The sequence below is a fragment of the Cervus canadensis genome, chromosome 24, assembly GCF_019320065.1.
Source record: "Cervus canadensis isolate Bull #8, Minnesota chromosome 24, ASM1932006v1, whole genome shotgun sequence".
Taxonomy (NCBI): domain Eukaryota; kingdom Metazoa; phylum Chordata; class Mammalia; order Artiodactyla; family Cervidae; genus Cervus; species Cervus canadensis.
In genome coordinates this window covers 46,810,695-46,954,873 of record NC_057409.1, presented here as the reverse complement: position 1 = coordinate 46,954,873, position 144,179 = coordinate 46,810,695, and positions in this window count along the sequence as shown.

Here is a 144,179-nt window from a genome sequence, read left to right as displayed (position 1 = left end):
ACCGGCTTCCCCCACCAGAACACAGAGCACTGGGGCGTCCTGGTGATGGAGCCTCCAGGCTAGAGAGCAGAGAGAAGTGAGCAGAGGGAATCTGGAGAGGCCCGGCCAAGGTCACAGGCACAGGTCGCATCAGGGGGACAGTGCAGACCCCCATCTGCCACTTCAACCACAGGAGATAATTTGTCAATACTAGATGAGAAGAAGGTGGTAATGCCCATGGAAGGACTAGCCTGGGCCTCCGAGAGTCCACAGGGGCGCCTGGGCTCTGTGGATCTGACCTTGACCTTCATGTTTTTAAGAGCTGAGATGGGAGAGAGGCACCCAGGGTGTCAGCAACAGTATTCATGGGTGTGGTCATTTGGTGAAGCCCTTGGAACAATCCTTCACAGGCTACTGTTGAAAATTATTTCATTTTATGACTTTTTGTCTGTAAGAACACCATGCTGATTAACACGCATAGTCACGCACACAAACCGATGTTTATGGTGTTTTGCGCAAGGCACGGTGCCAAGTTCAGGCAGAAGCTGTGCCCCAAGGAGCCTGTAGTCTGAGAGGAGAGACCTGGACTCTGCTCTGAGCTTTCCATTCTCAGCATTTCTCCCCTTTCTCCCCTCCCTTCACCCCGTCTTCTTGAGGCCTCTGGGCTCTAAGTAAGACAGAGTCAGAGAGGACTTCGGGCCACTTCTGTGTGTGAGAGAAGGCAACAGAGACAGAATAGATGGAGAATTTTATTTTTTAAGGGGGTGAGGGTGCTCTGAACGCAGTACCAGGGAAGCAGATGGAGTTCCAGGAGGAGGCGGTGAGGGAGCAGGGGGAGAGGCAGGGGAAGAAGGAGCAGGGAGAAGGGGAAGAGAAAAAAGAAGGGGAGGAAGGAGAGGAGGACCGGTAATGAAAAGACCTTGAAGGAGTGAAGATAAAACGGTGGAGGGGTAAACAAAGGACCGTGGTCTCAGCTTTCATGCATGAGTCCGTGTTGAGTATCACTTCCTGTTCACGCAGAAACCACGTGCATGAGTGATCTGCTGCCTCTGTGTCTTTGGTCTCCGATGTGCACTCATGTTTTCAATATCTCCCATGTTGCTTATGCCTGATGCCTTTGTACCGTTATTTTGTACAATTTTGTATTGTTTTGTATTTTGTATTGTTTCTAGGCTGCTAGAAGCAATCATATTTTTCAGGACTAAGGCCCTAAGGCACATTTTGAGGCACTCACCTGTGGTGCCAAAAACCTCAGGAACCAAGACAAATAATATTTTAATGTAGTAGTTTAAAAAATCAAAATCAATGAGAAAAGTTCAGATGAACAAAATCTCAAAAATATAAATAAAATCAGGATCAGCATCCGAAGGCTGAAACAGCAGAACAGTTTTGGTCCCATCAGTAGCGGCTACTGGTTCCTTATAATCAAGGCCAAAGGAAGGGGTGCCTTATAATCAAGGCCAAAGGGAGGGGTGCCTTATAATCAAGGCCAAAGGGAGGGGTGCAGGGGCAGGCAGCAGTCAGGGCAGCCGTCACTGTCAGTAGTGAGTTGGTGGTGCTCTGCGGGAGAAGCTCCAGTGGTCTGAGCGCGCCTGCTGCGTTGGGGATGATTCTGCGGTAGGTTCCTGCTTCCATCTAGTGGTCCTACATGATATACGCCAGCCTCTCTTCTGGAGTCTCTTTTGGCGAAGGCGCCGTTAAACCTGAAAAGATAGAAAGCAAAGAGATAAACAAATATCAGGAAGTCTCCGGATCAACAGGCTTTTGAAGTTGTGTTCAAGTTCAATCCATTGTTTGGTATCTGTTTTTCTTTCCTTTTATTAAATACAAATTGAATTCCTTCTATGTTAACGAGAGGGCTGGACACTGGATATGGAATGGCAGACTATTGTACATGGACAGCTCTTTCAGGAAGTCTGAGGAGGAAGAGATTGTACAAGTCATCTACTAGTCCATTTTATTAAACACAAGAAACTAAAAAGAAGCCTGGCGAAAGCTGTAGAGAGAGGGTGCTTTGTCTAAAGTAACATAGCTGGTTAGCAGAGGCAGATTTCTAGTTCAGTCAGGTGCGCTTTCCAAGGCATGCTGTTCCTTACGTCAGGATGCTGAAACAAGCCTTTTAAAGCTCCGCTTATCTTCTTTGTGGGATGAGTAATTAGAGTATAATTTAGAAATGGATTAGAGAAGGAAGTCAGTCAGTCTGTTCTGCTTAGAAACAGACTCTGCCAGTTCCCCAAAGTCAAGACAATCTAAAATGTGTGACTCATGTTTGAAATGTATTTAATTCACACTAGAGAAGGAGAAGCAGTAACTTACATCTCGCCCGTGTGCCAACAGCTCCCTCATTCTCTCCTTTTGTCACTGAGCTACTCCCACCTCAAGTCTCAAAAGCACCCTGGTTTCAGGGACTCACCACTAACCCATCCTTCATTTCTCTATTATAGATACAGAGTATTAAGTGTTCACTAACAATGCATTATAGTGCTGCTTCGTGTTCAGGATAAAATAAATAGCTCTGATAAAGCAAAAAAAAGAAAAAAGGCTGAGAGCTAATTTGCAAGCATATTTAATATATCATGTATTTAGTTTTTTATCATGAAAAATTTCAAACATGCACAAATTCAGTTTGCAGTGAACTCCAACACATACATATCACCCAATTTACCAACACAAGCAGCATTACATATTTAGCAAGATTATGCCCTATTTAATTCATCTTCCATCCTTTCTTTTTTTCTTCCCGAAGAGCTTAAACACATTTCAGACACTTCACTCTTAATACATTATTAGGAATTTCTTAATAATATGGACTTTTCCTTACTACAGTGAAATTATTATAGTCATAAAATAAACAATAATTCCTGGATATCATCCAAGGTTCAGTGCATCATCACATTTCCTTAGTTCAATTTGTGTCATGTTTGACTCTTTGCAGCCCCATGGACTGTAGCACACCAGCTTCCCTGTCCATCTGCTACTCCTGAAGCTTCCTCAAACTCACATCCGTAGAGTTGGTCATGCCATCCAACCATCTCATCCTCTGTCGTCCCCTTCTCCTGCCTTCAATTTTTCCCAGCATCAGGGTCTTTTCCAATGAGTCAGTTCTTTGCATCAGGTGGCCACAGTATTGGAGCTTCAGCTTCAGCATCAGTCCTTCCAATGAATACTCAGGACTGATTTCCTTTAGGATTGACTGGTTTGATCTCCAAAACCATCTCTTCTACTGTTGGTTTATTCAACTCTTGATTCAAACAAATTCGAAGCATGACATTTGATTATTGTCTCTTAAGTCTCTTTCAGTCTAGATAATCCTCTCTCTCTCTCTTCCTGGACAGCCCCCACATCCGCCAATGACTTTTTGTAAAAAAGCAGGTCAGGCATCCTGAAGAACGAATGTCCCCATCCTAGATTTGTGTGCTTCCTTCCTTGTGGTGTCATGCAGTCCATCCGCTGTGATTACAGTGAAGGGATGTGAGTACTAGAGGCTTTGTTACACTCAGGTTCTTTTTTCCCCCTTTCCCTCCCTTTTCTGCAAGAATCCGTCATAGGTTGTTTGTGTATATCACAGCAGCACATCAGGAAGTTCACCATGTCAGGGTATTTCAGTTCTGGTGTGCAGATGTATGTAATCAGAATTATATTTTAAAAATGATTTCTAACAAATTTTGAAAGAACAGCAGAACATAAACATTCTTCATCTAGTTTCAGGCAGGGAGGCATCAACTGCTAGATTTTTGCCTTGTCTGTTCTCTCTCTTCTCTCTTATCTTCGCTGTGAGTGCATGTTCAGTCGTGTCCAACTCATTGTGATCCCATGAACTACCAGGCTCCTCTGTCCGTGGAATTTTCCAGGAAAGAATACGGGAGTGGGTTGCCATTTCCTTTGCCAGGGGATCTTCCTCACCCAGGGACTGAACCCGTGATCTCTTGTGTTTCCTGCATTGGCAAGCTGGTTCTCTACCAGCTAAGCCACCAGGGAAGCCCATTTTATCCCTAAGTAACTGAATTATCATCACTATTTCCAATAAATTTAAGTGATACAATAATATTGTCCTATATACAGTCCAATTTGAAATTTTTCTAATTGTCCCCAAAATGTTTTCTGTATTCTTTTTTTTTGGTTTTGATTCTGTATCGAGTCATGTTTGCATTTGGTTCTCTTGTCTCCTAGGGTTTGTCATCTTTTCCCTTGCCTCTTTTTGTCTTCCTGGCATTGCCATTTTTGAAGTTCCCAGGCCAATTATCTTAAAGAATCCCTTTTGGTTTAGATTCATGTCAAGCATTTTTGACAAAAATAATTATGTGGGTGGTATTGTATCTTCCCATTGCCTCAGATCGGAAGCCCACAGTGCCAGTTTGTGTTGTGACTGATGGTTCAGTTCAGTTCAATCGCTCAGTTGTGTCTGACTCTTTGTGACCCCATGCACCACAACGTGCCAGGCCTCCCTGTCTATCACCAACTCCCGGAGTCCACCCAAGTCCATGTCCATTGAGTCGGTGATGCCATCCAACCATCTCATCCTCTGTCGTCTTCTTCTCCTCCTGCCCCCAATCCCTCCCAGGATCAGGGTCTTTTCCAAGGAGTCAGCTCTTCACATCAGGTGGCCAAAGTATTGGAGTTTCAGCTTCAGCATCAGTCCTTCCAATGAACACCCAGGACTGATCTCCTTTAGGATGGACTGGTTGGATCTCCTTGCAGTCAAGGGACTCTCAAGAGTCTTCTCCAACACCACAGTTCAAAGCATCAATCCTTTGGCATTCACTTCTTATAGTCCAACTCTCACATCCATACATGACCACTGGAAAAACCATAGCCTTGACTAGACAGACCTTTGTTGGCAAAGTAATGTCTCTGCTTTTTAATATGCTGTCTAGGTTGGTCATAACTTTCCTTCCAAGGAGTAAGTGTCTTTTAATTTCATGGCTGCAGTCACCATCTGCAGTGATTTTGGAGCCCCCGAAAATAAAGTCAGCCACTGTTTCCCATCTATTTGCCATGAAGTGACGGGACAGATGCCATGATCTTAGTTTTCTGAATGTTGAGCTTTAAGCCAACTTTTTCACTCTCCTCTTTCACTTTCATCAAGAGGCTTTTTAGTTCCTCTTCACTCTCTGCCATAAGGGTGGTGTCGTCTGCATATCTGAGGTTATTGATATTTCTCCCGGCAATCTTGATTCCAGCTTGTGCTTCATCCAGCCCAGCGTTTCTCATGATGTACTCTGCATATAAGTTGGATTAGGTTGTTGTATCCAGTTGAGGTTCTCCAGAGAAACAGAACCAATAGGAGATATGTATAGATACAAATACAGATATAGAGACCTATGTCTGTCTGTCTGTCCATCTGAAAGTGTGTAAAGCACTTATAGAGGCTGAAAGATCCCAAGACATGCAACCAGTGAGATGAGACCCAGGACAGCCAGAGGTGTTGTTCCAATCTGAGTCTGAAAGCCTGAGAACCAGGAAAGCCAGTGACATAAGTTTCAGTTTGGAGGTGAACGGGCTTGAGGTCCAAGATGAACCGATTTTCTAAATCAAGTACCAAGGCTAGAAAAGACTAATGTACCAGCTTAGCAGTTGGGCAGATGGAGTTGCTGCTACTTAGGGAGGGTCAGCCTTTTTGTTCCAGTCAGGCCTTCATTGGATGAGGGCCATCCACACTGGGGAGAGCAATCTGCTTTAGTCAGCCTACCAATGCAGAGATTCACTCACCCTCAAACACCCTAACAGACACACCCAGAATAAGGTTTGACTAAATATTTGTGCATCCCAAAGCCCAGTCAAGTTGGCACAGAGGATCTGCCATCATACCAGTGTCCCCCAGACTCTCCATGGATAGTTCTTCCCCAGTGGGGATGAATGAACCCTCCCTGTGGTCACAGACTGTGCCTGTGAATACCCTGCTCCCAATGTTTTACCCAGCTGAGTTCTAGATTTTTAAACTGCAGGAAGGTCCTGCAAAGTGCTGGAGTTAATTGAAAAGATGGCGAGAACCTCCTTCAATGTCAAAAACTTCCTACAGAGTTCAGGTTCAAGGTGAAGGGCCAGACTAGAGAACTAAGGTCCAGATCAGAGAAGTGCATGGATCTGATAGGGAGTGATTTTCTAGGGCCAGGCAGGGGCAGGTGAGGGGCTGGCTTGACTGACAGCAGGTACTTATGCAAAGTCAAGAGTCAGCTAAACACTGGGGGAACTCCCAGTGTTCATTCACCCACTTTATTATCATTTTAAGCCACTATGCAGGATTGCATATGTCATCTATACATTGTTTACTGGCCTTCCAAATGCTTACATCAACTTAGGAGTTTTATTTATCTCTTTCCCAGCTCATTACCTCACCTCCACCATTACGGCTTCTAACCACCTTATGTTTTATAGCATTTTATTTTAAAAGGGGAATTTCACACTTTATTTTATTCTCATAATAATAAGGAGGGTCTTCCCTGGTGGCTCAGACGGTAAAGAATGCTTGCAATTCAGGGGACCCGGGTTCTATCCTTGGGTTTTAAAGATCAGCTGGAGAAGGGCATGGAACCCACTCCAGTATTCTTGCCTGGAGAATTCCATGGACAGAGGAGCCTGGTGGGCTACTACAGTCCATGGCATCACGAAGAATCAGACACGACTTAGTAACTAAACTATCACCAAGTAAATGTTGCAATTCTACGTTAGTTTTAGAGTGAACCAAGAATGGATAAATTTTTATACTTCAAAAGTCTCTTTGAATGTGGAAAGGTAAACAAAATCTCTTTGTGTAGTACTTTACTTACTGATTTTAACTATCCAGATAACAAGCTATTAGCATTTTAAAAAGTCAACAGTTGTATTAGATATTCATATACTACTTACAAATTTCTTTTTAAAAATAAATTTCCCCCAAGATTTGAATAATGCACATGTAATCAAATGGGCTTCCCTGGTGGCTTAGATGGTAAAGAATCTGCCTGCAATACAGACCTGGGTTCGATCCCTGGGTTGGGAAAATCCCCTAGAGAAGGGAATGGCAACCCACTCCAGTGTTCTTGCCTGGAGATTTCCATGGATAGAGGAGCCTGGAAGGCTACAGTCCATGAGGTCGCAAAGAGTTGGACATGACTGAGCAACTAAATACACGCACACCCACACATGCACGCGTGCACGCCGCGTGGGCGCGTGTATTCAAATACTCTAAACAATCAGATTAGTTAAACAGATCAGATTCTTATTAGAAGATCAAAAACCATTAAAATCAGACCAAACACAAATAAGGTTGAGTACTAACCGTTCACATGGTTGAGTGCTAACCATTTTTCTGCCCTTATGACTAGTCTCTTAGCATCACTAAAAACATGTGCTCCTTATCATAATTTTATAATTATGTGTAGGTTATCTAACAGTGTTAGCTCCTCAGAAATGAGGAAGTCATTCTGCTCTGTGAGCCCTTTTCTTTGGACCATCTTTCTGCTGTATTAGTTTGTAGGATGCTATTGAAACTTCCTTCTGTTTGGTTATTTTGTGTGACCTTCCGGTGGAAAACAGTGAATCCCCAGGAGGCTGATCAGCCCTTCCTGTTCTGCATAGGGTTCCTTCTATTTCTGTGTTAGTTCACTTTCAACTATTTTTTCCTCTCTTCTTTCCTATTTATTCAGATATACACATATGCACGCGCGCACACACACACACACACACTGCTGCTGCTAAGTCACTTCAGTCGTGTCTGACTCTGTGCGACCCCATAGACGGCAGCCTATCAGGCTCCCCCGTCCCTGGGATTCTCCAGGCAAGAACACTGGAGTGGGTTGCCATTCCCTTCTCCAATGCATGAAAGTGAAAAGTGAAAGTGAAGTCGGTCAGTCGTGTCCGACTCTTAGCGACCCCATGGACCGCAGCCCACCAGGCTCCTCCATCCATGGGATTTTCCAGACAAGAGTACTGGAGTGGGGTGCCATTGCCTTCTCCGCACACACACACACTAGTATATTTATAAACTAAAGTAGGAACAAAATACGTGTATGCGTATATATACACATACGTACACTGATTATTCATGTACATCCCTTAATGAAATAATGACAAACATAAGTCTTCTTTCATCTGTCTGTTGTATCACAACTTCCTTTTTGTACATTTTAACCAGATCTTCTGACTCTGATTTTGATCATGAAATTTTATAGATCAAATCATTACAATTAACCATAATACCAAAAGCAATTTTATTATCTAATTATAATTTAATAGCTAAGAATTACTACCATTATTTAAGACTTGAAGTATTATAATTTTTCGACAGGAACCTCTTATGTGGGATCCTTGGATTACATGTCACTATTCCCACTATTCCTGGCATGCCCCTGGTTTTCTGATACTCCCAGGATGATCCTGACCCATCCTGAGTGTTTTCCCTTAGCCCATCACCTCTAACTTCTCCCTCCTCCCTCCATCTCTCTCAGCCACAGTCGCCTACCATGCCAGCTGCTTGGTTACCCCATGGCCACAGGCAGTCCCACTCTGCTGGCTGCCTGTCCAGCCACCTTCTGAGGCACAGTGGGAAGTAGCTTTGCCTGCAGTTTTTGCTGATCTCCACAGTAACACTTACCGAATCCATGAAAATATGCATTTTTTTTTGGCAAGACTTGTGTTTCCTTTTACAACCAATTTACAGTATTTTAGCACTGTATTGTTCACCATTTACAACATCATAGTGCCTGGGGAAAATTTATGAACACAGACTTGACTTTATGTGTTGGATAGAGGAGGGCTGTTGCAGTGGGGACTCAGCTTTAAGAGTGGTCAGATTATTCAGTTCAGTTCAGTGGCTCAGTCGTGTCCGACTCTTTGCGACCCCATGAACCGCGGCATGCCAGGCCTCCCTCTCCATCACCAACTCCCAGAGTCCACCCAAACCCACATCCATTGAGTCGATGATGCCATCTAGTCATCTCATCCTCTGTCGTCCCCTTCTCCTCCTGCCCCTAATCCCTCCCAGCATCAGGGTCTTTTCCAATGAGTCAACTCTTCACATCAGGTGGCCAAAGTACTGGAGTTTCAGCTTCAACATCAGTCCTTCCAATGAACACTCAGGACTGATTTCCTTTAGGATGGACTGGTTGGATCTCCTTGCAGTCCAAGGGACTCTCAAGAGTCTTCTCCAACACCACACTTCAAAAGCATCAATTCTTCAGTGTTCAGCCTTCTTTATAGTCCAACTCTCACATCCATACATGACCACTGGAAAAACCATAGCCCTGACTAGACAGACCTTTGTTGGCAAAGTAATGTCTCTGCTTTTTAATATGCTGTTTAGGCTGGTCATAACTTTTCTTCCAAGGAGTAAGTGTCTTTTAATTTCATGGCTGCAATCACCATCTGCAGTGATTTTGGAGCCCCGAAAAATAAAGTCTGACACTGTTTTCACTGTTTCCCCATCTATCTGCCATGAAGTGATGGGACTGGATGCCATGATCTTAGTTTTCTGAATATTGAGCTTTAAGCCAACTTTTTCACTCTCCTCTTTCACTTTCATCAAGAGGCTCTTTAGTTCCTCTTCACTTTCTGCCGTAAGGGTGGTGTCATCTGCATATCTGAGGTTATTGATGTTTCTCCCGGAAACCTTGATTCCAGCTTGTGCTTCTTCTAGCCTAGCGTTTCTCATGATGTACTCTGCATATAAGTTAATTAAGCAGGGTGACAATATACAGCCTTGATGTACTCCTTTCCCTATTTGGAACCAGTCTGTTCTATGTCCAGTTCTAACTGTTGCTTCCTGACCTGCATACAGGTTTCTGAAGAGGCAGGTCAGGTGGCCTGGTGTGCCCATCTCTTTCAGAATTTTCCACAGTTTACTGTGATCCACACAGTCAAAGGCTTTGGCATAGTCAATAAAGCAGAAATAGCTGTTTTTCTGGAACTCTCTTGCTTTTTTGATGATCTGTTGGGATGACTTTTGCTCTCCTAAGTAATATGGCAACTACAAAAATTTTATAATAAATTCTTAGATAACAAAGGTGTGTTAAGTAAACCTGGTGGACTAAATTCTAAGACTTCCAACTTAACCCACTACTCAAAATATAAATGACTAATCAGTCTGATTGTCTATCTGGAAAGGTTGAGATACATTCTTTGTCTTTTCTCTGAGACTGGAGATCACCCAGGATGTGATCTTGAAAATGCTTACAACATTCTCAGGCTTCCTTGTCTGCACCTGGGCTCCTCCGCTGGTGCTTACCTTTTACTAGTGAAGATTACTCTGCACCTCTCCATCTCTTGAAGATGTGACCTGCTAAGTAAGAAGAAAGCAATGGTGGCTATCGAGTCCCTTTAGCCTCCTGGTATTGTAACAGGCTTGATAGGAGTTTGGTGCTGTCTAGAGTCCCTGCTGGCTCAGATGGTAAGGAATCTGCCTGCAGTGCAGGAGACCTGGGTTCGATCCCTGGGTCAGAAAAATCCCATGGAGGAGGAAATGGCAACCCACTCCAGTATTCTTGCCTGGAGAATTCCATGGACAGAGGAACCTGATGTGCTACAGTTCATGGGGTTGCGAAGAGTTGGACACAACTGAGCAACTAACTCTTTCACCTTCACTGATGAGAGTCATGACACAAAGCATCTTACATTTTTGCCTCGTAAAAGGGGGATTGGGTTCCTCTGAGAAGAGATAGTGGAAATGGGCCATCTTAATTAACAAAAGGACTGATGAACAGGCATGCTTGCTATCACCTTGGAAAGTCCTGGTGGCCTGCAGTATAAGGATTCATCCCTTGGTAAGAAGCTTTAGGCTTGGATACTCTGAAGGAAAATGGAGCTGCACCCCAGATCCAGAGTTCCTAGAGACAGAACATCTTCCCTCCTTGGAGAGATGTGTTTTCCTGTAGCTTATGGTAAAGTGGTTCTCTGAGGATGTCTTCTTTGCCAAATATCTCCAAACTCATTATCTCATCGGTTTCACCCTAATTATAACTTACTTAAGATATAAGAAAATGCAATCCTTACATACCATATTCTATAAATTTAACTAATAAAAATGTTTTTGGAAGAGACTTTTGAAGTCCAAGAGAAAGTTGGAATAATTTTTATGAGATTAAAAAAAAAAAATTTCTTCTTACAGACAGCAAAGTCCATTTTGCCAAGAATAAATGAATTCAACCAGCCAAGGGATTGGGCTTGACTTGAGATGCCAAACCCACTGTGTTTCACTGGCCTCCTCCCTGGGCCAAGCATGTTTTCTAGGGCTGAGAGTCAGTGCTAGTATCTAATGTTTCAGACAAACATGTTAGTACTTATAATTATTTTAGTGTGCCAGTTGCTCTTAATATAAAAAGTTTGGCTTCTTTTTTGAACCAGTTTGATTCTACAGGCAAGAAAGAGAGAGATTATTGATGTTACAAGTCATCCTTTTAATAGGGTTTGTTAAAGTTATGTGGAAAAATTTGAATTTCCTCTTTGGTGTTTCCTTAAATATTCATACTTTCTTCCTTCATATGAATTTAAGATAATTTAAATGTTTTTTTTCATGACTAGGTTCAGAAACATTTTCTAGGAATATTTCCTAAAAAGAAAATTATGGTAAACAACATAATCAATGTTGACAGCCTTAAAAAATTTATGGAAACTTCAAAGAAAGCATCATACTATACTATATCAGGGCTCAACATTTCCAAATAAATTTTTCTAAAAGATGACTATAAAGTAAAAACAATAGCGAATTCCTCTACCATGTTAAGATAAACTGATTTCACAAACAAAAGCATTTCACCAGTCCCTTCTTTTCTTGGCTTGTTGGCACTTCAATCCCTATCAGTACAAGCTTCTCCAGTTTTCTCTGCTTTGTCCCTGTCTGACCCTGCTCTCTCTGGACTGGACATTCTTTCTATTTCAGTATTGCTTATTATTGCTGCCATCATTTTTGTCACCATCATCGTCACCATCATTTTGTTTTTACCACCTCCCAGGCTCTACATCAGCGGTCCCCAACATTTTTGGCAACAGGGAGCAGTGTTATGGAAGAGAATTTTTCCAGGGGGTGGTTTCAGGATGATTCATTTATTAGTCTACTGCTGATGTGACGAGAGACAGCGCTCAGGCAGTAACGTGAGCAGTGGAGGGCAGCTGTAGTTACCGCTGAAGCTTCACTCCCTTGCCCGCCACTCGCCTCCTGCTCTGTGGCCCGGTTCCTAACAGGCCATGGATGGGTACCAGTCTGTGGGTCTGGGAATTGGAGGCCCCTGCACTATACCATTCTGGACCTTCATTTTAAAAGTTCAGGCCCATGGCTCTGTTGTTCTTCCACCCACCCCCTCCATCAGTCCACATCATCCTGCCCTCTTTCACATCCCCTCATTCCTCATCTCCTTCTAGCCTACATACTTCTCAGAGCCCAGTCTTAGCCAGACCATCACCAAATAACTAGTTGCAGGCTTCCTGACCACTCCTCAAAGAGAGATGTGACATTCTGTCTTTGACTCCAGACAAGGCTCCGTACAGGCCCCTTCCCACACCCCACACCCTCCCTCCCCAGGAGTAGGCAGGATGCAGCTTGCACTTGGAATCCCGTGCATTAAACCCACTTCTATCTTGTAATCACTCAGGGAGGACCAACTGTGTGCAGGGCAAGAGGAGGAGTAGGTGCCTTATAGGCAAAGCTGAGTGAAAAGGGACTGGTCTTTGTAATACGGTACCATGGAGGCAATCCCCCAGAAGAAGCAGTGATGAATGCTGCTCCAAGAGACTGGCAGGAACAGGAAGTGATATCTGTGGCGGGTTCACCCTGGATAGACAAGCAATGCTGCGCAGACAAGGGGAGAAGATCATTCCAAGAAGGAGTAGCCATTTATGCAAAGGTATGGAATGGTCAACAGTAAGATATATATGTATGTAACACATATGCATGCATATATATGTGTGTGTTTTGCATATCAATGTATGCATTATATTTATTATATATGCATTGTATATAACACACACATACATATGCATGCATATGTGTAAAATGCATATATATACATGTGAGTATGTGTGTGTTTATGTGTATTAGCTGGGGTTCTTCAAAGAAACAAAACCAATAGGCTGAGTATATATAAAAAGAGAGATTTGTTTTAAGGAATTGGGATGAGTTATATCTGTTTGGCTCCCTTGAATGCCTTGTCTGACGCAAGCTCTAGCACGTAGGAGGTGACGGTCACACAGTATGGTGGCTTTAGAGTCAAGTGCTTGGTCATATCTCCTTCTTTCACCTCATTTTTGTGTGGCCTTGAGTAATTGTTTAAGCTGTTTGTGATTTAGTTTCCTTTTGCTTAAAATAGGAATCATAATAGTACTTATCTTTTTGAGACACCCATGAAAACGAGGCTTGGAAAGCCTCTGGAAGAGTGCTTGGGACATAGGAAGTGTTCAGTAAATTTTAGCTCATTATTTGGTACTCAAAAATACTCATTGAATTAATGAATGGATGCTAAGCCCAAATTTGTCTCCCACTATCTTTACCTATAACCATTCAAAATCAACCTATAAGCTAAACTCTCCCAACTTTGCTCTGACTCATAAAAATCTGTATATGTATAAAATATACACACATATATATATAAAATTTGTATATTATGTATTACTCATATATATATAGACATATGCATTAGTGTATTAGTCAGGGGTATATATATATGTATATACAACATATATGAGATATATATATATATATAGAAGGTATATATTTGTATATATTTTTTATACAAATGTATATGTAAAAGAGAATGATTTAAGGAATTGGCTCATGGGATTATGGGGGTGGCAAATTTGAAATCTACAGGGCAGGCTGGCAGTCTGGAAAATCAGGCAAGTGTTGCTGGTGCAGTCTTCAGTCTGAATTCTGCATTGCAATAAGCAAGGTTTTATGTTGTAGTGTTAAGGAGAATTGTTTCTCCCTAGGGTAGCAGCTTCAGGGAAACCTTAGTCTTTGCTTTCAAGACCTTCGACTGATTGGCCAAGGCCCACCTACATTATGGAGGCACTCTGCATTACTCAAAGTTTACTAATTTAAATGTAAATCACATCAAAAAAATACCTCCACAGTAACATCTAGGCTGGTGTTTGACCAAATAGCTGAGCACCATAGCCTAGGCAAGCTGACACATAAAATTTACCATCACAGACTGCTTGCTTTACTTTCTGTGCTCCCCTGTAAAAGGAGGAGTTCTGATAGGTCACAAAATTGAATGAGTCTACATATTTGTGTTTGGCTTTAATTACATACTTGGCCAAACTAAGATTTTTATGTATTTGTTTTTTAGTTCTATATAGCTTAAAATGTACTTTAATGCCCATTATCTTATTTGATCTTCTCAACCATCTTGAGAGATATGGATACTCTGTTAACCCACTTTACAAGGGAGGAAGTCCAAGCTCAGAGCAGTGTCTCCACTTGCCAGCAGGGTAACGGACACTTGGCATCCTTAACCCAGGCCTTCCCCGCACACCTTGCGGGCTTTCTAAGGCATTAGAAAATTACTCTAGATACTTGGAAATAAAAATAAGATGAATCAGACATGGTTCCTTCCTCAAGGAGCTTATAGTCATACCCAGCTAGCGAAAAACAATCTGACTTCAGTTTTCATAACGACGAGAACAGAGTTTTCTAAGCTCTGAGGATGAAGGAACACACGTTAGCTGGGGATGGGGAAGGTTTTAGAGTGCCGACACAGATGTGGAAGATCCAACGACTCTCTTATTTGCAGGCACATCTGGATGCCTTCAGAGTCTCTGCACCACTTATTTGCATTATTATTTGTTTATCCAGATGGTGAAAAATATAATGATTAAAATACTTGGCCAAAACGCCTACCTGGGGGGAAAGCCAGGAAAGAAAAACGAGAGAATCAGTTATTAAATGAAATCCTTAAATGTTCTTTTTGTTTTAATCATGGAAACGGCAATTTTATAAAATGATGAGAGTGGCATCCTCTGAAGATAATATTTATTTCACAGGGTTTGACTTACAATGAGTAGGAAGTTGTGTGTATGTATGCATGTGTGTGTGTGTATGTGTATGTTTCACAGGGGCTGGAGGTGAAGCTAAGACCTTAGTGAATCGTCCTTAGTGAATCGCCTTAGTGAATTGTCCTCCAAACTCCAGAACTTCCTAGCTTTGTTTTGGTTATTTTGCACTAACCTCTATTTTCAGACTAATTCCAAGGGTCTGAAAAAATTAAAACTGATTCCCGAGAATGAGGAAATCATTAGTATAATTGCTTTTAGGCCTATATTAAATTTCTAAATTGCATTGATTAATCAGCTGCATCTTATTACTTATACCCTTTTCCTTAAGTATTTATTATATGCTATCTTATTAATGGGGGCTTCCCTGGTGGCTCAGTGGTAATGTGCCTGCCAATGCAGGTGATGTGGGTTCGATCCCTGGGTCAGGAAGATCCCCTGGAGAAGGAAATTGCAATCCACTCCAGTATTCTTGTCTGGGAAATTCCCATGGGCAGAGGAGCCTGGCAGGCTACATTCCAGGGGTCACACAGGGATTGGACAAGACTTAGTGACTAAACAGCAACATCTCATTAATGATCAGTAAAGGAAGAATTATTCCCATTTTAATGGTGATGATACTGAGGTTCAGAGAAACAAGTAGATTTGACCCATTCCTCTTCCTAGAATGTGGAGAGTTATGATGACTCTGCTTTTATGTTAAATGTTCTTATCCAGTCTCATAGCTGCATCTAGTGAAGTCAGCTTCAAACTGTCTTTGTTCTCGATGATTGTCAATCTCTCATGATTTAGAAGGTATTTATTTTGCCTTCTCATCTTCTGAAAGCTCCTGGAATAGCCCTTGTCAGTTTTCCAACCCCCTTGCCTTTGGAGTTAAGTTCAGTGAATTCACTTGGGGAGTTTAATGATTCCTGTAGGAGAAATAAAGTCCATGCCCCAGATGAGCATGGTTATAGATCTGAGTATAATGTAAATATAAATAGATTTTGATGTGTGTGTGATTTGAACTAAATTATAGTAATGAGAAATAGGGATAGATTCAGATGGTTTGTAATATAGATGCCAATACACATTTTACGATATGTACACCAACTAAGGAAATAACCTAGGTGGATGGCTTATTAGATCTGAATTGGGGAAATTCACTTTAACTTGCACTGTGATCACCAACACACTGAACAAGTCTGCATGATGCTGTGTTTCGGCAGTTTTCTTACGTTCATCCATCTTTTTGATAAGAATAGCAATGGTGGCATTGACAGCTGGTATCTTGAACAAAACTATATAGTGCAGACAACATAAGTTATGGTTTCACTTGTAAAAATACTTTGCATAATATTTTCCCATGGAAATCCGAGAAAAAAATTTTTAAAGCCTACTTAGATGAGAAGTAATTTAGGACTAGAAATATGAAGGATTAATAAACCAGTATGAATGCCCATTAATTATAAAAGCAAATGAAAAAGCTTTAGTCTATACTACTAAAGCTCAATACTCAGGGACACACATCATACAGAAATGTTTATTTGGAATTTTATAGAATATATTTTAACTGAGTAGTATTTTGATAACTTGTGTAGTTCATGTAAGAAGGGAATTTTATTTCTATTGAGGGTTCTCTGACAATTTTTAGGGACTGCGTAAGAGACACAATGGAATCGATTGCTCAAAAATTCCATGAACAAACATGTCCCAAATGGACACAAGAGGGCGCCAAGCCTCTATGCCAAACATGCAGAAGCTGCTGGAGATTTAATGGACGAAATAAACTCTGGCACTTAAAAACGAAGCCATGTTTATTTTATTCTGGGTAATATATTATGCACCTGCTTGTTTTATTTTTTTAGACTGATTTGTGTCAAATGACTTTCCAGAAATATGACACATATACTGGATCCAGGCAGAATTAATCTTTCAACAAGCAAGCAGTAGTATTATTTTGTACAAATTTTATTCCATGATATAATGAAGTTTTACTTTATTATACTCACTGTAAAGGGAATTAAGAGAATGTAACAAGTTGTCATATACTTTTTCAAGTTTTTTTTTCTCTGTAGCTCACTAAGACACAGTTTGGCCATCGGCTATCACACACACACACACACACACACACATATTAAAACTTCTTTGTTGGAAGCAAAGAATAGGAAAACTTTGTCCAGAAGGTTCAGGGGAAGTTTTAAGGCTGAAACTTCTGGAAAGAAAGAGAGCACAAAAGAGTACTTGAAAGAACTGGAGTTTGCTATAGATGGCGAAGACAACTAAGGCATTTTTGCTGGTAAATATTTGGTTTATGTATAAGTTTGCTAGGGCTGTCAGACCAAAACACCACAGACTTAGCTGCTTAAGCAACGGAAATTTATTTTATCACAGCTCTGGAGGCTGGCTGTCCAAGAAGAAGGTGTTGGCAGGGTGGGTTTCTCCCGAGCCCGTCTCCTTGGCCGGCAGGCTGCCATCTCCTCCGGCCACCTGCCTTTCCTGTGTGCACACAGCCCTGCACTTCTTTGTGTCCACACCTCTTCTTACAAGGCATCTGTCCGACTGGATCAGGGCACACCTGAACGGCCTTATTAGTTGCCTCTTTAAGCATCCCGTCTCCATATTCTGAGGTGTTGGGAGTTATGGGCTTCACCATATGAATTTTGGAGGACACAATTCAGTACTTGCTGCCTTTTTTGTGTAAGTTTAACATGGAGGTGAGTAGTGGACTCTCTTCTGTCTGAGTGCCTTTCTACTGAAACTACCGCTGAGCCATAGGCACATCAGATGTTGAACACGCATTTGTTGAATGAATGAATTTCTGCTTTGAAAGGCTACCCACTTTACTCTGCTCAGGCTTGCCTGAAATCTTCAACCGCCTGACAGGTAGTAATTAACTGCTGAAAGAAAGGCATAAATACTTCCTTTTAAACACTGACATTATGTCCATTTGGTGAAAGAAAAGGATCGAGGCAAATAAAGGGAGTTCAGGAAATGCTAAAATTTCTTTGAAATAATTTCATTGAAAATTAACAAGTTGATTATTGTGAAAACAGATTCCAATTTACACATAATGGCCAATCATCTAGCTTTCCTGGCCTTTGATGAAACCCTTCCTACTCAGAGTGATTTGCTTTTTACCCCGCTGGAGTGGTTATCCAGGGCTTCTTAGGTTAATTTGCCTTTCAGACTTCAACCGCTTAAAGATGATACGTTTAACTCAATTATAAGCCTCGTCTTATGCACAGGCTGGTTTCTTTGCCCCGGCAGCCCTGCCTGGGACTTCTCTGCGGTGCCCACCTCTTGTCAGGTGCGATAACTGAGTTTTTTGCAATTGGATAACCTGTGTAGGATCTCCAAAACTCAAAACTGGACCACAGGGGCCAGCTGGGGTAGGCTTTGGGGACTCCTGTTTCCAAGAGCGGTTTGCTGTTTCAGGAAGAATTTCTGGCCACATAGACAGAATGATGTCTCCTTGGTGGATCAACTTCAAGTGAGTCAGAAGGCTGGCATCACGGGGCAGTTTCTGTCTACACTGCTTTGCAGGAGCCATTCCTTTGGGGCTTGGACAGTAGGCATACCGCTCAACTCTAAGGGCCTGTTTGGGGCACAGCATGGAGGGAGACCTTCAACTTGGTTAGGACAAAATAACATTCCCTCCCATGAAGCCTGTTTCTGCAAACAGTTGATGACTGATCTGTTGATTTTCTAATTTCTAACTTTCTTTAATTAGAGGGGTGTCGACTAAAAGATAAGGCATGTAGTTGCTTTTGTATTTAAAACAAACTCCTTATCCTTTAAGCCTTCTCTTTAACCTTGTAGCCTTTCAAAAAAGACTGCATCTTCCTCTTGTCTCTTGAACTTCCCCTTTTCAGGCTACTGTGTGATTAAAGTTCTCTGTACTTTCTTTCACAAAAGACTTTTAAAAAAATCCTTTATGCTGGCAGGGAATTAACTCATGAATAAATGGATAATAATGACGGCTGACATTTTTGGAGCGCTGACTACTTGGCAGGCACTGAGCTGAGGGATTTGCTTGCATTATCTCACTTGATCCTCTCAACAGCTTTATGACAAAGCCCACTTCACCAACGAGGAAACTAAAGCTGAGAGGTTTGAGGCGCTCATCTGAGGTCATAGGATCAGGAAGCGGAAATATTGGACTCTCGAGGGTAGAGGAAGGGAAATGGTTCTGGAAATGCAAACTCTTTACTGAAACACACACAAGGTAGATGGTCAAAGTCTAAGGTTTGTTATTTTCACTTAACAAAGGTGTGTTACTGTAGGTAACAAAAGGGACTCAATCTGCCGTTTGAGATTTTTAATCTAGTTCAATGGTTCCCATATTCTGGAAAGATCTAGGGGGTCTGGAACATATGCTAATGCCTGCCAGACCCCCAGGGAGTCATTTTAAGTGGTGAGGATGGGGGTGTAACCTGAGCATCAGGAAGTTTAAAAGCTCCCCAAGTGATCCCAAGGTGCAGTCAAAGACTGAGAACCATTGGTCTAGTTGAGGAGAGACCCTATAACCCACTGATGGTGAGGCAGGGGATAATATGTGCCATGGCCTGGCTGAATTATAGTTTCCACAGGAATTTTCATAATTCCTTTGCCAGTGAAGTCAGGTTAGCAGACCCTCACATCTGCTTTTTTTCTGAGGTCTCTCACTCTGGTCTGGAGAGCACATTTCCTTGATTCACAAAGCCTCAGGAACAAAGGTGTGTGGGTTCCTTTCTCTCCAGCCCAGGGTTACATAGCATCTCAGTCCGGCTTTCTGAGGCCCCACGTCTGCTGCTGCTTCTCACTTGCAATACATTTCACTGTCCTGTGTAGGCTTTTGTTCATTTTCATGTGTTTCTTTTGGCCCACTTAAATTTTTCTCTTCATTTACTACTCATCTGTCACTCATCTCTCTCTCCGATTAAAATGTGACAAGCTCAGTCCTTAAAAAAAAAAATTTTTTTTTTTTTTTTTAAAGAAGAACAAAGGCTCAAGTGTTTGGTGCCCTTATTTGGTTAGAAAATTTACACACACTCTGCCCTTCTTTCTATAAAACTGTATTCCATCCATTTGTGCCATTTCCTGTGGCCCCGTAGGGACGTGCTCACCTCATCATTTTTCAACTAATATCTGTTGACCACCCTCTCTGAAGTATTGCCATTCCTCTCTCTGGGATGGTTTTCAAATTATTACGAAGATACAGAATTTTTTTGCGTTTTACCATTACTCCATTTGGTGTTTAACTCTACTGAACATATTGAAAGGTTGAAAGAGACATTACTATTTTGGTTATTTATCTGTTGCTGAATGTACATGAAAAGATGTAGCTCTTTCTTCCAACGTTCACCAACATTAGCTAGCATTTTATGGCTTTAGAGATTTTCAAAGCAATTATAGTTAATCATTACTGACTGTAAAATTTTACTAATTTGGATGACATTAGAAAAATAAAATGATGGTTTAAATTAGGACTCATAAAAAGATAGTTTGGAAAAACCAGAAAAGGAGAAATTAAAGAAATTAAAATCAAAATTAAAGTATGAAGTGAATTCCAAATGTCACTATAGACCTGGAAAGATTAGGTACAAGATAAGCAGCAGAGACACATACATAGAAATGCTTATAGAGAAACAATTTCTAAGATAAAATGAATTGATAAGTTTGATCTAAGTTTATGGTAAAGTGCCAGAAATTAAAGATGAGAATGGGAGAGTGGGAAAGAGAAATCAAAAAATAATTTTGCAACTAGAGACAAAATCAAAGAATTTTCAATTTACAAAGGTGTACATATCAAAGGAAAATAAACAGGGAATTAAGGTGTCCCATTTCTATTACAAAGGCACAATATCACACTTGTCAATAAAAATGCCACAGTTGAAAACCTGGCCGAAGATTATTCATTATCCAGATGAGAACTTGAAGTGGTTGAATCGCTTTATCTGTCGAGCCAGGAGATGGCGCTGTTGTCAACGTTTGCAGGGAAAATACCCTCCAGGTCTGGAGAGCTCCTGAACAAAATGCGTCAAGCTGGTTTCTGCATGGTTCAGAGCAACAGAATGTACTTAGAGGAGGATTCCGTATAGGTTTCTTTTTATCTGGGTTATGTGTAAAGTACAACAAAATATTCCAAAGCGAGCTGAAATACAAAGAAAAGTAATACAGGATAGATGTTTTAGATCCATATGTTACTTATCTTATGACTGTGTAGTTACATCTTTATATTGACATTCTATTTTGGCTAGGTTTTTAGCTCATTTTCCCCATAAAGGAAAAACCTATATCTAGCTGATTAAGGGTAAGCGATGGACTCACTGTATTACATTTCTAATTTAGCCTTATTGAAAATCTATAGAAATACTCGTTACTCTTATTTCAGAGGATGTTAAAAACCTCTCGTTGGAGATCACCTTGTCTTCCAGCTGTGGCTCCTTACTGTGGGAGGAGATATTCTCATCAGGCTTGGGACAAAAAATGGTACACGGAAAAGCATTTTGATTTCACTTAGAGTAAACCTGAAACAAAGCTTCTTCACTGTGGAAATTCCTTTTCATTAATATATTTTTTGGTTTGTTCTTTCCAAAATTTAAAAAAAATTAAAATGTGTCAAGCAAGTTAGGTTTGAAGGGTAATTCCTGGATCTCAAAAGGGCAACAGGAGTGAAACACTCACACTAAATTTTTCCTTTTATTTAACTGTGTGTATACGTGGCTTGAGAGCGCGGTAAGAAGGGAAATGAGGGGTGATGTTAAGGTCAGGAGACAGGAGAGTGGAAGACATTCTAGCGTGGGCTATTTTAATTTTAAACACAAAATTTAATCACATTCTTTGAGTAAATGGGACTCTAAAGCTATATTCTTAAAAATCACAGAATGCTTTAAAAGAACGTATTTGAAAAGGACTTTAAAAATTAATCAATAGTGAAAGAATAAGGATATATTCTGCCACAGAATACCTTTTTAAAAACTGCACTTGGTATCCTATTAAATAAGGAATCTAGGTAAGCTTCTTGCATTTATTCACACAGGTGGGTACATTTCATCACCACCCATATGACTCAGACTTCTAAAAAGTAAAACATGACATTTTTGGTTAATAATAATTTCAGCAACATTTCCCAAGCATCTTTTATATCATAAACAATGCGGATCCTGATTCAGCTCTTCTGGATTCCATAATAACAGATGGATTTCGAGACTGTTTACTGCTGCTTCCCACAAACTTCCTCTTTGTAAACTACTATATTATTTATGAATCAGAAAAGTTTCAAAGGAGCCTCCTATCTGATTACTGCTTACTGATGAACTTGCATCAGAGAAACTTTTAGTCCAATTATACCCGTTTGTTATAAAGAGCTGTTATTATTCCAAAGTCTGAATTTGTTAACTGGTTACTCTGCCTGCTTCTCTGTGCCATTTATTCACGAAGACCTTGTCCAACAGATTGCAGTAACTCAATCCACAGGAAACAATGGATAGTGAGGGTATCGGCACAGCAAAATCAAGGTAGACTAATAATAAAAAGTGTTTGTAAGCAGTATGACTACACCAGACACTGAGATATATTTAAAATATGCTTAAGAAAATATTGCAAGTAATTTTGTTTTTGAACTGGTTTTTATTCATCCTTGGGGAAAACTGTATCTAGTTTTCTGTATTAACCTAGTAACAGATGTTTATACAGTTTATAGACATTTGTAGTTACTGACCTTGATACTTTAAATGTTGGCTTGAGTGTCATGCAGGAGTAAGTGTGAAAAAGAATGATACTGAAATGTATCTCTTTAAAGTTTATTTGATCCATCCTGATTTTACAATTTACTTTAGCAATAGAAGCAATTTCCTTTTCTCTGTGTGTGTGTCAAGTGGGCACAAAGATATTCACACTCATGGGATTTTAATTAGAAGCGAGTGAAGACAAGATACAACAAAACCAAACAAAGCAAAAATCTCCACTAAAATAAAACCCTGCAAAGAATTATAACCTTGCCTTAAAATTTTCACCCTCTGTGCTTCTTAACGATAGGCAACATGATTATGATGAATTCATTATGACTTTGATAAGAAACATATTTGTGGGGAAGTGTCATCAATTACAGTGGTTCTTCGGCTGACCCTGACCGTGTGTGTGTGTGCGTGTGTATGACAAGGCCGGTTATGTCATCATCATCTCAAAAACATAATTGTCAATATTCTGCTGGTGACCTGAGTTTTCACCCTGCGCCTAGATGCAGTCCTCACTGCGGACCCTTTGCATTCCTGGGAGCCCAGCGCTGAGGCAGACCAGCTGAGTGATCCCTGGATGCCAGACTCAACCAGAAAGGAGTCTATGACAGATGCTTCTGTGTTTTATGCAAATAGCAACTTCATGGATCAGTTTTCCTTCCCTCTGCGGAATATAAGCATCTGGAAAATAGAATTCCAAGAGCCTTAGCACATTAACAAATGAACAGAAATGACCAAACAAAACAGTGGCGACAGGACTGACCAGGAATGTCAAAGAGGAATATGTTTATTAGAGCCCTAGTTTTATTGTAAATTTCCACTCCGCCTCAAACCATGGACTTTTATCACTTCCTAGTACTTTTCTTTTCATAAATGTGTGATAACTGAGAAGTATGTATTTTTTGTATATATGTCTCCTGGTCACTGGACTGTAGTTTTTGTGCATCACAGGTCTGGAATCATAGTGAAGAAATCCACACATTGGCTGAAGACGTGTTTAAAATGATTCTAAACAAAAGCAAAACCAGAACATTCTTTCCCAGAAAAAAAGAGTTGTTTTTTTTTTTCAAAGTAGAAATAAGTTTCAAAGTTTATGGTTTTAGATCTAGCTGCAGTTAAATAATTGCTATTTTTTTAATATTACTGTGCCTTTTAAAATATACTTATGAAAAAACATAAGCTTTACGATTTAAGGATGTAGCAAACATTTATGTATATTCTGGCATTCAACTTCAGCTTTTCAATGGAGAGTACTTGTATTTCAATGCATAAATAATTTTATAGAACTCATAGATTTGCTTCAATAAGGCTTTCACATTAGATCTAATTTTATGTAAATTTTATTCAGATTTCAATCCAAGAGTTTTGTAGGGGAGGTTAAAGGGTGTTTATCTTGATTTGTTAAAAACACACCATTAAAATTAGGCAGTGACAAATATTATGACTTTTTAAATTGTTCTAAATGGTTGCATTTGTTTATTAGACTTGTGTTTATACAAAATATTTTAACTCTTAAAATGTACCCTAATTTGATGAATTGTTCATACAGGAGCCATAGTCAGGAAAGAGATCTGGTAATCTCATAAATTCAACAGTCGGCTTGTATTCTTAGTAAAACCCCTCTTTAAGAGTATTGTTTAGTGAAATAAAATAGTATATATCACATTTAGAGAAATTAATGAAAAGAAAGCTTAGATTATTTTATTTTTAAAAATACTAGCCTTTCTGTAGCTAATCTTTATGATTAGTACTAAAAATGTATTTCTTGCACATACATTTTTAACATTTGAGAGAACATATATTTACTCAGAATAACCATAATAAAAAATAAATGCAAATTGACAAAAAACATTTCATTTTTTCATTTAAAAATACTTCAGAAAGTAATAGTTTAAGGAGGGAAGGAAAGTAATTAGAACCATTCCTCCATAAATATATGACTAGTATATTCCTACATGTTAGTTATTAAAAGTAATCAGTGAAGATGGAGTATAGATAAGACATGGCTCTAAATTAAACCTTAACCAAAAATTCAAATAGCATTTCAGCATCACGTATTAATAGAATAAACTTAATTTTAGTTTCTCATAAGTGCAGCTGCATTTTCTATTTAATTACGGGTTTTCAACAGTAGTAATTTTTCCTTGACCTACTCAATCTCCCAAGTCAGAAAATTGCTTCTTTTTAAAAACTGACAATGGCACGGTATGTTTCCAAAGAAAAAAGACAAATTACAGAAAACCATTAGTTTAAACAGATTTAAATAGCCTGAAGAAGTTCTAATAGAAACTTGGCTGAATAAGAGGAAAAGTTAGAAGTTACTTTTATTGCATGGCATAATGTGAATGTTAAGATATTATTTTTTTTCTAAAAGTAAAAAAAAAAAGATATGTTGTATAATTACAAAAAGCCCGACACATTAAAGATGACTTGTTTCTTGCTCTTTGGTAAAGGGAATTCTTTACAATTGCAAATTCATGGAGATTTTGCCTACAGCCTGGGTAGTAAGGTGAACAGAAAAAGATGTTTTAAAAGAGAAAAGTTCAGCTTAATAAGCATTGTGAAATAGGATAGCAAGAAAAATAAAAACAGAGCATTAGTCTTTGAAAAGATAATAAGATCGAAGCTCAGAATTTACAGACAAATACAGAAGCAAAACATGTTTTTTGACCTAAATTGTTAAATCGTAGTGCAGAGTGTAAACATTCAGGTTTTGTTCTGAATGAGAAACTAAATAATCTTACTGATTTAATAAAGCAGACATCTTAACCACAGAGACGAGAAGATGGGAATTTTTGTTTATTTGAATCAGAGATTTTTATAGTGTATGTTTTAATCACACATTGAGACTCCTTTTGTGGCCAGTGAATAATTCATGGGCTAAGACTCCAGGTCGATGACTGATTACAGAAAGAAAACAATTTAATAGTCAATGGATAATTCTTCACTGTTTAGTTTCCTTACTTTTGTCATGCTCATAACCTTTCTCAATTGTATGTGTGCATTGAGATTTTCTCTGACTCTTTAAATGGCATTAAGAGCAAATTGCTTACCAATGAATTAAATCTGATAAAAGAATATTTCTTCTAAAGCTTAGTTATTAATACTTTCCATTACTGGTGGTGCCAACATAAATGATGTCTGTCTTCAGAGCCAAAACATGGTCTCAATATCAGGTTAACTGAGAGGTCTGGGCTGTAGACTCTGAACCATCGGTATCATGAAGATCCATTGAGAGCAATACCTCCAGCCAGGGAGTCAGGGCAGGTTTTAATAAAAACCAGGGGTGTCAAGACATTCAGTGGTTTTATCTCTGCTCATTTTGATAGAGTTGATACCAACAAAAGACCCAGGACCTCCTTCCAAGTGCATATCTGCCAAAAACCCAGGTTGCCCGGGGAAGGGAAGCCAGAGGCTCATATTACTATAAACTTTATGTGGCCACAATACTGATGTTTAGCTTAATTTTTTCTACTAGAGTTTCAGGCGGATGTGCTATATTTTAAATTTCACTTAGTAAAATATTCCTTTTACAATCTACTGTTGCTTGTGAAGAAGGTCCAAATAAAAGTGGCCCTCAAATCTCATCAGCTTCCTCAGAAGCTATGAACTAAAAATGAAACCCATGCAGCCAAAGAGGCTGCTTCACAGTAGGGAGGAACTGAGATGTGGTCAGATGGGTTAGGAGAGAATCTGCCTTTGAAAGGTAATTACAGCATTCATTTGTGGGATAAAAACTCATGAAAAAAGAATTCTTTGGAGTAGAAGGGACCATGAAAATCTAAATAGCAAAATAAACACACATTTACACCCAAATTCTTGTAAATTATCAACCCATAAGTGGCTGATCTCTGGGTCATAGGTAGTGACCATAAATATTGTCACCAGCAGATGACAATATATTGTATTGTCTTCGTGAACAGTTGGGCCATAAAACAAATGCATAATAATTTTGGACCCTTTTTTATGGTGTCAGGAATTTCATAAGGAAGTCTTTATAAAGCTAAGGAAGTGCCACGTTTACTCCTTAATTTGCTGAGATACTGTAAAATGAAAGTTATAGGTAAAAGTAAGTCGCAGGTCAACTAGACGGAGTATTAGGACATATATTTGGAGCCCCAGGACCTAGTTCTTGGTCTGTTTGAGCTCTCTCTTAGTTTCCTCCTGTGTGAAATGAGGATTTAAGGCTAGATGATCTCTTGGGTCCTGGCAAGTTCTAAAATTCTATGGCTTTAAAAATTATAAATAATATGCCATTTGATATTTCTTTCTATTTAAAAAGTGTTACTTATATTTTTCAGTGTATTGATACTATATTAATTTACTGTGTTAGGTGCCCAGCTTTGTAAAAGGAATTAAAAAATGCATTTTGGCATGCACAAAGGAATCGATTAAAGATCACATAGAAAATGAAAAGTAAAAGGACTGTTGAGAGCAATGAAATTTCTGGAAAGAAATTTTTAGGTATCACCACAAAAACAGAGAAATGCTGAGAAGCCATCTCTCACTGAACAACAGATGATTTCAAAGTCAGTAAAACATTTTTCTTCTCTCCACTACCAAAAATAAATAAATAAATAAAAGCCAGAGAGATAAGAAGAGAAAGGAGAGAGAAGAGAGAGAGAAAGTGAGAGAAAGAAAAGTGGGTTCTCTGTCTTTACATGGGAGAGTTACTATAGGTGTCCCGTTTACAATCAAAGAGGTTTTCATCTCGAGTGCTATATTTTTGTATTCACTAAAAATATGTATGCACATTAAAAAAATCGCAAGGCAATGAGTTTGAAACATTTTTTAATTACAAAAATTAAAATGACTCACAATGAGTTTGAGCAGGTGTGTACAGGTCACAGGTCAGTAGGTCAGGGAAACGTCAGAGAGACTGAGTGGCTAAGTTAGAATGTGGGGGTAGGTCTTCCCTGGTGGTCCTGTGGGTAAGACTCCCTGCTCCCAATGCAGGGGGCTGGAGTTCTATCCCGGGTTGGGGAACTAAGATCCCATGAGCCTAAAAACAAACAAAACAAAACAGAACAACAAAAGAATGAGGAGGAGAAGGTTGAATGATATGGAACAGAAAACGCTAGGTGGGGCAAAGGACTCCAAGATAGAAATAATCATACTTGATGAATAATTCAATGCCTTCACCTTTTTTAGCAGTAACCGTAACACTCTTTGTCTTTAGTCCTTTTTAAAATAAAAAATCAGCCACAGCCACTAAAAAACCTCTTTCAATCTCACAGTTGAGGTCTTGCTGTGAAGGCACTAGTTGCTTAGGAAAATCCCAATTGACTGCTGTTCCTGTTACTTTAAACTCAAGTCCTGCAGTATTACATCATTGTCTATAGGTGTCTGGCATGTGGCTAGACATCAGTAGATCCACACCATCAGCTTTCATTATTATCTTCATTTACCAGGAAACCACTGGCTGTCAACCGAGTGCTTTGGCGAATTATTTTAGCTGTAGTTATGATGGAATTGGTTTAAACCTTTCTACAGGGGAAGATTTCTTACAACAAGGCTGTCAGCTTGGACTAAATTCTTGATGTCCAGGTTGTACTTCACTGACTCTCCAGTGAAAGATGCTCCCCTGTCTGATAAAGATGCCATGAAGAGGTAATACCCCAAAAATTAGCAATCAGGAAGAAAGGAACTCTGACCATTAAGACTGATGGCCCTGAACTATGCTCACATCTGGTACTCTAGACCATGTCATGGGCTCAAGCAGTATGGGCTAGTCGCCAGCATCAAGATACATGTCTACAGGATGTTATCCGATCCGGGAAGACTCCTTTAATTTTAGGAACAGTTACTATTGTTATTTTTACTATTATTTAGGTTAGTATCTTTTTTTTGCTTTAATATTAGACTCAGTTCTTATAAGTGTTAAAAAGCAAAATTCAACTGAATAAGTTTTAAAGATCTCCTTAGTAGTCTGAGAATTGGGCAACATCCAATCAAGCAGATAGAAAAGACCTCTGAAGAGCTATAAAGGCAAGAGGTTTTATAGGCAGAAGGGAGCAGAAAAGGGGAGTTGTACAGGCAAACAAGCTAACTGGTTGTTGCAAGGATACTTCCCTTATAGTGGCTGGCAGAGGTCTACCAGGCAGATCACCTCTGTTGTGCTGATGGGGTGGTTCCTCTTTAAGAATCCATTTCTAGGAAAGCTGAGACTGTAATTCAGTTAAATCTGATGACGTGGGGCTTAGCATAAGCAACTCCATTTTGGGCCTATTGTCCTGTCTTTAACATCAGAAAATATTAGAATTAGCGGTTAATTTCTTAGCCGTGTAGAAATATTTCAATTTGAAACTCTCATTTTATTTTATTTTTTTTGCTTAAACTTCATCATGCTTAGAAAAAATTAGGATCATTGCCACTAAGTCTTTCCATCCTTAGGTCAATTTCTATTCTCAGTCCCAAAGTCACTTGCTCATTACTGCCACATATGATGGATCTGTTGATTGGCCAAATGTGTCTGGGGGTTTTTCCTCATCTTTCCAAGATATTCTCCTCAGCTGCCTACACTTTCATTAGTTTGAAATTCAAAATATATTTTATTCTAATGAATAAAGCCTTTTAAAAGCAGGAACATCAGTTTGATTAACTTTATGAAAGGAAAGAAAATAATATTACTTGGTGGTGATAATTTTTTTGTAAATTAGGTCTCATTTTCCCATTTGTTGGAATTACAATGTCAAAAAATCTTTAGATTCATTTCAAATATGTTTTCATATTGAAAGATCTCTAAATATGAAGCCTTTACATTTTTCTCTCTGCTCTGCCATCCCCACTCCTCAATTATTGACCTATAAATGAAACCAACACTGAAATCTAAAGCTCAGCAACTTTGCCTCATATAGTTGTCTCTTAGACAATTTAGTTTTTATCATATGAAATTTCATCATCATGATATGCTGGTTTTATTCAGATTCTCACACATTTTATATTAGTTTAATTTTTTGTCAAGGAATACTATAAGAACAGTTTTGTTCTTTCACATTACCCCAATACTTGCAGAATCATAGCTAGCTTTTTTCTTTGAAACTTTGAAACTTTTCTTTGAAACTTTCCCACAATTCATAGCAGATTCCAAAAATAACCTGTTCTTTTACCAGTGGGGAGAGAGAAGGGGAAAGGAACATGATAAAGGTAAGGGATTAAGAAATACAAACTACTACGTATAAAATAAATAAACTACATGGATATGTTGTACAGCACAGGAAATATAGCTGATATATTATAATAAACTATAAATGGAGTGTAAGCTACATAAATATTGAATCACTGGATTGTTCACCTGAAATTAATATAACACTATAAATCAACTATAGCTCAAAAACCCCCCCCAAATCTAACCTCTTTCTGTACTACATGTCAAATTAGCCACAGAAATGTGGCTTTTGGGGGTTGGACACAATGAATTCTTCCCAGATAGTAACAATGTCATTAGAGGAAGAGTGAAATGGTTTTAATAGCATGAACTATTTCCGGTTTTCTCCAGTTGGCAAATCTTCTGCTTTAAATTCAGGTTGCTTTGTTTAAGACTGGGATCATCTTTAATGTCACTGAGATGAACTTTTAACAAATCTATAAAAACGTGTTAAAAATAGCAACAACATTTGTGAAATTTAGTTGGGCAGCCTGTGGTATTCATATATACAATCTATGTTTTTATAAATATAGAAGTAAGACACAATCAATATTTTTGATTTTATTCATGATTTGCCATATAATTCCCTCTCATGGATAGAAAAACATGGGGAAGATTTAGTTCAGGAATTTGGGGAGGAGGCATAGAGTGAATAGATCTGGGATCTTGGACACAGGATTATATGAGGATTGCTATTTTTATTTCACTATTTCCTCATGGGTTTAACTTTTATTAAATTTAACATATCCCATTATTTTCTGTGGCATTAAACACTTAGGTAAGAAAAACAATGGTTCTGGAAATAAATTGCTAAGTGCAGCTGCCTTGTGCTTAAGTGATAGAGCTAATCTAGAAGGAGAAAAGTGGCCCAGAGACCTCTTTGTGTGAAGTATCTCAACATATTGCTGTCTGTTATATTGTACCGAACACATGCACTTCTGTTTAGTAATATTTTGGGGAGCTGAGATTTAGGGCAGAAAAGATTGGAGCATCTTTGCAACTAATTCTAAAATTTTATAGGGTTATTTATTTATTGGTACTGTGATGAACATGCATTATTTGTAATAACATTTTCAGTTTAACATTCCTTTTTTATTTAACTCTGGTTTTTAAGACCTTCGAGTTTTTCTTTGCTTTAGCTTGGGAAAACCAAATAAGTGCAAGTTTCCTCCAAGACACCTCATGAAAACATTTTTTTTAATAAAATCAAGAGTGAAACGAGTCTATATTTATTTGGAAGATCATCTGACTACTGCTAAATGGAGTATCTCAATCTGAAAGTGAAATCTGTTTCACTGCTAAAAATTGCCAAGAGTTTTTTGACTGAGATTTGGGAATCTGCAGAAAATGTAAAAGTTTTTTTTTTTTTTCTACAATAATCTGTTCAGTGAACAAGCTGTGAAAAATAGTTCTGTATTTTGTCCATGTGATGCAGCAGACGGTAAATTTCCATTTTAAAGAACGATATGAGTAGCTTCTGGCATCCGTCTCTATTGCCTTACTCGAATCTACTTACACTGAGTTACAACAATGCAGTTTATTATTTCTTTAAAGCAAAAAATAAGAAGAGATCTTATATTCTTTCTTTCTTTTTTTCCCCATAGCTCAGCTCGATTCCTTTATCTGGGATCAGTAATGTGAGGACACTTAGAGGCCTTATCAAAATGAAACTTCAAATGCCACAATTGTATTAAGAAGATATTATTTTCATGCATTTAAAACTTTGATTTGAAGAGCTTTAAAATTAATTTGCCATTTCTTTCTAAACATATTCTTTTGAGGTAGGTGGTTTGATAATTTATTATAAACTCTTAAAGGATGTATTTTTAAAAGAAGTATAATTATGATTCTTATATAGACACAAAATGAACATGTGCTTAAAGATTTTTATCTATTCATTAATTAATGAAAGAAGCAGCAAGATGTCATAACCTGCTCAAAGGAAAATTCAAATTTGCCTTCATATACACATAGGTAAATAAAGAATGCTGGAATGAATTGGCAAATAGATGCAAAACTGGTGAATATTTACAGGCTAATAATCAATTGCATTCTATACGTCATAACATTTATATTTCTATGGACCAGAATTATTCATATTATTTTTAATTTTCTATAGCTCAAAGATTCAAAATATCTCAAAGACAGTGAAAAGCAGAGATAGCCTGGAAGGGTGTGCTAGACACTTAATGATCTTTTTGGTTTGTTTCAAACTCTTTCCCAATTTTTAACCTACAGATCCAATTAAAAAGTACTTTTAACATTTTCCACTGAAATTAATCAACTTTGTTTCCTGATTGACATTTTACCTATTTAACCAAACACCTACATGGAACAATGTCTGACAAATAACAAGCAGTCTATTCATAGTTGTTGAATGGATAAAATTTTTCTTGTATTAGCTATTGAATATTTTATAAGTAACACAGAAGTACAAGTTAGTCTGTTCTTTTGTTCCCAAATCTCAAGCATGTCAGAAAGATTCTGAAAGAACCTGGGGATCACCTTCAAGGCTGTGGTACCTACCTTTCTTTTGCTTTTGATCTTTTCACAGTCAATGACACATCCTCTGAGAGAGCAGGAGATACATAAATGGAAACCATGAGTCAAGCTGCCCAGTCTTCCCAGTCCCAATGGCTGCACACCAACTCCGGTGGGTGAAGCCAGGATCACACTGGCTCTGGGGTAAGCCGCCTCTGAGGGCAAAGCCTTACTTTTCTGAAGCCCTTAGTGTACCTTGCTGAGGACTTTACTGCAGGTCAGATGCTTGTCACTAGGATTTTGACAATATTAGGTTGTCCCGAGAATTAATGTTTGTGCAGCCTCCACTAACTTCAGCTAGATGATAACCAAAAGAGTTTAGTTACAGGTTTCTGAAGAGGTCTCTGATGCTCATACAATCTTTTTCTTCCTCACTTGTCTGATGACTGAAATTCTGTAACTTCATTCCTTAGACTTATCAATTGTGATGACACCTCTGATGTGTATATATATTCTCTTGAGAGAGGTAGAGTTATTATTAACATTTTATGTATTGCACACTTCCTTGGGGGAGAAAAGTGGTGACCAGACTGTGATTTATCATCCTATTAAGATTTTGATGTGGGCAATGTGTGTCACACAATAGGCCCAAAACATTAGGGATAGGTCAGAGTGAGGCAAAGTCAGGAGTGAGAAAGTGGTGCAAAGTAGAGCCCAGTGTCTTCAAAAACTTCACACTCTAACCCTCTTTTGGTTAATGGCTCCAACGTATTTTTGTAAAAGTATTCTGGTGTTACCAGCAGCATTACAAAATGGAGGGCATTCATTTACCGTGGAAGACTGTTCACAAAACTGAAAGCTTTTCATAATGGTGGCTATTTTGGATCTTTATTTAATCATTGGATTTCTTTCTTACTTATTAAAAAGTTTGAGAAGTTGTCTTTCAGATATTTTATCATGCTTATGCTCTGCTGCAAATCTGAATATTCTCTTATGGTTGACAAGCATTTTCATATACATTATCTCATTAAATCTTTACCATAATGCCATAGTTCTTATTGTGAGAGACAATCTTTGACCCAAAAAGTGTATTTTCCCCATTCATGGCAAGCTTTTCTGTGTGAAATAAATGACTATCCTATAAGTAGTTTGTCCTCATCAACTATATGGGTGCTGTATGTTGATGAGACTAATTACTTTTGTTGTGGTAACCCATATCCTGCATGAAGATAACAAAAAAAGACAACACTCTGGAGCCACAGCCTGATTCATCTGCCATTTATAGGTGTGGTTTAGTCTTTCCTTCCTCGCTGGCTTTGCTGTCACCACTGAAGAAATTAGTTCTATAAATACTTCAAGTCTTGACTCACTGACACTCTGTACTTTGTCATCCAATATTTTCAGATACTGTAAAATTTGAATGAAGAAATCTTGGAACATAGGTTATCCGTTGTTCTCATCTATAACTCTCTATTAAAGCAGTAAATGGATTGGAATGAAAGTTAGACTTTGAAAAATAATGTGACTTTTAAAGATAAGAAAAAATGATCTGGTAATTTCCACTCCAAATAGCTAGTGTGACTTTAGATGAGTGACTTAATTTTCTAAAGTGGAAAGAATAATACTTTTGGTTTAGGGCATAGAGGTATTGTGAGGATTAGGGACAGTGAAATATTCTTAGTTAAAAGATATTATTTAAATGCAAGGCATTATTACTCTGAAAAGAAACAGAGGACCTAAGTTACGTTCTGATTAAATTTGCTTTTAAACTCTTGAACCTGAAAGGCCAAAGAAGTCTATTCTTGTATATATCATTTTGTGCACGAGAGCTGTCTACCTATATGACTTTGGATGAATTTTCATTAAATGAATGTATACGTTTCATTCAAGGATTCCTAACTAGCTTTATTCTTTCTAGGTCAGTAGACAGTTTTTAAAAGGTTGGGTTGTTCAGGCTGTAGGGAGAAATAATTTAGGTGTATCCTTAAGCAGAAGTTAAATTCAAATTTTTGTACACTGAATGAAATTCTAGTTTGAAAAATCCTTAATCTTAATGTACTTCAAACCATTTTTATATTTTTATTATTTCCTTAAAATAAATCTAGACCTTTTCTTATGTACATATCTTGTCAATTTTTGGCTGATCAGAATCTCCACTATGTTTTCAAGCATTTTCCTCCTGCTTTTCTAGAGAACTGCATCTCCACTGCTGTAAGTAGTCCTGGGGTGATATTGGATTTTCATCCAAGGGACTGGATACTTTCTTTTCTCTTCTCTAGTTCTACCAGGGGGTTATTGAGCATCAACATTGGCCCGTTAGGTGCCCTCTTCAGGAACATCTAGTTTTGGGGAGATGACAAGGTTTGGGGTGTGATCAGAGGATTCCTTAGTAGCAGCAGAGGCAGACAAGGACGCTATAATGATGGTCACATTTTTTTCTGTACATAAGCTGGGTGCTGTGTTTTATGTTTGCTTTTTCTTGGTCCTCTGGAGCATCCTTGGAGTTTTGCCCACACCCATAGCTGATCTTTCAGTTTCTTGTTCATTTTGAGCTCCACAAAATCTTCCAATAGATGCTTTTTTGCCTAAAGTAGTTAGAGTGGGTTTCTGTTGCTAACATCCAAGAATTCAGATGGAAAGAGTGCACCTGTGCTTCTGAGGAATTGCAAGGTGACGCAGGGAAAGCACTTGGACGTTACTTGGGTTGAAGTAACCACTGACAGGTTGGCCACTGATTATTACGACTCTTCCTTTAGCACTAACATATGATTCTGTTTGGGCTTCCCGGGTGGCACTAGTGATGAAGAATCTGCCTCCCAGTGCAGGAGATGTAAGAGATGCGGATTTAATCCCTGGGTCAGGAATCCCCGGAGGAGGGCATGGCAAACCACTCCAGCATTCTTTCCTGGAGAATTTCATGGACAGAGGAGCTTGGTAGGCTACACGGGGGTCACAAAGAGTCCGACAGGACTGAAGTGATGCAGGCATGATATTGTTTAAGCTCCTTTAGATTGTCATTCTCATAGACAAAAACAGAAACACTTTGTAAGAACCTTGTCCTAGTTCTTTTTGCATGTGGCCCAGTATTTGGAATATAGTTTTAATTCAGCAAATATCTACTGGTTGGACTAAAAAATAAGCTAAATTTGACATTCTTAAGCACACAATAGGCAACCAATTATTATGTTTGATTAAATTCAACTTAATTCATTGAATCCTACTATGTCCAAATTACTTTGAAGAATATAAGCCATGTCCTTTGTCCTTTAACTTTTAATAAGTTTGCAATTTCATAATGAAAAAAGGATGAAATAAGAAACTTTAGAATTTATTCCTCTACATGCACTTTGTGTGTGTGTGGCTTTGATGCTCTAGTATTGCATAGTAAATTTGAACCCTGTCTTTAAGATTGACTTCTCTCAACCATGAGTAGTCTAGTGCTAAGTATATAAAAACTGAATATGAACTCAAAACACACATCATATTGTGTGATGCTGACTGGTGATTTGGATTAGAGTTGACCTGTTACCTCTATAAACCTGGGAAAATTGAAATTTTACTGTATTTAATTGACATTCTGATTTTAATTGATTCCACTGAAAGTAGAAACAGTATTTTGTATTTTAGACTAGAAGCTTATTTTATTCCATTAATGACCATGCAGAGCATGTTCATTTATAAAGTATCGATAAAATTGAATGAACCTGAAAATTGGACTGAGTGCCAGGAAAAAATATTTAAGCCAATGAGTACATGGCCCTTATCAGAATACCCAGAAAGAGTTATAGCTGTATTTCTACACTGTAACATAGGAAACATCAGTTAGGACAAGAGTGAACACCATCCTCAGGGTCTCTATCCTCAAGGTTCTGACTGCATAGTGACGTACGGGAGGGAGAGAGAGGACTTTACATTATAGAAACTGATAACCCCCATCTCAGTATCTTTAAGCCAAAGTTTTGCAAGTATGGCTCTTCACTGGAGGACAGGGAAGCCTGGCCTGCAGTCCATTGGGTTGCAAAGAGTCAGACACAATTCAGTGACTGAACAACATCAAATGGCTCCTCAGACTATAGACTATGTGTGACTGTTCTGGTCTCTCAGCTGTGGTCTGCTCATGACAAGAAGCTTGCTTTAGAATATAAATCATCTTCATCACCAAAGACACTGTTAAGCTTGACTACGTTTTTTAATAGCAAGACTGTACTGATGAAGGAAGCTGGCCATTGATTTACAGCCTGACACGAGTTCCTCATTTCACTGTAGACTGAAAACAAGTGCTTTGTAGGCAAATCACCTTGAGCAGGGCTGGTTGGTACAGTGTCTGGGCTGCTTGTTCAACTGTGGCTTTAGGCCCACAGAGAATGCCTACTGAAAATAGTACTTTGCAGATGAGATGCCTAGCAATCCATAAAATATTCTCAATACAGGGGGCAAAATTTATTTTTCCAATTTTCCCAAAATGTGAGATGATATTATTTTGCACATTTCCATGAAAATAAGAGAGATGGTCAATCTCTCCAAGATGAATATGAATATCTCTATGGTTTAAGCTGCAATTCCCCGCCCCCTTCCATGTTTGTGATGTTACACATTCTGAATACTGATAGCAAGACTATGTGGACAGGTACATTAACTTAGAGAGCTTCCTATATTTTAGTAATCTCTTCCTTGGTTTCTCTTACACCATCATTAATTCAAAACAAGGCTCTTAATAATTATCCTAGGGGAAGAAATATGATCTAATTGAGATTCATGTAAAATCCTTATTTGAGCAGGATGAGGAACTTTCTATAATTTTGAGCTAATAATTGGGGATGAGATTTGAACAGAAAAACAAAATTGAATCTGTTTGTCTTCTGTGATAGTTGAAATTTCTTGGCTCCTAAGCTTTTGAACTGTGGTGTTGGAGAAGACTTTTGAGAGTCTCTTGGATTGCAAGGAGATCAAGCCAGTTAATCATAAAGGTAATCAATCCCAAATATTCATTGGAAGGACTGATGCTGACGCTGAAGCTCCAATACTTTGTCCACCTGATGCGAAGAGCCAATTCATCAGAAAAGACCCTGATGCTGGGAAAGACTGAAGGCAGGAGGAGAAGAGGGCCACAGAGAATGAGATGGTTGGATGGCATCACTGACTCAATGGACATGAGTTTGAGCAAGCTCCAGGAGTTGCTGAAGGACAGGGAAGCCTGGAGAGCTGCAGTCCATGGGATCGCGAAGAGTCGGACATGAATGAGCGACTGAACAACAACAAGGATAAATAAATATTTGATTAGCATCAGTTGATCACGATTTGCGAAGGTCCTTCAGTTTGGGGACAGCACAGAGACATCTGTGATCTGAGAGTTACAGGTTCAGCTCCTCAGAGTTTCGGGGTTCAGGGAGGCTACCTAAACTGATACCCTGCTGTTGGCCATGTGCAGTCTGAGAAAGCCTTACCACCTGAAAACAGGGAAGTTCTCTCTTGTGTGAAGGATTTGAATCGCAGATTGGAAGGCAGGATGTGAAACAGATGAGGCTGAAATTGGGTTCTTGGGACACTTGATATAGGAAGTCAGAGCTATAATTTTTAATAACATTCTATTTCTTTTGTATGGAGTGGGATTTAGTGATTTTGATTGAAATTGTTGTTGTTGCTGAGTTGTGTCTGACTCTTTGTGACCCCATGGAGGCCACTAGGCTCCTCTGTCCCTGGGACTTTCCAGGCAAGAATACTGGAGTGGGTTGTCATTTCCTTCTCCAGGGGATCTTCCCCACCTAGGGATCGAACCTGTGTGTCCTGTATTGCAGATGGATTTTAGTGACTGTAATTATAGCATCAGGATTCCAAAGAAAACAAAATTTTGTTGTTGTTTAGTTGCTAAGCTGTGTTTGTCTCTCTGCAAGTCCATTAGGGTCCAATGTCCATGAAATTTCCAGGCAAGAATATAGGAGTGGGTTGCCATTTCCTTCTCCATTGATTGATATTAATAGTGCCCATCAGTATCTGAGTCTTTGCTCCTCTCTGGCACATGAAAGACTACACGTTTTAGGCCTGCAGTTGGAGGAGACACAAGAATAGTTCTGGCCAAAAAAGTGTGAATACAGGTGATGTCATCTTCAGGTTGAAGCCTGGAAGAGGGGGATAGGATATCTCCAGGTGTCGTCTGCCTCAGCAACTACAGGAACTCATATGGAGAAGACAGAGCCACAAAATCAAAGCAGATTCTCCAAGTTACTGCATGGAAGACAGCTACCCTGGGATGTTGCCTTAACTCATAACCGGCTTTATACAAATGAGAAATAAGCCTTGGTAGTGCTGCCCTACTGAGATTCTGGGTTTATTTGTTACCACAGCATAGCCTAGCTTAACAGACTGGTAAAGTGATTTAATAATAATTGCCTTGGATAGCTCAATCTTCAGGTTCTAGAAATAATTCAGATTATGAAAATGTCTGGTGAAGCAAGAACTATTAACTATTTAGAACTGTAAACTACTTCTTTGTATTCATTTAGTAATTTGTTCAACTATTCAGCAAGAGATCTAGTGTAGGTGGTGTGCCAACCCCTGCACTGTGCCCAGGGAAGCCTAGTATCACAGTGAGCAGTATGTGCTCTGAATCAACTGCTTGAATTTGAATCCTGGTTCCACTATATGTAAGCTGTGTGATTACTGCCGAGTCTTTAACCTTCATCTCTTTTACTTTCTTCATCTCTTCACTTGTTAGACAGCAATTGTAACATTACCTACCTAATGAGTTTGTGAAGATAAAAGGAGATAATATATGTAAAGCACTTGGCATTTTGCCCTGTGATATAAATGATCAGAAATATTAGCTATTATTATTTGATAGCATCCCTGTCTTCCAGTAGCTCTTATTCCAAATGAGAATATCACGGTCTAGTAGTGAAAACCATTTATATTAATAATTCCTGTATTATAATTTTATTACTGTCATAACAAATTACCATAAACCTTATACTTAAAGTGACACAGATCTCTCAGTTCTACAGGTAGAGAGTCTGGGTTGACCTGACTGGGTTCTCTGCTCCCAGTTTCACAAGGCTGGAATCAAGATGTCTACCAGTTGATTCTTATCTGAGGCTCTGGGGAGGATCTGCTTCCAAGCTCATTCAGGTGTTGACTAATTTCAGTTTGCAGTTTTAAGACTCAAGTTCCCATAGTCTTGCTGGCTCTCAGCTGGGGACTGCCCTCTCTCAGCTCCTAGAAGCCTTACTCTCCCATCCAAGTACTAACCAGGCCCGACCCTGCTTAGCTTCCGAGATCAGACGAGATCTGGCGTGTTCAGGGTGGTATGGCCATAGACTAGAAGCCTTACTCTCCAGAGCCCACAATGGTGAGTCTAATCTTTCTCAAACTTGGAATCTCTTTGACTTCCCTTTCACCTCATCACTCTTCTGCCTCCAGCTGGAGAAAGTTCTCTGCTTTTAAGGACTGATGTGATTAGGCTGGTTTGTTTAGATAATCCCAGATGCCTGTGTGTGAGTGCTCAGCCACTCAGTTATCCTCCATTCTTGGTGACCCCCTGGACTGCAGCCCCCCAGGCTTCTCTGTCCATGGGATTTCCCAGGCAAGAATACTGGAGTGGGTTGCCATTTCCTCCTCCAGCGGATTTTCCCAACCTAGGTATCAAACCCGTGTATCTTGCATCTCCTGCGTTGGCAGGCGGATTCTTTACCACTGAGCCAACTTTACTCCTATTTCAGATAATCCAAGATAATTTCCCATTAAAAAACATTTTAATCCTAATTACATCTGCAAAGTCTCTTTTGCTATGCAATGCTAACAACATCTTCACAGGTTCCAGGGACTAAAGCATGTGCATCTTTGGGGAACCATTACTCAAGGTCTACCACAATTGCCCTGGGTCCACAATCTACCTTTTTCCTGTTCTTTATGATGATACTACTACATATTGAGTACTTTCTGTGTGCCAGGTAATAAGCCATACCTCTGTCTCTATATTGCCATCTGCATGTGTGCTAATTCACTTAAATTGTGTCCAACTCTTTGCGACCCTATGGACTATAGCCCTCCAGGCTCTTCTGTCCATGGGATTCTCCAGGCAGGAATACTGGAGTGGGTAGCCATGCCCTCCTCCAGGAGACCTTCCCAGCTCAGAGGTCGAAACTATGTCTCTTATGTCTCCTGCATTGTCAGGCAGTTTCTTTATCCTAGGGCCAGCTGGGAAGCCCGTTTCTCTGTCTATAACTTTCTAATTTCATATAACTCTGCAAGCAAGTTAATATTATTAATCCATTTTAAAGATAGGGAACTGGTACTTACAAAGATTCTTGAGTTGGCCCAAGATAGATTTTCATAGCTGATAAGGAGAGAGAAGGAGTTCCAAACCAGATACGACTGCCTCCTTGGGACTTTACTGCACTAACAATCCATGATGCTCCTGGGTCTCCGTTCAGCATCATGATTAGTCCATTTACAAGAACAGTGGGCTCCTAAACTGGCAGTGGCTCAATAGTTAAGGTTCTACTTGACTCTCTAGACCCATCAACATGTTTGTCTGCATCCAGAGTCACAAACTTATTTTGGCCATCTCTTGCTGTTTTGGGTCAACATTAGGAAGAGAGGTGGGATGGTGCTGATGGTCAGGGGGTAGACATTGCTCATATTACAATAATGATAATAATAGCTGATGCTTATAAAGAACCAATTATGTGCTGGGCCTTGTGCCAAGCACTTCAGATGGAGCCTCAACATTAATTTCATTCTCAAAACAAGTTTACCAGGGAGGTGCTATCACCAGCCGCACTTGAGGGCATGGAATTGAAGTCCAGAAAGCTTATGTAACTTTCTTAAGGTCACACAGCTAGAAAGCAGTGAAGGTAGGATTTGAACCAAGTCTCAGGGCTCCCTTATGCTTCCCAGGTGGCACTAGCTGTAAAGAACTTGCCTGCCAATGCAGGAAACGTAAGAGACATGCGTTCGATCCCTGGGTTGGGAAGATCCCCGAGAGAAGGGCATGCAACCCACTTCAGTGTTCTTGCCTAGAGAATCCGATGGACAGAGCAACCTGGTGGGCTATGGTCCATAGGGTCACACAGAGTCAGATATGACCAAAACGACTTAGCATGCAGAGAGCTATTTGTCATTTCTTCTTCTCCTCTCTGCCCTCCAGTAAAGTTGAAGACAAGAGGGTCTTGTAGTCAAGACTGGGGTTGGGGCTGTTGGCTGGGGTCAGTAAGAAGATAATCTAGAACAGCTGTGGTAGCCTGCCTCCGGATTAGGGTATGGCATCTAGGCTGCCAGCTCCTCTCTCTAGCATGGGAGTGAGACCCCGTGAGTCGGACAGTCCGGGCTGCTATTAACATGTCATAGAATCGGAAAGAGGGGCCCTTGTCTGATTCTATGCTGACAATGCATTCAGCAAGCATTTCACACAGTTACCCTTCTCCAACCCCAGAATGCATCTGTGTTGATGGTTTTTATGTCATTATAAGCAACATTCCTCTTCTTTTCCACATTGCTGTGCTGAGCAGCTAATTTTCCTGACCTTTACTTGTTTTCCTTTCAAAAGGGGTGACATGGTAAAATAATGCACTAGGAGTCTGCATGCACTTTTATTTATTTATTTTTTGTCCTGATTTAGGCTCCTTTCACAAATATCTTGAAAACATAGTTTTACATATGTGACCATTCTAAATTGTTTTTGAGGAAAGTTGTTAAAAAGTGATAAAGAGGGGTGGATGTGTATGCTTGCAACATGAAAAGTTGGTTGTAAACGAAAAGAACCAAAACGGAAATTAAATACATGTTTTTGAAATTATTATATCTAGAGAAAAGGATATGTAGATATTTTAGAAAGGCTTTTGTAGCTTCTATACTTTTTTCAAATTTTATTGGATTTGACATTCCACAATTTAGAATGATATAAATTATAAGGACAATGACAAGTTTGGTTATAATGGCAGAAATTTTTTGGTACCATAGACTAAATCTATAATGATGATATTTAAGCTGAATGAGAATTTCTTGAGATTTTATATATTAATACAAGAAGAATTCAGATGACTTACATTCTTATGTGGACTAATATTCCCTTGAAAATATGTTCTAAATTAACATTTAAAAACAATGACAATTAAAAATAGTCTTAATTATTGGGCTAGGAATATAAATGTGTTATAATTGTCTTTATTTTCTTTCCTTTAAGTGCCACAGATATCTTGCAAGATACATTTTTTAGGACTGGATTTTACAGCCTTTAATCTGAACTATAATACTTTATTCTGAAAGTTTTTCATAGCTAGATCCAGTATTATTTAATGTTGTGCAGGAAAACAGAAACTTCAAATTGATAGAAGGTTTGTTCACATTCATTAATGTAAAAGGGAACTCTTTGTGATATAAAAATGTTTCTTGAGCTCCTGCCAATTAAAAAACAAACTAGAAAAGTCATCTGAAATATAATCGAAACATAACACTCAACAGCTGAAGGCTGCTATTTGGAAAACTTTGATGAGCCTGTAGAGAGGTGGGATCAATTTCACCTTTTGACAGCAATGGAAATGTGTCTTAGAGGTTTTCAAGTTATAAGGTATGTTCTGGTTCCATTCTAAAATTAAAAACTGTCAACTTATTCTAGAATTTGACTCATATTCAATTTTAAGTTCTCCTTTGTCTAATAACTTTAAACTGTAGCACAGATGGGACTTTTTCTTTTCTAACTTTTATGATAGGTTATTAGATCAACAAGGGCTAGCCTAATAATTGAACAAAACCATAAAGCATGCCTTGAAAGAAGAAAATATGGGATTTTAATAGGCTTTTGGGTTTAGATGAGCATGTGTTCAATCTTGCTGCATTCTTATAAAATGGAAACTTTCAGTTTTCTGTTTGTAAAACAACTGCAGGCTGAGAATGCTGTTGCAGTTATCAGCACAGCTCAATACTGTTTTTGGACTTAGCAACCTTTCCAAATGGACTTTAACGAGTCCCTAAACTGTGTGGGAAACTATTTTGAGACAAAATTCATCCATCTCACCTTCTTTGTATTATAACTCTGTTAATTTAATACAACACTAGATGATTAACCCTTACTGACTTAATCTTTCATTAACAACCAATGGTTGATAGAATCAACCATTTCATCAACAGAGAATGAAACCATTCATTCATACATCCCTAAATAATTATTGTATAAAACACTGCCTGAGTCCTAAGATGCAGCAATGGACAAAACAGAGTTTTGCTGTTCTGGAATTTACAAGAAAAGAAGCTAAACCTCTTCTCTTTGTGGGAAACACTTTCCATTAAGTCTAATGGTACATTAAGTCTAATTTTGCAAATAAAATCTCATTGTAACATAATCTCTAGCCAGTTTCAGTTGTGGTATACTTTAAAAATACCAAATATTGACTGGTAATAGCCACATACTGCTATTTATTTCATTTATTTAAGTGAATTAAAAAAAAAATTAACAGACAATTACAACCCTGGTGGATCAGCTGGTAAGGAATCGGTCTGCAATGCGGGAGACCTGGCTTTTATCCCTGGGTTGGGAAGATCCCCTGGAGAGGGGAAAGGCTACCTACTCCAATATTCTGGCCTGGAGAATTCCATGGACTACAGTCCATGGCGTCACAGAGTTGGACATGACTAAGCGACTTTCACACACACACACACACACACACACACACACACACACACACACACGTACTTACTGTTACGTTGCATCTGAGATTAGCTATCTTTGGCAGGAATCTTTTTAGCCTAAGGCTTACCTGTACAACAAACAAAATCAAAGTCATAGGTATTACCCTTAGGAGGAAATGGTGACATATTTGTAAATTCTTCCTCTCTGGATTCTTCCAGTGTCTTTTACTTGGATCTTGCTCTGATCTTAATGGCCCCATAGTGGTTAGCATAACCACTAATACGCGACTAAAATGGTAGAACAATAAGTTACAACTTGTATTACTAAGTGCTTGGCATTGTGCTAAGCATTTTACATGCTTTATTATATTTAATTATTACAACAATCCTATGAGGCAATTAGTCTCATACTTTACAGATGAGAAAAACTGAGAAAACTGAGTACAGAGAAGTAACTTAACCAAGATCACAGAGCGAGGCAGAAAGACTTGCTCCCTAGAGATGATGCTTGCAGTCACTGAGATTAAATATTTGTTGGGGAAAACCCCATTTTTACAGCTCTAGAATTTCTGTGACGCAGGCAAATAGAGCACATAAAAGAAGAAAAAAATAAATATCTTTCAGATGCAAAAATGGTGTAGCTGTGGCCGTCCTAGTCATGGGAGCAAGACTTCAGGAAGGCTCCTCATATCACCTATTGAACCTATTGCACCATCTCCCCAAAGGCAGTTTACGGTTGTTTTCTTTCTCTTCTCCTTCACTATAGCTCCAATAGGTCAAGCAAGGTTAAAATCCCACTCAATAAACTTCGAAACCAGCATTTTCTTTACTAGGAAACCAAAACAGTTAAAATAGATAATTTAATAACTATTACAATAAAAGTCTATTAAAATAACAATGGGAGTTACATTATTAGGCTGCCCAGCATAGGTACCTTGAATAGTCCAAGATAAGAATAATAAAAGAACTTCCCATCTTTTTCTCTTGGCTCTTCTCTCCCTCTCCAAGCTTTTTTTTTTTTTTCCCTCTCTTTCTTTGGTAAGACTGGGTAGTTCTTTGCACAAATCAAGAGCATTTAGGTCCTTGTGCTGTGAAAGTGGAAAGTTAGCTAGGATTTTTTTCATAAGAATTTTACAGTAGTATAAGAATATAACAAACCTTGAAAAGAATGTCTCCTTCTGATTTCAATAAGCCATATTTGTGAGAAGCATAATAATGTCTTCATTTGCTGGAAAGATCTGTTCAAATATAAATGCCATAACGAGTTGTGAATTTGGTTATAAAGACAGAAAAGTCTGTTACGGTGGTGTCATGCCCTGATAATGTGGCTCTGCCTGTAGACACATTCATTACCTGCATCTGTGAGCAAATGATGGGACAGAAGGAAGTTATTAGGGGTTTTAACTTGACGCATAGGACAGTGGGTGTCTCCTTGTGAATCTGTGTGTGTGTAAGGCAGTTAATTAATCCAGGGTAAAGCAGGTCCTTAGAGATGGGAGCTTTACAACTCTACTGTCTGTTGAGAATTTACAGAGCAAGGAGGATGCTGATCTGATCTAAAGACTGTTTTGCTGCAAATAGATACCTACTAACCCACGTTGGAAGTGCTGAAGATGATTTTAAAGTGCAGCGTGGCAGGGGAGTTTCAGAAGCTGTATGGCCAAAGAGGTTTACGAATGCCAAGGATGGGTACTGGTCAATACTGGCACTTTTAAAATGCCAGCCTGTGCTTTCCCTCACAGAGAACAGTTACATTTGATTAGGGATCATCTGGGAGTGGGAGCGGGGAGGCAGCTTTGAGACTAGGAGAACTCTACAGATAGAAGCAGAGAGAACTGGGATGAAGTAATTATTGGTATTGCCGAAGACTCAAGGGGAGAGAGTCTTTCTGAACACAAGCCTGGGAGGTCTCCTGTGGCCCGAGGCTGACATTCTCGGGCTGGTGATGACATTTACTATCCAGGGTGAGTCTTAAGCTTTAAGAGCAAAACAGAACTGTAGCTTTTTGCCTTGATTTAGACCAAACTTCGGGACATATTAATATCAGCGACTGTTTAAACAGAGCAATAGACAACAGCACACCACTTTAACTAAACCCAGCATGCAGGCTAATTTTAAGGCAGCCCAGTTGGTGGAAGCCCATGCATTAATTTATTCTAATAGCAAGTGGGGGAGGTGGGGAGGGGAAAAAAGGTTGAAAGGCATTTTTTTTTTTAAAGAACCAAAACCCCCAAAGAACTCATGCTCAGTGTCTTTTTTTTTTTTTTTTTGGTATTTAACATGTACAATTTGGTCAAATTATGGGCAGGATAGCAAGAGAAGCTAGTCAGTTTTAAAAGACCGAGAGTGTGTGAGACAGGACATGATTACTTTCCTGAATCCCCACTTTTTTTTTTTCTTCCAAAAGAGACAAAGGGAAATACTTAAGAACCAATAGTGACGGCAACAAGGCAATCACTGAGTTGCAGGATACCTTTGTCTCTAGGGGGCACGCAGTAATTTTTACATGTCTACCACTGAGTGTCAAACCTTTTCTTTTCTTCTTCTTTCCATTCTGGATGGCCAAACTGATTATCTAAAATAGAAAATTAGCACACAATGGGTTTACTCTGCGATACCCCTTATGCAACTAATGGCAAAGCTTGTTAATTGGTTGTAAATGCCAGCAGGTTGCCAGGATAATACTTCAGAAATAAGCGGGTATTCTGATAATTACAGCAATCTTCATCTATAAAAGCTTAAGTAGATGAAGTAGTGGCTGGCTTAAAACCAAGATTTATCCCGCTGCACTCACATTAAAAGAAAAAATAAGATGAAAACAATAATGTAACAAAACAATTATATAGCAGGAAGCTTTGTAGGTTTTAGAGATTGTGAAAACTCAGAAAGTAAAACAGTGCTGTAATAACCAGTTATGGAAAAATAGGCCATTTACATTTGTGTATAATTAAATAGTAGGCTATGCAATTTCACTTTTTAAAGTAAACTGCCTTTTCCTTTTTTTATAGGGCAACGTAGCCATAATTGCTGCATTAAAGCTTTAATGAAAGAAAAAAGCAGCAGATCAAGATGACATGTAACATCTACATTTGTACCGTGGCGCTGTGCTTGTTTAGTAATGGGAAGCTACTGAGGAGATTAAAATTGCAGAATTCTTCATAGTTTGTTCTAAAATTGCTATAGGAAGATCATTCGGGGTCTAAAATACACACAATTTATTTTTCCACCTTCAATCTTCAAGAATTTAATGGCTTTCGTAACTAGTAGATGGTTGGAAATATGTTTTATATTAGAGAGAGAACTACTTTGGATCATAAAAATGATCAGAAGTAAGTGGATCAGAATTTAAGCCTTAGGGGCCTTCCTAGTGTATTAGAATATTGCCCAAATGTTATATTATAGTGTTTAACTTAGTGTGGTATAAGGAGCTTTCTTGCTCAAAATATCAACAGGTTGACTTGTAATATTGTTCCTTTATATTTTGCAGTTTATTTATCACCCCCACTAACATCAGGAACTGGTGCAAAAGGTAGCCAGCTTATATTATGAGGTAACATTCTGGTAAACAGTTAACAGGCATGTGGGCTTTTGTTTTTAAAAAAGTCTCTCCTGTGAGCTACTTTCTCCTAAGAAATATTCCTCAGATGTTACATTCCACATAGGTTGGCCATGTTTTCTGTAAACCATCTCTGGCAAATAATATAGGCAGAGATTGGAAACCTTCATTATGTGTTACAGTACTGAGAAGAGGGTATGAAAACATGCTAAAAACACATCACTTAAGAGAGGAGAAAAATACCAAGGACATTAGTGCCAATGGCTACAGCAATAAAAAGTAGCCTTAAGAAAGTAAAAACAGGAAAAACCAAACATTTATATAAATTCTACGTGATTTTATTCTTCCTTTCGTAAAAAAAAAAAAAAAAAAACAAAAAAACACGCAAAAGCCATTTCTGGTAAAAGAAAAACCCGAGGAATGAACCCTAGGAAGGCCCAGAATTTTGGCTTTTTCGGTTCTCACTTGAGGGAAGTGATGCAGTTGCTCCGGGGTTTTGTTTTGGTGTTTGTTTCTTGCAGGGTTGATGAAATGCATCTTCATCTACGTGCAGTTCTTCTGGTATGGAAAACTTGAAATACATAGCCTTCTGGAGGGGCTGGCTTCCGCACACAAGTCAGAATGTGGTCTTGGCATGGGGGCCGGAAGCGCGGGGGTGCGGCGCTCGCCCAGCATGGCGGCGCACCAGGCGGCCGGGCGGGAAACGGAGGAGCCTGAGGAGGGACACGCGCGCCGCCACCTCACAGAGATGGGGCATCCGCAACAACTGTTTTTTTTTGGTTCAAGTACTACCTGAAGCGGGAGGAGGGGAAAAGGGGGAAAGGAACAAAAAAATATTGAATACTTGTGGAACTAGGAAGGGATCCTGGCCTACCACTAAGTCTGGTAGTTAAAAGAAGTTCGTACCTTCGCCTTCTCTGCTGTTGGCTCCTCGTTGCTCACATAAGACGCGGCAGCAATGGCCTCGCGCCCTCCCAACAGTATTTCATGTCTTTTGGAGGCTGGCAGTTGTTGAAGCATTGAGGATGGCGCCAAGAAGGCACTTGTTTTAGGCGGACTGATTTAAGATGTTCTTTCATCCACCTCTTTAGTGTGTTTTGAAGGAGCAGAGAAAATAGCAGGGGCAGGCTTTCTTTCCCAGGAGGTTGAAACCAGCAGAGTTTTGGGATCTGGGTAGGTAGAGGTTGAGAGGTAAGCCTTTAGGGGAAGAGAAATGGAACAGAACAGACTTCAGAATAAGAAATGTGTGTGTGTGGCCGGGGGGTGGGGATGGGGAGGGCAGGCATCATCCAGTATTGTGTTTTATCAGAAAGCTTAGACACGACTGACTTTCCTTAAAATATACTGAAGAAAGCATCTCAAAATAAATCACCTACATTTAGGGAGAGAAAAACTTCCTCAAAAGTAGAAAAATATCGTAAAAAATCAAATAAAATTTATGGCCAAGGGCACATGCAGTTTTGCCAATATAAGAACTTGTGGAAATTATTCATTTAGCATAGTTTTACCTTTTCTGAAAGAAGAAAGTTGTTTGTCTCATGCTTGAGTTAAATCATTATTCTTAATGATATAACATAGTTTTCCATACAGTAGTGAAGTATTCGTGGTAACTTTCCTGAAGGACAAATAAAAATTAAATTGAAGAATTCAGTGCTTGGTGGATTTGTCTTTCACGTATAGAAAGAATATTATCTTTTTCTCTGACGCATGAATTCTATTTTGTTCTCAGTCACTCATCCTTGCACAACTGTACCTGTCCTTTGATATCTTTCAGAATTTTTCATTATTTGAGTAATATATATAATCAGATTGATTTACATTTTAGCCTCTTTATGCTACTAGCATTTTTGCCCCAGCACTTATGCTTTAGAGAAGAACACACTTCACAGAGTAAATCTTCGAGAAATTTGTGAATTAATTATTTTTAAATGAAGAGTAGAACATTTTTGATATTTTTAAGGTATTCTTGATGAAATTGATATTAAACTGATAAGAATTTAAAAATAAATATTTCCAAGTCAGTTTGAGGATTAAGTACTTAAGAAGCAAAGTTCTCTGACTAGAATTTTCTCTTAGCAGAGGAACATAGTTTCTGTATGTACAGAAAGTATAGCATGCCATCCTGATGGCACTCTTGCGGGAATCGTTGTGTTCGTCCTAACAGTGAACATTTTCTCTGTTTCTGTGTCAGTTGTCACTAATCAGTTATGCATCTGATGTGCAGATCCATCAGGGCAGAGAATTTAAGTCATTTTGGCTTTAACACATATGATATGCTTGTACAGGAGTTTACCAAAGCCCCTTTTGATACATTTTCAGAAGGGGACGTGCATATGTTATGGTACCTCTACACAGCAGTGACTGAACTAGCTGACAAGTGACAGGAGGGTTTTTTTTTCCCTCTTTGGTATTTCATGGAAGTGTGCACAAATCATAACAAGTTGCCTCACTTTCATAAGACAGGGAACATTTCCCTTAAAGCGCACATGGCTATATGGTGTGTTTGTGTACATGAAAATTCATGCTTCTATCAAGTTTAATTTTGCCATTTTTGTTGTTTTTAAATTACAGGTTTGGGGCTTTTGAAGAGGCATAAATAATGGCTTTCCATTTCATTTTGACTGATTTTTTTAAAACCCATATCAAAGTCTTAGTGGAAAAGTAAAGTTCTTTACTATTGAGAGAAACTGTTGAAATACAGGTGACCCGTATCTGCTGGGCTGGTTGTTGTTTTATGAATTTGTCAAGAAGCCTCAAAAAATAGTAAACACCTACTGTATGCCAAGAAGTCCTATGTCAGATGATATGCAGCAGACCAGGGTTCACAATCATCTGTCTGAATTTGGACCCATGTTTTAAATCAGTATTAACAGTAACAACAACGGTAAATATAGGAGCCCTTGCGCTGTTATTTCTTCCTTAGGCTCTGTGCTGTACAGGCTTATCCCCAGCCACATGCAATTAAGGAAGGACAGTGACGTGGAGAAAAAGTCATTTCAGTGTCAGCAAGAACTGGTTTCAACCCAGCCTTCAGCACTTAATGAGCTCTGGTTTTGCCTGGGCCTCAGAATCTTCTTCGCTAAAACAGGGAAACTATTGGGAGAGACCAATGCGCAAATCACTTACTATATCACCTGAAGATGGATGCTTAATACATTTTGTTTCTTTGAGCTCCCTTTATCCCATGACCTCAGAACAGGAAGAGAGTCTATATAGTTCTTTCTAGGTAAACTCAGATCTAGCTGCAATTTTTTAAGGTAAACTAAGATTTTTAGTGGTAGGTTCCTGAACCTATAAATGCTGACTGCCTGGCTGTGACATCTAAAATAAGTGCCAGTAAAAATGATCTGCTCCAAATAGCTAATAAATATATCCATATATATGTGATTTCCCATTTTTCTAGTCAGCAGATGTATTCTTTTTAAATTCTTCAACTTCTTTATAATTATCTAAGTCATGAGATGTACCCAAAGCACTGAATGGGGCCTTTCAACTGCCGTGGATTTCACCTTGTATCAGGGATGGGAGGAAGGACACCGAGGGGAGAATTTGCCATGACCTCATTCGGAGCCCCATCTCCTCATGGCCCTGGGCTTAGAAGTTGCACAATTCTTTCGGAAGAAAAGCCTGTTTTTAACCTGCTTCAGGACCACATAGTGTGATTTTTCCATCATATGTAAAATGAGAGCAGTGTTACCAGGCTTGCTGAGACTTTAGAGTAAGGTCTCTTCTGTGAAATTGTTTGCGGAGTCTGTCCTCATTGTTAGTATTTCCTCTCTCCCTCCGTAACTTCTCTGTTGCTCACCTCACTCTTCCCTCAGGCGAGTGTGAATCTAAGCTTTTGAGATCTTGAGGAAGCGTCTTCTTCCTTTTTCTTTACATACGAAGTGGCTTCTTTTTCTGTTTATATCCTCATGTGAACATTCTGGATAGTAAGAATGACAGATTATTGGCTCAGTCACAATTTGCCTTACACATAACCTCACTGCCAATTTTATTAAAAAAAGATGTCTTCCTTTATGGAAGAAATAAGCATATCTTGGTCGTGGTGAAAAAAAAAATTACACAAAAAACTGTTCCGTGAACCAAAATCTTCCATAAAGGCAAATACACCTGATTTCTATTGTGAGCCCCAGACAATGGGGCCTTATTTAACCTGCTTCTTGCCCTATCTTCTCATGTTGTAATCATTATTTCAGGGTGGTCTCTAACCTAATGAAAGAGAACCCTTTTGTGGCAAAATAATGGAAATGATGATGATGAAAATAATAATAATATCATCTTACAAGGATGCTTTCTATTCCATCTTCCAGGCTGAACAGTGAGCCCGTAACAATGTAAAACAAGTAGATAATATTGCATACTTAATGTGTTTGTACATTACTTCAAACTTGTCCAGCCTTCTCTTTGCAGTGACTCTGAATGAGAACAGTGAATAATCTACTATGATCCCAGGGGAGAAGGGAGTGGAAAAATGTAGAATTTTAATTCAGGTGATTTTGTCTTATGCTTGTGCTTATTTAATGAAACTAGTTTGGGAAGCTTTTTTTTTTTTTTTAAAAAAAATCCATGATATACAATTGCAGAAAGAAGGCACATTAATTAAATTTCTGTATTATTTAAACAATTTTGTGGAAAACACCAAATAACTAGCTTCTCCATGATTAGGAGTAATGTGAGATGGGGTGAATAATAATTAGTTATTTTGTAGTGTATCTATCATACTCAGAGGGTTAATTTGATTTAGAAAGAAAGATGATGTTAACATTCTTTAAAAGATTTCAGATTCCCTGGGGTAGCTTTTACTTTATAACCCTATTGTATACTTAATATGACTTTTATCATTGTGTCAGTGTGTTATCCTTTAGCAGACTGTGGTATTTAAGTAAACTTCTGTGATTCAGTTTCACAGTATGATTTAGGGTCTTATGCTAGTTCTCTTGGGTCTATGAAGCAAGTTGAGCTAAAATTTTTATTCTCAAAGTTTTAAAAACAGCCTTGCCTGCTAAGGAGACAATCTTTTAAAAATGATAGTAAAAATAAAAAAATATATTTAAAAATATTATTCTGGTTTATATTGCATTAAAGAAAACACATTTGCTATTATAGACCTTGTAGCATTTGTGTTTTCCTAGTTTTAGGTCCCACTTTGTTAGATACTTTAGGAATAGTGTCAGAGGATGTGCAGGATAAAAGAGGTGTTTTAGCTTTAGATGGCAGTCATTGTACATACATTGCAAATGACAGCACTTTTCATGTTGGATATGCTCTGAGAAGTTAATTTGCTGCTGCCACACATATGAATAATGTTAAAACTATTGTGTCATTGGAGATTTATATGACTTACTTATAAAATGAGATGGGATATTTTGGAAGACACACCACACAGTATGGACTTGACTGATGCATTAGAATGACAAACAGAGGGTCTGTGAGAATATATACTTTCTGCTTGAGGCTATAGAGCATGTCAGGTGTCAAGTACTTGGCTCTGGTGGGTGGTGTGTTTCTTTAAGGCACTAAAACCTTTAAGAGGTTTGAGAGTGATGATGTCATTAATTAATAACTGACCGCATGCTAATCGATACATGATAGGTACACACTGTAATGGCTTATAAGCGTGATGGCTTTTTAATGGCTCATGTATAATTGTTAATTGATTTAAAACAAAGGGAAATTTCTGTCTATTGGGTCAATAGTTTATGGATTATGACTACCTTTTAGTTTGAGATTGCTAATGAATGCTCCTTCCTTGCCCTCACCTCCTGTCTTGTTCTTCTATGTTTTTTAATCAGGCATGTCTGTAAACAAGATACATTAGACTGATTATTGGGACTGGAATCCAATAACACTTGTAAAGCCCCAAAGGCTTTTACAAGATTCCACATTGGGGCTTCACAATATATGTCCTATAACATGGAATAGATATGAGTCTATTTAAAGTTCTGTGCTTACTTCTTTTATAATATATTTTACACAAAAGATATATGTCATATAAATATGAAGCCCTTGTTACATTATTAAAAATATTTATGTTTGGAATTTCTTAAAGTGTGTAGAGTTAAGAGATTTATTCTGGACGTGGTATCCGTCAGAATACGTGACCTGAGACAAGGCTGTGATGTTACTTCACTGTCTAAATTAAGAACCTAATAGACTTACCAAATGTGTATAATTGAGTCGCTTTTCTGTTCAGCAGAAACTGGCACAACATTGTAAATCAACTATACTTTGATTAAAAAAAAAAACTAAAAAAAGAATCTAACAGACTTAGAATAGACAATGTCAGAAACAAAAATTGACGGATGGGATTGTACCTGGAAGAGCTGTTGGCAAGCCCAAGAGCTGCTGAGAGGCGTTAGGAAGACTTAGGAACTGGTTACTATAGTACAGTTTTGTGTTTAATAGAAAAGAGGTGTGTGGTTCTTTATTTTTTCCAGACGGCAGTTATCGTTTCGTCTCCTCCTTCAACAGCCATTCGAGCATTTTTTTTTTTTCTTTTTTATTGCTCCATTCTTGGAGGTCTGCTTTGGAATGGTTCCAGTTATCTTTTTTCATTTAGGCAAATTTTATATCAAAATACTGATTTTATATATACGGAAACTAGTGGTTTGGAATGTTATCCCTATCACCTTTTATATGAATGTGCACGAAGTTTAAAGAGCCAAATGGTATCATAGGAGGTATTGTGAAAAACAGCAGTCCTTTGCCCAAAACACTTCTGACTTCCTGCAGTTCTCACTCTGCAGAGAAACATTTTCAACTCTTCTGGCTGACATTTTCCCCCTGGTGTTTACCTCCATATTTAAAATAACTTAACTGATACTACAGACTCCTCATTTTTCAGTTTGAAATGTTATTTACTGATTTCTTTGTATGGAAGATAGGAATTTAACACCTTTACACCTTCTCCTCTCCAACAATACTTTTGCTGAAACCTTCTTAGAAAGTTTCAGTGTTTATACTTCTCTCGTTATTATTATTATTAATCCACATGCACACTTTATAGGAGGTGTAAATCTCCCCTTAGTTAAAAAACAAAACAAAACAAAACTTCAGATAATCTGCCCAAGAACAGTAGGGAAGGTGAGACCAGAAGTCTTTTTCCACAGGTTGCTCTGTGTGTGTGTATGCGGTTGGAGTAGGAGACTGATCTTAAGGGTCAGACAGAAGTGAACTCTAGAAGGAGACTGAGAAGGAAAGGGCAGTGATGTAGGAAGAAAACAAGGAGAAAATGGAAATCAAAGGAAAGCATGTCGAGAAGTGGGAGGCCGTAAACACATGGTATAATCAGAGGAGTAAAGAGGAGGGTTGAAAGGCATCCTCTGGTGACTGCTAGAATATTGAGATCCAAAGTGTCAATACAGTGGGAAAGAAGTGACTTCGTAATAGTCACTTGAGGAACTTAGTTCTGAAGTAAAGGAGAGAGATGGGAGTTGAAATAGCTAGATGCTAGTGAGAGATAGAGGTAAACATTTATTTTTGCTGTTTTTCTGCATGAAATCCTTTAGCATGTTTCTAGGGAGATAGTGAAGGACAGGGAAGCCTGGTGAGCTGCAGTCCATGGGGTCGCAAAGAGTCAGACCTGACTTAGCAACTGATCAATAGCAAGGTGAAGGTGTAAATGGAAAAATCTGCGGGTGATCAGCAATCTTTTCCAATCATACTTCTTTGACAACAATAATTTGATGCTAATATTTCCTTATATTGTAACTTAAAATGTTTAGGGGCTTCCTGGTGGCTCAGATGATAAAGCGTCTGCCTGCAATGTGGGAGACCTGGGTTTGATCCCTGGGTTGGGAAGATCCCCTGGAGAAGGAAATGGCAACCCACTTCAGTACTCTTGTCTGGAAGATCCCATGGACGGAGGATCCTGGTAGGCTACAGTCCATGGGGTCACAAACAGTCAGACACGACTGAGTGATTTCACTTTACAATGTTTAAATGGCTATTAAAAGAATTATCTTCATCTTCACACATTCACACACACACACAGACACACGCTGGATGCTGGCAGTTTGCAGGAGATGTGTTCACTTTGCTGACTGGAGCCAAGACAGACAAACTCCTAGTGCAGAGTCATCGCGCCATCCTGCAGCTGCCCCTCACAGCATCTTTCATCTTCCTCTGCCTCTTGAATGATCTTTGCTGTTAAGAGTTTCCTCTACTCTTATTTTTTTGGCCAGACTCATCTGTCCGTCTGCCTGTGGATATCATTCTCTTCAAACCCACAGCTACATGGTGTGTTGACTGACTTCATCACACCAGAAAGCTGCTGTTACTATTCAGATTGTACACAAATCCAGACATTTTGTAAGGAAAAGAGATTCCCTCCAGCCTAGTAACATACGTTGAGGACATATTTTTATTTGACTGTCCCTAGAAGCACCATTATCATTAATACATGTGGTCCTCGAGCTGTACATCAGGGTAGATAAGAAAACCACTTAATGTAATTGAAGTTTAACCTGGATGCTGACGGTGTTTCAGTGTCAAACTACCAGCAAGTCTCACTAGGAATATATTTGCTTCTCATTTCACTTTTAAAAATGACTTTGGTCAACCAGAGTACACGGGAGGTTGGTTTATTTAATGGGTGGTGAAAGTCAGTAGTGATTTTCATTTTTACATTATCAGTGAAAATATTGATGCTTGGCTATGTATCGGTTTCCTGGATGCAGGGTAATGCATTTCTCAATCATTCACTCATTCATTTTGTCAGTCTGCAAGAACTTCTTGAGAGTTTAGTATGTTTAAAGAACCATGCCAGGTGTATTCCTGTCTCAGGCTTAGAAGAGAAACAGAAGAGTGAACATATTATTAGAATATCATATGATAAGGATGGGATAGCTTCATCCTGAATAATGGGCTGTAGGATTCCTCTAGAATTCCTACACTTAGCCTGAATCTTGGTGGAGAAGCAGTTCAAAGAAAGCTTTCTGGAGAAAGTGGCACCTGAGCTTGGAGGATGAGTAAGTAAGCTGAGTGAAATGGGCAGAGAAGGAAGAGAAGGCTTCCAGGCAGAAGGAAGAGTATGTGAAAAGGCATGGGTGCATGGGCAAGCCAGAAAAAGCCTAGTGCATCCTAAGAAGAGCAATCATGTAATAATGTCTGGAGTTAGGTGTGTGTGTGGAAGGTCTAGCAAGTTGTAAGGCTGGGGAGGTGAACAAGAGTCCACATGCTCAAAGGCCTTGATTTCAAGAATTTGGATTTTAGGAGAGTAATGGGAATTCACAGAGGAGTTTTGAGTAAGAAACTCATGTAACCCAGTCAGTCTTTTGGAAATAACAATCAGGAGAACGAACTAGAAGGACCTAATGCTAGGGCCATGAGGCCTGAAAGCCAGGTGAGACATTCTGGCTTGAGCTAAGATTATAGGTGTGGCTGCGTATGAAGAAAGATGAGAGAGACATTAAGAAGATAGTGTCACTGGTGCTTGCTGATGTGCTTCCATTTGGTGTCATAAGGGGGAGAGAGGGGTCCTGTGAGTGGTCACACGGCCTTCTCAATAATTTCTGGTGTGAATTCCTGGAACTAATGGTGCTGGGGTGTGCTCTGTGGTAATCTGAACAGCTGGTTTATGAACATTGAAGCATTCAAGAATTTCTGAATGACAGTATCTAGTAGGTTGAAGTTTCTTAAATTCAATATATACAACATTCCCAAATGACTGTAAGTTATTCAGTGGTATCTTTAGCCCTGCTGAATATCTAAATTAAAAAAATCCCAGGCCTCCATCTATAACTATGACTAATGATGAACCATATGCAAAGCTAATGCGATTCTAAAATGAACTTTCTTGCTGTACTGTCTGAAGAAACACTACTTTGAATTCTCAAGGAGACTTCTCCCTGTGTTACAGAAAAGTATGTGAAGATGTGTTGATATAAATGTTAAGCATTTTCTTTCTTTTCCAGGTATGACATATAGTCCTAGAAATATGAAAGTTTTCAAACGTTTTGACAATGGGAATACTTCAGACTCACCAAAAAAGCCAAAGAGCTTCACTTTTTGGAATTTAATCAGTTGACCTTGGCATCCTGAAAATGGAACCAGACAGTTATATTTTGCTTTCCCAGGTGGCACAGTGGTAAAGAATCCACCTGCCAGTATAGGAGACATGAGTTTGATCCCTGGGTCGGGAAGATCTGGAGGAGGAAATGGCAACCCACTCCAGGGTTCTTGCCTGGAGAATCCCATGGACAGAAGATCCCAGTGGGCTATAGTCCATGGGGTCTCAAAAGAGTCAGACATGACTGAGCACACATGCTTACACAGTTATATTTAAATTTTTGCATTTTTGAGAGTAGAAGGACTTTTACATTTTTAAGGGGGATAATATTATTATTTTTTTGTTTAGAAACAATAAATACTCATTGCAAACAATAGTGAAAATGGACATGTATAAAATGTAAAATCAAAAGTGCCATAATTCCATCGCTAGAAACAATGGCTAAAGTTTAGGTTGCATCTTCTAGATAGACACATGCATATTTTTTAATGGTGTCAAATTATACATAGTTTCCCATAAACTGCCTTTTCCAATTATCCATGTTATGGATATCTTTCCCTTGAAGATATATAGACAGTCAGCCTTTAATGATGTTTTAATTTTGTATATGTATAACTTATTCACCCAGTTCCTTATTAATTTTTTCCTCTAAATTTTCAGCTAACAATGTTGCCTTGGTTATCCTTGTATACATTTATGTATTTTTCCATTCATTATTTTGATAAATTTCTAAGTGAAACTTTTGGGTCAGAGGTTACATATGTTTTTAATTTTGATAAGTATTTTCAAATTAACACCTGAAATCGTATTGCCAACTTAGTATGAGAATACTTTTCTCTAGGTAATATGACCTATGTTGATGTAATCAACTTTTAATTTTTCTTTCTCTGTGAGATATGGGTAAAAAAGCTTATCCTTCTCTAATTTGAGTATCTTTTACTTTTAATGATGCTGTTTATCTTACATTTTTGTTCTTTTCCATATTCTCTCTTACAAATTACTTGTTAAAGTTTTTTTGCTAATTTTTTGTTATATTATCATTTATTTATTGATTATGAAAAGTTCCTCATACATTGAAGTCAAACTTTTCCTTACAATTTATGATTTGCAAGTTTGTTACAAGACACCTCCTCCTCCTCAAGATTGCAAGTAGAATAGTTTTAATAAAGAAAACTAGGGATAAAAGGTCTAGTAAAAAATTCATAAGCACAGAGTTTATTAACAAAAAGTGTAAGAATGACAATTAGAAGGATCGTGGGATGGTCTTTGAAAAAAGGAGAAATTTGTCTAACTTCACCATAAAATGGCAGTAAGGACTAAAGTATAGATGACATGAGAGTAGTGATCTGTCTTATTTACTGCTTTCTCCCCTGTAGCCGCATTTGGAACACAGAAATTGCTTGGTTTTATTTTTGGTATTAACGAAGGAATGCATACATCCTATTAACGAAGGAATGCATATATCCAAGCATGGGTGAGTGAATACATGAAAACTCAAATTAGGAAAGATTAAAAATCAATATGATTTCTACAAATACTGAGAACCTAGAGGCCACAGCCATTCCTAAAGCAACTTTTACTGTCATGGTGAAAAGGGTAATTTAAGCTTTAAAGTCCTTTTGTTTATTGAGATTTTTTTCTTGACTGAAGTTTCCTTAATTTTCCTAATGTTTGTGAGGACATTAAATTTGTTTCCCTTATAAACTATAGTGTTTGCCTTGGTGTAATATAAATCCTAAAGAGGATTAGAGAATTTAAAAAGAATAAACACTACACTACAGAGTCAAGGAAAGACTGGGCTGACCATTAGAATATTCATAATTTAGTGATTTACACCTAAATGAATTAAAAAGGCACTTTAAAATCTTCTTCATTTGGGATTCTTGAGCAAGTTTCAAGGTCTGACAAAAATGTTAAATATAATGGAAAAAATGTAGGAGATAATTTAAAGAATTAACCTAAATTGAAAGAATTAAAAGGGAAGAGAATGAGCTAATGTTTTCATTTTAACCAATTATTTGATCATTTTTAAGGTTATTTTACATATGCCTAAATTCTGAGTTCCGACTTATGGAAAAAATATAATAACCTCTCCTTTTTTGTAATTCAGATACTTTCTTAGATGCTTAAAATCAGCTTTTTATAAGCTATGTTCTCTAACGGTTTTTTTCCGGAAAGAATGATCTTTTTTTATTAGTATAATAGCTAATTTTAATTCTATGTGGCACAAACCCCTTTATATGGTATTTTATATAGTAATGTTTATTTCCTACACAAACTCTCTAGGATGTTTTATCTGTTTTATATCCCATTGAATTCTCCCTGAAACTGCACTAGTTTACAATAATTTTATTACTTTATTAATTAAACGTTTTCCAACAAGCTAGCTATGGCATTTCTTATCATCAAGGGTTCCATTAGTTTTTAATGGTGTGAGACAAAATTACCATTTACCCACATGCAATTTAAGAAGCATCATTAACACAGGAAAAGCACCAGGTGGGATTTCTAATAGTTACTGGTTCTCATTTTTGTTTTTATTTAAAAGGAATAACTGGTTTTGAGATTTTTTTGCAGCTATATTGCCAAATCTTCACTTGGATTTTACGATCGAGATAATTTAAAATAATGTCTTCTATTTCCTTAGGCGCTATTCAACAATATTTTACTTCTGTGTTCACAGATCCAGTCTAGCACTTTTCCTCCACAGTCGGGTGACTGTTGTCTGCACAGATAACAGAACAAAGAGAAACCTGCATGGACTTAAGCAGGGATGTGCAGTCAAGAGTGTGGGCAGTGTCAGTGCAGAGGCCACAGAGCTGCCTCTGCCCGCAGAGAATAAGGGTATTAGGACTAAAAAGAGGCAGAGGTCCCAAAACCGAAAGAAAGGGGGACACTCATTTTTTTTCCTGCAGATCATATGAACCCTTGAGACAAAGTCATACATCATACCTTAGATGATGATTGCCCTCTTGGAGAGTGGAAAGTACCCATTTCTGTAACGTGAATGTAAAAGACCTAATCAGGAATACCCAGGCATTGGAGTTTGTAACAACATACTCTCAGAAGACTAGGAAAAAGTAGCTATCTTGCAATTCAGTATATTGTAAAACATGTTGAATATAATTCACACCCCTATTGCCTGCAAACCCTAACTAGAATTGGAGGTTCATTCAAATCTTCAGCAAAATACTCATTAGCTATTATATTAACAAAAGGCAAAATAGAACAAAAACCAGATCTATAAAAAGAGGTGTTAATAAAGCCAGTTTGGGCCATCATTTCAGATTTTGCTGTTACTGGGCAATTTCTGTTCTGGGATGTAAAAGAAGTGGATTAGTAAAGGAAAATCACAGTTTCAAAAGTCAGAGTTTGAGCAAAATCTAAACTCTTTGACATAAAACAGACAAAATTTAGTGAAATGTACCTGTATTTCAAAATTATTTTTTACTAAAGTGTAGGATATACTTAAAAATAATATATTTACTTGTCTCAGGATAGAGAGATAAAAACGTCTTTAGTCATCCCCTAGAAAATGTGTACATTTTATTACCTGGATGATCTGTTGAGAAAATAAAGAAAATTGTTGCCTCATATATAGCTGGCATGCCCTTTCTCTTCAGTGATTTGTCAGTGAAGGGATGCCTGCTTGGAAGTTTAGCACATTGAAGGGGGATGCTGTTTATCCATCTTCATATAGAGTGGTCTACTCTGGGGCATTTTGGTGTAAAAGTATTAAGTGTAACCCAACTCAATAAATATGTATTGACTATTTTATTATAGGTTTATCATACTAAAATTATTATATCTTGGTTAGAACACCACACTCCATGACAAATAGTTGTTGCATTTCAGAAAGAATTGCTGCAATAAAAAAATCTTTCAACAACAAATGGAGAAGAGAAAAAAAATTTGGATAAAGTCTTCTAAATGTGTAAGTTCTGGCACATTAGGAGAATTAGTTTACTTCCTCAGATGAAGATACTTTATATTAAGCTAAATCTACACTTCCTTCTTATATCAACCTACATTTTCGGTTAACTGACCGGTAAATACGTGTCTGGGTACAGAAAAAAAAGTAAGCTTATTCACAGCACTGTTGTATATGTGTCTATTTTTTTCTTTGTCTGCATGATGATAATGTGGTACATGGTTCTCCTGTTAGTGCATCAATTCTATATTTGTGTTACCTACAAAAGAAAAATTCATCAAAGTTATTGATGAGCTTATACATTGCATGTGCTCTGTAATAGTCCTCAATTTTGAATCTGACCTAAATCATTTATTAAATTTTAAACAAGTCACTCTATCACTTTGAATGAGAAAATGTTATTTGGATAGATTGCTTTCAGCATTTATATATAAGAAGACTCATTCTATAAATTCTTCTCTGGAACAATTACATTATTACATAGTTTATTGGGTAAGTTGTATTTTCTTTGGGCTGACACTTATTAACACTAGATTTCCAGGGATCCGGTAAAATAGTTTTGGTGCTGTTGGATTCCTCACATTTGTTCCATTTCCATTCAATGCGCTTTTATTGTGCTTGAAGCTGACAGAAAATTGCCAGAGCCAATCACCAAAAAGTGCTTATTTTTTTATGATGTTTTATTTTCATTGCTCAACATTAACATAATGAAACTTTAGATTTTTCTATTAAAACAATGCAGTACATGTGAAGTGTCATGATGAATGACAATTTCTTGTGATATACATTTTGGAGCTTGTAAAATAAAGATTGACATTAGAGTTTCCCGGATTGGGTAATCTCCAGTTTTATTTAGAGGCTTTATGAAAAGCAGACATACACCATACACTTACATGCACACATGTGTATGGGTGTGTAAGTGATATTCTTAACCAGAAGAAAAGATAATAAAAATTTATTAGAGCATTGTTATATCTATCAATATTATTATTTAACATCTCCTAAGCTTCCCATGCTTTGAAAAAGCCCAGGCCTTATTCCTTTGAATGGACATTTTCCATAGAATGAGATGCCAGGATATGTGATCATATGTCAGTGTAGATTCTCAAAAGCAATACATGTGATGTGAGAGAGATTTTATTTGGAAGCACTCAGACACCAAGAAAATGCTTTCTTTTTCTATTATGAGGACAGCATAAAGTTGGTGAACTTAAAAAAAATGACTTTACCCATAAGTTTTGTTTTGAATCATTTTTAGTAGAATGATATCGACATTAAGATATCAAGATGGCAAAAGGAGACCTGTAACAAAAGTCTGAAGTTTAACAACTAAACTTTGTGGAATACACTTGCTACAGCAAACTAGTGCCCTGCCTCAGTGGTCCAGTTCTCAGTCTATGGGGGGATTGCTGCTCTGTATCCCATGCCTTGTTCTCTGTGTGTGTGGGCTGGCACCCTGACCGCACACCACCCAGAGCTGGGCTACGTTCTAGAGAAGGAAAAAAAGCAAAATGGTTTAGATCTAAAGGGCTTCGTGGTCAGATACCTTTCATTTCTGGCTTGCCTCCAAGTAATCCTGGACAAGTCACTTCACTTCTTTCAGACTTGGTTAACTTTTCTCTTTTGAAAGCAAGAAAACAGGGTTGGATTGTTTTAGTGTGAAAATGGTACAAACAGTAAATGTTCTCAGCGCAGTGCTTGACACTGCGTGCTGGTCAATGAGAGGTTTGTGCTGCTCCCACTCCCAGGAGAGACGCAGTGGCCCCTGCTCCACTCATTCTATGGCTTGATTTGTGGCTTAGATTTCTTTGTTGAAATTAATTAAAAAGCTAGGTTAGTGATAATTAAATATTATCCTTGAAAATAATAGCTGATATTTACTGAGCATTTACTACATGCCCAGCATAGCGCTGAACATGTATACTTTGATGCATGTGTTATGCATGTGCACACACACACATGTAGTCTCATTTTATTCTCTCCAAACATCTATGGAGTAGGTATAACTATTATCACTAAGGTGAGGAAACCGAGGCCAGGAAGCTTAAATCTCTTGTCCAACTTATGCAGAGAAGGCAGTGAGGTTCAAATCCAAATAGTTCCAGAGCCCACATATTCAATACTAGGAAGGAAGCTGCAGATGAACTGTTCAGTGAGCACAAATTATCCATCTCACTGTTGTATCACAAGCCGTCTAAAGAACTGAGAAAGAAGACACACACACACACACACAGAGAAAATGGTACTTGGTGCTTTAGAATGAATGATCATCTGCAGAAGATAGCAGACAGGAGAGATATCCACCATCTAAAAATACATTTTCAAGAGCCGTGATTTATGTTTGTCAGTTTCTCTTCTCTGGGGCTCAGTTTTCTCAACTGAAAATGAGCTTGTTGGACCAAATGAGCTCTCTCTCTCTGGCTCTAATCTACATTTACTTCATGAGTTCTAATCAGCTGCACATGACGTGTCCTACTGTTCCATGGATCACTCAAAGCGGTTCCCAACTGACATCTGGTCACCTCTTTTAATGTCTCAGAACTGTAAGTTGACAAAAGACTCTACTCCTGTCCATTTGCCAACCTGTCAAGAGGGGTTTGGTGGTGATACAGAGGGAAAGAAACTGGAAGACATGGTGATCCTTATTAATAGTGGAAGCAAATATTGGCATAATGTTAGCAGAATTCTCTGTCACATTCTAACTCTTCTGCGAATATCCAACAAAGGAATTCATGAAAACAGAATCTGGTCATATTTAATGTTTTGATCCAGCAACCTCTTTTTCCCTTAAAATCTTGGATTTCGTGCTACTGAGAAATGAAAGATGGGTTAAAACAAGGTCTTTTAGCCCCATCTGAACAGTTAAAGTTCTGTCCAGAAGAAGTATGGTCATCAGAATTTTGTCCCTTGAAGCAGTCTGTTAATTTAGCCTTAATAACATTCTCAGAAAAGAGGCATTTTGTTTTGTCTGCACTAGTGATGCAATGTAAGATGGAGATATAGCAATGAACCGTGTGGACTTGGAGGAAGGAGCAAAAGGCACCAGCTACGTCCAGTAAGTCCTTCTGACTAATAGGTGATGTGGTTGAGCGGACCAAGAGTCAGACAACTGGAGTTCTAAGTCTGGCCCCAGCTCTCAGTAACACTGCTAAGCTTTAGTTTCCTTTTCCCAACATGTTAATAATTCCTGACATGTGCTATGAGGTATATTAGGGTATCATGAGGCTGTCCTGAAGAGTGCAATGATGTCATAGATGTGTTTTGTAAGCTATAAATCACAGATATGAAGTCATCCTGTGATTGGCTTTGTTGTGAGAGGGCTGAGTTGAAGGAAGTCTTAGACAATGTTAGCAGCATTACCAAAAGAAACCTACATAAAAGCAGGATATCTGTTCACAGAGATCCATGGGCATAAATAATGAAACAAGTAGTGTGTTTCAGAAGTTAAGTGCTGGAGAGGTTATATAGTATTAAAGAGGAAAGTTAGCAATGAAGTCAGCCGAGGTAAATGTCCGTAGCTGCTGTTATCTTAACATTTTTATAGCTTGGAACTGTGAAGAATGAACTGGTTAATGAGATTTTGGAAAACAGAAACTTAGAAAACACAATTATGACAGAAAATGTTGGACATTTTAAATACCTGAACTTTTATATGCATGCTTAAAACTATGTACTTACCCAAATTGCCATGGATATCACTTTATGATAGAAATAGAAAATTCTAGTGTCCTCTTTGAATCTTGAATGACTGTCTTAAACACGCAAATAGAATTCAGATAAATATACTAACTCTTCTCATCTGTGCACTCTCCTGGTTAAGTATCTTAGATACTATTAAGCAAAGTGCTGAAGTAACTTTTTAACAGGGGTTCTTAACCTGGCCAACATTAAACATTTGGGGTCACATAATTCTCTGTTGTGTGTGTGTGTGGAGCGGGAGTGGGTGACTGTCCTGAGCATTGTAGAATGCTTTGTTAGGCATCCCTGGCCTCTGCTTACTAGATGCCAGTATCACCTCTGAGTTGTGACAACCGAAGTGTCCCTAGGTGTTGCCTGATCTTCCCTGGGGAACAAAACTATTGCTGTTTAAGAGTCAGTGCTCCATAGTGATACCTGAGAGTCTTCAGCTTTCCTGAGTCCGAATCCCAAAAATTCTGGGATAGAAAAATTAGAGATATTACATTTTAGAGGATAAATGAATACATATTTAAATGCTTTTGTGTTACTAATATATTCCTCATGTTAACTCTCTACTTTCTCTTTGTTTCGGTTTTGTCATGAGGATGCATGGTTGGATAATGTGCTTCCGAAGGCAGGAGCTGGGTTGTGTTTCTAGGGACCTCTGTCTTTTATCTCTTCTAGCTCTGCAATTTCACGTTTTCATCTACCTCCCGTGCTTCACTATTATGTCTTTCATTATTTTGTTTCATTAGTACATCATCTTCATGATTATGACTCTCAAAGCAGATAGAAATATACCCGTGCTTGCCTGTCTCTCCAGCACTTTGATGTGACTATTATTCCCACTGAGTTCAAGTTCCCCTTGGCATCCACACCTCTGGTGCTTTTTTTTTTGCTTTGGTAGTTTTTTTTTTCTTCCTAGCTTACCATCTTGGAGGCATTCAGCACATCTTGTTGTTCAGTAATTAAATCCTGTCTGTCTTATGGACTATTGCCTGCCAGCCTCCTCTGTCCTTCACTCTCTCCCTGAGTTTGCTTAAATTCATGTCCAAAGCACATCTTAGGGTCAGTTTTATCCTCTTTGCTCGTTTACCTTCTCTGCCAAACAAGTCATATTATTTCTCAATCTGCAGTCTCTATCCTAATTCCCCTTTTCTGCCAACAGCGTCTCTAAAACACTTCCTAGCTTGGTCATTGTCACTGTTCTTCTAGCTGCCCTTCCTGCCTCCAATCTTTCTCCATGGTGAATATTTTATACTGTCAGACTGTTATTCCTAAAACATCACCACCCCAACAAATCTTTAGTTGAGCCTAACTTACTCTTTCAACCCTATTTCTTATTGCTGAAGCTGAAATAATTTCTCTTTAGCCTGTACTTCTTTAAGACTTTATCACTTGATTTCTTTGAATACTGTTATTTGCTCTAAACCACGGTTCTGGTTTTTGTATTTTTTGATAAATTGGATTAACGTTTGAGAAAGAAATACAACCCCCCCTTAAATTGTGAAATATATATGGGAATCAAAGAATCTACTTCTACTTAAGTACTCTAAAGTTACTTGAAAGATTATTTTAGAAAACTACAATATGCAGATGGTTATAAAATACTTTACATGGAATTCATGCATCCCTGATGTTGATACTGTTTATTTTGCCTCTTGGAATTTAACATAGAGCAGGCCTTCTTTACCTCCTCATCTTATGGTGGGACATGAATATGGAAATCTAATTTCCATATTAAAAAAAATGGAATCTTAATCTGCATTCCACTTCAATAGGTATTAAAAATACTTTCTTAAGAGACGCCGACTTTACCAAGTTTAAATATGGAGGTAACATAGAAAATGAGAGAGAGCCCTGGTTGTTTATTGCCACTGATTGTTACAGCCACTGGCTCATTTATTGGGAGGGAGTGAACACAAGTGGAACTTGATAGTTGTCATCAAGAATGCAAAAGCAGTTCCTTGGAGGAGGTCTTGGCTTGAGCCCAGGTTGGTAGTAAATATAGGCCATTACTTGTTGATGTCTGTTTGATGGCCTGTTTGAAATGAGTTGGTGGTCTCAGTCCAGTTATTAGAAGACAGGTGTCTACATCTCAGACATCATGACAATGGGCACTAATTGGCACCCTTGTTGAGAGTCTCAGCAGAGAAGCAGAGGAACCAGTGGGGGAGGGGAGAAATTATTGTTGCCCCGCCCTTCAAGAGTTTCCTTTCCAATAACATGATGAAAAATTCCCCTGCTTAAATTAAAGAAGTCTTTGGGGATAGAAGCAGAAAAATAACACTTACTGCTGAAAGATCTAGAGGTTTTCAATATGGAAAGGGATGTTAGTTATGTGTCTGTTATCACTCTTATTTCGCTTCCTACTCACACATGTCCTTGCAGTTTAGAACTGGACTGTTGGTCCCATTTTCACTGTCCTGATCTCAGGGAACATGTTCTGAGATGAAAGAACGTCTGCTTGGGTGTCCACTACTGTCTTTTATCAGTTCAACCCTATACTTCATGTTCCCAGTTTTCTCCCTGGATTTATGATTTATTTTTATGTGCATAAAAGCACTGAGCATATTGGTTCTATGGCTACCCATCATTGAGTTTTTCTTCCAAAGCATATTTTATTTGATTGTTGTAGGACACATGTCTCTTACTGTCTGCTACCTTCCCCACTGTCCTGAGCTTCTAGAGAAAAGGACCTTTACTTGATTCATTTTACCATCCCCAACACTGGGTACCCTGTGAGGTACATATTAGGTACTCAGTAAATACGTAAAATAAAGAAACAGTGAATGAAGGAACGGATGCTTTCTCAGTCTGTAGAAGACACATACAGACATCCAGGAGTGAAGTGAGGAGTAAATATGAAAGAGACAGATTTTTTAAGAGGCAAAGTGGCAGGAATTTATAATTCTGTTCTACTTGGTACCTTTGAAATTCTCCAACTTGTGTTTTGAATGGTTGCTTAGTGTTCCAATCCATGCAAACCATTTTACACAATTGCTTTGTAATCAGCATAATTTGGTTTCCTAACCGAGGAGCCTGCTCCAGTGTGTGTTTATAAAGAGGAATTTGTGTTCTCTGTTAGAATTCATAGTTTCACCACTGCTAAATCCAGTGTTCTTTATTTCATGTGAATTAATAATTTAATGAATGTGGTTTTGATTATCCTAACCAATAAAATTATTTAAGGCAAAGGGGAGAATTTCATAAACACGAAAACTGTGACTGTATTTTGGTATTGCAAATAAATATAGCATTATAATTATTTTACTAATACGTACTAGAACTGGATAAATGTTTCCAAGTGTTTTGCTTTTGTCAAAATATAATTTATCATGAAAATTTTAAAAAAGCATTATTTTAAAATTATAAACCCCAAGATAGCTGTCCAAACTTGTCTAAAAAAGACCTTAATTTATTATTATTTTGATTATTTACTTAAACAAATGTTTAAAATAGGACTATTAAATGTAGCAAATGGTGAATATAAGTCAGTATATGTTGAAAAAATACATGATAACTAATGTACATAGACAATACAGTTTTAAAATTCTAAAAATTCTTTAAGATTTGAGTTCTAAAATGCTTTCTCTTTCTCTGTATATTAGTTTGACTTGACTAGCTCCCTAGAGATTTTTGTCACATGAATAACGACTAGAAGCAACTTCGCCAATATGAGAAATTTCATGTTTCAATTTGAGACATATTTCCTGGGTTCAACATCACTCTTTTTCTTTTGAACATTGGACTATCAATGAAATAGATAGCAAACCTTTAAAAATCCTTTAGCATTAGAAACAAATAACACTTGTATTAGTTGCAGGAGTGTGCTGTATCTTACTAGGAATCCCCATTGTAGCATACTTAATACAGGTGAGGGCAAATCCAGATGCTAAGGTTTGTGATAGAGGACCACATTCATTTGAAACCAAGGGAAATCAGTTCAGATATTGTAATCTTTAATAGCAGAATAAGAAACTCAGATGTTCCGTTGCTCTCACTCATGATTTAATTTTATAGGTAATTTAAAATATTTTGAATTATGAGCTAAATGGTACATGGAAGGCAAACATCCTATCAAGATTATAGCTTAGTGCCAAGGCCACATGTGTATTAATGTTGTGTTAGGTAATTCAAACCACTTTCAAGCAGCAGAAGTTTCTGCTAAGCACTTACCAAAAATTATTTTCAGTAAAGCATATGATATTGCAGACCCACCATAGAATTTCTATTAGCAATAATCGATTTGTAAGCTGATCAATATGGGGTCCACTATCTTCGACATCTCAATATGTTATACTTTCATGCTTCTTGGTGTCGTTACTAAAAAACTCATTGGATTTATTTCCTTGATGCTTATTGCAACAGTCTCTAGAAAGCAAAGCTCAGAGAATGGTTTTAAATTTCATCCCTTAATTTTGTGTATGAGACTCACCTCCAAAGTTTTCATGTTCCCTTAAGACATATTTGTGCTCGCTTTTCTTTTAGACAGAGTTGTAATTAGTCCTGGGGAGCAGTTGTTTCCAATTAACCAGGAAGAGAAAATCACAACTGAAGTTTTATAACAAAGAATTAGGCCGTCTGATATCAGACCAATAGATTTCTGTTGAATGTCTGTGATAGAAATCTGTTACACATTTTGAAACAATTTTGTCCATTCTTATTTATTTGTGATCATAACATTTTTGTTCTTGTTGGCAATTATTGAGAAGACAAATAATCTTAATTTTTGAAAGCTGCCTAGAGGGGTGGAATTTTTACCATGCACATACACAGCATTTTGCTATAACCAATTTATTTCACACAAACAATAAAGTGCACAACACCCATTCTCACACTTGGCTTGCATTTAACAGTTGCAGTATTAATCTATTTTAAGTTAACATATTTTTAAATGAAGGACATCAAAGTACTCTTTTAAAAAGATAAAGAAGGTGACTATATTAATGAGACAGATCTCTGATTTCATCTCACAGTTGATAATTTCATGCTGTGCTATATTTTTAAATAGTGGAGGTCTCCGCCCCATTTCTTAACTTTTTCAAAATAAATATAGTTACAGAAGTTTTGAATCTCAATATTTAGAGTTAAGATATTAAATATTTTTTTCAGGTAGTTTTCTTTCTGTATGACAAATAGTTCATCATAGATACCATTAAATATACTCAAGTAATAAAATCGTGTTACAACTTATATTTGGTAATCAAAGCTCTTTAAAGGAGGAGAAAAATGAAAACTGTCATTTAGTATGAAATAGCTTTTGATAAGCTTCTGCAGAATATGTAAAGACTGTAGGCTGCTGTTCTTGTAAAGTTAAAAATACACATACACGCACACGGCTACGAACAATTTGATGTAACGCTCACATTGATACTAATGGAATATATAGGGGCATGTTCAGGGCTAAAAGATGGCTTCTGTGGGTGTGATTTTATAAGAATTTTTTAACGTTCTATTAAAGCTGGGGAGGAAAGCTAATGTCTTCCTGACCTTGGAAGTTGGTTTTGAACTTTTACAATCTAAAAGCTAGCATTAAATAATAAAATTGTATCTGTACATTTTATCAGTAGACATGTATTTTTCATGTTCAGGCTCCAAGTAACAAATAAACAGCCTTTGATGGAAGAGAATGGATGAATTCCGTACCATTTATAGAACACAGTGTGTTAGGTTAAACATCTCCTTTGCTCTTTGGGGAACCAGATAAAAAAATTGTTGTAGGGCCCCTTATTAAGTGTGTGTTTGTGTGTGGGGAAGGGGAAGAATTTGAATAGTGGGAGTTGTCAATCAACTGTTTCTACAGCATGCCTATATGACAAAAACATTTATGTAGAATGTTACCCTGTTGTTTGTCAGATATATTTTCCCTTCAAATGCAGCAAAAAAGTTTGCTTGCTGTCTAGTCAAGCAATACTGTTTCTTCAGATTTGAAGGAGAACTCAGAAAGTTAGGTTTTTTTTTTATTCTTCTTCATTTAAGTATTATTTTTTAATTGCAGCATATTAAACATAAAATCTGGTACAATCTTTAAAAATAAATAGGACCTAACTATAAATGGGCCCTGTTGTGTTTTTATCTTTGACAAGCAAGTAATTGCTTCTCAAATTTATCAGTTTGTTTATGCAAAAACCATTTACCAAGCCTAGCTCAAAAGCATCAATTTCATCATTATCATCTTATTAATTTAGCCAAGCTATAACACAGCTGATTATTCCTGAGTAATATCCTCTGCAGCACATCATGTGTGGCAAAACCATCTGTACAGTACCTATTTAATAAATAAACCCTCGGCTAAATGTCTCTGTTTATTGAGAACTAATGTTTATAGAAAATATAATGGAACTCAATAAATAACTCAGCTTCATCAACCTGCATATGAATCAGTGCGAAGAACGCTGACATCATCACCTTTCAAGTACCAGAGAAAGCAAAATTACCCAAAAGAGCTATAGAGTCAATATTAAGGCATTAAAACTGCAATGAAGGCATATTAATGCTTAAAACTTCATTGTTGGCAGTGGAATTGGCACAATGGACATATTTTATAACTCTAGGAATACTTAGGCTTTATGGCTGCTTCTTTGTTGACTGCCTTGCACTTAATGTAGTTTTCCACTTTAAATAAAAAAAACCCTCAAGATCTTTAAAAAAAAAAACAACAAGAAAATTGCTGATTCTAAGCATTCATTTTTAAAATAATGCAAACTGCTGATTCCAATTGTTCAGATTTAAAAAAAAAAAGCCAACTCCTTTAACTCCCTGCTTCCTGAATTCATATTAGTAGCAACTAGATATTTTGAGGCAAAGGCTTTTTTGAAAAGTCATGAATTTTTAAAAAATGAGATTAATGAGTGATAGCACAGTACTGAGAGTGTGAGAATGATTAAATCACTCTGCAAAGAACGGCCAAATTAACTGTCTGGGGCCATATTAATAATAATATGCATGCCCCAAATCTAAATAAGCACAATTATTTAGTGTATTCTTATTGACATTCCTCACTAGAACTTTAAAAATTTGATTAATGACTTGAATTTTTATGTTGGGACAAATCCAATGAAGCAAAATAAATTGTTTTGAAATAGATCAAGAAAATGGGTTCATTTCCTACAACTTGTTTTAAAAGTCTGTCTGTCCACACTTTGTTTTCCAAAAGTAAAGCTTCATTGACAAGAGAAAACACCAAAACAAGATTGTCTCTACTCCTGTGCAAGGATGTCTTTTGAGCATCGACATGCTCTGCTTCTATCTTGAACCTTTCTTGTCACGCAGCTTGAAAGCATCCCTTTTCAGCGCCCACAGGCCTTCAGGTTTTCACTAAGGCCCGACCCCAACTGAAAAGCAAGGGGAATAGCAGGTACTGACCTGTTGCTGTGGACGTGTTAGCTTATTCTCCAGGTCTTGCTTCTACTTCAACTCATGCAGCTCTGAGGGCCTCCCTGCTTAGTCTTTGCAGGTGAAGACTTGTTTGCTCACCCTGAATACCTTTCTCCCTGGGCCGTAAGATCTTTGCAGAGTTTTGAATGGTAAGGACACAGAGCTGCTTATGCACCTTTCACATGTGAATCTAAAAACAGAGTGTTTTTTGTTTTGTTGTTGTTGTTATTCAAAACTTTTATTTTTAAGTCTCACCAGAGAAGGGGGAGACCTGTAATAACTTAAGAAGGGGTCAGATCCTGTAATCTGCAGACATCAGCTTTCCTTGTTAGTTGCTGGTTCCGTTATTCTAGATGGACAGTTTTGTTTTCTAGTATTTCAATTTATGCAGTGGGCTCTGTGGTTTGCACAGAGACTACCCATTCCCCAAACCTGGGAGGGCTCGGGGGTAATCCTAACAGAATCCCTGTACCTCCTAAATTAGGCGAATGCCTCAAACAAAATGCACACCACATCAAAAGGGCAGAAAGATAGTGAAATGGTGCCAGTAATTGCCTTGTGGGGCAACTCAGCTTAAACAACTTAAAGCTTGCAAACACTGCACCCACACGACCCAGAAGAATACTTTTGTTCCAGGGTTTAAATTGCAAGCTAGGGAGCCAACAACTCTGAAACCCCTCTGTTTGGAGCCAGAGCACGCAGTGTGCCTCTGACATATGCCTATAAGTAAACCTGGGTCTGCACGTCAGCACTTTGAATAGTTTGGGTTTGGTGACCAAAGTCAACTTCCCACATATTCTGTCACAACAGGGCCCAGATCAGCAAAAAGGCTGCTGGATTGACCAACTGATGACACTTACTTTCAGATGACCTATGGTTTAAAACAGCAAAAGTGGAGAAGTGCTGGCAAATGAGCCTCATATGGTCAAGTGGCCCACACCCAGAGGGCTCCTGAGATTAAGCAAAGTAGATGTTTATCTATTTGTTCTGAGTCGCCTTGGCTGTCTAGCCTCCCATTGTGTAATCCATAAAGTCACTTTGATTCCATTTTAAGAGATCAATTTTAGATGTTTCTGATGAGAGGTGATGTCAGGCCTCACTGTTTTGAGGCAAGAAGTCAAAATATCAATTCCAATCATCCACTCTGCTGTGGGTAACAGCGAGGCTGGGCATGGGATAGAGAGAGAGTGGGCCTCCCATAAAATGTGATATAGTTTTGAATCGACCCAACATAACTGTTAAACAAATCCACCTTGATCTAGCCCTGAGGACCCATTTTTAAAGGAGTAATCATTTAGCTTATATCTGTTAAGAACCAATAGCAAGGGCTACTGAGCATGACAGAGCATGATTCAAGGTTATAATGCCAAAGCCATGAAAGCAAAGACAAAGCTTTCCCATAGGCGAGGTGTACTCTTGGAGAAATCCAGAAATTGGTAAACCTGGTGTGTATCTGTGGAAAATTCTGACAAATTCTGACTTGACAAAGGGCAGGTTTATGAAATAGGTGGCACATCTTTGGCTTTCTTTCATCTCTAGAAGAAATATAAGAATTTACAGTTCTCAGTTCTAAAAGCTAAACTGCAATAAATACTAATAAGAAGATAGTAGTTTCCATTGGATGCTTTTAGCCATAGTAGAATATAGACATCTGTTCAATCTGTCTGGCAACAGTATTTACCAGGTACCTACTTTGTGCTAGGCTTCCCTGGGGGCTCAGATGGTAAAGCATCTTCCTGCAATGCAGGAGACCAGGGTTTGATCCCCGGGTTGGGAAGGTCCCCTAGAGAAGGGAATGGCAACCCACTCCAGCGTTCTTGCCTGGAGAATCCCATGGACAGAGGAGCCTGGCGGGCTACAGTCCGCGGGGTCACAAAGCGTCGGACACGACTGAACAACTAACACTTCAGATACACCAGAGAGTGCAAGGACGTTTCATGGAGCATACAATCTGATGAAAAATTGAAAGGCTGGAGAAGTAAATGCAAAATGCAATCTACAGAAGAACTGTGAAAGACAGGCACAAGATGAGGGTTGGGATTGCATTTTGAACAAAGGAAATAGCCCCTTAAAACACCCACAGTGATAAAGGAATGCACGATGCATGAAAAGAACAAAGAATGGTGTCATTAGATAGTAGATAGCAAGAGGAAGCTGGTAAGAGATGAATGTGGAGAGCTGGTAGGGTTTGATGTTAAGAACTTTGGTCTTTAGAGTAATGTTACAGTTAATCCATGTCGTCTGTGGCATTTGTTGTTTAGAGAAATTATTTCAGGGTCGTGTGGCAGAAAATATTTGTCATCAGCAAATACTAAAATTCACTCCTCCAACTTATACTTCGGTAAACACCTATTCCATGCAAGGAATAGGCATTGGAAATATAATAGTGGTCCACAAGGATGTGGTCCTTGCTTTCATGAACTTGCAGTCTATCAGAAAAGATAAACTTTGAATAAATAGAGGTGTACCAGGTGTTATTAAAGATCAAGTGCAAGGTTTACGTCAGGGGAGCCATTTCAGCAGGGTGAGTTGGCAATACTTCCCTGAGGAAATGATTTAAACTGATGGATGAAGGAAACCAGAGTTAACTGTAAGATGTCCATTTCTGACAATGAAGAAAGTGGCAGGAGGTGAACTTAAAGACAGAGAGGATGCAGGGCTTGAAGCCTCAGTGACTATTTCTGGCTGATAGTGAAAACCATTTTTTTGGTCAAACACGGACAAAGTGGCTGCCCTTTTATATGTTTTCCTCTGAACCTTCAGAAATAAGCATATTTTAAGGAATGAAGACCCCTTTGCAGAGTAGTTCACCCTAACACATACAGTTTAACCTGGGTCAGGGCCCCGTACTCATTCTTGCCCTTCCCAGCGACGGTCTGTAGTTGGTATGGATAAAAAGACTCCTGAACCAGCTCTTTCTCCATGGGCCATCTTTCGCTCTTGGATCCTAATTAAAGCAGTGGGAACACACTTCTGGGGTCAAGGCCACCTAAGCTGAGAGTCAAATGGGGCTGGAGATTATGACTATCTCTCCTTTTTTCCGTTTGTTCTTATTTTTTCTCTTTTTGGGAAACACATGGAAATACATAAACTCTCTTTCTCCCATTATCCTTCCCAGAGAAGGAAGGAAAGGAAGAGATTGGAAATCCGAGGCTGAAGCAGAAAGAATGGTGAACTGAGCTGAAATGGGACTCATTATAAGGCAATGGCACCCCACTCCAGTACTCTTGCCTGGAAAATCCCATGGACGGAGGAGCCTGGTAGGCTGCAGTCCATGCAGTTGCTAAGAGTTGGACACGACTGAGCGACTTCACTTTCCCTTTACACTTTCATGCATTGGAGAAGGAAATGGCAACCCACTCCACTGTTCTTGCCTGGAGAATCCCAGGGACAGGGGAGCCTGGTGGGCTGCTGTCTATGGGATCTCACAGAGCCAGACACAACTGCAGTGACTTAGCAGCAGCAGCATGGTTTTTAAACTTCCCAAATTTTCTGGTTCTCTGCACTGCTCTGACAAGGAATGAATTGCTCTTAAGTATTCCACAGTCTCCATCCTCTTTTGGTTGCAGCTCTGTTGCATATACGGGCTCAGACCAAAACCATTAGTCACAGGTGGAGGTATTAAAATAATTGAAAATCCATCCATTACTGCACCCTGAGCATCGATGTAAGGCATACAGTGACACAGCTCTGAAACCACTGTCCATAATAAGGAGTTTGCCTTGTGTTTCACATCACTTTTAAAGGGAATGACATTGAATTTCACACATGGACATGTTTGTGGCCTAAAGTACCACACTGTTCTAGGCCTGCAGCTTTTTTTTAAAACTGTATTTTAGGTATAGGGAAACACACTTTATTTTTATTAATTATTTATTTTGTCTTATCTTTTGGTCATGCTATGCAGCACGTGGGATCTTAGTGCCCTGAGTGGGAACCTGCAGCCCCTGCATTGGCACTGGTCAGGGAAGTAAGCCTATGTCTTACTACACTGGTCAGGGAACTATGTCTTACTACACTGGTCAGGGAAGTAAGCCTATGTCTTACTACAGTGGTCAGGGAAGTAAGCCTATGTCTTACTACACTGGTCAGGGAAGTAAGCCTATGTCTTACTACACTGTTCAGGGAAGTAAGCCTATGTCTTACTACACTGCATTCATTGTTTCAGTTATTTTACCGATTACGTATAAAGGGATGGTTCTGTTAACACATACATTAAATAAGCTGTGGCCTAGGAAATCAAAACTCTTGAGGAATAATTTGCAAAAATCCTATACTTTATACAATTTATTTTACACTCAAGACCTCTTAGTTTAGTAAATGTTATTTACTATTTTTTAAAAGTGTTCAGTGCTGTACAACTGTTCATAATGCTGAAGTAAGCAATATGGGGGTCTCTTTTCTTGCAGAAAGGAAAAAAAATAAGATTTACAAATGTTTTCTGATAATTTTGCTAAAGTTTATAATTTATTTTAAGTCCAAGGAGGCAGTTCCTACTTAATGCATTTTAAGTTATTTGTGTTTCTTTTAACTTCTTTCCTATAAATCTATAGTCATTCTGGCAAGCCAAATTATAGGCATCCTGACGGTTACTGCTCATTAAAAGTTTGATTGGAGGGGGGATGACTGAGGTGAGAAGGGCCATTCCTTCTATAGTGATAGTCTGCACACAGCACTAAAAAGCTTGTGATAAAAAGCTTGTTGGAACCATACTGGGCTATCACTTCATTATTACTTGGTGTCATTTTTGCCTCTTCATTTGCTGATAGGGTGTCTCTTGATGTGAAAGACTGATTTCTTCTGCTGTACCTGAATTTGCAAATACAAGAGTTACATTAGGAACATTTCATTACCAATGTAAGTCAGAATAGGACAATTGTTTAAAGATTTTGTAGAGTCATAGTTCTTTTTAAGAAAATTTATGTTACTTTTGATGGCACTGGGTCTTAGATGCTGCATGCGGGCTTCCTCCGGCGGTAGGAATGGGGCTGCTCTTTGCTGCAGTGCATGGGCAACTCATTGTGGTGGTTCTCTTGTTGTGAAGTGTGGGCTCTCGGGGCCCACGGACTTCAGTAGTTGCAGCAAATGAAGCTCAATAGTTGGGGCATGTGGGCATGTATGTGAGGGCTCAGTAGTTGTGATACATGGGCTTAGTTGCTGCATGGTATCTTCTCGGCCAGGGATCGAACCCTTGTCCCCTGTACTGGCAGGCAGATTCTTATCCTCTGTATCGCCAGATTCTTATCCTCTGTACCATTCTTATCTGGTGTACCACCAGCACTATAATTCTTGCAAAAAGGTAAACTTAGTGTACTCGTGATTTAGTATTCCAGAGAATGCTAAATCAGGGTAACAGAATACATTCTAATCAGCCATGTTAATATAGATGATATACTTTTAAATTTTTTGGTTACTTTCTATCATGGAGACATAGTACTTAACTACAGCTCAGTAATGTGTGTGTCTGAAAACTACATGAAAATTTTTATCAACCAAAGGGATGTTTACAGTAGAATCAGGAAGTTGTTGTTCAGTCACTCAGTTGTGTCTGACTCTTTGCAACGCCATGGACTGCAGCACGCCAGGCTCCCCTGTCCTCCACCATCTCCTGGAGTTTGCTCAAATTCATGTCCGTTGAGTTGGTGATGCTATCTAACCATCTCATCCTTTGCTGTTCCCTTCTCCTTTGATCCTCAATCTTTCCCAGCATCAGGGTCTTTTCCAATGAGTAGGCTCTTTGCATCAGGTGGCCAAAGTATTGGAGATTTGGCTTCAGTTCTTCCAATGAACGTTCAAGTGAAATTATATTCAGGTGAAATCATATTATTTATTTTATTGTTATTTGATTATTAGTCAGATACTTTGTAAATAGCACTTTGCTTATTCTAAGGGACTCTTCAAGTTAACAATGCTAAAATATTCACCAGGGCAGTGATTTTCAAACGTGTTTGACCCAAAGCTCCCTTTTGATAATATATATTTTATGATGCTTAATTTAGTACTCTGAAATTCATAGATAATACCTTCTTATGAACACACATTTTAGAAAATCTGTAATGCTGTAATTATAATACCTAGAAAATACAAAAAGAAAATATATTATAAACTAATATGTATGCAATTTGTAAATTCTCTGACACAACCATCCTACTAGGCAAAAACACCCACCAAAATGTCCAAACTGCTCCCTATGTAGTGGGGTCATCCTGCCTGAGCATTCTTTCAGGAGTCACCCCATTCCTAGAGATGAGAACACACCTGTTTTATTCTTTTCTTTATGTCCAAATCTAGACATGGTATTTGGCATTGACTAAGTGCTCAATAAATATTTATAGAGTGAATGTTGAATGGACAAAACTAAACCAAATGTTGAATGTTGAACAGGCAAAACTAAACCAAAACTGTGGAAAATTATTAAGGAGATGGGAATACCAGGCCACCTTACCTGCCTCCTGAGAAACCTATGTATGCAGCTCAAGAAACCACCAGTTAGAACCGAACATGGAACAATGGACTGGTTCCAAATTAGAAAAGGAATACGTCAAGGCTGTACATTGTCACTCTGCTTATTTAACTTATATGCAGAGTACATCATGAGAAATGCTGGGCCGGATGAAGCATAAGCTGGAATCAAGATTTCAGGGAGAAAAATGAATAACTTCAGATATGCAGATGACACCATCCTTATGGCAGAAAGTGAAGAAGAACTAAAGAGCCTCTTGATGAAAGTGAAAGAGGAGAGTGAAAAAGTTGGCTTAAAACTCAACATTCAAAAAACTAAGATCATGGCATCCAGTACTATCACTTCATGGCAAATAGATGGGCAGTGACAGACTTTATTTTCTTGGACTACAAAATCACTGCAGATGGTGACTGCAGCCATGAAATTAAAAGATGCTTGTTCCTTGGAAGAAAAGCTATGACAAAACTAGACAGCATATTAAAAAGCAGAGGCGTTACTTTGCCAACAAAGGTCCATGTAGTCAAATCGTTGGTTTTTCCAGTGGTCATGTATGGATGTGAGAGTTAGACCATAAAGAAGACTGAGAGCCAAAGAATTGATGCTTTTGAACTGTGGTGTTGGAGAATACTCTTGAGAGTCCCTTGGACTGCAAGGAGATCAAACCAGTCAATCCTGAAGAAAATCATTACTGAATATTCATTGGAAGGACTGATGCTGAAGCTGAAGCTCCAATACTTTGAAGCTGTGACGCACAAAGAGTTGACTCATTAGAAAAGACCCTGATGCTGGGCAAGATTGAACGCAGGAGGAGAAGGGGACGACAAAGGAGGAGATGGTTGGATGGCATCACCAACTCAATAGACATGAGTTTGAGAAAGCTCCAGGAGATAGTGAAGGACAGGGAAGCCTGGCATGTTGCAAAGAGTCAGGGGTCACAAAGAGTCAGACATGACTGAGCAACTGAAAAACAGCAACAAACCAAAGTAAAACTCTAAATTCAAACCTTATCCTTCATGAGTTTATCATCTAGTTGGGATGGCAGTTCCCGTTTAGTCACACAAAGCAAGGTGTTGGCTTCCCACAAGTTCAAAGGTCATGATTTGTGGTGTGGGCTGCTGGAATTTAAGGAAGGGGGATTGCCCCACCCCTCTGTTATACGTTTTCTCTGCACTCTGCTTCATGTGTTCTGTGCCAGCTGCTGGGCTCGATGCAGAGGGCAGACAGTTTGATAAGGACTTGGGGGCCTGGAGCTGCCATCTTACACAGAATTTATGGTTTCTATGCCACGTCAGAAGCCTTGGAGGAAGGGTTAAATGCACATTCCAAGGCCCAGCCTCAGACCTTCTGATTCGTGTTTTCAGCAAGTCTTAGCAATAAACTCTGATATAATTCATGAGTCTTGCTTTAAGAAACAATCAATGGGATGGACAAAACATGTAAAGTGTTCCTCCTAAGAATTTTTGGTATTTGGAAAATGAATAGTAACTTTTGAGTGAATTTTAAGCATCAGCTTGAAAGGAAACTTATTGTAGTCACTTCATAAATAAGGTGAATGTAAAAGATGGGAGTAGCAGTGGCCCCAGTTCCGGGAAAGGTCAGTATGGTGATGATACCACTATAGTGGCAGAAGGCAAAAAGGAAGTCAAGAGTCTCTTGGTGAAGGTGAAAGAGGAGAGAGAAAAAGCTAGCTTCAAACTCAACATTCAGAAAACTAAGATCATTACATCTGGTCCCATCTCTTCATGGCAAACAGAAGAGAAAAACATGGAAACAGTGACAGATATTATTTTCTTGGGCTTCAAAATCACGACAGACAGTGACTGCAGCCATGAAATTAAAAGATGCTTGCTCCTTGGAAGGAAAGCTATGACAGCACACTAAAAAGCAAAGACATCTTTTGGCTGACAAAGTCTGTCTAGTCAAAGCTATGGTTTTTCCAGTAGTCATGTATGGATGTGAGAGTTGGACCATGAAGAAGGCTGAGTGCCAAAGAATTGATCCTTTTCAATTGTGGTGCTGGAGAAGACACTTGATAGTCTCATGGACAGCAAGGAGATCCAACCAGTTAATTCTAAAGGAAATCAACCCTGAATATTCATTGGAAGAACTTTTGCTGAAGCTGCAGCTCCAATAGTTTGGCCACCTGATGTGAAGTGCTTACTCACTGGAAAAGACCTCGATGCTAGGAAAGACTAGAGGCTAAAAGAGGGCAGCAGAGGATGAGATGGTAGGATAGCATCATCCACTCAATGGGCATAAATTTGGGCAAACCCCAGGAGATGGTAGAAGGCAGAGGAGCCTGGCATGCTGCAGTCCATGAGGTCACAAAGAGTTGGATATGACTTAGCGACTGGACAACAGCAACAACAAAATGAGAGTGTATTTTGAAGACCTCACGTCTAAGACTGATGCTGTTTGTAAAATACTATTGTTTTAACATTCTTGTGACAGTAAAAAGTTTTGATTATAGGTGGTGCAATTGTTTTGCTTTCTGTTGCTAGTATTGCAAATGAAAATGTATGCAGGATGGAAAAATGTTGAACTGAAAAAAAATGTTCTGTTTTGCAAGATGAATTTTTTCTGGGGAAGATATTTAAATATTTAAAATCAAGTTTTGTTTTGTTTTCTTTGTTTCCTGCCATCTTTATAAAGGCTTTAAGTTGCTGTTGTTGTTCAGTCTCCCAGCTGTGTCTGACTCTGCAACCCCATGGACTGCAACACGCCGGACTCCTCGGTCCCTCACCATCGCCCAAAGTTTGCCCAAGTTCATGTCCATTGTATTGGTGATGCAGGTGTCCTAAGCATCTATGTTTTAACTTAAATGGTGATGTCAGGCATAATTAATAAAACAAATTAGTTATAGCTCTCACTCGAAACTTAAAAAGTTGTTATATTAACACGATCTTATATTAAAATTACTCCTAGGAATTTTTTTGTATCGCTTTACAATTTCTTTCGAAAAAATACTTCAGGATTAATCGAAAAAGTGTTTACAGTTTTCTCACTAGGTTAATATTTTATTTTCATGTGCTTTGTCTGAAGTTTTTAACCACAATTAAATTCAAGTCTCTCATCACACCCACCCTTTTAACAGTATACATCTAACAAAATTTTAAATAGAGTGGTAGCTGCTTTGGCTATAAACAGAGCAGCCTAGCTCTCAATATATCCAAGGTTAATACAGGTTTCTGTGTTTTTTATTTTGACTTTATATTTTTGAGTCCACTTTTTAAAAGGATAATTGGGTATAAGCAAAATAAAAGACTTTCTGAGTTTCGTTGTAGAATATTACATAGCTCAAAATAAAGGGGAGATAGTTATTTCAATAAATAAAAGCTTACAGTATTAGAAAATTCCATTATCCCTTCCTTTGGGGGTGAGGCCCCCACCAGGGCAATAACTTACTGCTACACCCTTTCTGAAACTTATCCTCATGAAAACGAATCAACTAACCAAAGAATTCTAACTTTGAATCACCAATTTAATAAATATATTCAAATTAATCACAAATTCACAAAGTATAAAAGCAATATAATGATAGCTCAATCAATAGCTTTGTCTGTATGATGGTAAACAATTTTCTGAATAGGATTTCTTCTTCTTAAGCTGGTTTCAGTGCTATGAATATATACTATTTTTTTAAAATAAGAGAAAATTATTATAGGGCCCTGAAAATTATGATTTTCTTTCTTTTGAAACCAGAAATTCTCTCACCACATTTAAAATAAACAGAATGTTTGAAACAACTCCAAATGTTCAGTTTATTGTTTTAAGCTTGTAATTGATAAGAAGGTTGCCTTTTTATTCTTTAGAATAGTCCTGTAAGATAAACTTTATGTAATAAAGGAGCAAATGCATCTTCATAATGGTACACATTTTTACAAAAAAGTTTTCCAAAGATAATTTATATGGGAAAAATCTTTTACTCTGATGGTTGTTTTGTGGGTATAAATTCAACCAAGCATTCTGAACCATGCCTGACTTTCAGTTAGATTTCCTTATTATAATTTATTTATGGCCAGTGAAAATCTACAGAAGAAAATTTGTGTTAATTTCCATTTAGGCTTTTTGTAAGGAGATAGCTACGGAAGTGAGCATAAGGTCATGTTCTGAGAAGGCCTTCCTCTTTCCCTTGTATTCTCAGAGTGTGGACAGTATTTTAGACGATTATCTAGCATGTGTATTATTCACATAGAGAAATGATTCTTAATGTAAACATATGCAGATTTCCATAGACTTTGATGTTCACATAATGAATTAACACTCGAGAAATTAGGTACAACTACACACAGACCAGCACACACAGAGAACTGACCCAGAGCAGTCAACAGTTGTGTAGGGGACAGACCCAGATTGAATCGATGGAGTGGAAAAGTGTGAAGTCGGTAAACTCCTGCGATCAGCCCATGGTCACACGAGAGGCACTAATGTGACACAGGCAGAGGTCCCTCTTGCCTTCTGCTTCACGAAGAGTCCAAGAAAGTTTGGCAAGTAGACCCTAAAGTCCTGTCCAGAGAATCCAAATTCATCACCCATGGAGCTTAATTCCGAATTTCCGGCCCAGACAAAACTACGATTAAATTCAATGAGTGTTTCTCATTTTAGAAAGCTGTGCGTGTGCATGCCATGTTCTTTTCTTAGATAAAAACATACCCACAGCTCCTTCCATACAAAATGAAACCAAACACATTTAGAACACATGTAAGCCATTTTTCTATGGGAAAGGCCATTTGTGGTTAACACAGAAAGTATTTATGGTTTCACTGTTAATTGTGGTTTCTTTGTATTAGCCAAAAAAGGTAGCATTTTTCATGGTAGGAATAGTATGAAAGCAATCGCCTTTCTAAAAAAAATGGGCTGAATTTTCCGGGGCATGAGGAAGTGACTGAATTTATGATATCTTCTAAACACCAAAGGAGTATATACAACCTACAATTGTGTTTTCAATTTGAATAAAAGTTTATTTTAAATTGTCTTAATTGCTCTTTGGTGCATTTCCACAAGTCAAGTCTATATAATCAACATTAAATAATATTTAAGGCTTGGATGCGTTTTAGTTTTTTATTTCTAATTGTTACCTAGGGATATTAAAATTCTTTATGGACCAAAACTGTTTTTGGAAATTGTTAATTATATATTTTTTTGAAATTGTTAATTTTATAAATGTTAATTCATTTAATTAAATCAATGAATTACTTTCCTTCCCTCCCTCCCTTCCTTCCTCCTTTCCTTCCCTTTATTTTTTTGATTTAAAAATTAAAGAATCATGACAGTGTTGAAATATTTCAATTATTTCATACTACTAAAAATATCATTTAATTTTAAATTGCATTTTGGCAAAGATTCTATAATGTGGGTGAATGCATTCGAAAGGTTAATTAAATATGAAAACAGACAGATTCATTAATTTCAAAGTACATTTGTGGGGTCTACACGCTAACAATTTTTAGCAAGATTTCCACAAGGACTATGTTTTAACATCTGAGTGCATCACATATACCTTATTAGGAAGCAAGAAGGAAGAGACAATCTGTTTATTAGGTTAATAGCCAGAATACTTAGATTAACATATCAAGCAGTTTTTCTTTAGTATTCTAGTTTTTTCTACAGGAAACAAAAATATTTTATTATTTCCTCATTACACAACTTTATTAATAGTTTTATAGAAAGCAGTGATATATAAATGTTATATTATAGTTTATTAGATTTCATAAGAAAAAAACAAATATTTAATCCATATGATCCTAATTGCCTCTTTCTGAATGTGAAAACCTTCTTTATCAAAATGCTTAAAGTAAAATTTATCAATTTAATCATATATATTTATGTATGTCTCATGAATGTATGTGAAATTGAGTCTAAATGAAGATTTTATAATGTTAAATTCAGTTTTCCAAAGATCTGCATTTATTCAAAGATCATGTGAAAGGCTGTTAACTTTGATAAATATTGCTCTGTCCATTGCTAAGCTTTTATATAATTCTGGGTTTAATTTAATAGTTACTAACATCAAATATGCTGGTGTATTTAAATTATACCAATATTAGTATTTGAAATATTTCCAGTAAAAAATTTCAAGGGTTTTTGGTATATATTTTGTTTCTCCTTTTCTTTATAAATGGAAAATTAAACTGAATGTATTATTTTATATGAAATTTATTCTGGTCAATTTGTTGATATACCATAAACTTTATGCTTCTTGGATAATGTTGCAACATACATTATATAGGATATAATTTTGAATATTAATGTAACATATCTGACACAGTATTTATGTATGCATTTATGACTATTTTAAAATATGCTGTTAAGTCTTTCATGTCTTCTTGTGATTTTCATTTTGAAAATAATTAGCATTTTAAGAGATGATGTTCACAGAAATAAAACACTTCTTTGTGAAGTCTTTACAAAAAGGAATAAAACCTCAAACCCAAACTTCATTTTAATAAATATGTTACATTTTCTTTTCATGTTACTAACATCAGATGCAAATGATTTCTGATCCCAGATACCGTTTTCTTTTGCATAGGAGAGTATAATGTTCTCCTTTTCACGATTATTTTCATGTATATTCAAATCTTAATGTAAAATAACCAAAGAACAAAAACAGACTTTACTTATACATTGTATTTTTTAGTTGTTCGTTGTAAGCAATAGGTGTTGACAGCCAACTAGAAGAAAAATCCATGCAAAAGTTTGTCATTTCTTGCTGTTCAGAAACATGTACAGATAGGAATTTACAGTGTCCACATAGTTCTTAGACTTTACCGTCACATTCTCCCAGCCGAGGTTTCTTACCTTCCTTCACTGCATCCTTCTGAGACTCCTCCTGCACTATAGCTGTTCCTTCCTGGTCATCTGCTTGTGTAGCGCACGTCAGGCTGTAGGGGGCACTCCTTAGCTACCAGAAAGACTCCTGGCTCAGTCCTTTTCGCGGCTCTGAAGTGTATTTAATATTCATTACTTTATCAAGACATTTAGTCGAAAAACACTTCATAGTTCATCTTTAAAGCACATATAGCCATAATTGAGTTAGAAAAAAAAATCCTCACATAGGTATCAAGGTGTGCATTTGGATTCCTGAGAACATTAATAAAATGTGTAATACTGCACAGTGCCTGGTTTAATAAGTACTTTTCAGAGCTCTCTTCAAGTTATTCTTTTCTTCTTGGAACTCAGGGTGGATTTTATAATGCTCAGATTTTTATTACTGTACCTCAAGTCTTGTCCCTTTGCCTCGAGGACTCCCAGAGTGCGGAGTGGAGGGTGATCATGATTTATGTTTGGGAAGAGGAACCACAGAGCTTCTACTTAGAATTATGTGCCCTACACTGAAGCTTATAAACAGCTTATCTTTAATGGGAGTGAAATATTGAATTTAAGATTGTGTGTGGCCTTTTCTTTACTCTCTTCCCTCTATTTTCCCTTCTCTTCGCTCACCCTATTCCAAACAGACTCTTCTTGTGTGGCAGTTCTAAGACTCCTTCCCGAACATAATCACATGGGCCTCTCACACGTCTGTACCTTCGAGGTTCAGGTCAGCTGCTGGGGCAACTGTCTTGGCTTTTTATAGCTGTTCATACTTACAGCTTAGAGAGACTGGTAGCATTAACTAGTCTGACATGTCGGAACTTATTTTACCCTCTTACTTGCCTCTGGGCTGGGGGTCCTGGCTTCCTGCCGAGGGATGCGGTGTTGACCGCATGCCTCTCATGCCTATTGGGGACCAGCCCATCCACTTGGGTCAGAGATTACCTTGTGCGCCCTGACCCTGAATGCCACTTCAGCCATCTCATCCTTTCTCTCCTCAGCATCAAACTTTCTCCTTCTGTGCTGTAATTTCTCCCCCTTCACAAACAAAACCAAAAAATCCCTGTCTTCTACAACCTGCAGTCTCCCCAGGTCTCAGTTCCCTTTTAGAGCAAAGTCCACCCAAAAGTTGTCTTAACCTGACGTTACCAGCTCCTGCCTCTCCTTTTCTCCTCTCTGGCCGCGCCATGGATACTCTTTTCTTAAAGTCAGCAGTGCTTTATAACACCTAATGGTCAGTCTCAGCCCTTAAGCCACATTAGTTCAGTTCAGTGGCTGTAATTTTTTCCCCGCAGTAGATGACTCCTTTCTTTTTAAAAGACTTCTTTCATGGAGCATCTACAACATAGGCTCTCTGGTTGTCCTTCCAACTCACCGACAGGTCCTTGCATTAGCTGTCTCTCCTCTCCTTGAGGCAGGCCTCTCTCCTCTCTCTCTATGCTCTCTCTATGTTTATCTCATCTTCTCTGAGTCTTGAAGTGCCATCTGTGCGTGGAAAAACCCTAAATTTGTATTTCTAGCCAGGACCACTCACCTGAACTCTGACATGAATAGCCACTTGCTTTTTTTGCTGGATATTGTTGGATGTCTAACAGGCTTCTCAAATTGATCTCCAATCCATCCCTCCTAAAAATAAACAAAAAATTAACACACACATATACGACTTGTTTGCAGTCTTTCTATCTTAAAAAAAAGGAATTTTATCAAAATAAAATATTGGTTTATAGCCATTGTCATCATCCATCTTGATTATTATCTCCCTGCTTCGGTCCATTTCAGTGTAGCTGATATGAATACAGTAGCTGCCCAGTGTCATCTCATTTCAGTCCTTTTGTCAAAACCTGTTAGTAGTTCCCATCTTGCGGTAAAAGGCGCAGTCTTGGTAATGGCTCACGGTTGCCACTGGATCTGGTCCCTGAGATAACCTCTTGGCTTCATCGCTTCCTCTTGTCCTTGGTTCACTTCTCATCAGCTGCACACTCTCTTTGCACTTGCTTTTGTTGTTCAGTTACCAAGTGGCGTCTGACTCTTTGTGGCCCCATGAAGTGTAGCATGCCAGGCTATCTCCCTGGCTCAAACTCAAGTCCGTTGAGTCGGTGATGCCATCCAACCATCTCATCCTTTCTCGCCCCCTTTTCCTCTTGCCCTCAATCTTTCCCAGCATCAGGGTCTTTTCCAGCGAGTCAGCTCTTCTCATCAGGTGGCAAAAGTATTGGAGCTTCAGCTTCAGCTTCAGTCCTTCAGTCCTGAATATTCAGGGTTGATTTCCTTTAGGATTGCACTTGCTTAATAATCCAAGTAAGTCCCTGCCTCAAAAGCCCTTCACTTGTCATTTTCTTTGTCTGGCATGCTCATACCCCAGGGATCTTAATGATTCCCCCTGTCACACCTGTAAGATCTTTCCCAGAAAGCCACCTTTATAATGGGGAGAATGTCCCTGACTACCCTATTTAAAATAGCAGTCCTCCCCACTGGACACTGCATTTCATATAGCTAGCTTCTGTCTTTATTATTCTTTTCCATAGCATTTAATACCATCTGCCTACCAGATGTGTCACTTGTTTATCAGTTGTTGCCCTCCCATGATGACATGCATACCAAAGGCAGGAGTTTTCAAAAAAAGTGCTGTGCCCACATGGCGTTCCCCACTGCCTAGAAAGAGATCTGATGTGCGGTGGGCTCTCAGTCATATTTGCTGAATGAATGAACACGCTTTCCTACATCATCTGTGAAAGAACCTATGTCCAAATTTGAAACTCAGCCAGGATTTGATTGTATTATCCCTTTTTTGTTTTAAAGCTGGTTTTCTGATTTAAATAAGCTCCTCAAAGTGATGCCACGTTTTCTTGTGTTGGTGTGTGGTTTGTCGCTCAGTCACGTCTGATTCTCCTGACCCCACGGACTGTAGCCCACCAGGCTCCTCTGTCCATGGAATTTTCCAGGCAAGAATACTGGAGTGGGCTGCCATTTCTTCCTCCAGGAGATCTTCCCGACCCAGGGATCAAACCTGCATCTCTTGTGCCCCTCGCATTGGCAGGGAGGTTCCCTAGTATCTCAGCTGGTAAAGAATTGCTCCTGCGAGCAATGCAGGAGCCCCCAGTGTGATTCCTGGGCTGGGAAGATCTGCTGGAGAAAGGGATAGGCTACCCACTCTAGTATTCTTGGGCTTTCCAGGTGGCTCAGCTGGTAAAGAACCCTCCAGTAATGCAGAAGACCTGGGTTTGATCCCTGGGTTGGGAAGATCCCCTGGAGAAGGGAATGGCAACCCACTCCAGTATTCTTATCTGGAGAATTCCATGGACTGTCTAGTCCATGGGGTGGCAAAGAGTTGGACACAACTGAGTGACTTTCACAGCACCACCTGGTATCTTAGGTTATTCTCTTTAATTGACTCTGGACACCTTGGTATTTTTACTGTTAAAAAATATCTGATGCAATAGTGATTGTTAGTGGCCTTAGGATCTTGTCTTTAGTGAGAACATTTTTTTTGATGGTGTTTGAAATTGCTGAGTCTTAGGAAAGTCAAACCTTTTGAAGAAGGAGTTCCCCACTTTTTGATAAAACAATAAAGCACTGTTGAGTTGGACACACTTTGTTGAGCAGAAAAATTCTGCAAGACTTCTCAATCTACAGAATTTTATGGAATTTGGTAGAAGTAGTTGGTTACAGGCCCTTTTCATTCTTGCTCCTTCTTGCCTTCCCCTCATGCCTCAATGACCTCAAGCTTATTGTGACCACATGGGATCACATTTTAAATGTCACCTACAAAATGTGACATGTGTAATTCAGTGCATCAAATTACATGACCAAATGGTGTTACTTTACCTGAGTAAGTGCAGGAGAAGCTATGGAGAAAGAAACCAGCATTCGTGTAGGTCAAGGATTATGCTTTTTCATATATCAACTTATTTAATTCTTAATGCAATCCATTATACAGAATAAGAAACTAGAATTTGGAGAACTTCACCAAGATCACTTTACTAGTATGTAAGGGTTCAGAGATTTGTCTGTCTCTTAAACTCATCTTCTTTTCAATGTTTTATGCTTCCTTCTGCATTATCAGCTTGACATAATTTGCTGTAAACTCTGAAATGCTTTTTGGGCAGTTTTCAGAAAGTAATATGTGCTTATATTCATTTTTTACAGACACAAAGTTACATAGTTATGTGAGAGAACAGTAACTATCATTATTATACTAGGTCCTTTTCTAATCTTGTGTGGGCATTATCTCTAATCTTTACATCAATTCTAAAATGATGATATTGTCATCATTGTCATTTTACAGAGAAGAAAACTGAAGCTTATAGAAGTAGGTTTCCTGATTTTATAGATGCTCATGCCTGTGCTGCTACCTAGAACAATAAACCAGATTTTCACATCTTTTACTCTTTTACCTTAGCCAGGTGTCTGCTCAAATGCCATCTCATCAGAGAAACCCTCTCTAACCAAGTTATGTAGATAATTCTACCTAGAGATAGTATCCTCTTAGTCTTCTTGATTTTATTTTTAAAACTTATTACCACCTGTACATTGTATATTTACTTATTTGTTGTCGATTTTTCCCAGCTAAAATTCAAGCTGCGTGAGTTTAGAAAAAATGTTTGTTCTCTGCATTATCTGTTGGGCTTAAATCTGCAACATAGTAGATACTTAATAAATATTAGTCAAAGTAATGAGAAGAAGTATAGAGCTGAAAATATACATGATATTGGATTAATCTGGGAGAGCTGGATACAGAGGATAAGAGAGTCTTTGAATAAAGGACATTACAAGAGAGAGGACAAGCACATAATAGTCAGACAAGAAGCACTGAAGAAATGTGAGAATTTAGATTCTTCTGAAAACAGACATTGTGGAAGATTTTCTCTTATGCGAGGTCCAAGAAGACAAATACAATTCTCAGAATCTATGGTTGAAGAAAAGCAAGATTTAAAAGTAAAGAGAATCTCAGATTATTCGGACTTTGAGATAAAACTGACTGGAATTAAAAAAAAAATGACATATTTAGAGGCAGGCTTCCTTGGTAGCTCAGCTAGTAAAGAGTTCACCTGCAATGCAGGAGATCCCGGTTTGATTCCAGGGTTGGGAAGGTCCCCTGGAGAAGGGATAAACTACCCACTTCAGTATTCCTGGGCTTCCCTTGTGGCTCAGATGGTAAAGAATCCACCTGCAGTTCGGGAGACCTGGGTTTGATCTCTGGGTTGGGAAGTTCCCCTGGAGGAGGGCATGACAACCCACTCCAGTATTCTTGCTTGGAGAATCCCCAAGGACAGAGGAACCTAGTGGGCTAAAGCCCGTGGGGTCTCAAGAGTCAGACAATCCTGAGACTAAGCACAGCAGAAATCTTTGGTTGTGGAGTTAATCTGAAGGTATGCAAACTACCAAAGGATTGAAGATGTTTGTGCTAATTCATACTCAAAATAAAAATTAAAAAAAGAGGAAATTAGGGCACAGAGACAGTAAGTAGTTTGGCTAAAGTCACATGGTTCGTGAGTGGCAGGGATGGGATGAGAAACCCTGGCAGATGGTTGCCAGGCCCTGCACTCTTAGCCACCAGGCTGCCTGGGGCCTTTCTGGACAGCATTCTATTGCCATTGAACTTTTAATTTTTTTATTTGGAAATACTGTTTCATACATCAATTTTCTATTTTCTTACCCCACTGTGGCTTGCCACGGATGGCTCCTGTTAAGTAACTGGGTGACATTCAGCTCACAGGAGCTTCCATGCCGTGGCTTCTAAGAATGAGAGTCATCAAGAATTCTTTGAATGATGAAGTGATTATTACTGCTTGATCATTTGACAGTGGAAAATCAATGAGACCTTGGCAGGGGCAGCTTCTGGGAGAAGAGGCATTTTACTTCTCATTAATAAAATCTAGAAAGAGCTGATAGAACAGAGTTGCATGTAGCATGGGAATTACTAAGACACTAGAGGCTCCCTGTGCCATTCTCTAGGAGTTGAGGAGTCCTGAATGTACTGGAAGAACTTGGAAGGAGTGGAAGTAATAAGAAAATGAATGAAAGAAAGAAAATAATTAAGAAATCAAAGTTCTTAAAAGGTGTCAGAGAATATGTTTCAGAAAACAATGGCCAATTTGGACTTTCAGAGGAATAAAAGTTAAGGGGAAAAATATGTAAGTAATCACAGCTAATCATCCATCCATCCATCCATCCATTCTTTCAATCACATTCTACACATTTGGGAACTAAATAGTGATAGAAATGGAAACAATAAGTTGATTGGAAATGTCATTGCAGGCATCCTGTGAATCATTTAGTTCAATAAAATAAAAAAGACACTTCATTGGAATTAAATTTTTTAAAATAGTGTTACAATTAAATATTAATGAAGGCTATCCCACATATATCTTAGGCTAGTCTTGTAGTCTAGCATCAAATGTGCTACCCTATTTTTCATGTTCAATACTAAGAGCATGCACTGGCTTGGAGAACTGTTGCTCAGATATGTATTCTTTTTAGAGGGGGATAATGGCCTAACCAATATAGATACATATTTATGATTAATGATAGCATGATCTCAGCTCTCTGCATTTATAAGCTGTATGTATGATATGGAGTATGTTGGGAACTTGTCCATAAACAGGTAGATTTCTGTTTGCATGAGCCCTCTCTAGTTGTGAAGAATCATTTAGGAACATGTAAAGAAAACTGTGGAATTAACACTCTATATAAGGCATATAATTGTGACGCTGAAAATAAAAGTTGCCTCCGCTTGGTGCTAAGAGCTTTGTCTGTCTTACAGACCCAACATGTGGTATTAAGTGAATGTTTATTGAAATTTTGATTAAGAAAATGAAGAAATCTTTCCCCATGTAAGAACAGCATTCATGCATTTTGTGCCTTTCAGATTCATTGATATCTGGAGCCTTTATATTGCCATTCTCAGCTCTGCTTCTCTGCCTTCTCACTTCCTTTTGTTGATATATTCCATTCTTTGCCTTCTATGACAGATGTTTCTTGGCCCCTTCTTCAGGACACAGTAGAATTGTTCTACATTTCTTAGGTTGAGCTTGAGTATACCCATAAAGAATTATTTCTTCTTGCCCTCACTGCAGTTTTTCCAACAGAGCACATGACTTGGTGGGTATTTGGGGGTGCCCAAGAAGTGTGTGGCTTCCTGTACTGTAGTAAGCATCCATGGTGAAAGGGGCACACCTAGAATCCAGGGTTTCTGTGTTGTTGATCTTCACTTCATTTCCATTCATTTCCTTTCTGAAGACTTTTGGTTTTCTAGGTACTAGACAACAATTATTGAGGCATGCTATCTATGACTCATGGTATATATCCTGATTCCAATATGATTTTTTTTTTTTGCCATTTAGGAAGAATATCAATTTTCTTCTGCTCTTCCTATGAAGCTCATCATGTGAAAGAACAGTAACTGTAACTGGAGCTAATCTGGGTTTTGTTGGAAGCCAGCCCTGTGAGGGATGAGAAGAAAAGCTCAGGAAGTTCATAGCCTTATCTAATATGATAGAAATATTGGGATTTACTTGGAGGAGGAAAGCAGATTAGAAACAGGGCCTAGAGTAACATAGGTCAGGAAAGAGATATACTAAAACATTGTCCTTGTTAGACAATTAAATGTTTGCTGAACACCATGTGGCCAACCTCGACTTTCAGCAATCTTCTGAAGGGGAAGGCAGTAGGCTGAATAGCAATGGTTATCAAAGCTGGTGTCTGGCTTTGGAACGGGTACGTCATCTGGTCTCCATTTAGGAACAATGACATGAATGAGATTCAAAGGCTCATATCTATGAACATTTTTAGGGGGGAGGTGGTTGGAGAAGTGTAACATAGAAATGCAGAATACTCTGGAAATAAAACCACCATTCATCCCAGACATGGAAAGGTACTAGTCTGACAGAGCCTGTATCTTCCAGTGATATCCAGACTGTGGGCTGAGGATGGATTTACCATGGTTAAAATCAGTATTCTAAGACTTGAGTGTTTAAAATGGAAAAAAGACTGGTGGTTGGAAACCTCATTTTTCTTTGTTACTGTTTTTGAAACATCAGGACATCAGCTCGTCTCTTGGGACTGTGCCCAGGAGGTCTAATTTTGCTGAAGGATCCAGTCAAGGCTTTGGAGTTAGTTTAGTATTCTAAATTAGTTATATTTTGATTTTACTTGGATTTGTGGAAAAACTAAAAAAGTCAACATCTAAGAGAGGCAATTCCAGGTTCTTCCTACCTCCCATGAAATTGTATTTTGGTTGTTATGTTGAGCACACAAAAGTAAAAAATATCCCTCTGAAAATGTTCATGAAGCATGAGCAGCTCCTCTTTCAGAGCTCGTATTCTCTTGGGTGAATGGCGTAATTTCATTCCTAGAAGCATAATAGGGATTCCCTTCTCCTCTTCAGTGATTATACTGTGGGAATAAATCCTTGCCTCCCTAAAGTGTGTATACCTGAGTGAATATACTATAGATGATTGTTGCACCACTAGGGAAACGAAAGGAAATGGGAGTAGGGGTTGCAAAACAGAAATAGAGATTTAAGCTGAAACTCAAATCAGTGAAGCCTGAAAATAGTGAATCAGAGAGTCAAGGGATTGTTTGGATTCAGGAAAGTGTTGGAAACTGGAGATTAAAGTAGGGAGATGAGTCAGAACCACATCACTTTGTACATTTTTTTTTGCATTGAATTGTATTGAATTCAAATTGAATTGAACTAGAAGTAGAGAGAGTATTTATCAGAGCAAGTGAATATAAATACAAATATGAATGCTTGACCAGATAGATGACCATGGGATCATGGAACTCAGCCTCACCATATCACGTTTGGACAGAATAAGGACTGATGACTTTTGGTTTTGGTGTGAGGAGGCTGAGGGCTCAAGGCCATGCACCTGATAGCTACTCACTCTGCTATCCTAGGGGTAGGAGTAGAGAGTCCCGGAATGCCCTAGAGGTTTGCTTTTTGGAAAGGATGCCTGTGCTGTGAATCCTTGGGCTTTCTGTAAATTACATCAGCATTCCTTCATCCATGCTATTCGGAAACATGTATTGCAAATTTAATTTGCTTAATTCACAAGTCTATTTTTTACCTGTTCAATTTAATACCGTTCAAATTTGCCAACAAGTGATATGCCAGTTTCCTGCCAGACTACTCAAGGCAAAATGTGAATCATCAGTGGCTAAATGGCTTTTCTTGACATTGAATAAATTTCCAACTTCCTATTTAGCCATGATGCATGTTCATAACTGATCTTAATAGGAAAATAAGGTCTTTCTACACTTTATCTAACTCAAGTCTTCACATAATTCTGCTTTGTTGTGGACTTTAGTGCATGCTAGCATATCCAGTTTTATTCATAGATGTGTATGTATATCATGATATGAACACATGTAGATTTACTCATAAAATACTCATGACTATATAGAATAAAATGACATAAAATTATTAACTGGCTGTTTTATTTCATTTTAATTGATTCTATGTATTAAAGATATAAGAACCTTTAAGCATGTTTTGTCTAAGTCTTTTCACAGCTTTTTGAGATAGGTAATATTATTCTTATTTTCTAATAGAAGAAACAGATGCTGAGAGGTTAAAATATTTTCTACAAAACTCCAAAGCTCATGTTCATTTCCATTGTCTCCTGTGGTTGTTGTTTTTTTTTTTTTTACTGTGTTTTTAGTCTCACTGACAACATGGTTCACTTTATTTTGCTATTATAGTCCATAGATCTTGAATTTAAGTGTGAAATTTATTGCTATAAAACATTCATTATAGTTGCTGTCCTCCATTTCTCATATGAGACTGAACCCAGTGACGGAAAATTTGAAGGTAACATTTACATGTCATGTTTATCTTCCAAAGAAATTTTCAATGTGTATGTGTGTGTTAGTCGCTCAGTTGTGTCCAAGTCTTTGCAACTCCACGGACTATAGCCTGCCAGGTTTCTCTGTCCATGGGATTCTCCAGGCAAGAATAATGGAGTGAATTGCCATTCCTTTCTCCAGAGGATCTTCCTGACCCAGGGATCGAACCCTGGTTTCCTGCATTGCAGGCAGATTCTTTGCCATTTGAGCTACAGGGAAATCCTTTTCAATGTGTATGGATGAAACATATTAAGAATATATGCCTAAGAATACCAAAACTTCTGAATTCTTTTTTGATAACCACATCAAAGGTAATTCTTGAGGTTTAGAAAGACAAAAATATTCCTTGGAAAAAGAAAAGAAAATTAGCAAAAATTAGTCCAAACACAAACACCACAAGAAAAACTGTATAACTATATTCCCATAAGTATATGTTAATAAATTTAGCAACAAAAATATACAGTGCTTCATTATGTGACTCATTAAAAATGAATTTAACTAGATGGTGGCAGAATATGAGTGCATGCACAATGGTTACAGTAAATGTGCAAGTGTAGCCTTTCTTTTAGACCAAGTATTAGGGAAGAAAATTGCATACTTGATGTCTGGCGGTTTCTAGAATGCTGTTTTTGTTTACGGGTTGGGAAAATGCCAGTGGTTTCAACAAAATAAGAATAGAAATCATACATTATTGTGAAGTTATTTTAGAACAACAGATGCAAGGCAGGTCATGGAATGTTTTTGTGACTGTTAGGCAAAGAAATAGAACAAGACTCTATGTGATTCTTGAAGGATCAAGGGTATAAATTTTATTTTGATATCACTAGAATTAATATTATGAATTCTTCCCCTGATGCATATGTTATATAGAAATGACAGATTATTGGAATATTTGATCTGAATGGGTAATTGAAAACTGCATAGGTTTTTCCCAGATAGAAATGGAAGTTGTTTCAAAGAAGTTGGAATGATGCTAAAATCTATAAATCTTTTTTTTCCCTTTTGACCTTTTTCTTTTCTCTCAGTGCTATTCTCACAGAATTTGTGAGTGGCATTTTAAATTCATAAGAGTAGCTCTTTAATTCGTTTTAACTCTGTGTTGGTAAGACCTTCTGTGTATTTGGTAATGTGTACATATTTCATCATCATAAACACCAAGGTAAAGTAGCGTGTGGAAAGGATGAGTCACAAAACTTGTTTCCAAAAGCATGTTCCATTGATTTCCAACCCATGGTATACATTTGAAAGGACTACTTTCTGGCTTACCCGGTAGCTCAGCTGATAAAGGATCTGCTTGAGATGCTGAGATCCCGGTTTGACTCCTGGGTTGGGAAGATCCACTGGAGAAGGGAAAGGCTACCCACTCCAATATTCTGGCCTGGACAATTCCATGGACAGAGGAATCCAAGGGGTTGCACAGAGTCAGACACAACTGAGTGACTTTTGCTTCACTGTACTTTATGGAAAAATTTAAAGAACTTAAGTGGATGTGTTCACAAGGCCTTGGGCCACCAGAAGTTCTCTCGAGGAACACTGGGATAACTCATGGATATCTTATGGTCCAAAAAATGGGTTTCTGACCTGGCTTTTTTTTTTTTTTTTTTTGAGAAGCTATTGCCTATGAGGGTTTATTAATTTCTTGGCTAATCCATTTACTATCATTGCCTTCCAGTGGAGATACATGGATGTTAAAGTATAACATGAAAACATGAAATTTTTATCCTACAAAGGAATCTCCAAATACGTGTGGTTATTACAATCTCTGTAGTTTGTAAAACAATATCTGAATCATTATATTGTCTTTCCTAACTCTATTCCAAAATACTACATTTACAACTTATATATGTGATGGTTTGATTGCTCGTTGTGACCTCTGACTGTTTCATGTATTTCCTATTGGGTTACCCCTGGTGAATGGACATTTTTTTTCCTCCTATGGTATCCGCTTGTGTCTTTTTGGCTTAACTGTGGTCAAGGCAGTAAAGGACAGTGTTGTGCTACCCAGTTGGTTTAGGTCAGGCCAGGGTGTTCATGCCTTAATTCATTCCAGCCCATTTCCCAAACCACCAGAGTGATTGTCCTAAAACATAAATATGATTGAACTGTTGCTCTTGTTATGGTTTTTCAAAAATCTTTAGGCTATCATTCCCACAGGGTATAAAACTTCAGGATCTGGCTTACTGATCTAGGCTTATCTCTGATGTCCTGAAAAGCTGGGCTGGACCATGCTGAGGTGCTACCGCCATTAAAGGCACCTTCCCTGCACCACATGGGCCTGAGACAGCTTAGCAATCTCCATCAGTCTCTTTTCCTTCTGAGGTTGCTCCCAGTGAGAGGTGCCCACAAGAGGTTTGATTGGATCTTGATGTGCTACTAAGCTTGAGGAGTCCTTCCATTTGATGACAGGATTCTCCCCTTCCCAAGGTCACATGTCCCATACATTTGCTGAACCTGGATGGGTTCTCGTACCACTTGAACTGAGGCTGGACCTTAACCATCCCTTCTCTCTGACACTCACAGTCACCCGTGGAATCTGGTCAACCTTCCAGGCATTTGTCCATATGATATATTCTCTCTCAGAGGTACTGTTATCCCTGTTTAGGATTTTTAATTTCCCTTAGGAAATCAGATAAGTATAAACCCTCAACTGTAAATATGGTTCAGTATTTATTTAGAAGGTCATCAGCCACCATGTCAATTAGTGAGAACAAAACAGTATACTTGGAGAAAGGGGTGCTCCTAGCACTACATGCCTCTGCATAACTCCCTTGTATCATACAACATATTACACTAAAATTACTTGTATGTGTGCAAAGTTGCTTCAGTCATGTCCAACTCTTTGTGACCCTGTGGACCATAGTCCACCAGGTTCCTCTGTCCACAGGATTCTCCAGGCAAGAGTCCTGGAGTGGGTTGCCATTTCCTTCTCCAGGGGATCTTCCTGGACCAGGGATCAAACCCTCATCTCTTACGTCTTCTGCATTGGCAAAATCACTGCCAAGACCAATATTATGATACTTTTCCTGTTTACCTCTAAGAATTTTCCAGTTTCAGGCCTTATGTTTAAGTTTAATCCACATTGTGATTTTCCTATCTGAGTATGGTAAAAGATTAGTATGCAATTTTATTCTTTTGTATGTGGATATCCAATTTTCTTGTATCCATTTCTTGTAGATACTATCCTCTCTTCATATTCTTGGCATCCTTGTTGAAGATCAGTTGACTGAATATGTGTGGATTTATTTCTGTTCTCTCTATTTTGTCCCATTGATGTATAGTATGTTTGTTCTAATTACTGTAAATTTATAATATATTTTTAAATCAGAAAGTGTTATGTCTTTAGCAACACCAAAAGCACAGGCAACAGAAGCAAAAATAGATAAATGGAACTACATTAAGCTAAAATGCTTTTGCATAGCAAAGAAAACTCTCAAATGAATAAAAAGGCAACCTATAGAATGGGAGAAAATATTTGCAAACCATATATCTGATAAATGGTTACTTTCCAAAATATGTAAGGAACACTTACAACTCTATATCATAAAACAAATAACATGGTGAAGAAAATGTGCTAAAGACTTGAATAGACATTTTTCCAAAGGAGACATACAAGTGGCCAACAGGTATATGAAAAGATGCTCAAAGTCAGTAATCGCCAGAGAAATGCAAATAAAAAACTACAATGAGATATCATTTCATGCCTTTTAGAATAGCTATTATATATAAAGCCTTACTGTCTTTATATATACATAGACAGCAAGTGTTGGCGAGGATATGGAGAAATTGGAACTCTTATACATTGTTTGAAATGCAATGATGTAGCTCCTAAGGAAAACAGTATGGAGGTTCCTCAAAGATTAAAAATAGAACTACTATACGATTCAGCAGTCCAACTTCTGGGTATTTATCCAAATGAATTGAAATCAGAATCTTAAAGAGATATTAGCACTTCCATGTTCATTGCAGTGCTATTGATGATAGCCAAATGTGGAAATAACCCAAATGTCATCAATAGTTGAATGGATAAAGGAAGTGTGGTGTCCATATACATGCAATGGAATACAGAATATTATTTTAAAAAGAAGGAAATCCTGTAATATGTGACAGCATGGATGAAGTTTGAGGACAATATACTAAATTGAATAAGTGAGTCACAAAAAGATGCATACTGCATGATTCCACATATATGAGGTATGTAAAACGGTCAAAGTCAAAGAAGCAGAGAGCAGAATGGTGGTTGTCAGGAGCTAGTGGATTGGGAAATAAAGAGATATTAATCAAAGGGTACAAATTTCAGTTGTGTAAGATGAAAATAATTCTAGATATCTGCCGTATTGCCTTGTATCTATAGCTAACAATACTGTATTGTACATCTAAAAGTTTGTGAAGGGGGTAGATTTCATGTGAAGTGGTCTTAACACGATGAAGAAACCCCCCAAAACCAACAACAGAAAAAACAGTGTCTATTTTCCTTCTCCTCCTCAAATCTGTACTCTTTGAGAGCAGGAATTGCATGAAATTCATTTTTATGTTCTTGGATTTTAGCACAGTCCATGGCATGACAATAATTGTCTTTGGAGGGTAACAAACAAAGGAGATGAGTTGCATCAACAGATGAAGACCGAAGTTCTCAAAGGGGAGAAGTCAGGTGGAGGGAGCGCTCTTTGTGCCTCTGAGAATGACAAGTCAAGGCATTTATTTGCTAGTTTATTTTTCAGAATGAAGTGAAAAATAATTTCTGCTGTATAGACCCATTATTAGTGGTCAGACTGTGCATAAACGTTGTGTTTTTATTCCTGGTCTTTGTATGGACTTGCTTAGTGGCAATAAGCAAGGACATTCTTAGAAATGGTACTTGCCTATGAATCTTCTATTAGTTTCTGTTGCTTATGGCCATATTATAAGAAAATGGCTGTGACAGAATTGATCAAATTTCCATGAGCTGACAGATTTATGTTTGATATATGTTTGACCATGAGAGATTCATGTGTTATGGAAGTGAATGTAGAGTAAGGGCATTTTAAAAATTACTAGTTATATTAATGTCGGAGAAGAAGAAACTGGAAACAATAAATATTGGCACTCTGTGCCTTTGTCTTCATGTAAGAACTGCTTTGTCAATAATCTTAATGAAAATAAAACTGTAGTACACTGAAAGTCAGTTGGTAGAAACATAAATAATGCCATAATCACAAAAAATGCTAAAAAGTTTACATTTTAAACATATAGATCAGGTTACATGTGGAAAAGCCTAAACAAATAGACTTCATTGCTTCATTGGCTATAATTATTTCCAGTCAATTAGCTGATAAATTCCAGGTTCTTTATTTCACAGCATTATATCATATGAATAAATACATGTGTTTTTTTTTTTTTTTTGGCAGAGGGAAAAGAGTACACTATGTGTATTGGCCTAAAGATATAAGCATCTCTCTATAATTTGTCTGTGTGCTGTTTTTTTTTGCTAGCCATATAATTTAACTTTGATAAATTACATATGAGAGAGTTGGCCCTGCTGGCTGACCACCTCCAGTGAAGATGCCTAAAAGACTCTATAATATTTTCAGAGGACATGGGTCAGTGACCACAAGACAATGGCTACTCCCAAGTAAATAAACAAGTAACAGGCCAGTGGTGGTCAAAGTCAGTAGAGCAAGGCAAGTCAGGCTACAGATGAGAGAAAGTAGGGCAGTGCAGTGCGTAGGGAAGCCCAGTTAGCCTTTAAAAAGGGAGGGGGTATATGATGGCTGGATGGCATCACTGACTCAATGGACATGGGTTTGGGTGGACTCCGGGAGTTGGTGATGAACAGGGAGGCCTGGTGTGCTGTGGTTCATGGGGCCGCAAAGAGTCAGACACGACTGAGCAACTGAACTGAACTGATATGTATACCTATGGCTGATTCATGTTGAGGTTTGATAGAAAACACAAAATTCTGTAAAGCTATTATCCGTCAATAAAATAAATAAATAAATTATATATATATACAAAAAGGGAGAGTGGCCTACTTTCTGAGTTTGCCTTATTTACCAGCAGAAGCCATTTTCTTTTGTTTCCAATTTAAAACAATGTTAAAGTTACAATATAAAAAGAACAAGGAATTAGATAGTCCTGCATTCAGATCCTCGTTTTCCCAATTTTCCAAATTTTTCTGGACTTTGGGACTATCCTTTCTGTGCCTTAATTTCCTTATCAGCAAAATAGAATAATAACTCTAATTTAGATAATAACTCAAAATTTTAGAGTTAAAAGATAAATTAGGTCATGTGGTTGAAAGTACCCAGCATAGTATCTGGCATGCCCACCACTGTTTTCTTGCCTCCATCCATTCATGCATGTGTCTTTCCATCCAACATCTCTTCATTGTATGACAATTTGTGCCAGGTCTTTCTCTTGATTCTGAGATTCCAAACCACACATCTCTAAGGGATATAGTTTCCACTCAGATCTTCTGATTCTAATTGTTTTGAATACCAAGCCTCTAAAAGACAATTTATATTTTTCAGCCAAACAGATGAGTGCAGCATCCCAAACATGATCACAAACTCCTGCCTCCTAAATCGTTGCATATGACACCTGAACCATCTCTATGATCCTCTTCACTCTTACTTTTATTTCTTCAACTTGTTTTTAATCTCCCTTTTTTTATGAGATCTTTTCAGACTAATTCTAGCTAATTATTTAGCTACTACTGTCATTTTTACAAATACCAGTAAATTTGCACTTCATTGTGTGTAGCTTTAATTGGCGATCATATCTTCGGCCATTTAAAATTTTTTCCATATTACATTTTATACAATGATGCAAAATAATTTTACTTTGGACTCCTAAGTCCTTATAGCTGCTCTCAAATCAAAGGTTAATTTAAAATAATGACTGGTCATTCATTGATCTTCCTCCATCCATTTTCATCATGATAGAGAATTAGCTGCATCTTCATATTCTTAATTTGGAGTAGTTTCATTGTTTTCACCTTACTGTCAGAACATCCAACTCTACTGGCTCAGTGGTGAAGAATCCACCCGCCAGTGCAGGAGACACAGGTTCGATCCCTGGGTCGGGAAGATCCCCTGGAGAAGGAAATGGCAACCCACTCCAGTATGCTTGCCCGGGAAATTCCATGGACAGAGGAGCCTGGTGGGCTACAACCCATGGGGTCGCGAAGAGTCAGACATGACTTGGTGACTGAGCAGGAATTCATCAACATACTTTGTCTCAATGCTATCCCCAGTCTTTACTTGAAGCCCATGACTTGAATTTAGCTTCCCACACAACACAGAATCCTCAGCAGCTCTCGGTCATGTAGATTGTTGTGACGCAATAAATGGCCTACCTTCAGTTAATATTTTTTCCATCTGAAATATTTAATGATAACTTTTAATTCAAAATCATGGTTTGATAATGATCTGCTTATTGAAAAAAATGTCAGTTCTCAAGCTTCTAGCTTCACATGCCAAGTATATATATCATAAGATTTAACTTGTGGTGGCCAACGACAGGGTTTAAGATAAAGGTCATAATTTAAGAAAATAAAAACTACATAACTATATTTACTACTTATTAGTAGTAAACATGACTTTCCATTATCTAGGTAGAAGAGCAAAGTTAGGATAGCTTATTAAATCAGAAAAAGTCCTTATATAAATCCCATTGATATATTCATTGATCTTCTAGAGAACCTATTTATAAGCCATTATTTCTGATATGATCGCCAGAAGAATTAAAGGAAGATTCAAAATCAACCATGAACACTGAAGTTTGTTCTGTTTGAAACATCTGATGTGATAGAAACTGCTGAAAATCTAATAGGCAACAGAAGAAATGTGGGTTTCAAAAAGAGAGATAAGGAAAGAACAATAAGAGCCTATGTAAATCCACGGAGTTGGTCAACAGAAGCACAGCCACAGTGGATGTGAATACAGCGATGAAACAGACACAGGGCCAGTCTGTCCCAGAAAAACACGCAAAACTGTTAAAAGGCAGAGTTTGCCTTTTAAGCAAATGTGACAACAGGCAAAACAATCAAGAAATAGCTAATTAAGAAACCTACTCGGTAAAGCATTTTGGAATGTTCAGATACCTGAATTATTCTCTAAGCAAACCCATGGGAAGTTAGGGGACAAAAAATTAGGGAGGAAAAGGAAAACCCTTTTATTTTTTTTATTTTTAGCAATAAAAGTGTAGTTAAAATGTTTGCTAAATTACCACTTTTCATATTTACTTTATACACATCTAGGTGATTCATCTAAGGAAAACAGGTTTAATCTAATATTATTGCAATGGAACATTATATTATCTGGAAATGTCATTTAAAAAACCCATATATAGTGAATTACATTAGGCTACATTCAACATCATCTGAAACTCAGTTCCATGAAATTAATTTGATTTTTTCAAGCTGGTCAGAATACATAGCAACAACAATATGTGTTTCTTTTTATTATCATGAACTCTACAATAGCAGGCCTTCCATTTGCTTGGCTTTGAAAGGATGCGTAAGCAAGATGCAAAACACCTAGGGCCTTGTTTTTTCCCCTTAAGATGCTTTGGAAGTTGTTGGTTGATTTAAGACCTGAAGTTGGCCCATGAGAGCCAATTCTTGCTCATTAATAGCCTGGGACATGAATTACCTTCTGACCTTTTGTCTCCCCTAGAGCCTAATATGCCTTGACTTGCTAGACTTTTCTGATTCAAACCAGACAACTTGGGTATGAACATTTGACTCAGAACATTGCTTAATTAACACAAAAGTGCTGGTAAAATTGACCAATGTTGCTTTTCTGAGTATTGTCAACATATTGAATTCATCTTATATGTGTTTTTAGCGGTTTTAGTTTGGGGCAAATGCAATCCTCCATTCTTCACTTCCATACTTTTGCTTAGGCAAAACCCCTTTGTCACTATTTTTCATTCTTCCCAAGGAAGGCTGAGGTCATGTATAATGTCTCTTTGGTTAGGGCTTCTGAATGTTTTCTACATAGCTCCTCTATTAGTCCTTCTATCTTTCTTATTTCTTATTCTATGACTTGATTCCTTCTCGTTCTCCCATTGCTACTTGATTGGCAAGTTCACTCCTTTTGACTTAATCATACTGTATGTCTTCCTGTGCTAAGATTAGCTGATACAAAGGTGAACAAGACATTTACCTGTTACTCTCAAGGAACTTACAATCTTATAAGGGAAAGATAAAGGTAGCTAGGAAATTACATGGTAGTGCCAAAGTTGTCAATACCTGGTAGGAACACATATGTGTGGCTGACAGGGATGCTGAATTTATCAATTAGCGGTAAGAATTTAATCAAAAAGATCATGATGAGAGAAGAATTTAGGATTAGCATGAGACAGCAGAGATGTAAGAAATAAGGGACACCAGTGGGCGGGAAAAATTACAAGTGCCACAAAAAGAGAATCAGAGCACCATGAGAGATAATGAAGTTCTTCCTAAGAGATATAATTGCTGGAAGGACTGTGGGGATGACGGGTGAGTGGAAAGGGAAGAGCCTTAGCAGTCGTGCATCTTGGAATTGTCAACTTTGAAGATATATTGATTCTGTGTTTCAGAGGGTGAAGTAGGAGATATAAGAACATAACGGTTATAAGCATTGCATCTAGAGTGATATGGTTATGTCCTGTGACTTTTAGCAAACTGACTGACTATTCCAATACTTATGCTCTTCTCTGCAAACTGGAGAAAATAATAGTGCTGAACTCAGTGTTATTTTTAGGATTAGATGAGATACTTCATGTAAAGTGCTTCGGTATAGTTCCTTGTGCATTACACGTTCTAAAATATTACCTGTTTATTATCATATTCTGCCTCAGTATACTAAAAGGTATCTAAACTGGTATTTTCAAATTGTGGGTTGTAATCATGAGGGCATAAAATGATAAATTTAGCAATTTGAAGAAAGAAGTAAAATAAAGTATTTGAGAAGCATTTTCTACAGTAAAGGTATTATTTTCAAATTTTTTTTTTTAGCCACAAACATGTGTGTGTATTGCTCTGTGTGTGTGTGTGTGTGTACACACGCTTGTATAGGATCATACTCATAAATATTTAGAGACCACTGCACGATATGAATGCCAGATGGATAATAGATTGGATCATGATTTATACAATTAATTGGTTTGCCAGCTCTCGCTCTGAGAAGGGGATACCAGTCTGTCCATTAGTGAAACCAAGGTCATGCGCAGTTTCTCCAGGGCTCAGTGTTGGCATGAGTGCAAATAACAGGGGTCAATCACTTTGCAGTTCCTGGTGCAAGGGTTTCGGGATCTCAAAAACTGTCCTTCCTTCCATCTTAGAGAATTTTAATATCCCTGCTGGGATCCCTACTATGTAGACCCTCTTCTATATCCTTTGGATAAAGAATGATAGATTTATTGAAAAGCATCTATTCCTACTCTTTCTATAATCAGTATTTAAAATTGCAGAATATATCAGTATTGAAACCCTAAAGTTCTATGTTGGGTACATCATTGATTTATCAGACTGAAATATAGACATACACTGATATGAATTACTCAGATAAAAGATTATCCAAGTATTCATCTCAGAATGCTAGTTGAGAAAGCACCCTAATCAGACAACCTATAAGTAAAAAGAGAGATCCTGAGTTGAAGATAAGAGGAAATGTGTGAATTGTGCAGAACATATACTTTAATCTAAAGGGTGCCTAACAATGCATAAAATTTTGTAGAATAAAACTTAAAGGACAGATAAAATTTCATGGAATAAAAGTGATAATACTGCTAAAAGAAGCTTAATCATAGCCTGGTGTCATCAGCACTAAATTACATTAGAAAAACCTGAGTGAAGGGGCTTAGAAAGGGGGCTAAATAAATATATTATAAAGGTCTCATTATATTGGGAGATGTGGAAAAGCATCTTGATCATTGGAAGAGAGACACCTTTGCTTAAGATACAAGGTTGGTGGTGTTTAGCATATGGATATAATTGAGCCAATAGACACACTTTCTTCTCCCAGGTAGAATACCTGACTCTCTTATTTTTCCTTCTACCTTACCAGCAGTCCTTTGGGTATCTTTTGTTCTCTAACTACATTCACATCCTTCTTGATTTCACCTAACCCCATCATATTGAAAAACATTTATCCATTGAAAACCCTGACATTTGTATATCCTACTGTGCCCACTGCCCTGAATTCAAATTCTCAGCACGGCCACCACCCCTCACCTGCTCCACCTACAGAGGTCTCTAACTCAGTTGTCAGTAACTAACATTCCGGTTACACAGGGTAAAAATCTTAGAGTTATCTGGGACTGTTTTCTATTCAGCCCACCTCCAATCTAATAGTAAACCTAGATGGTCCATCTTCAAAATACATACAAAATTCACCCAATCTCTTGTCATCCATTCATTCACTTTCATTTTTGTTACTTTAATAGCCTCCTATTGTCCCTTATGGGAGAAGGCACCCCACTCCAGCACTCTTGCCTGGAAAATCCCATGGATGGAGGAGCCTGGTGGGCTGCAGTCCATGGGGTCGCTAAGAGTAGGACATGACTGAGCGACTTCACTTTCACTTTTCACTTTCATGCATTGGAGAAGGCAATGGCAACCCACTCCAGTGTTCTTGCCTGGAGAATCCCAGGGACGGGGGAGCCTGGTGGGCTGCCGTCTATGGGGTCGCACAGAGTCGGACATGACAATGCAGCAGCAGCATTGTCCCTTATTCTCAACATGGCAGTCAAAGTAATCCTTTTAAAACCTAGGGCAGATCATGTCAGTTCAGTTCAGTTGCTCAGTTGTGTCCAACTCTGTGCGACCCCATGGATGGCAGCACGCCAAGCCTTCCTGTCCATCTCCAACTCTCGGAGCTTATACAAACTCATGTCCATTGAGTCGGCGATGCCATCCCACCTTCTCATGTTCTGTTGTGCCCTTCTCCTCCTGCCTTCAGTCTTTCCCAGCATCAGAGTCTTTTCCAATGAGTCAGTTCTTTACAGCAGGTGGCCAAAGTATTAGAGTTTCAGCTTCAGCATCAGTCCTTCCAATGAATATTCAGGACTAACTTCCTTTAGGATGGACTGGTTGGATCTCCTTGCAGTCCAAGGGACTATCAAGAGTCTTCTCCAACACCACAGTTCAAAAGCATCAATTCTTCTCTGTTCAGCTTTCTTTATGGATCAATTTTCACATCCATACATGACTACTGGAAAAACTATAGCTTTGACTAGATGAACTTCTATTGGCAAAGTAATGTCTCTGCTTTTTAATATGCTGTCTAGGTTGGTCATAATTTTTCTTCCAAAGAGGAAGTGTCTTTTAATTTTATGGCTGCAGTCATCATCTGCAGTGATTTTGGAGCCCCCCAAAATAAAGTCTGTCACTATTTCCATTGTTTCCCCATCTATTTGCCATGAAGTGATGGGACCAGATGCCATGATCTTGGTAACTTCATACAAAACCCTCTAGTGGTTATCTATGTCAACAAGAGTGAAAGCCAGATTATCTTTTTAGTGGCTATACCACCCTATGTACTATGTATTTTTTAACCTGTTAGAATGTATTGCCTGTAACCCTGTCCTTTGCTCTCCAGCACCCACTTCCTGAAAGTTTCTTCCTATAGATGTTTTGATGGCTTGAATATCCCCTCATCTCCTTCAGCTTTTTTTCACAAATGTCACCCTCCCAGTGACTGACTTTGACCACACTACTTAAAATTGCATCTCTGTGATTCCAATCTTCCTTTCTTTTTCTTTACTAGAGTTATTGCTACTTACCATACCATACATTTTGCCTTTTGTATGGGAGAGAATCCTGTATTCTCTACTAGAATGTAAGCTCCAGGGATTGTTTTTGATTGGTTTTGTTCCCCACTTTATCCTTAGTTTTTCAAATAGAGCAGTGCCTGGCACATAGAAGGGACTCACTAAATAATTATTGAAGAAGTGATAGCAAGTTAAAGATTAATATCTATGTAGAAAAAGAGTCCTTACAAATTTGTAATTAAGAAGACAACTCAATAGGAAAAGGAGTAAAGAATATTATTCTAATGGCCAGTTGGTCTACTCAATGTCCACTCTCTCTCTCCTCCTTACCACTAAAGCTCTAATTGCATTCAGGGTGTCCTGGATCCAGTTGAAGAGCTCTACTTTCCCCTGAACCTGGAGTGTCCTCATGATGTGGTTTTGGCCAAGGAGGCATAAGCGTAGGTTGTTGTGTGGGCTTCTTGAAAAAGTGCTTTTGCTTATTGCATTTCACCCTCTTCTCTGAGTAACTGGAACTTGGGAAGATGCATTCACTTCCCAAGAAGGGGTGAGGGGAAACTTGAGCAGCTCAGGTCCTGGTGGTCTAGAGACCCACTGCACCAGGGCTGGATTGCTCATCTTTGCACTTTTTTTCATTTATAGGAAAAATAAATCCTTTCTACAATATTCTTATTTGAGCTTTCTGTTAAAGACAATTCAATTTAATCCCTAACCAATACAAACATGAATAAATAATTCATTAAAGAACATACCTAAATGAGGAATAAATATTTGACAAGAAGTTCTACCTCTTTAGTATTCATTTAACAGTGAAATTAAAGGAACAGAACATATCAAATTTTACTGATCACACTGCAAAAAATTATAGCAAAAAGAGCCCAAGAGTAAGGGCTATGAAACTAAATAACCTGGGTTTAAATCTCTGTTTTTTTTTTTTTTTTTTCCAGTGACTAACTGTATATCCTTAAGAAATTTCCTTAACCCCACCGAGGCTCTGTTTAAGAGTGTGCGAGTATTGCCATTTAAATCCCTACTCAGGAGAAGTTTCACAATAAAGGGCATTATTATATATTTCTCTTCTTTTAAAGATTTTTTTTTGATGTGGACCATTTTAGAAGTCTTTATTGAATTTGTTACAGTACTGTTTCTGTTTTCTGTTTTGCCAAGAGGCATGTGGGATCTTGGCTCCCCAATCAGGGATCCAACCAACACCCCTGGATTGGAAGGTGAAGTCTTAACCACTGGACCATCCAGCTCTGATAAATTTGAGCCATCTGAGAAATCAATCTGGTGATATCTTTTAAAAATAAAAACCTGCATATAGAACCTCCAAACCAGCAACACCACTCATAGAAATCTATTCCATGGGAATAAAAGACACAACATGTAAGGATATGTGTACAAGGATAATTAGTTTGTAGTAGTGTTTGAGGAAGCAAGAAACAAGTAGCCTGTTCCCACCCCAATACCCAAACTGGAAATAAACCGAATGCCTATCACTAGAGAAGTGTGGAAAAATTTCTGCTACATTTTTATGATGAATTATTATGCAGCCATTAAAAATCAATTTGATGTACATCAGGTGACTTGAAGAAATTTCCGCTATGTACTATTGTGTGGGGATAAGAAGATTTCAGAACTCCTGTATAATCTGCATGTGCATCTTTGTAAGCAATTACATGAATGGAAAGACTTGTAAGAAGTGTTCACACCAGGCAGCATCAGCCACCACAGTGGCGATGCTGTCATTTTGGAGGGGTGGGAGAGGAAAGAAGCAAAGAATTACATTAAAGCAAGACGGTCAAAAAGGAATGTGGGTAAAATTACAAATTTGAGCAGGCTCAGCCATTTCAACAAGCAAGGAAGGGTGTTTCCAAAATGTCATTGGTAGCCAAGTCAGAGGTGTGGGTTTTCAGGTTACTTTTGCCTCCTTTTTTATTCTTTTATTTGTTGTCTGTGTATTTTATACAATAAAAATAGTTTTATTGATGAAAAAATTAAAACCAAAAGAGAATGGGACATCAGGTAGGAGAGACAGAGAGAGAGAGAAAGCTTACATAGATTTTTAAAGAGGTATTTGGCTATAAAAGTGACAGAAGTGATGTGGAAGCTAGAGTCAAACAGAGGTGTCAGTGGAAGTTTGGTTAACATGGAGTTGTCAGCATGAATGTGATGCTCAGGGTAATGACTTTGCAGAGGGGGAGAATTTGAAGATTCAGATGAAGAGGAAATAACTGAAAGAGAGGCGTACTGGAAAAGGTAAGAAGGTATGAGAGTGAGGAATCCCTGACCTTTGGCAAGGGGAAGGACACATCCCTAATCATGAGGATCCGGAAGCAGTAGTGGAGGGGGGAGAGAAAAGGGCAGGGAGAAAGAAGAGACAGGAGAATTTGGAGTTGGAAAGAGGGGGGCATTCCTAGCTGAAGGCTTCGATCCTCCCATGACGTTTGAGGAGTCTGTAACTTGTTGGAAGTGGCCCAGAAGGAGATGTGATGAGAGCTTCAGTGATCAGAGGTGTGAGAGAGGGAAATGTAGAATTATCCGACAGAGAGGAATGTGTGTGTCCTCTGCTTTCTGGACTCTGCCTTCATGTTCTGGCCATGCTGGACCAACAAACATTATCATGATCTACTCCAAGCAGTGGGAAGAGTGGCTTCATTTTGGATGTAAGCTAAAGCAAGAATTCTCCCATTGTGCAGAAGTGTGGACACCATGGCACTTCCTATATAATGTTATTTAACACCAACAAGGGGTTCCCAAGTACTCAGCTGGTAAAGAATCTACCTGCAATGCACGAGACTGCCGTTTGATTCCTGGGTGGGGCAGATCCCCTGGAGTGTATAGGCTACCCACTCCAGTGTTCTTGGGGTCCCCTGGTGGCTCAGATAGTAAAGAATCTGCCTGCAGTGCGAGAGATCTGGGTTTAATCCTTGGATTGGGAAGATCCCCTGGCAACTCACTCCAGTATTCTTGCCTGGACAGAGGAACCTGGTGGGCATGGGGTCCATGGGGTCGTAGAGAGCTGGACACGACTGGGCGACTAAGCCCAGCACAGCACCAACAGACTGTGGTGTGTGTTACAATAGTGGCAGTGAAGAAACAGAGGCGAGCTCGGCTGCTGTCACCCGGGAGGAACCAGCCCACAACTGAAAAACACTCATTGAACACCTTTTTATATGTGGAGTTGTGGGAAATAAAAACATTTAAGATATAGAACTCTGCTCATCAAAAATCACATGAGGGGGATTGCCTGGCACTCCAGTGGTTAGGGCTTCAAGCTTACACTGCAGGGGGCACGGGTTATCCCAGTTCTGGGAACTAAAATCTGGCATGCTGTGTGACCTGGCACCCCCAAAATCACTACTATACATAAAATAGATAAACCAGAAGACTTAATGTATAGCACAAGGAAATATATTCAAAACCTTATAGTAACCTATACCATAACTTATAACAACTTATTATATAACTTATAATAACCTATAATGTAAAAGAAAGAATATGTATATATGTATATATACATATATAATAACTGAATCACTTTGCTATATATCCTAATCACTGTAAATAACTATACTTTAATAAAAAGTAAAACAATAATTACAAAAAGTCACGAGACAACTAGAAAATAATCAAGTGGGAAAAGAACTTGACTCATATGTGATCACTTTTTCATCATGACTGATTTCATGGGGGAAGCAGTAATAGCACAAGTCTAGGGCAAGAGTAGTTAAAAGAAATCTGTGATCCAGCCTTATCCTGGAATATAAGACAGTTGGAGAGTTTGCATCTTTGTTCCCTGTGCTTTGATGATTCTCATTCCCATAAGTTATAAAGACTTAGCTCTGAATCTGTGAAGGGACATAGCTGGTTTCAGAACCTACTGGAAAGGGCTATTCACCCTGGCTTATCCTATACCTCTAATGTGTACTTCACCAAAGAAAGCCAGATATTTTTCTTTCTAGTAATTGTCTACCACGTTCTGCTAATCCCAGTTTTTCTTTTGTCTCTTCACACTGTACCATACCCAAAGTGCCTTCTATTTTATTACACAAATTTTATTCTCTCTCTATGTTAAGTATGTATGCTTTTGCTCTAGCTGCCCAAACCAGGAATATGCTAGTATCATCTCTCCTAGTAGATGGTTCTCTCAACATAGAAAACTCTTCATTTTCAGCTTCCCAGAGACTCTAACAAGGGTCTATTCTGTTTTCTGAACCTTTCTGGGTTGTAACAATGTGCACCATATGGCCTCAACAAACACTTCTTAGCGATGCCTAATTTTTTGCAGCCAGCATTCCCTCTTGAATGTATGTACTTGATGTGATTTTGCATATGCTTCTTTTCTATAATGATCCAGATTCTTTGCTCTTCTGTTATATTCTTTCACCATTGCTTCAAGGTCTTTAGTGTAAGCAAAAGATGACGGTGTCATCTACATATTTGAGGTGGCTCTGGTCCTTGAGTCCTTTTTCTTTATCTGTAGAAACCTTGAAAGTTTTCTCAAGGTAGGAGGTGAAGAGTCTTAGTGAGATACCACCTATTAATTCTACACTACAAACTGACCTTTACCACCCAATTTTCGAGTTAAATGTGACTGTATCATTTGTGAAAATATGTTTGGGGCACTTACCATGTGGATCTTCTATTGCTTCATTTGCAGGGCTTCCAACAAAGCGTCAGTTTCCATTAAGTCAAATTTTTTTTTGAGTCCCCTGAAAGCCACGCAAAGTGACTTGTTTGCCGTCTGCTCAGCCTGCTCTGCAGTTTGAAAGGAAATAAAAAATAATGCCCACTTGAACCACCTATATATGCTGGGTTACATCAGTTGTTACATGCTGTTTATTGTCTATAAAAGAGGTGTATCTCAAATTGAACTTCTGGGCCACAGATAGTATTAATCAAACGATTATTTAAGAAGCTACAGTCATAGATGAATAAATGTCGACTAATGGAATTGCCATACTTTCACATTGATTCAGCCAATACTGTCACCCAATTCAAAGTACAAGCATGACAAAAGAGAAAATAATAAATAGAAGCTATGTAAATATCAGAAACTCTATACAGACCCATGAAATACAGACACAACTATATCGAGGAAGACCCTGCACACACCTTCCCAGACATATAAGTTCAGAATTTCCCTCTGGGTCAGAGGATCTGCTCTGAGCTGCCTTTACCATATCTTTTGTTCCTTCCCTCCCCCGCCCCTCTCTTTCCTCCCTTCCCTCCTTCCTACCCATCTCCCACTTTGCCTTTTTTTCTTCCTTCTTTATTGCCTTCCTCTCATTTTGGTAAGGATTTTATGACAAAAATCTGTGTATGGATGGTTCAAAATGCAATATTATAGGCAGAGGCTATAGAAAGAATCTTTGTTATCTATGGCTGAGTAACACATTACTCCAAAACAGCAGGTTAAAACAACAAATATTTGTTACCTGATAGTTTCTGTGGATTAATGATCTGGAAGCTTTTGACTCAATTATCTCAGGAGATTGTGGTCAACCAGGGTTGGGGCTCAGCCAGCCAAGGAAAAGGGCAGAATCCGCTTTCAGGTCCACTTAGCTGGTGATTGGCAGATTTTAGTTCCTCACTACATGAACTACTCACTCCACAGGGCGACCTCATGATGTGGCAACTGGATTCCCTACTGTGAGTGCTCCAGGAAGGAGTGAAAAAACCCAAAATGGAAGACACAGTCTTTATCTAACCTAATATCAGAGGTGACAACCTTTCAGTTCCACAATTCTACTTATTACAAGTGAGTTAGACAGTCCTGACTGCACTCAAGGACAGGTTGCATAATGGCAGGGGTTGGGGCTATTTAGAGCTATTTAGAGGTGTTGACCACAATGTCCAAAGTTTTCCTCTGCTTCCCCACTCCTCTTTTCCCTTAAAACGAAATTGAAATTTAATTTCTATATCTCCTGAAGTTAAAAGCAGAAGCAACTACTTGTTCCCATTTTGGTGCATTGGCAAATTTAGTGCTTTTCACAGGTGGGTGATTTTCTTCCTAACCCTAACTGTGTTTCATCTTTTTAAATTAAAATACTACCTATCCATCAAGTTGACCTATCTATCATATTTTCTTTTATTAATTTGCCAGTGTATCTCCAGTGTCTAACATGTCTTGTGCCCAGCTGATGCTCAGTAGATACTTGCTAAATGGATGAACTATGCCAACTCCTTCAAGAACCATTACCAATGACCTTTTTCTATTGTGATCTCTCCTTCCATCAATCTCTTTGTGCTTTGAGAGGGAGTATGGTTAAATACACTGTCTGGAAATAGATTTCCTACATTCCTATCCTAATTCTGCCCTTTACTGCCCTAGGGGAAACTGCTGAAACACTCTGTGCCTCACTTTCTTTACCTGTAAATTGTAGTTCTGGGAGTTAAATTGAGAGAACACTTGTAAAGCTTAGTGTTTATACATAGCTGATACATTGATTATCTCCTCAATTATTTCTCACTACTCAAGTATTTTTCATTACTTGATTATTTTCTTTATATTTCTACGATGAAGCCATGCATTATTGTTATCAATGGATGAGTGATCTCACTGTGGTTGTTCTGACTGATATGTATCCCAGCAAGTGGAATATGTCAGAACAATTGCAATGGCTTCACTCATCCATCTCCTTCCTCTGCTCTGTGATTTCCGGAAAACTGTAACCTTGTCTGATTTGCCTGAGTGTCACCAGGGTAAGACTGACACACAGTTACTTTTTAACATGTATGTAATTTGCTGGACTTTAGACTAAGTAAGTATGAGGAGAAATGGTCACTTTTTGAAACTTTTAAGATTCCATAGGTAAGCACCTTTTATAAAGATGCTCAAAAATTTTTTGAATTGATTTGGATTAAGTGCATGTTCTGTCCCTTTAATTCTGCCAATACTTTTTTCCTGCAGTCATAGTGGTTTAACACAGTGAAACCAGACCTTCTACCACATAATATTCTAAGCTGCCATGAACATTTTTTAGACCAAGGTAGGACATACCTTGAAGTAAATAAATAAAACAGATTCATCATGTGTATGTTTGGTTTTGATTTCTTATTTTCCTTGGGGCAATACCTATTTCCCTGTAATCTCAGGGACACAGCATAATGATTCTTTTTAGAAAATTTTTTGTTAACCCAAAATACATAATTGCAATTTTTTTTCTGATAGATGATAGTATTTGAATATTAGTGAACAGGAAATAAACTATAAAAATGCTGCTCCAAACAGATACAAATAAGGGCGAGAATTAATGGTATATTAAATCCCTTGAACAGAGGAGCCTGGCGGGCTACAGGCCATGGGGGTCACAAAGAGTTGGACATGACTGAGTGACTAAACAATAACAACAATATTTTCCATAACTGGTTTCTCTGAATCCATTTTTTTTTTCATGCAAGAATTATTCCAAATCTATACTTTGGAGAATGAAAGCCTTGAGAGGCTGGTACATGATGTTGAGCTTGATTATGTATATAACAGGATGAAAATTTAAGGGAATTGAAAGATATAACCGGGAGAGAAATAGCATCCAATTATTTACTTTCAATGTTTTAAAATAAAAAGAGAAAGTAAAAGCTAAACAAAAACTAAGCTATTCATTGTAAGTAGGTATGTATGTTAAAGAGCCTGGTTAGATGTTGCATTTAGAAATTGCTTAGAGGTTGAATCCATTAAATTTTTTCATAGTTCAATTAGTAGCTTCCCCATTGGCTCAGATGGTAAAGTGTCTGCCTGCAATGCCAGAGACTCAGGTTTGATCCCTGGGTCAGGAAGATCCCCTGGAGAAGGAAATGGCAACCCACTCCAGTACTCCTGCCTGGAAAATTCCATGGACCGAAAAGCCTGGTAGGCTATAGTCCACGGGGTCGCAAAGAGTCGGACACGACTAAGCGACTTCACTTTCAATTAGTGTTTTTTGAGAAGGGAGTTCCAGTGAAAAATCAAACAAGAAATTTGCCTAGGTATTCAAGAAAACATGGGATCAACTTTTTAAAATAACTCATTTTACTAAAATGTAAAGTATAAATTTCCCATTTGGAGTCAGTTTCTACCAGCTGTCTTTTAAGTATTTATGATTATAGCATCAAGAAAGCTAAAAATGAATAAAGTAGCATGATTCACTTTCTATAAGTTATTTCAAAGATTATAGACTTTCATCTGAGATTTGTGCTAGGAACACATTTTACTTTTGATCACTATGAATATGTTCAGACTTACAATTAAAATTTTGAAAAGTGCTGATGATATATGTAAGAAGAAAATAATGGTATAATGCTCTGTATTTTTTAGCAATAGGAAAATCACATCATTAACTGTTCTCATTTATACAAAATGCACTCTAAAGTTCTACCCTTAGAATCATTCCAATGCTATTTCAGGTCAGTGTACTCAGTATCATTTGAGTGTTCAGATAGCCTTGGATCTATTGATGACCTGGAAATCTAAAGAAGTTGAAGAAAGAAGGATGCTTAAAACATTTCAGAGAGACATGTGTAGCAGATTAATGCTAAATAAAACTTACAACAAAGTAATTATCAATATATAAAGTTAAGAGAAAGAAAAGGAGAAAATATTTAAATGAGGCACCTGCTGTCATCCCTAAGCCATGACATCAAATGATGAAAGTATGTTTGCAATCTTTCACTCATCAACTGAAAAAAAAGTCTGCTCCTTCATGCTTCCCCTACGAGATTCCACTGTGGTACCATGAACTGCTTTTCCTATCAGAATGTACTCACCTTGCGTCCTGTTCCTTCAGGAATTGCTGCAGAATTTGGTTGGACATTCCACTGTATTAGCAATGCAGAGAGGTTAAAATATTTGTCCTTTAAAGAGATGTTTTGGGAAGGATGCTTAGGCTGGAAGCTTCTAACCCTGTGCCAGTCAGCATTGAGGAAACCTTTCTTCACCTTTCTGGCAAATGAGCCTGAGCTACTTAGAGACCTCATTGTCTCATATGAAGTAAAGTGAAGAGAAAAGTTGTTCAGTCATGTCCGATTTCTTTGAGACGCCATGGACTGTAGCCTGCCAGTCTCCTCTGTGCATGGAATTCTCCAGGCAAGAATGCTGGAGTGAGTTGCCATTTCCTTCTCCACACAGCACTATTGAGAGACAGTAAAGTATCAGGTTTTAGAAAAATGGAATATTTTGAGTCCTTACATGAGAATCCTAAGGAGAGTTCTATTGTTTTAGAAAAGTAGAATGTAAGATGCATGGGTAAAACATTGTTCCTTTTCATCAGTAGCCACTGATTCTATAAAAGTTAGTAGAATCAGTGTATCAGATACTCCAGTGTTTTTGATCAGACTATTCTAAGTGAAAAAATAACATAAATACAATCAAAATTGTGTTTAAAAATAGAATATGGACTCTTTCTGCATTTTGCTTTGTTTTTAGCTTGCATTTAATTTTTGAGTACAATAAACATTTGGTGTACTAAGTATGCACAAGGGGCTTCCCAGGTGGCACTAGTGATCAAGAACCTGCCTGCCAATGCAGGAGATATAAGAGACTCAGGCTGGATCCCTGGGTGGGGAAGATAGCCTGGAGGAAGGCATGGCAACCACTCAAGTATTTTTGCCTGGAGAATCCCATGGACAGAGGAGCCTGGTGGGCTATAGTCTATAGGGTCACAGAGAGTCTTACATGACTGAAGCGACTTAGCACACGTGTACACATGCAAGTGTGCACAACCAGGACTAATCACATTTTTGAAGAGAGACTGTTGTCATCTAAATTTTCAGGCCTGTATCAGAAATATTAACATAGGTGAAAGATATTATGAGCTGCAAATTGAGTCTGATTAATAAGGTCTTTCCCACCAGCTAATGTTAAATTCTAAGCACTGGTATTTTTCTTTGTTTATATTTTTGGCTTTTGGTTAAAATCTGGAACTAAGATAGTGTAGAAACATCAGCCTTGGCTTGTTTCAGTTAATAATGTAGAAATAGCAACTTTTTCTTTAATGTCCTTTGGGTTTACAAATTTTCATGTATTACACATTTTAAGTATCAGATATGGATTGAATGATTTGACAAGGAATGATCTGTACTCATCTAAGGCTTTGTTCCAGTGAGCCCAGACGGTTTGATAGCGTGCTACTTTCCCGACACTTGGAGGCTATGAGGTTTGCCCTTGCAGCCTCTCTGCTGGAAGTTAGTGGCTGCACACAGCTGCTCCCTACAATCTCTACTGTCTCCCAGGTGCCCCTGGAAAGTGAGGATGTTTTGATACAAATCTCGATTTGGCCTCCAAAATATAAAAAATTTCATTATTGGTTGATGTTAGGTATTGAAGAATCTTCTATTGCTGCGGGGAGGGTAGAGAAATGTTGGGTATGAGCACAGATTTTGGAGCCAGAGGTTTGGGTCACTAGCTGTAAATTGATTAACTGCTCTGAGCCACAGTATTTTCATCTGTAAAGTGGAAATTTGGGATAACTGTTCGCATCTTACAGGGTTGCAGAGGGGAGTACATTCGGTGATGGATGAAAAATGCTGAATCCACAGCTTAGTTTGTTGTAGACACTCAATATTCCTTTTCCTCTCCTGGAGTCTGAGAGCCAGATTAACCCACTGTGAGCCCTTAGTTGGGTATCCTCTTCTCATGAGTCTTCTAGGCTTTGCTCTCCAGGGAGCAATACAGATGGCATTGTAAATGCTTAGTAAATAGGGATAAACTAACACTGATCTCAAGACAAAATATGGGATAGATATATGTGTTTACCATATATATATATGAGAGACTTCATAAGGTATGGCTCATGCAGTCATAGAGACTAAGAAGTCTCATGATCTGCAATCTGCAATTTAGAGACCCAGAAAAGCTAGTGGTATAGCTTCAAGGTTGGAAAGTTTAGGCAGTCTGAAGGCCTGTAAACCAGGATCCCCAAGGGCAGGAAAAGATAGATGTTCCAGCTCAAAAAGTCAGGGAGAGAGCGAAAAAAAGAGAATGGAAGAGAGTGAAAATTCAACCTTCCTCTGCCTTTTTGTTCTATTCAGGCCCTAAGTGGATTGAATGATGCCCACCCACATTGGGGAGGATCATCTGCTTAATTCAGTTGGCCAATTCAAATAATATTCTCATCTAGAAACACTCTCACAGACATATCCAGAATTAATGTTTAACCAGATATCTGGCCGGGGCTTCTCAGGTGGCTCAATGCTAAGTATCCTCCTGTCAAGCAGGAGGTGAAGGTTCAATCCCTGGGTTGGGAAGACCCCCTGGAGAAGGAAATGGCAACTCACTCCAGTATTCCTGCCTGGGAAATCCCACGGACAGAGGAGCCTGGCAGGCTACAGTCCATGGGGTCACAAAAGAGTCAGATACGACTTAGTGACGAAACAGCAGCAAAGCAGCAGCCGTCTGGTACCCCATGAACCAGTCAGGTTGACACGTAAAATTAACCCTCAGTCTGCAAAGGGCAAATGTTGTATCAATTGACATTATCACCAGCAGAGTATGAGAGTGCCATTTCCTAAAATGCTCACTGACATGGGATATTTTTAATAATTAAAAAATACATATAGTTACGACTGTGGAGAGAGGTGTAATTTTTTTAGGCAAAAAAAAAATGTATCTTGTTATTATGGCTAATATATGTGAAAGATTTTGGTTTCTATTTTGTGAATTCACTATTAGTTTGTAAAAGATGTTTAATATTATTATTATTATGAAATATTTTAAATTATATGCCTAGAGGCTTCCCTGGTGGCTCAGATGGTAAAGAATCTATCTGCAATGTGGTGACCTGGCTTTGATCCCTGGGTGGGAAGGTCCCCTGGAGGAGGGCATGGCCACCCACTGCAGTATTTTTGCTTGGAGAATCCCCATGGACAGAGAAGCCTGGTGGGCTACAGCCCATGAGGTCACAAAGTGTCGGACATGACTGAGTGGCTAAGCACAGCACAGATTTCGAGGAGAAAATAGACACTGAGTTTTACTAAATATTTGTTTATTCTCTATTTAGATGTTTTCTCTCTCTCGATCTTATTTTTTAAAAGTACCGATAAATATTTGCTTGTGCTTAGCTTGTGTCTATCCAAACTGGGTGCAGCAGCCATGGTCTCGTTCCTCAAGGGTCTTGTACAGTTGGGTTTTATGAAATGAGGTTTTTACTTATCAAATTTCAGTTTCATTCTCTGAATATTCAAATACATTTGTCAACTGCTTTTAGAGAAGAGACTGTGAAAGGATGATGATAAATCTGGAAATTTAATTCTGATTTTTCAAAACAGAAAATCGTGATGCAAAGAGCAGGGGTCCAGGCGTTCTAACTCTGACCCTGTACCAAGGGGGTAACAAAATGCCCAAGTGTCAGGCCTGCCCCAGGTTGATGAGGAATTTATAGAAGAGCTAAGATATTCTTCCCAGGTTATCTCATGGGCCACCAGGACTGAAAAACAAAGGTAAGTGGATGCAGATTCAAAGACTAACTCTGCCCCTACCCAGCTGTGGCATCTCAGTCAAATTACCCAAAATGCCAGGGTCTTCAGAGAGATAAGATGAGGGTAAAGAGCTATTGAAATCTAAGCTTTCTACCTGTTCTACAAGAAGCCAGTACTTCCATGATGCATGACTGCCTACAGCCTGATGGCATCCGGAAGAAATGTTAACATTGCAGGTACACGTCTATGTATTTGATGGAGCATATTTGTGTGGTTTATATACAGAGTATATCATTTGAAATTAAAATAGAGGAAGTTTTAAGTGATTTCACTTCAGGGTCCTTGCTAAAGGCCGGGTAACGCTGCCAGTTCTTCTGTGAGAATTACAGATTAGCAAAGTGAGAATTGTAGCAGTTTGGCTGTAAAGATATTAAAAAGTCTAGTAAGTTTAAGTTATTTTCACTCCAGGAAAACTATAATCACTTGAAAGATCGAAGAACAAGAGTGAAATTTAAAAAAGGATTACATGTTCACAAATCACTGGTAAAGAAGGCATTGATAATTGTTTACCTATTTTTCTTTACACTAATGGGCTAATATCTTTATATTAAAGTCAATCTGCAGTAGCTACTATAAATTCTTTAACCCTATAAGATTTAAAAACTTCGCTTGACAGACATTTTGGTGTAGGTGGTGTTGCAGGGAAATCATCTCATTTCATACCAAGAATAGCTTTTCTTTTATTGAGATATCAATGTATTACTGGACCTAAATGTTAAAATGTCACTGAGTAACTTCTCTGTCTAGTTCTCAAGACCTGAGCAAATACAATACTCTCAAGTAATCTTTTGCACAGATATTCCAGAATTGGGAGTTTGCTGACCAAACAACTCGAAAAGAAACACATTATAACATAACATTTCAAAGTAGAGCTTAAAAAATGTCTAGCAGTTAGAAGTGTCCATATGTCTGAATTTATGTGTTGATGTGAGTTGATGTAAGTTTGCATGGCCTTATTATTTAATCTTTGTAGATGTGCATCATTATTAAGTTTTTATGCAACAACTGTTCCTGTACTGACTCAACCAGTACAAGAGGCGGAGATACTGTAAGTGGCAGGCACAGATTTCCTGATCCAACTCTTAAAGGGATGTTTGTGAGGGAAGAAACATGAAAGATGGAAGAACCCAGGTTTCTCATGAAATTTAAATTGTATAAATTCATATACTAAAATTCCTGCTTTTAGCTCCCCTGTTTTACCGGTATATTTTCTAAACTAGGGCAAGTCAGCTAAAATTCATAATTTATAAACAGTCTGTGGAAAAATTAGTGAATTATTTACAACACTTTTGAAAATGTGTTTGTATCTTATACAAAAATTAGCTAGTCTGTTAATCACAGTGGTGCCACAAACATGCTGGAAATTAGGACTTGCAAAAGTGAGTTTGGAAAAAGAAAAAAAAAAATCCTGTAACTCAATCTGAGATTGGAAAACCAAACTGATTCTGAATGGTCTATTTAAACAAGTGCCAATTATTGAATAATTCTCTGACCTAAACAGAAAGTTATTGTATATGGAAAGATTTTTTTCTCTTGGAGTGCTTTATTCCAGATGCCCTCTCAAATTGTTTTTAATTCTCTGTGGGCAGTAGATAACTAAACCTACAGAATGTAGTAATGGCAAGGAGGAAGCAATCACGCTGGCCACTTCTAGTTAAGAGTCATGGAAAAGGCATCTGTTATATATGAATTGCAGACTATAAGGACTTTGACAGTTCATAGACCAGACCTAATTTATTAAACTAAGTTTCTAATATAAACAGTAATTTGCTTCAGGCACTGACACTGCAGGTCTGGATTATGTGAACCAAATATAAAGAACTATATTTCTCTTTTGGAAAGTGTGTGCCTTTCGAGCACTGAACAAAAATAATCTAATATGTCATAATAGTAAATATGATGAACATGGCCCACCTTCCTGAGCATGGGGCTGATTCACACTCTCTCCTTTTTAAATTTTCCGGAGGTTATTTTAAAAGTACTGAGGTATGGTTTATAAGCTTCAAAGTACACCTGTGTGTTATATTCCAATGGATGAGGAAACAGTGAGCCTTACTTAGAGAGGTTCAAACTTTCCTGCACTTTAAATTTGAGATGTAGCTTGGTTTGATTGCCAAAAGCATTCTTACTGCAAAATCAACTGATCAGAAAAATATAAAGATTTCTGTCAACCGTTTTGGGTTATTTTGCAGACAATGTTTGATGGAATAAGACTCCTGAAATTTACATATAAAAAAGGCTGGTTGCTTGAAAAAGATTATGGACTAAATAAAGCTTTATTTCAAGACTTTTGAAGATATGCTTCAAATAGGTCAAATAACATGTGGCTAGATTTTGAAGTGCTGTATTCTTTGTTTGTGAAAGCACTAACATATATTCTCATATTCACCCAACACCCCTTATTAAATTGTTTATATGCTGCCAATTCCTATATAAGGCAAGAAAGAATCTACAAATGCTTATTTTTTTCTTGTTTTAAAGGGCAGCATATTAGCTAGGATGATTTTGGCTGCAAGTAACAAACTCATTTTAAAATATGGTTAAAACATAAAGGGCATTTTATTATCTTATAAGAAATAAATTGGATGGAACTTCCATGACTGGTTTAATTAAGTGACTTTCTCCTCGTGTCACACTAAACATTGCCCAAAGTAAGAAAGGGTGAGTTTCTTTGATGTTTCCCTATGGAAGGAAGAAAGGTAATCTTAATTCAGACTCACAGGTCTGTGGCTGGGTCTGCAGCCACAGCTGTGTTGACCATAGACAGGAGAATTACCCTGATGGATTAAACTAATCACCATTCTACTACCAAGCATGAATGATAAGGTTATTGATACCTAACAAAATCGGGGTACATTTAACAAGGAAGTGGGGGAAATTGCCACTAGGTAGCTAAGGAGTACTGTCTGCCAAAGGTAGGAATAGGAAATGGAATTAGTTTAGTTGTGATATTTGAACAATAGATGGTCCTCATGAAAGTTTGTACAGTATAGACATACATCTGGAAAGAACTGCTTTTGTATTTTTCTGTGACACATTCTATATAATGTAAATAGAAATCTCATATAATCATAAAGTGAAATTCCAGGAAGGGCAGTGTGATATAATTAGATTGAAATATTTAGAGCATTTTGGTTGAACTGACTATGCAGTTGATCCCAAATAAGAATAGGTTTTTCAGGCCATTTTGGTTTTTGCACCCTAGAATTGACAAATTTTTGACTGAATACAAGCAACCAGTAGGTTGTTTTCATGTTTCAGAGAGCCATTTGATTTTTTCCCCCACCTAATCACCTCCTTGTCAGGGGTAATGTTAACTTTGTGTGGGCAAAATGACAGACAGATGGGAGAGGGAGAGAAAGAGGGAGAAAGGGGAGGGAAGATAGCGCAAGCATGATGTCGGAGGATCCAGGTGCTGGGCACAGTGAGTCATTCAAGGTTCCTTTATTTTACTATATTAGGTGGTAGATATTTTTGTGCTTGCTTGTAACACGTCACTTTAAACAACTTTCCTTTAAAAAAAAAAAGTTAGGTTCAAGATATAACTTGAATTCAATATAATACACCTGAGACTTCTCTGGTGGCCCAGTGGTTAAGATTTCACCTTCCAATCAGGGGGTGCAGGTTTGATCCCTGATTGGGGAGTTAAGATCCCACATGCCTCATGGCCAAAACACCAAAAAACGTAAAACAGAAGCAATATTGTAACAAATTCAATAAAGACTTAAAAAATATCCACATGAAAAAAATCTTAAGAAATATATAAAACATCTGATGTCTTAAAAATTTATTTTGTTTTTCCTTATGAAGTGCCTCTCCCTACAGATAATGACAGTGATCTATTGGTTAATCGCTGCAACACCTTAGGGTCTTGAAACAATAGCTTAACAGAATTATCACCTTCAGGCAATAAATGTTGACCTACTAGACCTACTAGGAGCAATACGAATACTAGGTGTTTCTTTCTATAGCACAGGAATTATATGCCTTTCATCTCAAAAATTATTTTAAAAGGGTAAGAGATATAGACAGAAAAAGAAAAAAAACCTGCTCTAATCAAACACACACACTAATTTAGGGAACAACTTTAAACAGAGAGATGATATCTAGAAAATAGCTTTAGCTGTTTTCGCCAGCTATACTAGAAATAGCGCTGGTCCGTCTGTTAGGTTTAGAATGGCGACTCACCTGGCCATTGATCTGATTCTGCCCACAAATATGCTGTGTCCATGAGGTACGGTGCGCAAAGCAAGGAAGCTGGAAAATATGCGAACAAACAGCAAAAACAAGCCCAGGCTTATTTTACAGATGCACAGGTTTTTGGGTTTAGATGTGCATGTTTACATATGCAGGCAATTACTCGGGGAAGGCACATTAGTTATACATAGGTTTGTAGTTCTTAAGACTAAAATTTGCTTTGGTTGAGGTTATTACCGCTTTTTGTTTGTAAGAACTTGTTTGTTTCTTTAAAGTGTAACTTTAAATATTGTCTTTGGATTGAAAAACTTCGGCATAATAGCATCCATCTAGAGAAAAGTTAATCTCGGGTTTAAGTCAGTCAGGAGCTCACACTAAAATAAGCTTGTGTAAAATATCAATTTATTCAGATGCGTCTCCCACTTCCCCCGCCCCCCCTCAATATTCTCCTTCCCCTGTAATAGCATTATAAAAGAAATTTGTTTAGAAAAAAGCACTTTACTTGGAGTCAGGGCACTTGAATTCTTGTTCTGCCATCTCCCTGGTTTTTACTTCCATTCATGCTTTATTTATTCATGATCCACACTGATGCCATTTTGGACCTGAGACAGCCTGTTTCCGTTTCCTCATCTGTAGCAATAAGACTCATTCTTAGACGCTCAGATTCCTGTTTATGGACTAATGATCTTTGTTTTGCATGCTATGCTTAGAATCAGGAGAATTTTTAGCATTTCAATGGAAGAATTTCAATTACAGGTTCGTTCTTACTGCTAAGCATCTACAAGGCTGATCGGTTGGTGAAATGAGGGGCACCTGTCCTGAATGTGATTTTTCTAATTAGAAGAACAGCTCATTTCAAATATAGATTTTCTAAAACCTCATTTCAAATATAGATTTGCTAAAACCAAGTAATTGCAGATGTAGAATCCCACCTGCAAAAAATTCTAAATTTGAAAATTATCTGTGCATTTGTTTAGCAGTGAATTTGGTTGAAAAGAAAGTAAATTCTCTAAATTCACTATGGTATTCTTATTAGAATGCTTTTAATTGAGCTTCTTTTTGCTTCTGTGTTATTTCTGGATTCAGTGTAAAACTGTCAAAGGAATTTAAAAAGTCTGGTGTTTGCATTGCTTGTTTTCTTTGAGAGAGCCAAAAAACAAGATGCATTTTTCGGGTTATACAAATTGTGCGTTTAAGTTAAACAAACCTTTAATGTACAAACTTTTGAAGGTATCCGTTTAAATCGATATTTTTAAAAATTCCACTCTTCGTTTTAAGACATTATTATTTCAATATAAGGGAATTAAGATAATCCTGATATATCTTCAAGCATATGATTCCTTTATTTTTTCACTGAATATCAAATAAAATGAGTAATCATTGTTGCCCATTAGTTGCTGCTTGGAACATGGAATCTAGTCAAACACAATGTGAGTTTTATTTGTGATTGTTTTTCAATTTTCATTGATTATCAACTTTTTGATAGAGCATAAGAAACAGATGCAAAGGATAAGGAAGATGGATCAATCATGTTTAAAAACTTTGGGGTCAATCACATCAAAAAAAGAAACTCAATTTACAAGTTTTAAACTAGAGTAAAGAATTAGTCCAAGTATTGAGGAGATTAAATATAATTTCTAAAATTCCCAAAATTTATCTCCAATAAAATTTCTGCTAATTTTTACTTTTGTTTATACTTTATTTGGGAGAATTGGTGTGTTTCTAATTTATTCTCACAATAAACTATTTTTCCTTCAATCTTTAAAAATTACCTTAATAGCTACATATTTTCTTACCAATGATTATATTTTATCAATTAGAAAAGTAGCTACATATCAATATGTGGAACTTGATGAAATACCCTAAGTGTGGCAGGGTTGCTATTAGACAGATAGTCACCTCATAGGCTCAAGGAGCAGAAAATGATATTAGTTCGCCACTTACGGCTTGGCTTTTAAATCTTGGTAGTGGAATACGAGATTCTGGTGTGGATTTCAGTACTTCGATCTGTCTCTACCTAACTTGATCTTCAGGGTTAATAGCCAGAAATGCTCAGTGGTTGCTTTGGGTCTCTGAGAGAGGACCTGGCCAAAGCAGGCCTTGTTTTTCAGTGCCTTCCCCAACCAGGTCCTGTGCTACCTGGGCTTGCCCATCCTGTGCCCCTGGGGCCCTGAGAAGCTGTTTCTGACTCTTTCTTACAATGAGTCTCTTCCTTACCCCACGCATCATGCTTCCTGAACCCTGGGGACGCTACACTGGGAGGTGAACTAGGTAAATGGTGGTTATAGGGGTGAGAGTCGGTAGGGAACTATTACACTTACTTTGCAACAAACTGATTATCTAATTTTGAATATTATTTCCAGAGATAGCTTATAAAATAGGGCTTCCCTGTGGCTCAGCTGGTAAAGAATCCTCAAGCAATGCGGGAGATCTGGGTTTGATTCCTGGGTTGGGACGATCCCCTTGAGAAGGGAAAGGCTACCCACTCCACTATCCTGGCCTGGAGAATTCCATGGACTGTATAGTGCATATCATTTCTGGAGATAGCTTATAAAATGACACTAGTTTATGTATGTTATAGAGATCAGGATAGTAAAAATAAAGAAAATATGGTACCATGGTCTGAATATTTCTATGTATTCAAGATCCATATGCTGAAGTCCTAACCCTGAAGGTGATTGTTTAAGAGGTGTGTGTGTGTGCTAAGTTGCTTCAGCCATGTCTGACTCTTGGTGACCCTATGGACCGCAGCCTGCCAGGCTCCTCTGTCCATGGGATTCTCCAGGCAAGAATACTGGAGCGGGTTGCCATACACTCCTCCAGAGGATCTTCCTGACCCAGGGATCAAATCCGTGTGTCTTATGTCTCCTGTACTGGCAGCTGGGTTCTTCACCACTATAGCACCACTTGGAAATCCCCGGTATTGGGAGGTAAGGCCTTGGAAAGGTGGTTTGATCATGAGGCCAGAGCCCTCATGATTAAGGTTAGTGCCCATATAGTAGAAACACCAGAGAGCTAGCTGTCCCTTCTGTTATGTGAGGACACTGGGAAAATGTGAGGTCTATGAACTGGGAAGTAGGTCTGTACCTGATATCTGCCTGTACCATGATTTGAACTTTATAGCCACCAGAATTGTGAGAAACAAATGCTTGTTGTTTATAAATCACTCAGTTTATGATATTTTTGTTATAGCAGCTCAAATGGACTCAGATATATGGTAAACTATTTTGACTCTAATTCTTTAAAAAATTTTTTTTAAGCATTTATATTTTGCAAATGGTGCTCTCTTTGAAACTTTTGAGAACAACCTATGTGGAATTTATCTTCTGGAAATAAAAGTAGAATAGAAATGTGACCTTTCAGGATCAATGACAATAGCAAAATGATTTCTGGATTGGAATGAGTGCTGGGTTTCTAGATGCCTGTTTTGATTGTTCCAAAGCAGAGAGAGAGGCTTAACTTTTCCCATTGCATTAAATATAAGGAAAAGGAGGAGAGTAGAAAATAACAGGGCTATAACATAATATGATATAGACTAATATCTACTTTTGGATTTTACAAAATCTACAATGATTTTCCTAGACCTTTCCCCCCAAAACACTGTAAATATGGCCACTCAGATTAACAGGAGTGCAATAGTGTTCACATGCTTAACCCAGCCTCCCTTATGCTCTCAGCATCTATGTATCCAGTACACCTATAGTTCAGGGTCAACAAGCTTTAGTGCACTCATAGGTCCAAGAAATTAATCTAAATGAGCCAAACGTGTTGAGTGCAAGCTGTAACCACATGGGGAACATGAGAGCCTTCTCAGCTGGGTACCGGTGACAGCTTTTTGTTGCCAAGTGGGAATGCAATTTTTGAGAGAAACCACAAGTTTGGGTTTTATGGAAAAATATGGACTTTTCAATGTGAAATATAACAATTTTTAAGTGTTGGCAACTGAGTACGATCTAGAAAAAGGGAAGAATGAACCCACCTACCAGTTAGATGGAAGTAATGAGTCTGATAATTGAGATGTAGTCTGGCTGCTAAAAATGCTAACAATGATGGTGACCAGTCAGTTGACCAATATTTTTTAGATTTTCAATACCTAGAATCAACAGTACTAGTTTTTTTTAATATTCTAGTACATGTTTTTAATGAATTGAAATATCATTGTTTTGTTAGAATAATACCATTATTTTGGCATTACAAATCTGAAACTTGAATCATTTGCATTTTAAGGAATATCCAACATGAAATATTTTAAATAAGTTTAGAAAGTGTTTTCCTATACTTGCATAGCCTTCAGAAGGAGGAATAAATATAATAATTAACAAAACAAACATTTCTTTTGCAACAAAAATGTACACAGTCATAGTCTACTTCACAGATTTATAAACCATTGGAATATGTGACCATATTAAAATTACACAAATAACTACACCAAAATCTCTAACATGACAACTGATGATTATAAAGTTAAACTGGAAATGCTTTTTAAAAAAAATTAAATTATACTTTGTTACTAATACAATGACTACAGTGGTAGAATAGGTGTTTTTATGTTAAATGAAATAGTGATTGATGGCACTGCTATTTGCTCTGTATTACAAGCAACATATGTACTGAACAAATTGTGGCTAATTTGAATGAATGGATACATCATGTACAGTTCAGTTCAGTTCAGTTCAGTCGCTCAGTCATGTCCGACTCTTTGCGACTCCATGAATCACAGCACGCCAGGCCTCCCTGTCCATCACAAACTCCCGGAGTTTACTCAAACTCATGCCCATCGAGTCGGTGATGCCATCCAGCCATCTCATCCTCTGCGGTCCCCTTCTCCTCCTGCCCTCAATCCCTCCAAGCATCAGGGTCTTTTCCAATGAGTCAACACTTCGCATGAGGTGGCCAAAGGATTGGAGTTTCAGCATCAGTCCTCCCAATGAACACCCAGGACTGATCTTCTTTAGGATGGACTGGCTGGATCTCCTTGCAGTCCAAGGGACTCTCAAGATTCTTCTCCAACACCACAGTTCAAAAGCATCAATTCTTCAGTGCTCAGCTTTCTTCACAGTCCAACTCTCACATCCACACATGACCACTGGAAAAACTATAGCCTTGACCAGATGGACCTTTGTTGGCAAAGTAATGTCTCTGCTTTTTAATATGCTATCTAGGTTGGTCATAACTTTCCTTCCAAGGAGTAAGTGTCTTTTAACTTCGTGGCTGCAGTCACCATCTGCAGTGATTTTGGAGCCCCAAAAAATAAAGTCTGACACTGTTTCCACTGTCTCCCCATCTATTTCCCATGAGGTGATAGGACCAGATGCCATGATCTTAGTTTTCTGAATGTTGAGCTTTAAGCCAACTTTTTCACTCTCCTCTTTCACTTTCATCAAGAGGCTTTTTAGTTCCTCTTCACTTTCTGCCATAAGGGTGGTGTCATCTGCATATCTGAGGTTATTGATATTTCTCTGGGCAATATTGTGCTCCTTCCAGCCCAGCGTTTCTCATGATGTACTCTGCATATAAGTTAAATAAGCAGGGTGACAATATACAGCCTTGACGTAAAGTGAGATTTAATAGGAAAATGTTACTAGTGTGATTTTTCCCCTTGTCTTTTCCTTCTAGTGATTATAAATAAATAAATAAATAAATATGTGTATATATACATACATACACAGGGTATTATTCACTTTTTAAATGAACTCACATACTTTCACCTAAGTGGCTTATTCTAGATAAATATTCTAGGTCGTTTTCCTAAACTTTGCATGAAATTTTGCAATTTCTATTTCCCTAGACAGACACATTTCCCCAACATCTACTATCTGAATAATTGAAATATATCTGAAGTGTATTTTTGTATGGATGTGCTTTCAATATCCAGCAACCCATTTTCTCTCTGTAATTCACATGAAATTTTGTCATTTTTCTTGAAGCTTTCACTAGGCATTTCAGGTTGTGAGAGTAGTGAAAGTGTTAGTTGTTCAGTCGTGCCCAACTCTTTGCAACCCCATGGATTATGTCCCACCAGACTACTCTGTCCACGGAATTTTCCAGGCAAGAATGACTGGAGTGGGTCATTTCCTTCTCCAGAGGATGTTCCTGACTCAGGGATCAAACCCGAGTCTCCTGCATTGCAGGCAATCATTTTACCGTCTGAGCTACCAGGGAAGCCCCTGTGAAAGTAGTTCATGATACCAAACAGTACTGTTTCTTTGTGCGAATGAATTGTATAGGAGAAAACAGAATACCAGAACAGTAGTAATTATTAGGGAGAGAATGCAGTTCCATTTGTGAGGGGGAAAGGGCTAAATCTTGGATCAGGCAGATTTCAGATTGTCTGATGCTCAAATTTTCTCAGGTGCTCATGTGACCTGCTCTGTCCTTCCTCTTTGAACTACAGAGCTCACTCTTGGCAGTTTCGACCACCTCTAGAGATGAGTGTCAGCACATGGAAAACCCTGGGATGTCTGACATTTTTGACTAGACTCTAGTGCTTGTGAATACTCCATTCTACTTTCACAGAGATTATTGTATTTTGTAATTTATATATCTGCAATATGTTAGTTGTTTTGCTTTAAAACATCAGCATTGTTTACAGCTGAAATAGAAAAAACTAAGGTCAAAATAAACAGCTCTTGTTAAGCAGCATATATGAAGTAAATATCACTGTGATTTTTTAAAAATGTGTAAATCTCAAAGGGTTGCCTCCAGATTTTCAGAGCAAAAAGTGATACTGAGCAAAATCTAGCAAGCTACAAAAAACGTAATCTAGCAATGTGTAAAAAATTGCATTAAATTTAATAAAAGTCTTTCAATGTTGGCTAATACATCAGGCTAAACTCTCAATTAGCACTAAATATTTTATATAGGCAAATGTAACACATCTGAGGCTAATTTGACATCGACATCACCAATAAGAAAATAGCCAACAGTTATAATTATTATGTTTAACACTTGCAGTGACATGGTAGAAGTAACATTTTTCATCATAGATTTTTTAAATTCCCTTCTTTGATCCAATCCCCAATGACATTAAAATTATCATTTCTTATTATTTGGCAGTAGGAAAATAGACCACCCATATGTCACAGAGAGTTTATACCTACTGGTTGTAAGTCCATTTTAGTGCTAATACACATGATCATTGGGTATAGGTAAAAGAGACTAAAATGCTACATATTGATGATAGTCTTCTCAGGGGAAAAGTAGGCCCCTGTCTTATAAAAGGCAGAGGTCAACAGTGGCTATTTTTACAGATAAATATAAAGATATTTCCTCAAATGATCGTAAATGTTCTATGAGAAAAGAGCCGCTTTATGAATATAAAATCACCTAGATGTGTATGTCTAAACTATTGCTGAGCTGCTACGGGGAAAAATGTTCTGAGGTTTAGAATTAAAATGAATTAATTTTTCTTTCTGACTCTGCCAGATGCTTAGTATGTGGCCTTGGAAATGAAAAAGGCCGTGAGAATCCCAAGAGAAACATCCAGAACACTGCTGGTTATGCTGCTGCTCTGAAAGGTCATAGGTGGTGTCTTCAGGCAAGTCAGGCCAGGAAGAAGCCACACATCCCACTTGTAGGTGGGCATGGATTTGAGGAAAAACAGCACTCCTTTCCTCTCTAGTCGGTGTGGAGGCTTCTGCTTAGAGAGTACAGACCTGACGTACAAAGTGTGGGCATTTATGAAGTGTTGCCTTAATGATTATTTTCTTTTAGAAACTACCAGTGGAAGGTAGACTATTCTTAGATTGTCAATGACAAAGTATTAAAGAGATCATTTAAGAGTTTCCTCTTATGCACATGGAATTTGCTGTCCTACAGGGTAGAGGGTGGCAGGGAAGAACTTTTGAATGTAGTGTGAGAAATGGAATACTGAAGGGCATTAAACTATGTTCAGAAGCCCTGGGTTTTAGACCCACCTCTTCTATTTGTTTGCCCTTTGTTCTTCTCTGAGCCTTGGTTTCTTTTTTGATAAAAATAAGATTATGAATTCCTACTTTGCCTGTCATCACATTGCTATCAGGTTAAAGTGAGATATAGCATGTGAAAATTCTCTGAAAGCTTCCGAAATACTACACAGATGTAAAGAATTATGATAAAGAAATAATAGTCTTCTGCCAACTTTTCCAGGCATTTTTCCTCTCCTTTTAGAAAAAATAATATCCATTTAATTTATGAATTTTTCCTTTATAATAGTAAACTGATGTATTTTTTGAACCTGGTAATCCTTGGTGTCTAGTTGTATTCTGTTACTAGTAGACCAAGAGCCGGCCTGGCCAGTCAAGCATCAGGGTTATTATAAACCAGCTGGAGCTAGACCTAAAGATACAGCATAAGGAAGTCCCTACCACAAGGGAAGGAAAAACTTCCGTCCCTTCCATCCTTAGAGGAATGTGGGAAGAACAAAGGAAGGTTGGGTAGGAAAAGAAAATCACATGATGAAGTCCTCATTACACCTAGTTTTGAGCAAGGGCAGAGTGCTGAAAAACTACATAGAAAGATGTGAGAAAACGATAGAACATCAGGACGAATGATTCGGTTTCCTAAGCATTCTTCTCAGTGCCATATGCCATGTGGCTTTGACAACTAGAGGGACTCTGGCAGAAGGAGGAGTTGGGGTGAGGGTTGGGGCTTCTCCCGTGGTGAACCTGCACATGGTCTTTAGGGGACTGAAGTGTCATTGTGTGGTGCCCCAGTGAGCGTTGGGCAGGGGCAGCACTCAGGGATCGGGAAGAGGCATGGTCAGCGTTAGCACCAGTGGTTACTATGCTATGCTCAAAGGCCAGCAGGAGCTGGTACATCACCGAGGATGCAGGAATGACTGGGGCTCCTGCGTAGATCCAAGAGGGGAAGAAAGTCAGCAGCCTGAGAACACTGCGTAGCATCTTTGGCTTTTCTTTGGTCACTATCATGAGAACACATGATATCCTTGCTCTCAATATGACAGCAACAGAAGACAGAAGAGAAAACATGCATGTTTACCTATTCATCCAAAAATATCTTCTGAAGAAGGCAATTTAAGAAAAGTTGGAGATAAAATCAATGGGTAAGTTTTTATTGTCTCTACTACCTTCTTGTCTCACCTCCATCTAACAGGGTAGAGGCTTATGAGGTAGATAAATCTGTTCCAGAAAAAAGAAATTGCATAGTTTAAGAAAATGTGTTTCTCTTCTATGTGCCCATTGGTTTCACTTCCATGCCATTTCTTGAGGTTTTATCTTGTAAGTTGTCCTGCTTGTTTTTCCCACAGGTATTCAGACTATCATTTATGGTTACTTAACTTTTTTTAAAGACAAGTTTTTCAAAGAAGGTTAAGATTTGCAATTAAAGTGAGAGGAAAGTATAGAGATTTACCATGTACCCACTGCTTCTATACATGCATAGCTTCCATCATTATTACCATCATTCACCAAAAAAGTACATTTTTTATCAAGGATGATTGCATTGACACAATATAATCACCCATATTTTATTTTAAAGTTCACTCTTGGTGTTATATATTCTATGGATGTGGACCAATGTATAATGATACATATTTATCCATATAACATTATATAGAATAGCTCACTGCCTTGAAAATCTCCTGTGCTCTGCCTATTTGTCCTTCCTCTCCATTGTGGTAACCACCGACCCTTCTATTGTCTACATAGTTTTGCCTTTTCCAGAGTGTCATATAGTTGGAATCTTATAGTACAGATCTTACTTTTAAATGAGTGCTTTTCAAGTCTTTATTATGTGCTATGTACTGTTTCAAATGCTTTACAAGTGGTAATTAATTTAATCCTCATAATAGCCCATTTCATACTACTATGGTGCCCATTTTTCAGGTGAGAAAACTAAACTGAGGCACAAAGAAGTTAGTTTTGTAAAAACAAAAACAAAAAACGTGGTTGAGCCAGCATTCCAACTCAGAAAATTTGGCCTCAGAATGTGGTATACCACATGACCTTTTCTTCATACCTATTCAGCCTTTTTAGCTTTCTTAATCCTTTACATTTAAAGCTCAAGGTAGATCAATATTGGTATTGGATAGTTTTGATTTGTACATACCCAGGAAATATTGAGTTCTTATGTGACCTCAAACATGCAGCCCTATGTTTGAGGGGCTCAAGTAGTATATGATATTTGCCCCAATAGGCCAAATGTTGGTTAGTAGTTGATTGTCATAAAACTCACCTATTAAAAGCCACTTATTACATTCTAATAAAAAATGCATGTAGAGTGAGTATGTGACTTTTAAGCACTTGTAAGTTTTTATTTGGTAATTTTACCAAGGTTTTGTTTTGATTTTCATTATTTACCTAGAATCTCTCCTGAGACACATGAAATACACTTTTTATGTTCCATAAAATTAACATGGAATTGCAACAGAAGGCTATTTCTCGCGAGAAGAAAACTCCCTTGTGAAGAAATATACATGCTAAAAACACAAATGTCAAAGGAAGTTTATACATTACCTTAACTCTGTGGCCATATGCGTAATAATTTAAAATAATTTCTGTACATAATTATTTTTATCATATAGAATGCAAAATAATACCCAGTTACTATGAAGTTGAAAATGTTTTTAGAAAGTAAACTTGTAAACTTGGTGCCTATTTACTCAGCCAGAGAAAAGCAATATTTTGCTTACAAATGTGAAAAAGAGAGAGCTATTTTGACATAATAGTCTTGGTTCATTTCCAAGACAAACTATTCAATATCACAGTAACCCAAATCTATACCTTAACCACTAATGCCAAAGAAAATGAAGTTGAACGGCTCTATGAAGACCTACAAGACCTTCTAAAACTAACACCAAAAAGGATGTGCTTTTTATCACACAGACTGGAAAGCAAAGCAGGAAGTCAAGAGATAACTGTAGTAACAAGCAGGTTCAGCATTGGAGTAGAAAATGAAGCAGGGCACAATTTGCCAAGAGAATGTGCTGGTCATAGCAAACATATGCAGATAACATCGTTCTACCGGCAGAAAGTGAAGAGGAACTAAAGGCCTCTGGATGAAGGTGAAAGAGAGAATGATAAAGCTGGCTTCAGTTCCGTTCAGTTCAGTCACTCAGTCATGTCTGAGCGACCCCATGAACCGCAGCACGCCAGGCCTCCTGATCCATCACCAACTGCCGGAGTCTACCGAAACCCATGTCGATCGGGTTGGTGATGCCATCCCACCATCTCATTCTCTATTCTCTGTCATCCCCTTCTCCTCCTGCCTTCAATCTTTCCCAGAATTAGGGTCTTTTCAACTGAGTTAGCTCTTTGCATCAGGTGACCAAAGTATTGGAGTTTCAGCTTCAACATCAGTCCTTTCAATAAACACCCAGGACTGATCTCCTTTAGGATGGACTGCTTGGATCTCCTCTCAGTCCAAGGGACTCTCAAGAGTCTTCTCCAACACCACAGTTCAAAAGCATCAATTCTTTGGTGCTCAGCTTTCTTTATAGTCCAACTCTCACATCCATACATGACTACTGGAAAAATCATAGCCCTGACTAGACAGACCTTTGTTGATAAAGTAATGACTCTGCTTTTTAATATGCTGTCTAGGTTAGTCATAACTTTCCTTCCAAGGAGTAAGAGTCTTTTAATTTCATGGCTGCAATCACCATCAGCAGTGATTTTGGAGCCCCCCAAAATAAAGTCAGCCACTGTTTCCACTCTTTCCCCATCTATTTCTCATGAAGTGATGGAACCAGATACCATGATCTTAGTTTCCTGAATGTTGAGCTTTAAGTCAACTTTTTCACTCTCCTCTTTTACCTTCATCAAGAGGCTCTTTAGTTCCTCTTCACTTTCTGCCATAATGGTGGTGTTATCTGCATAGCTGAGGTTATTGATATTTCTCCTGGAAATCTTGATTCCAGCTTGTGCTTCCTCCAGCCCAGTGTTTCTCATGATGTACTCTGCATATAAGTTAAATAAGCAGGATGACAATATACAGCCTTGACATACCCCTTTTCCTATTTGGAACCAGTCTGTTGTTCCATGTCCAGTTCTAACTGTTGCTTCCTGACGTGCATACAGGTTTCTGAAGAGGCAGGTCAGGTGGTCTGGTATTCCCATCTCTTCAGAATTTTCCACAGTTTACTGTGATCCACACAGTCAAAGGCTTTGGCATAGTCAATAAAGCAGAAATATATGTTTTTCTGGAACTCTCTTGCTTTTTTGATGATCCATCAGATGTTGGCAATTAGATCTCTGGTTCCTCTGCCTTTTCTAAAACCATCTGGACTTTCATGGTTTATGTATTGCTGAAGCCTGGCTTGGAGAATTTTAAGCATTATTTTACTAGTGTGTGAGATGAGTGCAATTGTATGGTAGTCTGAGCATTCTTTGGCATTGCCTTTCTTTGGGATTGGAATGAAAACTGACCTTTTCCAATCCTGTGGCCACTGCTGAGTTTTCCAAATTTGCTGACGTATTGAGTGTAGCACTTTCACAGGATCTTCCAGGATATGAAATAGCTCAACTGGAATTCCATCACCTCCACTAGCTTTGTTCCTAGTGATGGTTCCTAAGGCCCACTTGACTTCACATTCCAGGATGTCTGGCTCTAGGTGAGTGTGAGTGATCACACCATCGTGATTATCTAGGTCATGAAGATCTTTTTTGTACAGTTCTTCTGTGTATTTTTGCCACCTCTTCTTAATATCTTCTTCTTCTGTTAGGTCCATACCATTTCTTTCTTTCTTTTTTTTTTTTTTTGGTCCATACCATTTTTATCCTTTATTGAGCCCATCTTTGCATGAAATATCCCTTGGTATCTCCAATTTTCTTGAAGAGATCTCTAGTCTTTCCCATTCTATTGTTTTCCTCTATTTCTTTGCACTGGTCACTGAAGAAGGCTTTCTTATCTCTTGTTGCTGTTCTTTGGAACTCTGCATTCAAATGGGTATATCTTTCCTTTTCTCCGTTGCTTTTCTTTTCTTTTCACAGCTATTTGTAAGCTGGCTTAATATTCAGTATTGAACAAACTAAGATCATGGCATCTGGTCCCATTGCTTCATGGCAAATCAATGGAGAAACAATGGAAGCAGTGACAGACTTTATTTTCTTGGGCTGCAAAATCACTGTGGATGGTGAATGCAGTCATGAAATTAAGATGCTTGCTCCATGGAAGAAAAGCTATGACAAATCTAGACAGTATATTAAAAAGCAGAGACATCACTATGCCAACAAAGATGTGTACAGCCAAAGCTATGGTTTTTCCAGTAATCATGTACAGATGTGAGAGCTGGACAATAAAGAATTGATATTTTCAAACTGTGGTGCTGGAGAAGACTCTTGGAGAGTCCCTTGGACTGCAGGGAAATCAAACCAGCCAATCCTAAAGGAAACCATTCCTGAATATTCATTGGAAGGACTGATGCTGAAGCTGAAACTCCAATACTTTGGCTACCTGATGTGAAGAGCTGACTCACTGGAAAAGACCCTGATGCTGGGAAAGACTGAGGACAGAGGAGAAGGGGGCAACAGAGGATGAGATAGTTGGATGTTATCACCAACTCAATGAACATGAGTTTGAGCAAACACCAGGAGATAGTGAAGGGCAAGGAAGCCGGACATGCAGCAGTCCATGGGGTGGCAAAGAGTCAGACATGATTGAGTGACTGAACAACAACAACAGATTTGACAGTCATACAACTCTCCATATCTGCTTTTGCCAGAATTATCTGAATTGTCTGTTTAGGGAGAAGTCTCACTCTATAAATTCAGTATGTTTCTGCTGAAGGGCTGTGGTTCATTGTTCCCTGGTCAGTCTCCTTAAATGAATGAAAAGCACACCTTACACACCAGTGAAGTGGTCACATTTTGAAGAAGACACATTTTTCTCTTCAAAGATGATGTCATATACACAGCCTCTGTCATAGCAATAAGGCCATAAATAATTGGTACAATATTTGAACTCACTTGTGGTAAAATTACATTTGGGTTTTAGACTTTCAGTTCAGTTCAGTTCAATTCAGTCACTCAGTCATGTCTGACTCTTTGTGACCGCATTAACTGCAGCACGCCAGGCCTCCCTGTCCATCACAAACTCCCAGAGTCCACCCAAACTCATGTCCATTGAGTCGGTGATGCCATTCAACCATCTCATCCTCTGTTGTCCCCTTCTCCTCCTGCCCTCAATCTTTCCCAGCATCAGGGTCTTTTCAAATGAGTCAACTCTTCGCATCAGGTGGCCAAAGTATTGGAGTTTCAGATTCAGCATCAGTCCCTCCAATGAGCACCCAGGACTGATCTCCTTTAGAATGGACTGGTTGGATCTCCTTGCAGTCCAAGGGACTCTCAAGAGTCTTCTCCAACACCGCACTTCAAAAGCATCAATTCTTTGGCACTCAGCTTTCTTTATAGTCCAACTCTCACATCCATACATGAGTACTAGAAAAACCATAGCCTTGACTAGATGGACCTTTGTTGGCAAAGTAATGTCTCTGCCTTTTAATATGCTGTCTAGGTTGGTCATAACTTTCTTCCAAGGAGTAAACATCTTTTTATTTCATGGCTGCAATCACCATCTAAATTCTGCCTCTGTTTCCACTGTTTTTCTATCTATTTGCCATGAAGTGATGGGACTGGATGCCATGATCTTTGCTTTCTGAATGTTGAGCTTTAAGCCAAATTTTTCACTCTCTTCTTTCACTTTCATCAAGAGGCTCTTTAGTTCTTCTTCACTTTCTGCCATAAGGGTGGTGTTATCTGCATAGCTGAGGTTATTGATATTTCTCCTGGAAATCTTGATTCCAGCTTGTGCTTCATCCATCCCAGGGTTTCTCAGGATGTACTCTGCATATAAGTTATATAAGCAGGGTGACAACATACAGCCTTGACGTACTCCTTTTCCTATTTGGAACCAGTCTGTTCCATGTCCAGTTCTAACTGTTGCTTCTTGATGTGCATACAGGTTTCTCAAGAGGCAGGTCAGGTGGTCTGGTATTCCCATCTCTTTCATAATTTCCCAGAGTTTATTGTGATCCACACAGTCAAAGTCTTTGGCATAATCAATAAAGCAGAAATAGATGTTTTTCTGGAACTCTCCTGCTTTTTCGATGAGCCAGCGGATGTTGGCAATTTGATCTCTGGTTCCTCTGCCTTTTCTAAAACCAGCTTGAACATCTGGAAGTTCATGGTTCACGTATTGTTGAAATCTGGCTTGGAGAATTTTGAACATCGCTTTTCTAGCGTGTGAGATGAGTGCAATTGTATGGTAGTTTGAGCATTCTTTGGCAATTAGACATTAAAGTCAAATAAAGAATAATACAATTGTCTTGATATATGATACTTATTATTAAATTTAAATAAATTAAATGGATAGGGAAACTGGTCTTTAAATATTATGGTTAAACAGTAATTTCTTCTGTTTCACTTTATTTTAGCTCCTGTTAATTAGAAGGCATTACTTGGTCGCTAATCCCTAACAACAATAATTATCCCTTAGACTAACAGTAGGTGGATAAGCCTGAGAATGCAATTTTCCTCTTTAACTAGTGTTCCTGAGTATCAAAATCAAGGTTCAGTAGTCATTTAATAAAGGTTAAGTAATCCACATTAAATGGATTTAAAGTGACAAAATGTGGTGTGATATTTCGTCTTTTCAGGTGTGTGATTGTAATACAAAGACCTGGTGGTTCTAATAAGATCAGGACTGTTGGTGGTTGAATACCACATTTTTGCAAAAGGGAGAAATTCCCCTACAAAGGAGTAACAGATGGATTGTCCTGGGTTTAAAGTAGTCTAAGACAGATGATAGAATGGACAGAGATGTGCTTCATTGAGACCAGGCACTATAGGGTGAGATATTTGCTGGTCTTCGCATCCCTTCTGATGGAGGCTATGACAGAGGCTCTATAAACTCATGAATAAAATCACCGTGTCAAATAACCAGGCCGCCCACCTCCCAGCAGGGCCTTCCAGACCCAGTGCTCATGTGCTCATCAGTGGGAAGGATAAGCTGTTAAATGGAATCTGCTCTTTGAAGCAAAATCCATTTTTCCTTTGCTTTTTCTAAAGTGTATGTTATAATATTTGACTCAAGTGAGAATTTAGTGTATGTTTTCATACATAAGTTTCAGGGTAGGATCTACAAGGGTTCTGGTAGGGGCAAGACAGGAGTCTCACCTTCAATATGCTTGTATCACAAGGGAAAACAAGGTAAGTAAATTCTAACAATAAGCATTTCATTCATTCATTCAGTAGTTATTTCATGAGCCCCAGGATGTGCCTGGTAGCACTCTGTTGGCCAGAAATTCAGTGGTTGAACAAGATCAATTCTTGTTTGGAGCTTTAACTTTGTGGAGGCTGTGAGCATGGACTTCGATAAAGATAAAGAGCTGGAATGAATCAAGGGGCAGAGAACTTGGAGACATCTGGGAGCAGCAGAACTATTCATTTGAGTTAAACCAGGGGAATGAAAGACCACGATGGTCAAAGTGATGGGGAAATGATGTGCAACAGACCTGGAAAAACAGGTTGGGACTATGTTGTTGAACTCCAGATTAAAGATAAATTCTTTAGGCAATAGGTAGCCATTGAAGAATTTTGAGCAGAGTCACAAAATAAGAACACTTTAGGAAGGTTATTGTGGCAATAGATATAACATAGATGGAAGTGGGAAAATCAAGGGCAAGGTGACCACATAAAAAATTATTGCAATATTGGAAATGAGTGGTCATCAGGCCTGATCTGGTGGAAGCAAAGTGAACAGAAATAAAGATAAAAAGTTAGAGTCTATGGGATGTTTTTGATGATCTGAGACTTTGAAAATTCTTTGAATTAATGTTTGATGCCAATATTATGGGTAGTATTATTGCCCTTTATGTATTCAATCAATATTCTCAATTTCTTTATAACTCATTTGGACTCTTTGCAGGTATCTGTAGCATTTCCAATTCCTGCTGTTTATCTGATTGCTATCAGAGAGTTCTCCCTGTGAATCATTCTTCTTTGCAGTGTTTGTGTTGTAGCTTTACTCTATGTTTTGGAAAAAAGAATATACACTAAGATTTCTGCCATTTAAAGACCTAATTAACCCTTGTTATAAATTGCTCACTATTTTCTACTTTTTCCCTAACTTTTTTCAATGTAAACTTGTGGCATTCAGCTCATTCCTGTGGCATGAGGGAAAATAAGCTCCTCTAAGTGTATGGAGAAATTTTCCTGTGGATGTGAGAGGTGAAGAAGGCTCATGAAGTGGAGGAGTGGGAAGAGGGTGCAAGACTGCCAGGCTGCCCAATGCTTTGGAGGCATCTTGCAGTTACACAGAGGGATGGTACATGCAGAAACAGTCAACTGTCTCTTGGAGTGGCAAATTCTTGCTTTTTTTATTTTTGTCTTTCTGTCTTTCCATCTTGTTGTCCTTCTTTTGTTCTTTCTTCCCTTGCCCGTCCTTCTTTCCCGCTTCCTTCCATCTTTAGTACACAACTAGAGTATAAGCATCTTAGACATGAAAATAATCGCTCTAGGCCAGAGTGACATGCTTAGTGGCTCAGTCAGGTCTGACTCTTTGTGACCCCATGGATTGTAACCCACCAGGCTCCTCTACCTGAACTTCAAGTAGAGTAACAGGCAAGTTTAATGAAGTTCAGGTGGCAGCAACAAAAGCAATCGCATCACCACTGTTCTTCTCTCTTGTATCTTTTGGTTTGCTTTCGTAAGGCTACAGATTCATAGAGTCTACTACATGTTTCAATAGATAAAGCATGAGCAGTTTTATTTACCCTTCTTGTGGACCCCAGGTATTTGATCCATTTCAGGAAAAATATTTAGAGTACTCGATATCTGACCCCTTGATAAATGCATGTGTTTGTATTGCTACTGCTGCTGCTGCTAAGTCACTTCAGTCGTGTCCGACTCTGTGCGACCCCATAGACGGCAGCCCACCAGGCTCCCCCGTCCCTGGGATTCTCCAGGCAAGAGTACTGGAGTGGGTTGCCATTTCCTTCTCCAATGCGTGAAAGTGAAAAGTGAAAGTGAAGTCGCTCAGTCACGTCTGATTCTTAGCGACCCCATGGACTGCAGCCCACCAGGCTCCTCCATCCATGGGATTTTCCAGGCAAGAGTACTGGAGTGGGGTGCCGTTGCCTTCTCTGGTGTTTGTATTACTTAACTTTAAATAATAATGTATTTTATATATGTAATTTAATAAATATAATAATGTAAGAAAATAGTATTTAAAATAATGATTAAGAAGAAATATATTAGTGTATCCTATGATAAGTGTACTACTTTACCTTTGGTACCATCTTAAAGCAAACTATACCTTGATAGTGAAGTTTATCATCAGCAATAGTAAATATAAATCCATATTTCAAGTAGTCTTTCCTAAGGCAGCAAAAAAACTGACCCTATATCATCTCAGATCATGTCCATCCTGGCTTTCACCCCAAAGGTGGTGGGTAAGCTCGGCAGGGGGAGAAAGGAAGTGGTGCCCTTGTCTTCCTTCTGTGGTTTCCCTCTGCTTACTTTGAGCTATTTCCTTTGGTCCACAGTTTCTTTCCAATAATCGTTTATGCCATTGTTATTTTTGTGAAGATTAGTTTATGTAAAATTTGATAATAAAATCTCTAAGTTCACTTTCTAAATCTCAGCCCACATACATTACTGTCCATTGGATTATGGTGATGGCTAACAAAAGATTGGGTTTCTCCATCATCCACTTCAATTTTCCCTTCTGAATATTGTGAATACCACAAGGTCCACACTACCCACTGAGAGAGACCAAACAAATGCACTAGTATCAACCTGAATGTAAATATTAGTAAAGCCTTATTTCTTTCTCGCCTTTCTGTGAACAGTAAGCATAAGTAAGCATTATAATAACAATCCCACTGTGCCATCTCGTCTGTGCTATCCATCTCCCGAGGTTTAACTCTCTTCAGCCCACCTTACTCGCACATAGTTTGACTGCATGCATATGATAATTCATTAGCTCTAAACATCTTTTATCTGGAGAAGGAAATGACAACCCATTCTAGTATTCTTGTCTGGAGAAGTCCATGGACAGAGGGGCCTTTTGTGGACTTCCTTGGTAGTTCAGTGATAAAGAACTTGCCTGCCTGTAAGGAGAGGTGGGTTTGATCCTTCTGCCAGGAAGATCCCCTGGAGAAGGAAACGGTAACCCACTCCAGTATTCTTGCCTGGGAAATCCCATGAAGAGAAGACGGGCAGGCTGCAGTCCATGGAGTCACAAAAGACTCAGACACGACTTAGCAACAAATGTATTTTATATACTGTAG